This window comes from Hordeum vulgare, chromosome 7H (genome assembly GCF_904849725.1).
Source record: "Hordeum vulgare subsp. vulgare chromosome 7H, MorexV3_pseudomolecules_assembly, whole genome shotgun sequence".
NCBI classification, from domain to species: domain Eukaryota; kingdom Viridiplantae; phylum Streptophyta; class Magnoliopsida; order Poales; family Poaceae; genus Hordeum; species Hordeum vulgare.
In genome coordinates this window covers 352811493-352955671 of record NC_058524.1, presented here as the reverse complement: position 1 = coordinate 352955671, position 144179 = coordinate 352811493, and the positions used below count along the sequence as shown (strand labels likewise).

The following is a 144179-nucleotide window of genomic DNA, read 5'->3' as shown; positions in this document are numbered from 1 at the left end:
AAAGGGGTGCATTGGTCCCGGTTTGTGTCACCAACCGGGACCAAAGGTCTCTGTTTCCCGCCCTTTGGACTGCTGAAAAGAGGCCTTTGGTCCCGGTTGGTGCCACCAACCGGGACCAAAGGTATGTGTTTCCCGCCCTTTGGGCTGCTGAAAAGAGGCCTTTGGTCCCGGTTGGTGCCATGAACCGGGACCAATGCTCTGCCTACATAAGCAGCCCTTGCGAAAATTTGGTTCTTCCCGCCGCCACGCTGCCCGTTCGTTTCCGCCTCGTCGTCGTCGTCGTCGCCCCGTGCCGTCCTGCGCCGCCCCGACACCGTCCCGCGCCGCCCGGACGTCGTCGCCGCCCCCGCCCCGCGCCTCGTGCCCCGCGACGCCGCCGGCCCCTGCCCGTCGCCGCCCGCCCCGGCCCGCGCCGCACCTCACCGTCGACCGTCGCCGCACCGCGCCGCCCCGCGCCGCACTTCACCGTCGCCGTCGCCGTCCCCGACACCGTCGCCGTGAGCAAAGATTTTTTTTCTGTTAAAAGATTTTTTTTTGGTGATGTTATTGTTGAATATGCATGTTTGTATGTTCATATATATGCAAAGATCGAATATGTCAAATTTTTATGATTTTTTTTGTTCATAGAATTTTTATGATTTTTTTCTATTGTAATTTTGTTCATAGAATTTTAATGATTTTTTTGTTTATAGTATTTTCTTTGTCAATTTATGTATATGTTCATATTGTGTATGTATAGGAAAACTGTGCAACTATAGACTGTATTTTCTTTGTCAATTTAATGATTTTTTTGTTCATAGTATTTTCTTTGTCAATTTAATGATTTTTTGTTCATAGTATTTTCTTTGTCAATCCATGGCCTATGGGACCATAATTGTCTCATATAGTCAACACGAACTCTTTCTAAATATTGTGATGTGGTGATGTGGTAATTTGTTATTTATTTTTAGAAGCACACTGATATAAGAAGTAGTTTATTTTTAGCAAGAAAATTAATAGAACTAGTTTATTTTTTTAGTTCATTTTACGATGCCTATCCCGCATCCTCGTTGTCGACTCGGCGGAGGACGACACCTGCTTGATCAGAGGGGTCCTGTCCGGGACTGGGCTCCGCCCGGCTGGTATTGGGAGGTGCTACCTTCCGGGGGCGTAGGTTGGTGAGGAGTCAATCCGTTGTTGACCCGATCCTTGTGTTGGTGACGATCGCGTGGGCCAGTGACGGTGCCGAGGCTTCCGGACACCACGAAGGTGGTACGTCACCATGTCAGAGAGGAGGACGAGCACGTCCGTCGCTACATGGTTGCGTTGGAGGTCAGGTTCGACAATACCTGGCAGGTTCTTCAGGGATATCACTTGAGCTATGATCCTGAGATGGTTCCTTCTCTTTGGGTGTCCACAGCCCGCGACGATACCCGTCGGACGCTACGGTTCTAGCTGTATTAGTGATGCTATATGTATGACAAGAGATGATGTAGTTTTGCTTATAATTGAATGCATGCTAATTTGAATACTACTTTATTTTACGATTTGGTTTTGCTTATTGAATGCTCAAATTGGAAAAGTACTCCTACTTTGAATACTAAAATTGGAGAGCACTATGCAGAAAAGTCCTAGCTAATACTGATGATCATGTTGCTGTAAATGTTGTATGACAATGTTGTAAAGGGTAGTAATTGGTCTCTTCAGCTGCTTTTCAGAGATGGAGTTCTTCACGATTATACTTGAGAAATCCTCCAGCAGGAAGGTGCTGCCGGACAATTTTGTGAAGATGTTGGACGGCCATCGGCCACAGAACATGAAGCTGAGGCAGGCCGGCAACGGGCTTCGCAAGCTGTCGGGCGTGGAGGTGGTGTTCGACACCGATGGAAGCATGTACCTAGATCGTGGCTGGAAGCAGTTCGTCCGTGCCTACGACCTGCGGCACGGGTACTCCCTTGTCTTGAGGTACTACGGCAACGCCAGGTTCGCCGTGAAGGTGTTCGACACGACTATGTGTCGGAGGCGCTACCAGGACGACGACGATGCCAGTATGCTCTGTCTCTTCTTCCTATCCATTAGGCTATGTCTCACACCCATTTTAAAAAAACTTTTTTGCATTTGGCAAGGTAATGGGAGAAGGAGCAGCGAGTACTGCGACAGGTGCTATGTCTACGGCAGCAGCGACTCTGGCTATAGCAAAAGTAGCAACGACTCTGGCTACAGCAAAAGTAGCAGCGACGATGGCCTCGCGATGGTGATCTCACAGCTGGGCGACAGGGCCATGCCAATTCTGGTAGAGGAGTACATCCCACAACCTGGCCTGGGGCTTCGCCGCTCTAAGCGCATTAGGATGATGAAGGAGAAGGTGAAGAAGCAGGAGTGAAGATCTTAAGAACCTGATGGAGCTTTAATCTTTATAGTGTAAACCTTTTAAGTACGATAGTGTTGAACTGCTACTGCACTTTTAAGTATGATGGTGGTGTGCCTGATGAAATTTTGTGCATGCTCATGGATGCTCATTGATGAAAGATAAAATTATTTCTTTTTTTGCTTGCTCATCGATGCTCCTTGGTTGGTGTATATAACAACCTAAATTAACCCCTAAACCAGACCGTTTCAAAAAAACTCAGCTTCAGCCAGGTGCTGACGCGTGGATGCCTTTTGGTCCCGGTTGGTGTCACCAACCGAGACTAAAGGCCCCCTGCCTGGCCTGGCCGTAGCGGCCACGTGGAGGCCCATATGTCCCGGTTGGTGTAAGAACGGGGACTAAAGGCCGAGGGCATTAGTAACGACCTTTTAGTCCCGGTTCCATAACCGGGACAGAAGGCCCTTACGAACCGGGACAAAAGGCCCTTTTTCTACTAATGTTACATCATAATTTGATGTCGGGTCTCAGCATGAACCATTTTGCTACAAGCCTCGCTTTCTCACCACTTCATTGACTTTATCTATAAATGAGAAGTTTTTAGTATTCCTTATGGGAGATACTTATGAGTAGTTGGTATTACTGTGGTAAATCCAACTCTTTGTTGAGCGAGTGATATTCTTCATTACTTGCTTCCTTTTATGTGAACCAATATGAGTGCAAGAGGCACTCTACCATGGATTTTGGTTCAGGGACCATAAGGTTTTAGCAATTTTGAGAAGAAATATATGTCGACAAATGCAGTCTGTATTTTATATGATTCTGATGGAATCGATGAAATTTGTGGAAATGTATTTATTCCTTTTAACTCCTTGTGATTTCCTACAACAATGGAGTCAAGGTGTTTCGATGTCCCGACACCAAAACATTTGTGCACACTTATGTCGAGCTTTGGATGATGAGCATCCAGTAAGGTATCTTTCAACTTGATGTTGAATTACATTTACTGGTTGAGGATTTGATTTCCTCTGTTTCCGCGGAAGCATATGCGAGATTATATCTCATGTGGTCAGATTTCTCCCCCTCTTGCTCTCATTTGGGGAGCAGAGTGGTTTATGAGGTACCTCCACTCTTTCTGACACTTAACTGCAGGAAGGTAAAATTGAGTGGCACCTTTGTCATCAGTAAACGTATGTGGCAGATTTGCAATGAGTTGCAAATATGTGATTCTAAACTTCTAGGTTAGATCCTTTGAGCACGTGGATATAAGGACTCAATGTTAATAACATTTCTAATTTATTTCTTGGCATTCTTTGTGGTACTTATCTCCCCCTAATGTCGGAAATGTCCTTATTGCTGATGCAATCAGCATACGGGCTATGAATAATTTTGGTTGACGGATAAATTCTTATTCCTCACATAGATCCATATTTTTCTGTGAGAGGCCATTGATGTATGCTAGATTGGTGATATTGGTATGTAACCAGATTATCGCAGATAGGAAATACTTTGTTGATTTCCATGTAATTACTACAAGGGAAAAGTAGTATGCTATACAGTTGATATGATTTATATCATACTTACGGTGTGTAATGACGTATTTGCCTAGCAAGAGGCTAGTAAATTACAATTCTATAAATTTGGTCATATTATTAGTTTCACTATCTTTGATAAGATATTGAACTAAACCATTCTGGGTATGTACATAAAATATTATGTATAATCAGACATTGCTTGTGAAATGAATTCAATGAAGTTGTCCATTCGAATGAATTTATCCCCTTTTTAGGATAATTTGCTCTTACTTTGATAATTTGAGCAATTAATTTAGTTATATCATTCATGGATTTGTGTGACAAGAGACACACTTGAAGTCATTTTATAAATGTTTCCATGAGTACCATGAAGTGTCTATATAATACAACATAATGGTTGAGTAATCCACATATCTTCTAAATGTCTTCAAGGAAGAATAAGTGACGCGTTTGAATTTTTAAGGTGAGAGAGCCTTAAAACTTATTTCCCCTATGGCATATGCGGTGCACATAAAATCTGTTGATTCGGGAAATATTATAACTTAAAAAGTTTTGTGACCAATAGAATTGCCAATAATTTTCTAATTAACCCCAAACCGGGATTGTAAGGCTTATAACCAAATATTTTGTAAGATTTAGAAAACTATTTCTATACGCAACAAAACTGAGTATGAATTGATTCATACATTCAAAATTTATCAAATATAATGTCCAAGAAATAGGATATTGGACATTGCACTACATGTAGTAATACAAGTATAGGTAAACAATATTTTGGAAATAATCAGGATATTACATGAGGTCACCCATATTCTTGAAAAAATAATTATGCAAACATATCATAGGCATAAAGGAATTGATCATTCTTTTATTGCACTATATTTTTTGGTTCTCCTTCTCATGAAGATTTGAGAACATCATTTACCAGAATATTTTCTGGTTGTATGTTTGCAAATTTTCAAATATCCCAATGAACTTATTTGCATTTTAATAAATTTGCGATGTGGTTTGACCACATGTTTGAGGGTTTGGTAATCCATATTTACGATATTTATGTAACCACACATTTGACAAATTTGAGAGTTGTCTTTGTGATCATTTGAAAACGATCTATTCCCTATTAGGAGGTAATTCTGTCTTTGGTTGTCTTTTAGCCACCACTTTACTTTGAAGTCCTCATGGCTATATTTTGTCGCCACTGACTTGGTATTCACTACCAACAAGATTTTCAAATGATGGTATAGCACCTGTGGGATGAGTTTGATGATTTTAAGAAATTCCATGTTCCTTCATCATAGAAAATGGTGGTACCATCATTAGAGGATGTAAAGTGTATTAATGGATTTTCAATCGGATCTGCATATGAAGATTTTGATCATGAGATGTCAACTTGAAGTTGATTAAGGTGACAAAATTGTTTCTCTTGAGCGAATACTCAAGGTGAATCTACATTCATCCATTGTGTACTTAGTTTGAGAACCAAGTGAAGTTGGTGACATATAAAATGCATATGTGCATCAATAGAATAGCCATGTGTTGCATGAAATGATCATGCATTATTTAATTTACTTCTTGGAGTAAAATAAAATATATGGATGAAATGATCTTGTTGAGAAAAATCTGTCAAGGTGATGCCTGGTGAACATGGGGTGTAGACCTTCAATATAGTCCATGCGATGAAATCGTTGCTAATGTTTTGGGCTTCATTCATGAGAAGAAGTGTGACTTTATAGTCACGGCCAAAACATAGACTTTGTAATTTTAACATTGCTTAGTCACTATGAAATAACAACCACAATGTGATGTGGATCTTGCCATAGTGTTTGAGACACTCGTTATACATTATGGTATCCATCTTGATGGATGGATGACACTATAATTAGAAATAGTGACGGAGGCTTCATTGCCATGCATTTTACGAATGTAGTAGAAGGTAATCACAGGTATATGCAAATATTTTCATAGTTTCCTATGACATATTCAAGCAAAATGTGCAAGAACAATATTTACTATGAGAGTAAAATATTTTAGTGAACAACAACAATAATGCTTCAGACGAGCAAATTCTAGTACAGTTGATGCCTTATAGCCATATGTGTAGACCTCAATTTATATAGGATAACACTTTGAAGATAATCACCAATATGGTGTAGATCTCACAGTAATAGAAAACATAGTCTGACTATTGTCACTAGATGTTCATAATTCTATTACCTTGTGTTATCTATTTTTAAGAAAATCACTATGAAGGTAATGACATTGTTGGAGCATATATCTCCATATGTGGTTTTGGTACTTGATGACAATTCCTATGGACTAATGGTTGCCTTAGGTTACATTTATAGGATTTGTCCATAGGCACTTCTTGAAGTCCATCTGTTGGGTTCAAGGAGTTTATATGATGACCAAGATGGTATTCAAGGTATTATCCAAAGAATGGTCATAGAGACACATGGTTGATCAAGATCTCACACAAAGAGTAAATCAAGATGATCAACACACAAAGCGTACAAGATGTACCGAGAGGGATCAAGTGATCCCATGGTATGGTAAGCATTGTCCATTACGTGTTTGTGTACTAACCCATGGTCTTCATGAGAGTTCTATGTGGGGGTTAGGTGTGTTTACATGGGCTTGCGTCAAAGGGAAGACCTCATACAACCCATGGAGTATGATGTCAAGTTGTGATCATCATCAATGGTTGATCAAGATCTCAGACAAAGAGTAAACCAAGATGTTCAACACACAAAGCGTACAAGATGTACCGAGAGGGATCAAGTGATCCCATGGTATGGTAAGCATTGTCCATTACGTGTTTGTGTACTAACCCATGGTCTTCGTGAGAGTTCTATGTGGGGGTTAGGTGTGTTTCCATGGGCTTGCGTCAAAGGGAAGATCTCATACAACCCATGGAGTATGACGTCAAGTTGTGATCGTCATCAAGATTGCGATGTGCAAGTTCAAGTGGATTAGCACGAAGATAGCATGCTTGAAGCTTGCCGTCCATTGTGGTGGCAATGGACTTGTGAAGATATGCTGAAGAATGGCTCACCCATAGTGAGTATGGGGGAGCAATCAACTAGTCTTCATCAGGCCAACAGAATCAAGAAAGGTGGTCCATCTTGAGGAAGCCAAGATCATCATCATCTAGCTCAAGAGGATGAGGTGCAAGGTATAGGTTTTCCCTTGATAGGTTTTCTGGTTAGGATAGATTGCTGTTCTATCAAGGGGGGCTCTCAAGTGAGTAGCTTGATCGTATCGTTCGTTGGGAGCTCAAACCATTTGCATCCTTGCATCATACTTCTTGGTTCTTGTTTGGTGTTTATCTTTGTGAGTTTTAGAGCTTATGGTCATCTTCGTGACAAGCTCGAGTTCATCGAAAACGGAGTCCATATGCATCTACTATGATGTTTTCGATGTTGGAGTTTTTGCCGGTTCTTCATTCATAGAGATCTCACATCTCTATATCTTTGGCATATTCATAACCGCATGGTCGCTGTTTGGATAGCCCTCGTCGTCCTGAATCCAACAAGCTTGGGTTTGCTCGATTCGGAGCTCGTATGCGAAAGTTATGGCTGTTTCAGTGGCGAGCGGTAGTACCGCTGGACCTAGCGGTAGTACCGCTGGACCTAGCGGTAGTACCGCTAGAGTTGGCGGTAGTACCGCTGGCCCTAGCGGTAGTACCGCTAGAGTTGGCGGTAGTACCGCTGGCCCTAGCGGTAGTATCGCTGGCTCGCGGTAGTACCGCCCCTGGTCAGCGGTAGTACCGCTCCAGGAGCTTAGTACCGCCTGCCTAGCGGTTGTTCGTGGACGGACCTTTTTGCGAATACTTTCTTGGCGGTGGTAGTGCCGTTGCACTACCAGGGGCCCATCGGTAGTACCGCTGGGGCCAGTGGTAGTACCGCTGGAGTGCCAGCGGTAGTACCGCTGCAGCTAGCGGTAGTACCGCTGGAGCTCGGGCAGAAAGTGGGGGTAACGGTCTGATTCCTTCCCCCACTATATAAAGGGGGTCTTCTTCCCCCTTGGTCTCATCTATCCGTTGAGCTCTTGTTCTACCTCCATTGTTGACATTCTTAGAGCTTGCTTACTCTCAATCCCTCCAATGATTCTTGCTTGTTCTTGAGGGAAAAGAGAGAGGAGATCTAGATCCACATCTCCACCAATCACTTTCTCCTCTATGTGAGGGGAACCCCTTGGATCTTGATCTTGGAGTTCTTTGTGAGCTCCTTGTTCTTCCTCTCATATTTCTCCATAGCTTTTGTTGTTGTGGAGGGATTTGAGTGTGAGGGACTTGACCACTTCGTGTGTTCTTGCCATTGCATTAGTTGCATCGGTTTGAGTTCTCCACGGTGATACGTGGAAGTGAGAAGTTGAGAAGCTTACTACCTTTGGTACTTAGTACCCTTGATATTGTTCTTCGTGGATGCTTTGGTGTCCTAGAAGCTTGGTGGTGTCTTGGAGCTCAATCATTGTGGTGTGAAGCTCCGGGAAGCATCGGGGTCTCCAATTAGGCTGTGGAGATTGCCCCGAGCAATTTGTACGGGTACCGGTAACCGCCCCCAAGGGTTGCCACGTGTACGGGTTCGATGACCGCCCCCAAGGGTTGCCATTTGTACGGGTTCGGTGACCGCCCTCAAGGGTCCCTTAGTGGAATCACGGCATCTTGCATTGTGCGAGGGCGTGAGGAGATTACGGTGGCCTTAGTGGCATCTTGGGGAGCATTGTGCCTCCACACCGCTCTAACGGAGATTAGCATCCGCAAGGGTGTGAACTTCGGGATACATCATCGTCTCCCCGTGCCTCGGTTATCTCTTACCCGAACCCTTTACTTATGCACTTTACTTTGTGATAGACATATTGTTTATTGTAATATATCGTGCTATCACTTAGTTGTTTATCTTGCTTAGCATAAGTTGTTGGTGCACATAGGTGAGCCTAGTTGTTTGTGGGTTTTGTGCTTGACATATTAAACGTTAGTTTTATTCCGCATTTGTTCAAGCCTAAACCTTAACTATTTTAAAGCGCCTATTCACCCCCCCTCTAGGCGACATCCACGTCCTTTTCAGACATGATGTAGACCTTGCAGTAATAATGGATAATCTGCAAAATTTTGCAGTAGATGCCAATATTACCTTATGATTTCTTAAGGTAGTCACATCTAGTATTAATATTTGGAAGAGCACTTTAAAGGTAATCATCTTGTAAAATTGACAAGATGTAGACCTCACAGTAATGGTGAATAATCTGCAAATGATGCAGTAGATGTCACCAATACCTTGTTATTCACAAATAAAAATTTGGGCTATGTACACATATTTAAAAATATATTACCATGTCGTATTACACATTTGAGATTCTAATAGACATGAGGTTTAGAATATGTATTTACAACACAATACATGGTTAAGCTGACTGATGGGGTTATAGTCCTAGGGTAGGGTCATAGGCCTGCCCTGTGGGTCCTACCCAAAGACTACCCTTCATAAGGGATAAGGCTCTTAGTCAGTTCCGACTGAATTAAGGACTTCCCTGTTGGAAATATGCCCTAGAGGCAATAATAAATTAGTTATTATTATATTTCTTTGTTCATGATAATCGTTTATTATCCATGCTATAATTGTATTGATTGGAAACACAATACTTGTGTGGATACATAGACAAAACACTGTCCCTAGTAAGCCTCTAGTTGACTAGCTCGTTGATCAAAGATGGTCAAGGTTTCCTGACCATAGGCAAGTGTTGTTACTTGATAACAGGATCACATCATTAGGAGAATCATGTGATGGACTAGACCCAAACTAATAGACGTAGCATGTTGATCGTGTCATTTTGTTGCTATTGTTTTCTGCGTGTCAAGTATTTGTTCCTATGACCATGAGATCATATAACTCACGGACACCGGAGGAATGCTTTGTGTGTATCAAACGTCGCAACGTAACTGGGTGACTATAAAGATGCTCTACAGGTATCTCCGAAGGTGTTCGTTGAGTTAGTATGGATCGAGACTGGGATTTGTCACTCCGTGTGACGGAGAGGTATCTCGGGGCCCACTCGGTAATACAACATCACACACAAGCCTTGCAAGCAATGTAACTTAGTGTAAGTTGCGGGATCTTGTATTATGGAACGAGTAAAGAGACTTGCCGGTAAACGAGATTGAAATAGGTATGCGGATACTAACGATCGAATCTCGGGCAAGTAACATACCGAAGGACAAAGGGAATGACATACGGGATTATATGAATCCTTGGCACTGAGGTTCAAACGATAAGATCTTCGTAGAATATGTAGGATCCAATATGGACATCCAGGTCCCGCTATTGGATATTGACCGAGGAGTCTCTCGGGTCATGTCTACATAGTTCTCGAACCCGCAGGGTCTGCACACTTAAGGTTCGACGTTGTTTTATGCGTATTTGAGTTATATGGTTGGTTACCGAATGTTGTTCGGAGTCCCGGATGAGATCACGGACGTCACGAGGGTTTCCGGAATGGTCCGGAAACGAAGATTGATATATAGGATGACCTCATTTGGTTACCGGAAGGTTTTCGTGCATTACCGGAAAAGTTTCGGGCTCATCGGTAGTGTACCGGGAGTGCCGGGAGGGGTGCCGGGGACCATCGGGAGGGGTGTCACGCCCCAAGGGGTCTCATGGGCTATGGGAAGAGATAAACCAGCCCCTAGTGGGCTGGAATAAGTTCCCACTAAGGCCCATAAGGTTTGAGAAGGAAAAAACACAAGGTGGAAAGAGTTTCCAAGTGGGAAGGTGGAATCCTACTCCAAGTAGGATTGGAGTAGGACTCCTCCACCTCCAATTTCGGCCAAACCTTTAGGTTTTGAGGCTGACTCCTCCCCTCCCTCCCACCTATATATACGGAGGTTTTGGGGCTGATTTGAGACGACTTTTCCACGGCAGCCCGACCACATACCTCCACGGTTTTTCCTCTAGATCGCGTTTCTGCAGAGCTCGGACGGGGCCCTGCTGAGACAAGGTCATCACCAACCTCCTGAGCGCCGTCACGCTGCCGGAGAACTCTTCTACCTCTCCGTCTCTCTTGCTGGATCAAGAAGGCCGAGATCATCGTCGAGCTGTACGTGTGCTGAACGCGGAGGTGCCGTCCGTTCGGTACTAGATCGTGGGACTGATCGCGGGATTGTTCGCGGGGCGGATCGAGGGACGTGAGGACGTTCCACTACATCAACCGCGTTCACTAACGCTTCTACTGTACGATCTACAAGGGTACGTAGATCACTCATCCCCTCTCGTAGATGGACATCACCATGATAGGTCTTCGTGCGCGTAGGAAAATTTTTGTTTCCCTTGCGACGTTCCCCAACAGTGGCATCATGAGCTAGGTTCATGCGTAGATGTCTTCTCGAGTAGAACACAAAAGTTTTTGTGGGCGGTGATGTGCGTTTTGCTGCCCTCCTTAGTCTGTTCTTGATTCCGCGGTATTGTTGGATTGAAGCGGCTTGGACCGACATTACTCGTACGCTTACGAGAGACTGGTTTCATCGTTACGAGTAACTCCGTTGCTCAAAGATGACTGGCAAGTGTCGGTTTCTCCAACTTTAGTTGAATCAGATTTGACCGAGGAGGTCCTTGGATGAGGTTAAATAGCAACTCATATATCTCCGTTGTGGTGTTTGCGTAAGTAAGATGCGATCCTACTAGATACCCATGGTCACCACGTAAAACTTGCAACAACAAAATTAGAGGACGTCTAACTTGTTTTTGCAGGGTATGCTTGTGATGTGATATGGCCAACGATGTGATGTGATATATTGGATGTATGAGATGATCATGTTGTAATAGTTAATATCGACTTGCACGTCAATGGTACGGCAACCGGCAGGAGCCATAGGGTTGTCTTTATACTAACGTTTGTGCTTGCAGATACGTTTACTATTTTGCTAGGATGTAGCTTTAGTAGTAATAGCATGAGTAGCATGACAACCCCGATGGCGACACGTTGATGGAGATCATGATGATGGAGATCATGGTGTGACGTTGGTGACAAGAAGATCGTGCCGGTGCTTTGGTGATGGAGATCAAGAAGCACGTGATGATGGCCATATCATGTCACTTATGAATTGCATGTGATGTTAATCCTTTTATGCACCTTATTTTGCTTAGAACGACGGTAGAATTATGAGGTGATCTCTCACTTAAATTTCAAGACGAAATTGTGTTCTCCCCGACTGTGCACCGTTGCTACAGTTCTTCGTTTCGAGACACCACGTGATGATCGGGTGTGATAGACTCAACGTTCACATACAACGGGTGCAAAACAGTTGCACACGCAGAACACTCGGGTTAAGCTTGACGAGCCTAGCATGTGCAGACATGGCCTCGGAACACATGATACCGAAAGGTCGAGCATGAATCGTATAGTTGATATGATTAGTATAGAGATGCTTACCACTGAAACTATTCTCGACTCACGTGATGATCGGACTTGAGATAGTGGATTTGGATCATGTACCACTCAAATGACTAGAGAGATGTACTTTTTGAGTGGGAGTTCTTAAGTAATATGATTAATTGAACTAATTGTCATGAACATAGTCTAATGGTCTTTGCAAATTACGATGTAGCTTGCGCTATAGCTCTACTGTTTTTTACATGTTCCTAGAGAAAATTTAGTTGAAAGTTGAAAGTAGCAAACTTTGCAGACTAAGTCTGTAAAACCGAGGATTGTCCTCGTTGCTGCGCAGAAGGCTTATGTCCTTAATGCACCACTCAGTGTGCTGCACCTCGAGCGTCGTCTGTGGATGCTGTGAACATCCGACATACACGTTTCTGATGACTACACGATAGTTCAGTGCAAAATACTTAATGGCTTAGAAGCAAGGCGCCGAAAACGTTTTAAAACGTCACGGAACATAAGTGATGTTCTAAAGAGATGAAATTGTGATTTCATGCTTGTGCCCTTGTTAAGAGGTACGAGACCTCCAACATGATTCTTTGGCCACAAAGTAAAGGAGAAAAGCTCAATCGTTGAGCGTTTGCTCAGATTGTCTGAGTACGAATATCACTTGAATCAAGTGGGAGTTAATCTTCCAGATGAGATAGTGATGGTTCTCCAAAGTCACTGCCACCAAGCTGTGAGAGCCTCGTGATGAACTATAACATATCAAGGATACATACAATGATCCTTGAGCGATTCGCGATGTTTGACACTGCGAAAGTAGAAATCAAGAAGGAGCATCAATAGTTGATGGTTTGTAAAACCACTAAGTTTCAAGAAAGGCAAGGGCTAGAAGGGATACTTCGTGAAACGGCAAAACAGTTGCTGCACTAATGAAGAGACCCAAGATTAAACCCAAACCCGAGACTAAGTGCTTCTGTAATGAGGGGAACAGTCACTGAGGCGGAGCAACTCTAGATACTTGGTAGATAAGAAGGCTGGCAAAAGTCGAAAGAAGTGTATTTGATATACATGATGTTGATGTGTACTTTACTAGTACTCCTAGTAGCATGAGGGTATTGGATACTGGTTCGGTTGCTAAGTGATTAGTAACACGAAATGAAAGCTACGGCATAAACGGAGACTAGCTAAAGGCGAGGTGACGATACGTGTTGGAAGTGTTTCCAAGGTTGATATGATCAAATGTCGCACGCTCCCTCTACCATCGGGATTGGTGTTAAACCTAAATTATTGTTATTTGGTGCTTGCGTTAAGCATGAACATGATTGGATCACGTTTATTGCAATACGATTATTCATTTAAGGAGAATAATGGTTACTCTATTTTCTTGAATATTCACCTTCAATGGTTTATTGAATCTCGATCGTAGTGTTACACATGTTCATGATATTGGTGCCAAAAGATACGAGTTAATGATGATAGTACCACTTACTTGTGGCACTGCCGCTTGAGTCATGTTAGTATAAATTGCATGAAGAGGCTCCATGCTGATGGATCTTTGTACTCACCTGATTTCGAATCACTAGTGACATGCAAATCATACCACATGAGCAAGGCCTTGTTTTCATTGAGATGAAATAAGATAGTAACTTGTTGGAAGTGATACATTTTGATGTATGCAGTCCAATGGGTGCTGAGGCACGTAGTGGATATCATTATATTCTTACTTCACTGACGATTTGAGTAGATACAGGAGTATTTACTTAATGAATCACAAGTCTGAAATGTTGAAAAGTTCAATTCCGTTTCAGAGTGAAGTTCGTCGTAACAAGAGGATAAACTGTCTACGATATGATCATAGAAATGAATATCTGAGTTACGAGTTTTGGTACACAGTTAAGACAATGTGGAAATTGTTTTGCAGTTCATGCCACCTGGAACATCATAGTGTGATGATGTGTCTGAACGTCATAGCCACGCACTATTTGGTATGGTGCATACTATGATGTCTCTTATCGAATTACCACTATCGTTTATGGGTTATGCATTAGAGACAACCACATTCACTTTAAATAGGGCACCGCGTATTTCCGTTGAGATGACACAGTATAGACTGAGGTTTAGAGAAATCTAAACTGTCGTTTCTTGAAAGTTTGGGGCTTCGACACTTATGTGAAAAAGTTTCAGTCTGATAAGCTCGAACCCAAAGCGGATAAATGCATCTTCATAGGATATCCAAAACAGTTGGGTACATCTCCTATCTCAGATCCGAAAGCAAAGTGTTTGTTTCTAGAAACGGATCCTTTCTCGAGGAAAGGTTTCTCTCGAAAGAATTGAGTGGGAGGGTAGTAGAACTTTATGAGGTTATTGAACCATCACTTCAATCAGTGTGTAGCAGGGCGCAGGAAGTTGTTCATGTGGCGCCTACACCAATTGAAGTGGAAGTTGATGATGATGATCATTGAGCTTCGAATCAAGTTACTACAAACCTCGTAGGTCGACAAGGTCGCGTACTGCTGCAGAGTAGTACGGTAACCCTGCCTTGGAGTTCATGTTGTTGAGCAACAGTGAACCCACGAGTTATGGAGAAAGCGATGGTGGGCCCAGATTCCAACAAATGGCTGGAAGCCATGAAATCCGAGAGAGGATCCATGTGTGAAAACAAAGTGTAGACTTTGGTAGAACTACTTGATGGTCATAGGACTATTGAGTAAAAATGGATCTTTAAAAGAAGACAGACGATGATGGTGATAAGTCACTATTAAGAAAAGCTCGACTTGTCGTAAAGATGTTTTCGATAAGATCAAACAGTTGACTATGATGAGACTTTCTCACTCGTAGCGATGCTAAAAGTCCGTTAGAATTAGTTTAGTTGTTGATGCATTATTTATGAAATATTGCACGTAGGATGTCAAAACATTGTTTTCTCGACGGTTTCCTTGAGCAAACATTGTATGTGATACAACCAGAAGGTTTTGTCAATCCTAAAGATACTAGCAAGTATGCAAGCTCCAGTGATCCTTCAATGGACTGGTGCAAGCATCTCGGAGTTGGAATATACACTTTGATGAGATGATCAAAGATTTTGGGTTTGTACAAGGTTTATGAGAAACTTGTATTTCCAAAGAAGTGAGTGGGAGCACTATATAATTTCTGATAGGTATATGTGGTTGACATATTGTGGATCAGAAGTAATGTAGAATTTCTGTAAAGCATACAAGGTTGTTTGAAAGAAGTTTTCAAAGGAGTACCTGGATTACGCTACTTGAACGTTGAGCATCAAAGATCTATGGAGATAGATCGAAAGCGCTTAATAGAAGTTTCAACAAGATGCATGCCTTGACAAGTTTTTGAAGGAGTTCAAAATAGATCAGCAAAGAAGGAGTTCTTGGTTGCGTTGTAAGGTGTAAATTTGAGTAAGACTCAAAACCCGACCATGGCAGAATAAAGAGAATAGACGAAGGTCGTCTTCTATGCCTTAGCCGTAGAATCTAAAGTATGCCATGCTGTGTACCGCACCTCATGTGTGCCTTGACTCAAAATCTGTTGAGAGGTACACAGAGTGATCCATGATTGAATCACTAGTAGCGGTCAAAATTTATCCTTAGTAACTAATGGACTAAGGAATTTTTCTCGATTATGGAGGTGGTTGAAGAGTTCGTCGTAAAGGGTTACGTCGATGCAAGCTTTGACACTAATCCGAATAACTATGAGTAGTGAAACGGATTCGTATAGTAGAGTAGATATTTGGAGCATTTCCGAATAGCACGTAGTAGCAGCATCTATAAGATGACAAAAAGATTTGTAAAGAACGCACGGATCTGAAAGTTTCAGAACCGTTGACTAAAACCTCTCTCACGAGCAAGACGTGATCAGACCCCATAACTATCTGGGTGTTGGATTCGTTGGAATCACATGGTGATGTGAACTAGATTATTGACTCTAGTGCAAGTGGGAGACTGTTGGAAATATGCCCTAGAGGCAATAATAAATTAGTTATTATTATATTTCTTTGTTCATGATAATCGTTTATTATCCATGCTATAATTGTATTGATTGGAAACACAATACTTGTGTGGATACATAGACAAAACACTGTCCCTAGTAAGCCTCTAGTTGACTAGCTCGTTGATCAAAGATGGTCAAGGTTTCCTGACCATAGGCAAGTGTTGTTACTTGATAACGGGATCACATCATTAGGAGAATCATGTGATGGACTAGACCCAAACTAATAGACGTAGCATGTTGATCGTGTCATTTTGTTGCTACTGTTTTCTGCGTGTCAAGTATTTGTTCCTATGACCATGAGATCATATAACTCACGGACACCGGAGGAATGCTTTGTGTGTATCAAACGTCGCAACGTAACTGGGTGACTATAAAGATGCTCTACAGGTATCTCCAAAGGTGTTCGTTGAGTTAGTATGGATCGAGACTGGGATTTGTCACTCCGTATGACGGAGAGGTATCTCGGGGCCCACTCGGTAATACAACATCACACACAAGCCTTGCAAGCAATGTAACTTAGTGTAAGTTGCGGGATCTTGTATTACGGAACGAGTAAAGAGACTTGCCGGTAAACAAGATTGAAATAGGTATGCGGATACTAACGATCGAATCTCGGGCAAGTAACATACCGAAGGACAAAGGGAATGACATACGGGATTATATGAATCCTTGGCACTGAGGTTCAAACGATAAGATCTTCGTAGAATATGTAGGATCCAATATGGGCATCCAGGTCCCGCTATTGGATATTGACCGAGGAGTCTCTCGGGTCATGTCTACATAGTTCTCGAACCCGCAGGGTCTGCACACTTAAGGTTCGACATTGTTTTATGCGTATTTGAGTTATATGGTTGGTTACCGAATGTTGTTCGGAGTCCCGGATGAGATCACGGACGTCACGAGGGTTTCCGGAATGGTCCGGAAACGAAGATTGCTATATAGGATGACCTCATTTGGTTACCGGAAGGTTTTCGTGCATTACCGGAAAAGTTTCGGGCTCATCGGTAGTGTACCGGGAGTGCCGGGAGGGGTGCCGGGGACCATCGGGAGGGGTGTCACGCCCCAAGGGGTCTCATGGGCTATGGGAAGAGATAAACCAGCCCCTAGTGGGCTGGAATAAGTTCCCACTAAGGCCCATAAGGTTTGAGAAGGAAAAAACACAAGGTGGAAAGAGTTTCCAAGTGGGAAGGTGGAATCCTACTCCAAGTAGGATTGGAGTAGGACTCCTCCACCTCCAATTTCGGCCAAACCTTTAGGTTTTGAGGCTGCCTCCTCCCCTCCCTCCCACCTATATATACGGAGGTTTTGGGGCTGATTTGAGACGACTTTTCCACGGCAGCCCGACCACATACCTCCACGGTTTTTCCTCTAGATCGCGTTTCTGCAGAGCTCGGACGGAGCCCTGCTGAGACAAGGTCATCACCAACCTCCGGAGCGCCGTCACGCTGCCGGAGAACTCTTCTACCTCTCCGTCTCTCTTGCTGGATCAAGAAGGCCGAGATCATCATCGAGCTGTACGTGTGCTGAACGCGGAGGTGCCGTCCGTTCGGTACTAGATCGTGGGACTGATCGCGGGACTGTTCGCGGGGCGGATCGAGGGACGTGAGGACGTTCCACTACATCAACCGCGTTCACTAACGCTTCTGCTGTACGATCTACAAGGGTACGTAGATCACTCATCCCCTCTCGTAGATGGACATCACCATGATAGGTCTTCGTGCGCGTAGGAATTTTTTTGTTTCCCTTGCGACGTTCCCCAACATTCCCATCATCCAGTCGGGTACGATTCCTCCATCATCCAGTCGGAGATGAGCATTCGGAGCGTATCAAACTTACCGACTGGATTCCACTCTGTACATCGTAACCCCCCTGGAGGGTAACGGTCATACGTTTCCACGTATCTTTATTAGCATTTAAGACATACGTTACCTGTAACGTAGGCATTTATTCGCCACTACTCCACCCTTGTGCACCGAACCGTTGTGAAGGGCAGCACACTCTATATAAGCCGCCCTTCCCCACTGGTGCAGGGGTTAGCAATTCACTCTATTCCATATTCCACTCGACAACAAGCTCCCAAGAGCACTGAGACGTAAGGCTTTTACCTCCACCGTAGAGGGGCCTGAACTCATACAACCTCGCGTAGCTAAGGCTCTGCCCATCCTTTCGTACGCTACACATCTAATGTCAGACTTATACCCACGACAGTTGGCGCCCACCGTGGGGCAGGCGTCTAAGCGAATTTTCGGCGAATTTGCGACTACATCTTTTCGTCATGTCGTCCGGTGGTGATTTGAGCATGTGTCGCGAGATCCTCTTCGGTGCTCTCTCCTTCATCGTCGACGATTCGGCATGGCTCTGGGATGCCCCTCTCAACGTCGAGGCGCTCCCCAGTCGCGGGGCTACGCACTTCCGTGCCGACGCCCGCGGTATCCTTCTTCTCCAGCAGTCGGCTCCCGTGTCGACCTACGCTGCCGTCGCGCGCCGCAACAAGCGGTCCCGCCGTCCGCGGCTCCAGCGTTGGGTGCAACACGCCCAGGCGCGCCAGAACGCGTCCTCACAAGTGGCGGTCCTAGAGTCGCTTGTGGTTGCGTCGCCGCCCCAGCGCTCGGACTCAGTTCCGACTGAGTTTCCTTCCGAGTACTTGGGTCGCGGGCCTGCAGCTGAAGTGCACATGGCCAACTCCCATGAAAGTCCCCGCCAAACTGGCCGGAACGAGCACGAGGTTGGCAAAACATCCGGCGCTCGCCGTCAGCCCCGCCGTTCTGCCAGTCGGCACACTCGGCGGAGCAACGTGGAGGTGTTCCGCACACCCGTCCTCAACCTGGCTGCCGCCGCCTAGATAGCCGATTCCCTCCAGCCGACTGATTCAGAGGCTGGCAGACGGATCGAGCAAATCCGTGCCCTGCTGCACACGGCGCAGCAGGAGAATTCGGCGGTCTCCCAGTCGCACAACAGGATTCACAATAGTTCTGTTCACGCAAACACGCATCGGTCAGTTCACAGCCCCGGTTCTCATCAGCGACACATGGGAGGCTGCCGTTCCATGAATCCCGAAGATCGTCGCCGCTCACGCACCCCTCCGCGGGGTGGGCCCTACGGGCCCCGACATCATGATGATCGGCGTTCAGTCGGTGACACTTATGATCCAAGACCCGACGCGAGAGGGCATATCGCCCAGAGGAGGGTCGACAGGGGCCAGGCCCACCGCGATGGTCACGATATGGACCGTCCGAGTGGAAGCAGGACCATCGTCTCTGGTCCCGAGTGTTTCAGTCGAGCCATCCGTTCGGCTGACATCCCTCCCAACTTCCGATTGGCGACGGGGATCAGCAAGTTTATGGGAGAATCCAAGCCAGAAACGTGGCTGGACGACTACCGAGTGGCAGTCCAGACCGGAGGAGGGAACGACCACGTCGCCATGAAACACCTCCCTCTGATACTCGACGGCTCGGCACGAGCGTGGCTGAACCAGTTGGCTCCCTCAAGCATCTACAGCTGGGCAGATCTGGCCCGAGTCTTCGTCGGGACCTTCGAAGGGACGTGCAAACGCCCTGCTGGCCTCATGGAGCTCCAACACTGTGTCCAGAAGCAGAATGAGCCCATGCGCGATTTCATTCAGCGTTGGACGACCCTCTACCACACGGTGGAGAACGTCACAGAGCACCAAGCAGTCTGTGCCTTCTGTTGGAATTATGCCCTAGAGGCAATAATAAATGTATAGTTATTATTATAATTCCTGTATCAAGATAATAGTTTATTATCCATGCTATAATTGTATTGAATGAAGACTCATTTACATGTGTGGATACATAGACAAAACACCGTCCCTAGCATGCCTCTAGTTGGCTAGCCAGTTGATCGATGATAATCAGTGTCTTCTGATTATGAACAAGGTGTTGTTGCTTGATGACTGGATCACGTCATTAGGAGAATCACGTGATGGACTAAGACCCAAACTAATAGACGTAGCATGTTGATCGTGTCATTTTGTTGCTACTGTTTTCTGCGTGTCAAGTATTTATTCCTATGACCATGAGATCATATAAGTCACTGACACCGGAGGAATGCTTTGTGTGTATCAAACGTCGCAACGTAACTGGGTGACTATAAAGATGCTCTACAGGTATCTCCGAAGGTGTTAGTTGAGTTAGTATGGATCAAGACTGGGATTTGTCACTCCGTGTGACGGAGAGGTATCTCGGGGCCCACTCGGTAATACAACATCACACATAAGCCTTGCAAGCAATGTAACTTAGTGTAAGTTGCGGGATCTTGTATTACGGAACGAGTAAAGAGACTTGCCGGTAAACGAGATTGAAATAGGTATGCGGATACTGACGATCGAATCTCGGGCAAGTAACATACCGAAGGACAAAGGGAATGACATACGGGATTATACGAATCCTTGGCACTGAGGTTCAAACGATAAGATCTTCGTAGAATATGTAGGATCCAATATGGGCATCCAGGTCCCGCTATTGGATATTGACCGAGGAGTCTCTCAGGTCATGTCTACATAGTTCTCAAACCCGCAGGGTCTGCACACTTAAGGTTCGACGTTGTTTTATGCGTATTTGAGTTATATGGTTGGTTACCGAATGTTGTTCGGAGTCCCGGATGAGATCACGGACGTCACGAGGGTTTCCGGAATGGTCCGGAAACGAAGATTGATATATAGGATGACCTCATTTGATTACCGGAAGGTTTTCGGAGTTGCCGGGAATGTACCGGGAATGACGAATGGGTTCCGGGAGTTCACCGGAGGGGGGCAACCCACTCCGGGGAAGCCCATAGGTATTTGTGGGGGTCACACCAGCCCTTAGTGGGCTGGTGGGACAGCCCACCAAATCCTATGCGCCAAGGAAGAAAAAATCAAAGGAAGAAAAAAAAGGAGGGAGAAGTGGGAAGGGGGAAGGACTCCCTCCCACCAAACCAAGTAGGACTCGGTTTGGGGGGGGGAGAGTCCTCCCCCCTGGCTCGGCCGACCCCTTGGGGTTCCCTTGGACCCCAAGGCAAGGTCCCCCTCCCTCCTCCTATATATATGGGGCTTTTAGGGCAGATTTGAGACGACTTTCTCACGGCTGCCCGACCACATACCTCCATAGTTTTTCCTCTAGATCGCGTTTCTGCGGAGCTCGGGCGGAGCCCTGCTGAGACAAGATCATCACCAACCTCCGGAGCGCCGTCACGCTGCCGGAGAACTCTTCTACCTCTCCGTCTCTCTTGCTGGATCAAGAAGGCCGAGATCATCGTCGAGCTGTACGTGTGCTGAACGCGGAGGTGCCTCCGTTCGGTACTAGATCGTGGGACTGATCGCGGGATTGTTCGCGGGGCGGATCGAGGGACGTGAGGACGTTCCACTACATCAACCGCGTTCTCTAACGCTTCTGCTGTACGATCTACAAGGGTACGTAGATCACTCATCCCCTCTCGTAGATGGACATCACCATGATAGGTCTTCGTGCGCGTAGGAAAATTTTTGTTTCCCATGCGACGTTCCCCAACACCTTCAAGGCAGGCGTGCGGTACAGAGATCTGTACCTGAAGTTCGGTCAAATAGGCGACATCTCCATGAGTAAGATGATGGAGATAGCGGCACGCTATGCAAATGGCGAAGAAGAGGACCGCATTCGTAGCGGCAAGCACAAAGTAGTCGCCGATGGAGATGGGAATAGCACTCAGAAGCAGAAGCGGAAAGCTCCGTCCACTCCGTAGCCAGAGGCCGCAGCTGTTACCAATGCCAAGTTCAAGGGCAAGGGGAAGGCTCAGTTCACCCCCAAGAAGAAGCAGTTCGGAAACCCCATACTGGACCAGCCATGTCCAATTCACACGAAGATGGATGAAGAGGGCAACGCCATATATCCGAAGCATACCACTCGGCAATGTCGCCTCCTGATCCAGGGGTTCGGTGAAGGGCAACCGAGTGAAAAGGCCAATGAACAGGGTGAGGAGGACAAGGAGGATCCGTTCCCCCAACTCCATGCAACACTGATGATTTTTGCTGATGTTGAGAGCAAGAGTCGACTGAAGCTGGTGAACAGGGAGGTGAATATGGCCACGCCGACCAACCCTACGTTCCTCAAATGGTCTCAGACTGCGATCACCTTTGACCAGTCGGATCATCCAGCACACGTACCCACCCCAGGGAGGCATGCTCTGGTCGTCGACCCGGTGGTGGAAGGAGTCCGACTGCGCAAAGTCCTCATGGACGGCGGCAGTGGCTTGAACATCATGTACGCTGACACTCTCAAGGGGATGGGCATTCCGATGTCCAAACTTAGCGAGAGCAGCATGCAGTTCCATGGAGTCGTCCCTGGACGAAAGGCCAAGTCATCGGCCAGATCGCGTTGGACGTCGTCTTCGGATCTGACAAGAACTTCCGCAAGGAGAAGCTGACGTTCGAGGTGGTGGACTTCCAGAGTGCGTACCATGCAATTCTGGGCCACCCGGCGTATGCGCGTTTCATGGCCCGTCCATGTTACGTGTACCTGAAGCTGAAGATGCCAGGTCCAAAAGGTGTGATCACTATCACCGGCAATCGGCAGCGGGCCGAGGAGTGTTTGCAGCAGGGATCGAGGATCGCCGATCAGCAGATGGCTGTCCTCGAGCTTGACGAGTACAAGAAAACAGTCGACCCCGCTGACTTGATGCGTTCGAAGAAGCTAGCTTCGGAGTCCGCATTCCAGTCAGCGGGAGAGACGAAGAAGGTCAGCATCCACCCAACAGACGACACCGCTGCCCCGACGAACATCTCCACCACCCTCGATCCTAAATAGGAAGCCGAGCTCATCCAATTCCTCCTTGAGAACTGGGACATCTTCGCATGGAAGCCCGCTGACATGCCAGGTGTACCCAGGAAGTTGGCTGAGCACCGACTGCATGTGGATCCAGCCGCTCGGCCTGTCCGAGAACGCCTGCGTCGGTCCGCCGCACACAAGAGGAAGGCAATAAGGTCTGCCAGAAAGACCATTTTCCGCTCCCCCGCATCGATCAAATTGTCGATTCGACTGCGGGTTGCGTCCGTCTGTCATTCCTTGATGCCTACTCGGGCTATCATCAGATCCGTCTGTATGGCCCCGATGAATTAAAAACAGCCTTCATCACCCCATTCGGGTGCTTCTACTACATCACTATGCCATTTGGTTTGAAGAATGTAGGAGCAACCTTTATGCGCATGATCCAAAAATACCTCCTCGACCAGATCGGTCAGAATGTGGAGGCGTATGTGGACGATATCGTAGTCAAGTCACGCAAAGGTTCTGACCCGCTGACTGACTTGGCAGAAACATTCACCAACCTTCGTAGGTACGATATCAAGCTCAACCCAGCCAAGTGTTCATTCGGCGTTCCCAACGGAAAGTTACTCGGTTTCTTCGTTTTCGAACGAGGGATCGATGTCAACCCCGAAAAGATCGGGACCATCCTCCGAATGGAGCGGCCGGTCAGAATACACGATGTTCAAAGACTCACAGGTTGCCTAGCAGCTTTGAGCAGGTTTATCAGTCGACTCGGCGAGAAGGCACTTCCTCTGTACCGACTCATGAAGAAATCAAATACTTTCGAGTGGACAGACGAGGCCCAAATCGCATTCGATGACCTCAAAGTCCTACTTTCCACCCAGCCGGTTCTTACTGCTCCGCTCAGTAAAGAACCCCTTCTTCTGTACATCGCGGCTACAAATCAAGTCGTCAGCACTGTTCTCACAGTCGAACGGGAAGAAGAAGGCAAAGCATACAAGGTTCAGCGGCCAGTGTATTATGTCTCCGAAGTCCTGACTCCTTCCAAGCAGAGGTATCCCCACTATCAAAAACTTCTCTACGGGATTTACATGACTGCGAAGAAGGTGGCTCATTATTTTCAAGACCACTCGGTGTCCGTCGTTTCTGATGCTCCGTTGTCGGAAATCCTACACAATCGGGACGCATCGGGCCGAGTGGCGAAGTGGGCAATGGAGATGTTATACTGCACATCAAGTTCGAGGCCAAGAAAGCTATAAAGTCTCAAGCTCTGGCTGACTTCATAGTAGAATGGGTAGAACAACAGCAACCGACCCACATCTACTCGACTCATTGGACAATGTTCTTCGATGGGTCCAAGATGTTGAATGGCTCCGGCGCTGGCGTTGTGATCATATCGCCAAAAGGTGACAAACTCAAGTATGTGTTGCAGATACACTTTGATTCCTCCAACAACGAGGCAGAGTATGAAGCTCTCCTTTATGGACTGCGCATGGCCATCGCACTCGGCGTCCGTTGCCTGATGGTCTATGGCGATTCGGATTTGGTGGTAATCAAGTGATGAAAGAGTGGGACGTCAGGAACCCCACCATGACCACATAATGCAATGCGGTGAGGAAGCTCGAGAAAAAGTTTGAAGGTCTGGAACTCCACCACGTTCCGCGACTGAAAAACCAAGCAGCTGATGAATTGGCGAAACTTGGATCCACTCGGAGACCAGTCCCGAGTGACGTCTGCCTCGAGCATCTTCACCTTCCCTCAGTTAAAGAAGATCCTTTCACAGAGGAACCAGTACAACCAAAGAGCTCGATAGATCCGATTGAAGTCGAAGTCCCTGCTGTGGTTGATTTGATCATGGAGATTCTTGCTATCATCCCCGATTAGACTGTGCCGTTTATTGCATACATCCAAAGGCAAGAATTACCAGAAGACGAAGTCCAAGCCAGACAGATCGTCCGCAGGTCAAAGTCATTCACTGTCATTGATGGCCAGTTGTACAAGGAAAGCGTTTCAGGCGTCCTTCAAAGATGCATCTCTCGTGAGGAGGGACAGTTAATCCTGGAAGAAATTCACTCGGGAACCTCGGTCATCACGCCTCCTCAAGGGCAATCGTCGCCAAAGCATTCAGAGCTGGCTTCTTTTGGCTGGAGGTGAATGAAATGGCGAAAGATATGGTCGACCGATGTGAAGGCTGTCAGTTCTACTCTAACAAGTCCCACAAACCAACATCTGCGTTGAAGACAATCCCTCTTGTTTGGCCGTTTGCAGTATGGGGATTAGATACAGTCGGTCCATTCAGGATAGGCCAAGGGGGATTGACACTTCTGTTGGTGGCAGTCGACAAGTTCACAAAGTGGATTGAAGCCAAGCCCATCAAAAAGCTCGACGCCCTTACGGCCATCAAGTTTGTCAGGGACATCATCTCCAGATTCGGGGTACCTCACAGCATAATCACTGACAATGGAACAAACTTTGACTCGGACAGATTCAAAGGTTTCTGTACAGGCCAAGGTATCCGAGTGGATTTTGCATCTGTGGCGCATCCCCAAACCAACGGGCAAGCAGAGCGGGCGAATGGACTTATTCTGCAAGGTTTGAAGCCTCGACTCCTGCGAGAAGTGGGACATGCCGCCGGCGCATGGGTCACCGAGCTGCCTTCGGTGCTTTGGGGTCTCCGCACAACCCCAAATAGATCTACAGGGCGATCCCCGTTCTTCCTCGTTTACAGAGCAGAGGCAGTCCTTCCGAGTGACTTGCTTCACAACGCTCCACGAGTTGAACTCTTCTCCGAAGCTGAAGCAGAGCAAGCAAGGCAAGATGGAGTGGATCTTCTAGAGGAGGAGCGTGAGATGGCACTGACTCGCTCAACCATTTATCAACAAGACCTGCGGCGTTTTCACGCGCGACACGTCAGGAGTCGTACATTCCAAGCAGGCGACTTGGTGCTCCGAGTGGATCAGCAAAGACCTCACAAGTTGGCTCCCGCCTGGCAAGGACCCTTCATCATCTCCAAGGTGCTGAACAACGGAGCATATCGACTCTACAACCTCGACAGGGAAACGGACGAGCCGCGAGCATGGAACGGAGATCTCCTGAAGCGCTTCTACACGTGACCGTCGACTGAAGCAATGTAAAGAACAAGTATCGCTGAAGTAATACAAAGCAGATTGAGTTTTTTGCAGATTCAAAATCCTTCTGCGTTCGCAGACTCCGGTCTTAAAAAAAACTTAGCTGCGAACCAGAATCGCCTAAGTATAAACTTTCTCCGAGTGTGCACTAAACGTCGCACTCGGGGACTTAGCTGCGATCCAGAATCGCCTAAGTAATAACTTTCTCCGAGTGTGCACTAAACGTCGCACTCGGGGACTTAGCTGCGATCCAGAATCGCCTAAGTAATAACTTTCTCCGAGTGTGCACTAAACGTCGCACTCGAGGACTTAGCCGCGATCCAGAATCGCCTAAGTACAAACTTTCTCCGAGTGTGCGCTAAACGTCGCACTCGGGGACTTAGCTGCGATCCAGAATCGCCTAAGTAATAACTTTCTCTGAGTGTGCACTAAACGTCGCACTCGGGGACTTAGCTACGATCCAGAATCGCCTAAGTAATAACTTTCTCCGAGTGTGCACTAAACGTCGCACTCGGGGACTTAGCTGCGATCAAGAATCGCCTAAGTAATAACTTTCTCCGAGTGTGCACTAAACGTCGCACTCGGGGACTTAGCTGCAATCAAGAATCGTCTAAGTACAAACTTTCTCCGAGTGTCCACTAAACGTCGCACTCAGGGACTTAGCTGCGATCCAGAATCGCCTAAGTAATAACTTTCTCCGAGTGTGCACTAAACGTCGCACTCGGGGACTTAGCTGCGATCCAGAATCGCCTAAGTAATAACTTTCTCCGAGTGTGCACTAAACGTTGCACTCCGGGACTTAGCTGCGATCCAGAATCGCCTAAGTACAAACTTTCTCCGAGTGTGCGCTAAACGTCGCACTCAGGGACTTAGCTGCGATCCAGAATCGCCTAAGTAATAACTTTCTCCGAGTGTGCGCTAAACGTCGCACTCGGGGACTTAGCTGCGATCCAGAATCGCCTAAGTAATAACTTTCTCCGAGTGTGCACTAAACGTCGCACTCGAGGACTTAGCTGTGATCAAGAATCGCCTAAGTAATAACTTTCTCCGAGTGTGCACTAAACGTCGCACTCGGGGACTTAGCTGCGATCAAGAATCGCCTAAGTACAAACTTTCTCCGAGTGTGCACTAAACGTCGCACTCGGGGACTTAGCTGCGATCCAGAATCGCCTAAGTAATAACTTTCTCCGGGTGTGCACTAAACGTCGCACTCGGGGACTTAGCTGCGATCCAGAATCGCCTAAGTAATAACTTTCTTTGAGTGTGCACTAAACGTCGCACTCGGGGACTTAGCTGCGATCAAGAATCGCCTAAGTACAAACTTTCTCCGAGTGTGCACTAAACGTCACACTCGGGGACTTAGCCGCGATCCAGAATCGCCTAAGTATTAACTTTCTCCGAGTGTGCACTAAACGTCGCACTCGGGGACTTGTCTGCGACCAAGAATCGCCTAAGTAGAAAGCTTCCTTCGAGTGTATCTTACAGATCCACTCGGAGGCTTAGCAGACCCTCATTGAGGCTCATGTAGATGTCAAGACAACTGACAATTACATGAGTAGCACGAACCTCATTGAGGCTCATGTAGATGTCAAGACAACTGACAATTACATGAGTACCAGAACCTCATTGAGGCTCATGTAGATGTCAAGACAACTGACAATTACATGAGTAACAACTCGCTCTGAGTACGACCTGACAGTCGCACTCGAAGACTTAGCCGCGATCACGAATCACCTAAGTACACAATTGCCTTCGAGTGTATCCTACAGATCCACTCGGAGACTCAGCAGACCCTCAGTGAGGCTTATGCAGATGTCAAGACAACTGACAATTACATGCTCCGCATGTTTGCCATTGGCTTCACCAAGAAACGCCAAACAAAAACCACGAGCCAAAATCGTGTCAACAACTCTTTGGCAAAGGAAGAGCAAAAGATTCGATTCAAATTCAAAGTTAGTTTAAAGATAGTCGGTTCGGTGTAGATCAAGCTTATCCACACCGAACCACGAATGTGACGGCCAACAGCAGTGGCCAAAGTTTGATACAAGTAACACTCGGCATACCGAGGTAAAAGTTTTCTCAAGCATCGTCAGGACTGGCACTGGGACTGGCAGGCTCCACGAAAGTGTCGAGGTCGATCCCGTCTGCGATGCGAGTGGCGCTCTCAAGGAAGGTCTCCATGAAATCTTCGAATCGAAGCTTTTTGGTGTTGGCGACTTGCAACGCCTTCAGCTTCTCTTCGCGAGCCTCCTTGCAGTGCACTCGGACCAGCGACAGCGCCACGTCCGCACCATAGCGAGCCGCAGACTTCTTCCACGCCTGCACTCGGTTCGGGACCTCCTCCAGCCGAGTCATCAACCCTTCCCATCTCTTGACGAGACTCGTCTTTGGACCACAGCTCCTTGTCGATTCGGCCGACTACCTCTCTCAGTCGACCGATGAAAGGTCCCACTTTGCCCAGGCGAATGTGCGCTCGGAGCATGTCTCGATTGGCGTCCTCGCCGAGTGGAACGTTCGGAAGAACCGGCCGCTCAACGTCAGCTGCTTCAGCCTCAGCGTCCATGCAAAAATCTGCAAAGACAAGACGAGAAAAAAGTAAGCGCAGAATGAAATACACAGTCAAGAAGCACTCGGAAAAACATAACTTACCACCGAGAAGCGCAATCATCTTCCTTGCCCAGTCATTGACGTACTTCTCCTGTTCTATGCACCGCCTGTTCATCACCTGCATCTGTCCCATCAGCTCGATTCTTTGTTTCCCCATTTTCTCCATTTCGGCCACCAATGCCTTGTTTGCCTCACGGGACTCCTCCAAGGACTTCTCTCGTTCAGCAAGAACACCCTTCATACCAGCCAAGGCAAGCATTGCTGCATCCAGTTCCGCAGCAAATTGAATCTTTTCAGCCTTCAGAGTGTCGTACGCTGATCCCATCTCGCAAGTCTTCTGCAAGTCAGCGCCAATAGACGGTCAGACACATTCAACAAGGACAACAATAAAAACTCGAAGTTCTTCAGACCCCTGCCGACGCAAGCAGTCGACAACGGTCTCGGGGACTACACCCAGTGGGTTCACTGAGAGTGACCCCACTGGCATGAACCTCAAACAGGTCCACCCTATTGAGATACATAACGAAAAACAAGCCTATGAGGTTACTACTACCCGACCTGAGTAAAATTACTCTCTGGGACTCATCCAGTAGGTGCACTCGGAGTGCCCCCACCGGTAACATTCGAACAGATTAGCTTTGATCTGATCAAGTTAAAGAAAATGTATATAAAGACAACTGCCGGTGCAAGCACTCGACAGAAGTCTCGGGGACTACACCCACTGGGTTCACTGAGAGTGAACCACTGCAAAATAATCATACTATATCCGAGTACATTGCTTAAACACCCAGTGGGTTACAAGAGGAAAGTAAATACTTACTAGCCCACTTACTCGGATATCATCCCGGAGTTCCAAGCTTCGCTTGTACACAGACGTGATGGAGTCGTACGCTCTCTTGGCATCACCCGCCATCAACTCCGCCTGCACCATGGCCTCCTTGGCAGCTCCCACCTGATCTTCTGGGAGGCGTCGGGCGTCGTACTGGACAGTCGACGGACCTGGCACCACAAGAGACTCCTTGGGCATCCCAAGTCCTGCTCCAGCCGGTTCAACAGCGATAAGCGCCGTTTCAGTCGACGGCATCGTCTCAGTCGGTGGCGCGTCCATGGCGGGAGTAGTAACCGGTGGAACAGCCTCAAGGACAGGCACCGCAGCTTGCTCGAACCTCTTCTGGTCGCCCTCCTCCACATAAATCACCTCTGAGGGAAACCCGACCGAACGGCGTCAGACCACAGGAAAAAGGCAAGACCAAAGACAGAATTCGTGATGCAATAATGTAAGCTCTCGGAATCGCCACGACGCACCTGGCTGGGATGTGACAACATTGTCCGTATCCATGGGATCGTCTCCCTGGCGTGGCGGAGAGGTGGCGGAGGTGGCAGCTCTGTCGAGTAAAATTCACTCGACCAATAAGCATGAGTTCAATCAAATACTGTAAGAAGATAGAAGAACAATGCCTTACGCTGAGGTGACGGGAACGGTGACCCTCATCCGCGGCAAAGCCTTCCGAGTCTTAGATCCACTTGGTTTGGCCACCTTAGAGGGCTGGCCCACGGGCTCAGCAGCAGAGTCCCTGGTCCTCTTTGTGCTCCGAGCACTCGGAACCACTGGAGTAGCTGGCAAGGCACTCGGAACCGCAGGAGCAGCTGGCGGGGCACTCGAGGCCGCTGGAGGAGCCGATGGAGCCACGGGTTCGTGACGGCGTTTAGTTCGAGCCTCTGGTGGTGGGGGTGGCGAGTTCTGTTCCTCATCTTCCTCCTCTTCTTCTTCGGACTCCTCCTCCGTCTCCCCACTGTCGGAGACGTACTCGACGCTCTCCACGCTGCCCTCCTGGCTACCTTCCTCTTCCTCGGCCGGATTCCCGTCCGAGACAGGAGAAAACCAGTTGGTCCACGCGTGCACAAGATACACTCGACAACGCCAGACGTCAGATAGTAATACAAGAAAAAGCGATAAATCTAAGACAATTGTGTGCACTCGACAAGTTATACTCACCTCATTCGGAGGAGGGTTGTCCGCGCGGAAGGGCTTCACTCGCCGGGCTCCTCTGGGGTTATCGCAGGCGTATGTGATGTTGAGGACCCACGACGCCACCAGCTCCCCGGTCGCGCACTCGGGGTTAGTCCGAGTGGAGTCCTCAGGCCCCGTGTAGTGCCACATGGCGTGGTGTCGAGCTTGCAAAGGCTGGATACGCCGACCCAGAAAAACCTCCAGCAAATCTATGCCAGTGACTCCCTTTCGGACGACCTCTACAAGCGCATCGACCAGAGGCTGGATCTGGATCTTCTCCATCTTCGTGAGCGCAAGCTGCCTAGGTGGAGCCGGTCGGTCTAAGCTAAAAGGTGGTAGTCCAGTGGCGGCATTCGGGAAAGCAACGTCCTGGCAGTAAAACCAAGTCGACTGCCAGTTCCTAACGGATTCAAACAACTGAAGAGCGGGATAGCTACTTTTACTTTTCTTTTGGAAGCCTAAGCCTCCGCAGAGCTGGAGGAGGTGAGTTTTGTCATCCGACTGGCTAAGCCTTTTGATGGTTTGAGATATAGCAGAGAAGATGTGCTTAAAGAGCCCCCAATGGGGAGGACAGCCGATAAAACACTCGCACAGCACGACAAAGGCAGAGAGATGAGCTATTGCGTTGGGAGGAAAATGGTGGAGTTGCGCCCCGAAGTGGTTCATTATACCTGTGAAGAAGGGATGAGGAGGCAGAGAGAAGCCTCGGTGCACGTGACTGAGCAGCAAGACGCGCTCCCCCTCTTGGGGCACCGGCTCGGTCTCGCCCTCCGCCGGCAACCTCCACGTCTTGTGCTCGATCATGCCGTGCTCCACCAGCTCCAGCATGTCCTCCTCCGTCACCGTGGAGGGGAGGAAATCCCCCTGGATCCAACCCGCCGGCAGTGCTCGCTGCCGTCGCTGAGCAGGAGCCGCCGCCTTCTTCTTCTTCCAAGCCTCGAGCTTGCTCGTCTGCACCTTCGTCATGGTGGAGGCTGCAGAACCGCGGAGGAGGAGGGGAAGGAAGGAGCTCGAGATGCGCAGGAGGTCGCGAGAGAAGTGGGGCAAGTGCGAGCTATCAGGCGAGTGCAACGAAAAACCCTCGCTGTAGAGGTTTCAATAAGGTTCCGACTGGGTCACTAGCAGGTGGCCCCAAAATCTTATCCCGCGACCGGTTACTGCGATATTAGTGGAGGAGATAAAGGCACGGAAATCGAGGCGGCAGATACTACTCGATTACGATGTCGTCATCCCCGCTGGGCGCGCGGCAACCGAAATTTGGGGATCCCGGAAAATCCACCGCTGTCAGTTGGCTGGTCACGTCAAAAGATACCACGGAAGCACTCGGTCCCTGACGGTTTGTTTCACAAATACATCCACTCGGATCACTGGTTAATAGGATAAAATGGATCGAGGCAAACAACGCCAAAGTCGCATCCGGACCAGTCGGATCCGTACTCCAAGCATCGCTTCGTCGTTCCAACCCCAATCCATTCGGGGACTAATGATGGGGTTATAGTCCTAGGGTAGGGTCATAGGCCTGCCCTGTGGGTCCTACCCAAAGACTACCCTTCATAAGGGATAAGGCTCTTAGTCAGTTCCGACTGAATTAAGGACTTCCCATCATCCAGTCGGTGACGATTCCTCCATCATCCAGTCGGAGATGAGCATTCGGAGCGTATCAAACTTACCGACTGGATTCCACTCTGTACATTGTACCCCCCTGGAGGGTAACGGTCATACGTTTCCACGTATCTTTATTAGCATTTAAGACATACGTTACCTGTAACGTAGGCATTTATTCGCCACTACTCCACCCCCTGTGCACCGAACCGTTGTGAAGGGCAGCGCACTCTATATAAGCCGCCCTTCCCCATTGGTGCAGGGGTTAGCAATTCACTGTATTCCATATTCCACTCGACAACAAGCTCCCAAGAGCACTGAGACGTAGGGCTTTTACCTCCACCGTAGAGGGGCCTGAACTCATACAACCTCGCGTAGCTAAGGCTCTGCCCATCCTTTCGTACCCTACACATCTACTGTCAGACTTATACCCACGACACTGACTAAAGGACAAACTGAGGGTCCTATACGTATATTTATAGCACACTTAATTAATGCTAAAGGGGCATATCTTCACTTAGAAAATACAATATGTATGAACGCCTAAATAGTAAATTAGTTACTACGTAGATCTACACGTACAAGTTTTGGACCGTGGCCTGTTAGGCCTTTTGGCCCATGGCCTGCGTTGTCACCGCTTGGACGTGCTGGTCAAAAATGAATGGAGAGGAGCGACCTCGATTCAATCCCAAATTGAACTCGTCCTTATCCGTGTCCAACGCCCCGCCGCACGTCAGCGCCATGACCGGCGGCTTCAGCGCCGGCTTGTTCCCGCGGGAGAGTTGTCGAGGCGGAGCTCGCTCAGGCGGTTGGTGAGGCCAGGGAGCGCTGGGGATTGGAGGCACGGCTGAAAGCCATGGCGCATGCATTAGTACACCAGCGGAAGGTGTGCCGCGACCACGAGTTCCTCGTTGTCGGAGTCGTGCACGGGCTCGTCGTCGAACTCGCGCTCAGGGTCGTCAATGAGCCATCCGGCGCTGGGTCCGTCCAGCAGCCACTCCATGGGTGGAACCGCGAACTCCGGTGGCAGTGGCACCACCAGTTCGTTGACGTCCGCGCTGAAGTTGGACGGAGAGGCCTCGTTCTCATTCAAATCGTCGACCATCCGGTGGGTGACGACATTCGGCACTGCGGCAGTTTCCAGCGAGCAGCAACCTCCTGGGGCACAGTGGCCCTGCTACTTGGCCAGGGTCTTCAGGGCGGTTGCCGCGAAGGCGGCGGCGGCGGCCAGACCCGTACCGCCGTCAGGGTAGCCATAGGTTTCCGCAGTGGCGGAGGCGGCGGCGGAGGCCGTTTCTGTCTGGACGACCGTGACGGCGAAGGCATAAAGCCGGGCGACCGTCGGAGTTCCATCGGCGTGTAGCAGTGAGAGCGAAATTCCGACGAGGAAAACGGGAGTGCCGGTGCTCTGTGGCCACAAACCGAGTGAAGGAACAAGCAACATTCGGCAAGAAAACCATTATTTTCTTACCTTTCTTCTTCGTTCTCTCCTGTAGCCTAGTTCTCTGGTTAGAACAGTGCATGATAACGTGTTAAGAATAAACCAGAGAGAGGAAGCGAATGATTGAAATCAACAGTTTTCTCATTGATGAATGTTGGGGTATACCCAGTACAAGGCGGTAACTGCATAGGCGGTAACTTAACGGTTGCTAACTATACAACTGACATAAAGCATGGATTATTAGGATTTTATATAATTTATCCTTAACAGAATGCGTGCACCGTTGTGTAGTCACGCCCCTCGGTGCAGTAGTGGTCGATGGATCACGCGTCACCGAGGCAGCAGAGGGTCCACCTGATGCCGGCATCATGCCAGAGTTCGTCTCAGAATTCGACAGCTTCGACCTCAATGAGCTCATCGAGCACAAGCGAGACACGATCTGCTAGTTTGACCGGCTTGAAGGAGACAAAGGTACCCTGGAACTCAAGTGGGCCAAGACCTATTATGAGGTCCCGAAACTAGGCAGAGTGAAAGGTGACACAACGTACCCCGCGCCAGGAGCATGTGACGCTGAAACTATGATTGCTGGTGTGGTGCTGGATGGCGGAATGGATGACGGTTGAAGCGTTGTGGACGGGTGTGGTGAGGTGCGCGAAGGCGAGGTGGCTGACATCATTCACGAGGCAGGAGGACGCAACAATGAGGGGGCGACATCAGTGTGTATGGGTAAGGGGGTCGTCGGTGGCAAGAAGAAAGGTGGTGGTGGTAAGTCATGGGGTTGTGTTGCGGCGCGCACGCCTACTAGGCGCGAGCGCGGGTCTTCATGGCTCAATGGGGTGGATAGGTGTGGCGCGGTAGGAGGGGGTGGCGCATTGCCGTGCATGGGGAGGTGCACGACGGGAATGCTGAGAAGAGGGGCATCCGGTTGAGTCCCTTCCCGAGGCCAAGGAACCCCAGAAGCCATGACCAGGGCCAGCTCATCATGTCCAAGCGAGGCTATGGCGTTGTTCGTGGTTGATCTGGAGGAGTGGATAAACGCAGGATTAGTGATAGGGTTTTGGGGCATCGAAGGAAAGAACGGAAGGGACCGGACGGACCTGCAATTGTGAGCACGGTGGCCGCAGCACCAACAGTGTGCGCACAGCACCGGACCACAGCAGTGCTGGACCTCGTGGTCCAGAGCTAAACAACGGAAGCAGGGGCGTCGAGAAGAAGAGAAGGGAAGGATGTTGCGGGGTCGTGGTGAGTGAGTCTTCCCTCCAACTTTATTTATAAGGTCGGTATGCCGGGCTGGGGTGAGGGAAAGAAGAGCTTCCGATATGAGCGGACAGTTGGTGTCTTGTCTGCAATGGTTATCCCGTTGGTCAATGTGCAGGGAAGGGATGGCCGATCAGAGGGCATGTGATGGTGTGGGAGCATGGCGGCATCGTTGTGTGGGATGGAGGACGTAAGCACTGGCAGAGCCTTTGCTTGACCCGTGTTTGATCTAAGAATCATGCAGGAGGACGGAATGCGCATTAGAGCAAGTACAATAGTAGAGTCGGCTGCCGGCTGTAAGCTCATGTCATGTCACCTATAGCCCATCTTATACCTAACATGTATAATAGTTGGTTAGAAGAGTGTACTACTTATTTATTATATGACCCACCATTCATTCTCACAAAGTGCGTAGGAGCACGTGCTAGAACTGGCTCTTAACTAAGAGCCCGCTTACCTTCTCTCTCCTCCAACTAAATAAAAATATACTACTTTATTCCTTATAGCCAGCTGACTCAGCTCTATTGTACTTGCTCTTAGCGATGGTGTGGGGACGGCCCCACAACTTAGTGTTAGTAGTCGTGTGGGCTGATTCCATAGATGGTGAGGCCGAGGGTTCCGCATGCATGGGCGTCCGTGCGTGGGAGAGCAGGTTGGGCCAGGGCCGGTCCTAGCGGGGGGCGAATGGGGCGGCCGCCCCGGGCCCCCAAAACTCAGGGGCCCCTCCCAGGTATACATACGTATAGTATTTGCAGGGTATTTGTACATGCAGGCTGCCAGGCTACAATGATTCAGACTTTAAAGCCTCGAAGGCTGGTTCAGGGCCTGGTGCCACAGCCAAACGAAGCCTGATCCGTTGGCGGCGCTGGCGCTGGCGCTGATTAATCTGTACCAGGAAAGGAAAGGGTCAAAGAACCACTGGTTTGACTAAACAAAAGGAAAGGAATCGCTGAATTAACGTACATGCACACAAACATGGAAAGGAAAGGGTCCATCACGGTATGTTTCCTATCTCTGTGTTGCTTTTCCTCTGACTGCCGCTGCCGCTGTTTGTCGCCGCGACGCCGCTGTCTTGCTCCAGCCAGGCTCCAGCGCCCTGTCTCCCTGACTGGCTGACTCGCTCGTTCAAGTTTCAACACTCGTCGCGACGCCGCCCGGCCGCCGTCTTGCTCCTGACGAAGACGCTGGTAGTCTGCAGGCCGTTGTAGCAGGTACGTATCTTCTGAACTCCTAGTTTACATCTAGATACCCAGAAGCCCTAATCGTTTTTAGTTAATCTAATATTTTAATTAACTAATAGCTATGTGCTTATTTTAAAAGCTAATTGTTCCTTTCAATTTCAGCAAGGTCATGTCAGGTCCGGGTAGAAAATATCCATCTGAAAGTCTTAAAAGAAAAAAGAAGCAGGAGGTAAATGAGGAGAAAGAGGCATTGAGTGGATCAATTTTCAAATATTATAAGCGCAACACGAGCACTTCAAGAAATCAAGATGAGTTGGCGATAGTTCTTGTGAATGACCAAACTAATGCCAATCGGAAAGATGATGGTCATACTCCTACAGAAGACGATGTTGACATCAACATGGATGATATCAATGTGAGTGATCATGAGCCCATATTTAATTCATCTCTGATAGAATCTACTAGTATTGATGAGGAACCGGTTATTACTGTGGATATTTATGATCCAATCAACTGGGGTAGTCTTGATAACAAAGCTAGGGACATATTAGTGGAAAAGGGGCCTAAAAGGGAAGAAGAAAATACTACATATCCTTTGGATGGAAATTTACGACATTTTGCGTATAGCCATTACTCAAGAAAAATGAGCAATGGAGAAGTGCGTGATAGGAGATGGTTAGTTTTTTCAAAACACGCAAAAAAAGTGTTTTGTTTTTGCTGTAAGCTTTTCAATTGTGATAAATGCAAGAGTGCGTTGGGGCATGATGGGTTTTGTGATTGGCGGCATATTAGTGAGAGACTTAAAGAACATGAAGCTAGTGTCGACCACATCACCAACATGAACTCTTGGAATGAACTGAGAATTCGACTGAGTAAGCATGAAACAATTGATAAAGAGTTACAACAACAAATCACAAAGGAGAAGGAACGCATAAGGCAAGTTTTATTGAGGATAGTTGCCATTGTGAAATTTCTTGGTAAGCGTAATTTGGCTTTTAGAGGATCCAGCGAGCAACTTTATGACGATTCAAATGGCAATTTCTTAGCTTGTGTGGAGATGGTTGCGGAATTCGATTTGGTAATGCAAGATCATCTTAGGCGTATTCAAAACAAAGATATCCATTACCATTATCTTAGCCATAAAATTCAGAATGAGTTGATTTCTCTTATGGCTCTTGACATTAGAAATTCTATCATCAAGATTGTCAAAGTGGCCAAATATTTCACTGTTATCCTAGATTGTACCCCGGATGTGAGTCATCAAGAACAAATGAGTTTGTTGGTTCGATGTGTTCATATGTCTGATGGAAAAATACAAATTGTGGAGTACTTTCTTGGTTTTTTGGTAGTGGAGGACACATCAGGTTTGGGAATTTTCAATGTATTGGTTGATTCTATGATGTCCTTCGGTCTTAATATTGATGACATTAGGGGCCAAGGTTATGACAATGGATCTAACATGAAAGGAAAATACAAGGGGGTTCAAAGTCGGTTGCTTGAGGTAAATCCAAGAGCTTTGTATATGCCATGTGCTTGCCATAGTCTCAATCTCACTCTTTGTGATATGGCTAAATCTTGTGGTAAAGCTGTTTCTTTTTTTGGAATTGTGCAACGAATATATGTACTATTTAGTGGTTCTACCAAAAGATGGAAAGTTTTTGTGAGCCATGTGAAAGATTTAACTGTGAAATCTTTGAGCAATACTCGCTGGGAGAGTCGGATTAAAAGTGTAAAAGCAATTAGATATCAAGCTCCTAGCATAAGATCAGCTCTACTTGAGTTAAGTGAAGATAGTGGTACAGAACCCAAGGATAGGAGTGATGCAAAAAATTTGTTTCATGTGCTTGGCAGCTATGAGTTCATACTTGGCATGGTCATTTGGCATGACATTCTATTTGCTGTAGATACAGTGAGCAGGAAGCTGCAATCACCATCCATGTGTATTGAGTCTGCCTTAACGCAAATAGATGGTATGATGACTTATTTTGACACTTATAGAGAGGAAGGGTTTGTTTCTAGTGTGGTAATTGCCAAAACAATTGCAGCTGAAATGGGTGTTGAGCCATCATTTCCAGTAAAACGTCGTGTTTCTAGGAAGAAACAATTTGATGAAGATGACAATGATGAAGCAATGTTTGAAGCTGAGAAGGATTTTAAAGTCAATTATTTTTTGGTCATGGTTGATAAGGCGATCACTTCACTAAAAAACAGATTTGAAGAACTTGAATCATTCAAAAAAAATATTTGGATTTTTAATGAGTTCGACGACCTTGAAGTCATTGGAGCATTCTGAACTTAAAAACAGTTGCACTAAATTTGCAAGTTCTTTCTCCTCAAGTGGTTCATGTGATGTTGATTTAAATGATCTGATTTCTGAGTTAACTGTTATACAGTCAACTTTGCCTGATAGAGCAATGTCTGCTATGGATATTTTTGAGTTTGTCAGAGAATCAGATTGTTATCCTAATATTTCTATTGCATATCGGATTTTTTTTACTATGCCTGTGACTGTGGCATCAGCTGAAAGGAGTTTCTCGAAGTTGAAATATTGAAGAACTACCTGAGATCTACAATGTCGCAAGAGAGATTAAATGACTTGGCAACTTTATGCATCGAGAAAAAAATTCTTGGATGAAATTAATATTGATACTATCATTAGCGATTTTGCTTCTCGGAATGCTAGGAGAAATTTTTAAAGGTAATATGTAATACATTATGCAATATGCACATTGATTTTTGATTAACTTAATTATATATGATGAATGCTTTATTTAAAATAAAATATAAGATGATTACTAGTTAGACATTTATACTAAGGGCCCCGAAGGGCTCTGGATTATAGTTTCGCCCCGGGCCCCTGAAACCTCAGGACCGGCCCTGGGTTGGGCGTAGCAAGAGAGGCGAAGTGCGGTGGGCAGGCAGGCTCCATTTGCATGAGCGAGGAGGCGTGCAGGCCTGGGACTCTAGGGCGATTCTCATCATGGGTGTTGCACGTATTTGGTAGAATCTGTGGTGTAGTAACAGTTGGAGCTGCTTGTTGACCTGTGGGTATTGTCATGCTCGTAGTTATTGGGAGCGACGGGAAACGGCTAGAGCATGAGTCCGCAGCGGATGAGCACGGTCCAAGGATGGAGCGAAGCCGGCGACTGGCGCGGGTGGCACCGGTCAAGCAAGTTGTCGTCGACAAATGGGGCAAGTTTCTCAGCGAAATAGTGGTTGTGGATAGTTGGTCAAAGAGGGATAGGGAGAAACTTGTGAAGTCCAACGGTGATTTTTCAAAATTTCACACCTGACTTCCTTGGTAAAAACCGAAGACTGGGGCATGTAATGGGATAGCCTAGTTGCCTGGAAATCCGTTTTAACACAAAAACAGTGGTCTAAGGCCGAGACTATGATTGCAGTAGTTGGAATAACAGTGGTAAAGCAACAAACAATCCAAAATGGGAAAGTTGGCTGATAAAAGGAGAAAATAGTGGCGTCCTGATCTCGGTGTGGTACATATATGCTAAGAATGCAGTTATAGAATTTAATTCCACGACGAATGGCCTAACCTCTTTTGCAGCAGCGAGCGGTCGGGATGTCGTTGTTGAGCAGTCGATCGGCGCACGCACTGACGAGGGCGCGGGATGATCGGCCTTAGTCGGGGCTGGAGGTGCCGGGGGCGTTCGGCAGACTGACGTCGGAGTCGAGTGTAGGTGGTGATTTGAGAAGGAGTCATTGGAGGCTGATGCATGTATGATGGTGGCATAGAAGAACAGCAAGGAAAAGGGGGAGGATACCGAGATGCATGTGCGTGCGACCGTCGAAGCGGTGTCGAAGGAGTAGGCGGACGGGGAGATCTTCTTTACTGCAAACGTGGCGGCGCGCCCCTCGAACCTCGTTTGCAGCAGAGCGGCAATGAGGTAGTGATCTATATGCAAGCAGGATGAGTGGAAGAAGATGATTGCTAGGCAGGGAGCTGTAGTGGCAGTCTGAGGAGGGGAAACCATAGAGTGTTTAGCCTATCATAACGCAGCTTGAAAGGCCAGGCCCTGCAATTCATCCACGCATAGGGATTGTCAAATAAATCAAAAAGCATGCTCCAAGCGATCGACAATGTCAGTTGAGGGCCGAGGTCCATGGCCGGATACAGCCGATGGGAGCACCGGGTGAGAGGAGCAATCGGCGTTGGTCGGACCTGTGTGAGGCGGAGGGGGCAGCAGGCACGGTGAGATGGAGAAGAAATTTTCTTTGGTGGCATCGGAGGCGGAGCAATGGAGAAAAGGAGATGTGAATTCTTGGCGACATGATCTCAAGCTCCCGTAGGATGGTGTTACAACATATTTCACCAAATGTGGTTTTGGTAATTGATGACAATCCCTATGGACTAATGGTTGCCTTAAGTTATATTTGTAGGATTTGTCCATAGGCACTTCTTGAAGTCCATCTGTGTTGGTTTCAAGAAGTTTATATGATGACCAAGGTGGTATTCAAGGTATTAGCCAATGAATGGTCATAAAGACACAAGGTTGATCAAGACTAAGTCAAAGAGTAAATCAAGTTGATCAACACACAAAGCATACAAGATGTACCGAGAGGGGTCAAATGATCCCATGGTATGGTAAGCATTGTCCATTACGCTTTGTATACTAACCCATGGTCTTCGTGAGAGTTCTATGTGGGGTTAGGTGTGTTTCCATGGGCTTGCGTCAAGAGGAAGATCTCATACAACCCATGAAGGATGACAACAAGTGGTGATCGTCATCAAGATTGTAGTGTGCAAGTTCAAGTGTAGCATCACGCAGATATCATGCTTGAAGCTTGTCGTCCATTGTGGTGACAATTGACTTGTGAAGATGTGTTGAAGAGTGGCTCACCCATAATGAAGTATGGGGGAGCAATTTACAAGTCTTCATCGAGCCAGCGTAATCAAGAAAGGTGGTCCATCTTGATCGTCATCATCTAGCTCAAATGGACTATGTGCAAGGTATAGGTTTGTCCTTGATAGGTTTTTTATTTTAGGATAGATTTGTCGTATTGTCAAGGGGGCTCTCAAGTGAGTAGCTTGATCGTATCGTTCATTGAGAGCTCGAACCATTTGCGTCCTTGCATCATCTTTCTTGTTTCTTGTTTGTTGTCTCTCTTTGTGAGTTGTAGGGCTTATGGTCACCTTTACTACAAGCTCGAGTCATCGAAAACGGAGTTCATGTGCATCTTCTATGATGTTTTCGATGTTGGAGTTTTTGTTAGTTCTTCATTCATAGAGGTTTCACATCTCTATATCATTGGCATTTTTCTACTACCTCTTCTTGCTATAACCATTCGTTGTTTGGGTAGTACTTGTCGTCTGCTATCCAAAAAGTTTGAGTTTGCTCAATTCGGAGCTCGTATGCGACAGTTATGGTTGTTTTTGTCTAACCTATTTTTCACTGAGAGGTTGTACCGCTCGACCGATACAACCAGTGTTTGGTGCAGCTGTACCGCTCCAGAATTGGTCAGTAGGTTGTATCGGCCATGTACCGCTCTACCACCGGACTAGGTTCTGTTTTGGTGCGGTTCTTAGGCGGTTGTGGGCCGATTGTACCGCTATATTACATTGACAGGTTGTACCGTCCACATCATCGGTAGCCCTGTGTTATTCTGCACATAACGGGCAAATTTTGGGGACCTATTTAAGGGGGTCTTCTTCCCCAATGGTTCCCCAACTCTTAAGCTCCCCCCCATTGTTGACCTTCTTATAGCTTGCTAACTCTCAATCCCTTCAATGATTCTTGCTCCTTTTTGAGGTAAAAGAGAGAGGAGATCTAGATCCACATTTGCACCAATCACTTTCTCCTCTATGTGAGGGGAACCCCTTGGATCTAGTTATTGGAGTTCTTAGTGTTCTTCTTTGTTCTTCCTCTCATTTTCCACCATAGCATTAGTTGTTGTGGTGGGATTTGGGAGAGAATGACTTGGGCACTCTGTGTGCCCTTGCCACTTCATTTGGTGCATAGGTTTGAGTTCTTCACGGTGATACGTGAAAGTGAAGTTTGAGAAACTTATTACTCTTGGGTGCTTGGTACCCTAGAGATTGTTCTTCATGGATGCTTTGGTGTCCTAGAAGCTTCGTGGTGCCTCGGAGCTCAATCATTGTGGTGTAAAGCTCCGGGCAAGCGTCGGGGTCTCCAATTAAGTTGTGAAGATTGCCCCGAGCATTTCAGGTCATCACGGAGCCACGGTCCGTTGCGGTGAAGCTTCGTGGTGTTGTTGGGAGCCTCCAATTAAGTTGTAGAGATTGCCCTAACCTTATTTGTACGGGTTTAGTGACCACCCTCAAGGGTCCCTTAGTGGAATCTCGGCATCTTGCATTGTACGAGGACGTGAAGAGATTACGGTGGCCTTAGTGGCATCTTGGGGAGCATTGTACCTCCATACCGCTCCAATAGAGATTAGCATCTGTAAGGGTATGAACTTCAGGATACATCGTCGTCTCTATGTGTCTTGGTTATCTCTTACCCGAGCCTTTTACTTATGCACTTTATTTTGTGATAGCCATATTGTTTCTTGTTATATATCTTGCTATCACTTAATTGTTTGTTTGCTTAGCATAAGTTGGTGCGCATAAGCGAGCCTAGTTGTTTTAGGTTTTGTGCTTGACAAATTAAACGTTAGTTTTATTTCACATTTATTCAAGCCTAAACCGTAATTATTTTAAAACGCCTATTCATCCTTCTTCTAGGCGACATCCACGTCCTTTTAGATGGCCCTAGCAACCTACATACAGGATACCGTGATCCAAAAGGATGAAGCAGAGAGATGGAGGGGCATGAACATGTCGGCCTGTCCACTGAAACACCCTTGTAGGTAGCACGCGATGATCAAGCGGTCAATGTCCAGGCAGGCTAAGATGACATTGACATTAAGGTGGACTCCAGAGTTGTCGCAAAAAGGCGAGATTGGCTGGAGGATAGCCCGCCAACATTGATCTTCGAAGTCGAGTCCCATGTCATTTCCGACGCCCAAGGCCGCACGGATGGCTCCGTGAACCGGCGAGTCGTCAAGTTGGTCATCAGTTGGGATGGGCGGCGAGGTGAATCTGGCTAAAGGGAAGCTGGGGGGCTGGGGCGGCCGGCCAAATGGCTGGGCTGGTGGTGGCGGTGGAGGCGATGGTGCAGGAGGGGGAGGAGGAGCTGCAATCGTGATGTGTGTGATGTCACACAGAGAAGTTCTAAGTTCTGCGGAATGCAGTTCAGAGAGTTCAATGCAATGTGCAAAATATATTCTGCAACCGATTGCGTTTTGCGGGATGCAGTTAAGAGTGTTCAATGCAACGTACGAAATATATTCAGCAACGGATTGCAGAATAGCTTGTTACGCCCGCCGCAGCCTGACGGGACTACATAGTACATGTATCCCAACTGCAATTAAACTAGCATGCTGTGTAAACATGGATAAGTTTGCTAATTGCTGCAACGGTTGCTTCAGCCCAAAAAAAAAAGTTGCTTCAGTATGCTTGGCTCCACCTCCGGAAAGGATCATCTACAGTATCCACTTCAAAGACTCCCTTCAACATTTTTCTTAAATTCAAGAGCAGCTCTGACAACGTTCCCTCTTGTGATGATTCCAACCTTACAAACCGAAATTTGTTTTTAAGACAGATTAACTAAAGCAAAAAGAAAAAAAAGGGAGAAAAATAGCAAGGCTTGGCCCACTCACCAATTTGCCCAAACCATCTACTACTGGCAGCCTGCGGTATTTAGTAACAAGAAGTAACCTGCAGCCAAAATATCACCATCTAATTAAGTTATCGTTAAGAAACATCAACATATAAATTGGTCCATATAATCTCTGGAAACCAATCAGTTATGTACACATACCTTGCAGCATCTTCAAGGTTAGTAGTTTCACGCACCACAAGAGGTGCAGAAGTCATAACATCACTAACTACTTTCCCATTGGTTTTGCTTAAGAGCTTTTGTATCTCACGGAATGTCTACAGATGGTATGGGTTCGAGTAGAATTAGAGAAAAACATGAAAATAAACAATATATACTACTACTAATACAAGAAATGAAGCATGCAGATACAGATGCTTGGAGAACTCAATGCATTCTGATTGGCATCAATGTCATTTACTCTTTTTCTAACTGGTTATCAATGATTTGGTGATGTTCCATCGAAAATGCATAGGAGCACCTGCAGGCTACCTCCCTTGATATCTCACCATTCAATATGCATAGCGATTTGCACCGCTATATTAGCATGTTTGTATTCTTTGTTATAATCCGTTCTACATTTTCTTGTATCCATATCTATATCTATACCTATTATACCTATACCTATATATATATTCATCCGTTCACCCATATTACTTTTTATTTTATTTTTACCATCCAAGGTGGTACTAAATATTTGAGATTTCATAGTGGGCCACGCGCAGGTTTCAATATTTTAGTCGTTCTCCCACATGGGCCGAGTTGGGTCTGCTCCACTTTTCTTTCCGTTGACGGAGGAGCAGCAAAAAATAATAGGTTGTGTGGGGTTCAAACTCTGAACCTCCAACTAAGCTAGCTTGTCCTTCCGTTAGAACATACGTTTTTTTTGTAAATAGTCCCACATCAGGTTTTTATATCAAATTTCACAAGTTTTTATACGTCGGTGAGTTCTCCCAAAAAATAAGCAAGCTGTCTCAAGAGCTGGAAACAGCCTCTTACAGAAACGTAGAAAAGGGCTGCGTACAATAGACCCAAAGTGGTCGGACCCTTCCCCGGACCCTGCACAAGCGGGAGCTACATGCACCGGGCTGCCCTTTTTTTTTTTGTCTCGAGAGTCATCGAAAAAGGACTCCACAAGTTGTGTTGGTGTCTTTAATTAAACGGGATTGTGGGCTTTGATTAAGCGGGGTTGTGAGAAACTAGATTTGAAGGAATGTGCCCTGGTATTACCCCGGTGGCACGACGGCTACCCAGAAAAGGTGTGCAATAGCTTGAGATGCAGCTCTACTTCAAAGACGGCGCCTAGAAGACGGCTCAATGACCAGAACGCCATCTTCTCCGAGAAGAAGGGTTAGCTCAAGCATGCACGGCATCGACATATTCACTGATGTTATGGTTATCCCCCTCCTCGTCAGCACATTGTAAGTCTACATAAGACTGTATCCACTACGATTTATTTCATTGCATTGCCTCACAAGCGGCTGATTTGGTTTTATTTTGTTGTGTTTTGGTGGCTCGACAGCGAGACGGACATATTTGGTTGATCTTCTTCAGCGCTCTTGGTCTTGCTGCAGGCAAGGCCTCCATGATGTCGTATGTACTACTACTTGGTGTAATTTCCCAGTTTCCAGTGTTGGTTAGAGATTGATCATTGTGATGTTTATTGTTTTGGATATGCTTTTTAGATAATGGAACGTAAATTTCTACAGGTCACCTTTGTTTGGGCCCTGATATGATATGGTGGATGACTTGGCTTGTGGCGTTGTTCTAAAGTTAGAAGATATGGTTGTTGCAAGCTGAATCCAAAAACTTAACTGGATTTGTTGAACCAGTAAATTCACATATCTTTCTTTACCACCTTCTCTACTTACAAACTATAAGATCTTGGTGCATATAGGTGGAAGATATGAACACTGGATTTGCAAGAGAAGTAAAAGAAGAGACAGGGGTATGTATTGATGCAGATTGAGGTGTGCAAATTGTGTTGGATGAACTGATGCAGACAAGATGCTGCTATAGCTACTCCCACTCTTTACCTTTTCTGGGTACTTGCCATGAACTCCCAAGGCCAAAGTCTTAGAGGAACAGGAAGAACAATGTCAAAGAAGGATCTGCAATAACCGAGTAATTATTCTCTTGGTTGGTGTTATGACTTTAGAATGTATAATACAACGTTGGACTGGTTATGCATCACTTCGTAAATATTTTTTGAAAAGGGTCTACTCTGGTCTCTTTTTGAAAAAATGGTTATGTGGCATTATTTTACATGGAGAGTGTAATTTTAAGTAATACTTCAATATAGGAATAAATGATTGTTTGGGTGCTCATCATATCCCTGATCGGTACAAATTTGTAATTTGGTTTAGATGATTTACATTATGAGCCTTGAATTTTATTTCCCTCTCAGATGTTTATATTGATGTGCAGGATGTAATTTTTCGAGAAAACACAAAGGACCTTTGCGTTTCATTTCATTGAAAAGATAGGATTACCCTCCTAGGAGGTGAGTTTTACAGTTTTACGGGTCCAATCAATGGACGTCCCAGGATATGGGCAGAACAACCCTAAGTCCCTGGGCTCCAGCCTTTGCTCAACATCGGGCCTCGTCTTTGATCCTATCCACTAGCGATTCGAGACACATGCCTGTGCTTCCATAACATCCAGGGGACGAGCAGCGCGATGGACTTGAGGGCCTTTCGGTGCATCAGCGGCGTCTGTTCCTTCGCGCGTAGCCATCACTCCAAGACAGTGAGCTCCTGGCCTGGGATTTGGATCGGCATGCGCGTCCAGGCAAGGATAGAGTGTCATGTCTGACGAACAGCCAAGGATAGAGTGTCATGTCTGACGAACAGCCAAGGATAAAGTGTCATGTCTGACGAGCAAAGGGGCAAGTCAGTGTCAGGTGCTGCATAGTCTCCATGGCCTGGTCGCAAAGAAGGCATCTGGGATGATATTGCAGTCCACGTCTTGCAAGTCTTTCGGCCCTCCAGCAGCGGTCCTGGGCAGCCAGCCAATGGAAGAATTTCACCCGTGCTGGCGCCCAGCCTTTCCAAATCAGCTTCCATGAGGGGCATCTCGTAGATCCTTGGAAACTGGCCGCATAGCATGACTGCGCCGAGTAGATGCCGTTGGGTGTCCATCTCCAGAGCAGCCGGTCTGGATCATTCGAGAGGGTGGTTTGGCTCACAGCTTGCCAGAGTAGCAAGTACTGGCCAATCTCGTGGAGACCAAGGATCCCCTGAATATCAAACGCCCAAGAATTGCCGGCGAGCCCTGCTGCCACCGTCCTTGCCTTGTGTCGCTGCTTGGGGATGCAGTGGTAGAGGAGTGGGGCGAATTCTCGGACGGACTGCCCATTAATCCAACGATCCTCCCAAAAAAGCGCCGTCAAGCCATTCCCAATGATCATGCTAGTGGCCGCGAAAAACAACGCTCGCTCCTCATGGGAAAACTGCAGGTCGAGTCCTTGCCAGGCACGGTCACCGTCCATGCGAGCAAACCATAACCATCGCAGTCGTAGTGCAAGCCTAGCACGCTCCAGATCGCGGACTCCCAGGCCGCCATACTCGAGAGGGTGGCACACATGTCGCCAGTTGACGTGACAATGGCCTCCGTTGGCAATGGCATGCCCAGCCCACAAGAAGCCTCTCTCGATCTTCTCTAGCTGCTTGAGTGTCTTCTTAGGAGGGGCGAACGCTAGCATTTGGTGCACGGGGATCGCATTCAAGACCGACTTGACCAGAGCAAGGCGCCCGGCCTTGTTCATGAGCCACGCCTTCCAAGCAGGGAGCCAAGCAGCCACCGAGTCGACAGGGGGCTGCAGCTGGGCGGCAGTTGGCCGTCGCGTCGTCAGCGGAATGCCAAGGTAGGTAATTGGAAGGTGCGCTACCGGGCACCCCAGCTGGTCGATCACCTCATCAGCAATGGGATCGCCATGAAGGAAAGTGATGGAACTCTTGGCGTAGTTCACCTGCAGCCCACTCGCCTTGCCGAATAGGGTCAAGATACCCTTGACGGCGGCCACGTCTCCAGGCATGGCCTGGCAAAAGTGCATCATGTCATCAGCGTAGAGAGAGATCGCCGGGATGGTTCGTCGAGGATGAAGCGGCTGCAGGATGCCGGTGTCGATAGCGCGACACAGCAGCCTGCTGAGCGTGTCCACGGCCAGCACAAATAGCTGGGGCGATACAGGTTCATCCTGGTGCAGCCCGCTGCGATGCCAGATCGGAGGGCCTGGCTCTCCGTTGAGTAGGACGCGTGTGCTGGACGTCGAGAGCAGGATCGCAATCCACCCCCTGAATTTGTCCCCGAACCCGTACTGGTGCAACACCTCAAAGAGGAATGGCCAAGATATGGAGTCGAAGGCACACGTGAGGTCAAGTTTGAGCATGATCCACGGGGCCCCTAACTGATGAAGCATCTTGAGCGACTGCCGAACGAGGTTGAAGTTGTCGTGGTGGCTCCGAACCGTGATGAATGCATTCTGATTGCGGCTAACCAAGCTATCCAGTCTAGGAGCAAGATGCAGTGATAGAACTTTGGCGAAGATCTTGCCCACGATATGTATCAAACAGATTGGCCGGTAGTCCCTAAGCTGCTGGGCGTCGGCTCATTTAGGCAGCAGGATATACTGAATCTTGCTTTTGTCTATCATTTATGAGACAACTTGGGCATGACAATGTTATTGCAGGGGTGGTGAGATAAATTCATAATACTTTAAAGGCTTCTTTTTTTCCATTGCTTATGAGACGGCTTGGGGAATAGACACATTTCTTTTTCCGTTGCAACGCACGGGCAAATTTGCTAGTAAGTAGTATAAGGAGGTATTCCTTGCATAGACTGTCCCCCACCTGGCTCACTCATCCCCACGCTCCTGTGCCAAACCCAACAACCAATAACGACATCATCATTAACTCATGAATCACATGCATGTGGATTTTGTTGAGCAACAAGAGTTATGAATCATGCAACACATCTAATATTCAGTTTGTACCAAGCTTTTAAACTGCAATATTATTTAACTTTACAAATATCTTTCACAAGTTTATGTTTTTGTACCAGTTTTAAAATTGTAATATGGTTTGAACTTTTAAAATAATTTATGTTTAATGCATTTAAATAATTTTCAAGATTTAGTAAATGTGAAATCAAATAATTCTCATGAAGTTGCACATCTTATTTTAATGGGGCAAGAAAAATTGCAGCAGCATCCACATAGAGGTGGCCCTTAATCTCACATGGAGGCCGCTAAGCATGTGGGGCAGGCCGCAGGAGGTGGCGATGATGATTGTTAGAGTTATAATATAAGTCATGTACCCTTTTGTATTTATCCCAATATATAAGGGGTTTCCTGCATATAGTCCATCACCTGTACATGTATATATACCGGCCTATGGCCTCATGGGAATACAAGTTGCATATTCCTAACATGGTATTAGAGCTAGGTCAATTTTCTGCACGCTGCAATTCGTGCGATTGATCCGTCTCTCTGGTCTCTCTGCTCCCGATCGAAGTTGGTCCTCGATCTCCTCCTCCCTCGTCCCGTCGAAGCTGCTGGATCTCGCAGCCCCGGCCAGCCTCGATCCCAGCGGCTCCAGTGGCCCCGATCCAGGCGCCGTCTCGATTGGATCCGGCTCTCTGGTCCTCCCGTGGCTCTCTGGCCCCGATCCAGGCGCCGTCCGGTCTGTTTCCTCGATCTGGAGGCTGCCGATTCCTCCCGTCGCGGCCTGCTCTGTCCCGCTCCGGTTCTGTCCCGCTACGGTTCTGTCCCGCAGGTCGGACTCCACCCGCCGCTGGACTTCCCGTAGGTCGGACTCCACCCGCGATCCGGACTCCATCCGCCGCTGGACTTGTTCCCGATTCGGATTCCATCTGCAGCCTTCTTCAAGTCGCCGGCTCCCCTCGAGATTCTTCCTGAGGATCGAACCAGCTCCTGACTTCGTCGCCCCTGCTGCTGAATTCGCCGGATCCAATGCTACTCTCGTCCTCCCGTTGCAGCGCCTGCCAGCCGCCGCCCCGATCCCGTCCTGATCTCGATTGGATCCGGCTCTCTGGTTCTCCAAAAAAAAATGTCTGCTACATCCGGCTACGTTGCTGTTCCTCGTTGTCCGATGATCTTTGATGGCACTAACTACACCGAGTTCATTGGCTTCATGCGCATTCACATGCGTGGCATCCGCCTATGGGGTTTTCTTTCTGGCGAGGTCTGTTGTCCGCCATGTCCGGTTCCTCCCGTGGCTCCCACTCCGCCGACCCCATCGGCTCTTCCTTCGGATGCTTCTCAGGCCGCAAAGGATGCGGCTAAGCTTGCTGATGAGGCCGCTATCCGTGCTTATGATGAGAAGGCTTTGGCTTATGAGGAGGCTCTTCAGACGTATCATGGCGCTCTGTCTGCTTACACCCAGTGGCTTGATGATGATGCTCGTGCTGCAGCTGTTCTCACTGCTAGCGTTCTGCCTCAGTTTGCCTATGAGTTTCTAGGCCTTCCTACTGTGTTTGAGATGTGGACTCGCCTTCGTCAGCGCTATGAGCGCTCGGGTGATGCCTTATACCTCTCTATGGTCCGTCAGGAGCATGCTCTTCAGCAGGGTGACTCTACCGTTGATGACTTCTACGCACAGAGTTCTGCTATCTGGCGCCAGCTTGATTCTCTCCGCAGTGCTGGTTGTCGCACTTGCCCCTGTTGCCAGGCTGTCCAGGCCGATTTGGAGTTTCATCGCATCTACGAGTTCCTGTCTCGGCTCCGTAAGGAGTTTGAGCCCCGACATGCTCAGTTGTTTTCTCATGGCCGTATTTCTCTCATGGAGGCGCTTTCTGAGATTCGTGCTGAGGAGACTCGCTTACGTGGTGCTGGTTTGCTGGAGGTTCCCTCGGTGCTCGCTGCTCGGTCTCCTTCTACGCTACCTGCTGCACTGACACCTTCTCGCTCGAGTGCTCCGCTGCTCTTGCCCACTCCTTCTGGAGGCTCAGGTCGCCCCCGTCCACATTGTGGCTACTGCAACAATGATGGTCATATTGAGTCCCACTGCTACACGAAGAAGAAACACTTGCGCAAGGCGCGATCATCATCTACAAAGACTTCGTCATCTACCTCGACAGCTTCAGCCATCGCTTTGACTGAGCAGGATATTCTGAGACTTAAGCGTCTGCTCGCTGCTTCAGGTTCTTCCTCGACGGGTACTGCTGGTTCTGTGAGTGAGGCTTCCCGCACTGAGCAACCACCTTCTACACAGTCAGGTACATCCCCATGGGTTCTGGACTCTGGAGCTTCCTTTCATATGACTTCTAATTTTTCCACTCTGTCCTCTCTTCGATCGCTTGATTCTCCTGTTCATGTCCTAACCGCTGATGGTACTCCCCTTCTTGTCGTTAGTAGAGGCACTCTTACCACTCCTTATTTTGTTCCTGATGTTGCTCATGTTCCTCGACTTACCATGAATCTGTTTTCCGCTGGTCAACTTGCTGATTCTGGTTGTCGTGTCATCCTTGACCTTGACTCTTGTTCTGTCCAGGACCGTCGCACGCACACTCTGGTTGGGGCTGGTCCTCGCCGCCGTGATTCTGAGGGTCTTTGGGAGTTAGACTGGCTTCATGTTCCTTCCGCTGCCCACTCTATCGCCAGTTCTTCTGCTTTGGTCGCCTCGGCTACTGGTTCCTTCCAGCAGTGGCATCATCGACTTGGTAATCTGTGTGGTTCTCGTTTGTCGTCGTTAGTTCATCGAGGTCTTCTGGGGTTTGTCTCAGGAGATGCCTCTTTAGAGTGTCAGGGTTGTCGTCTTGGCAAGCAGATTCAGTTACCATATCCACATAGTGAGTCAGTGTCTAAGCGTCCTTTTGATTTAGTTCATTCCGATGTACGGGGTCCGGCTCCCTTCGCTTCGAAAGGGGGTCATAAATACTATATTATTTTCATAGATGACTTCTCTCGTTACACATGGCTTTATTTCATGACTTCTCGTAGTTAGGTGTTATCCATTTATAAGCGTTTTGCTGCCATGGTTCATACTCAGTTCTCTTCTCCCATTCGTGTGTTCCGTGCCGACTCCGCTGGCGAGTATATCTCTAAGATGTTGCGTGGTGTTCTTGCTGAGCAAGGGACTCTCTCTCAATTCTCTTGTCCTGGTGCTCACGCTCAGAATGGCGTGGCTGAGCGCAAGCATCGTCATCTTTTTGAGACGGCTCGTGCATTGATGATTGCTGCCTCTCTCCTGCCTCATTTTTGGGCTGAGGCCGTCTCCACCTCCACCTATCTCATCAATTTCCAAGCTTCCGCTGCTCTACAGGGTGGTGTTCCTTTCAAGCGTTTTTTTGATCGTTCTCCCGATTATTCGATGCTTCGCTTGTTTGGTTGTGTTTGCTATGTTCTTCTTGCCCCCCGTGAACGCACCAAACTGACCGCTCAGTCTGTTGAGTGTGTCTTCTTAGGGTATAGTGATGAGCATAAGGGCTATCGTTGTTGGGATCCTATCGGTCGTCGGATGCGTATCTCTCGGGATGTGACTTTTGATGAGTCTCGTCCCTTCTACCCACGCCCATCTTCCTCGACTTTTTCAGTGGAGGATATCTCTTTCCTCACTTTTCCTGACACGCCTATCACACCCGTCGAGCCTTTGCCTATTCGTTCCGCTCCCTCTGCTTCTCCACCTCCAGTCGATTTGTCGCCACCATCTTCCACGGTCTCCTCGTCTAGCATGTCACCGGATTCTACACCTTCATCTCCGGTGACTTCATCGCCACTCCCCGATTCTATCTTGACGATTCCTCCTTCCATTGTTCCATCTTTTCCTTAGTGTTACACTCGTCGTTCACGTTCTGTGGATGCCTCTGTGGATGTGTCGTCATCCTCGTCTCAGCCTACTTATGGTTTGCGTTCTCGTCCTCGTCCGCCTGTTGACCGCTTTGGATTTTCCACCGCTGGTGCTGCTGTTCTTGAGCCGACTACTTATCATCAGGCTGTTGTTCATCCTGAATGGCAGTTTGCGATGGCAGACGAGATTTCTGCTCTTGAACGCACTGGTACGTGGGATCTTGTTTCCCTACCTCCCGGAGTCCGTCCCATCACTTGTAAGTGGGTCTACAAGGTTAAGACTCGCTCCGATGGTTCTCTTGAGCGTCACAAAGCTCGTCTTGTGGCTCGTGGTTTTCAGCAGGAGCATGGTCGTGATTATGACGAGGCTTTTGCTCCTGTGGCTCATATGACCACTGTTCGTACACTTCTTGTCGTGGCCTCTACACGCCACTGGTCTATCGCTCAGCTTGATGTTAAGAATGCTTTTCTTAATGGTGAGCTGCGTGAGGAGGTGTACATGCAGCCACCACCTGGGTATTCTGTTCCTGATGGCATGGTATGTCGTCTTCGTCGCTCTCTCTATGGCCTTAAGCAAGCCCCACACGCCTGGTTTGAGCGTTTTCCCTCTGTGGTGACTGCCGCTGGTTTTTCACCCAGTGTTCATGATCTAGCATTGTTTATTCACCTTTCTCCTCGTGGTCGGACTCTTCTTCTTCTCTATGTTGATGACATGGTCATCACTGGGGATGACCCCGAGTATATTGCCTTTGTCAAGGCCCGCCTTAGTGAGCAGTTCCTTATGTCTGATCTTGGACCTCTTCGCTACTTTCTTGGGATTGAAGTCTCTTCTACCTCTGATGGCTTCTTTATATCCCAGGAAAAGTATATCCAGGATCTTCTTGGTCGTGCTACTCTTACTGATGAGCGCATTGTTGAGACTCCTATGGAGCTCAATGTTCACCTCTCTGCTACTGATGGTGATCCCCTGCCTGACCCGACGCGTTATCGTCATCTTGTTGGCAGTCTTGTTTATCTAGCTGTCACTCGTCCGGTTATCTCTTATCCGGTTCATATTCTGAGTCAGTTCGTCTCTGCTCCCACATCGGTTCACTATAGTCATCTCCTCCGTGTTCTCCGATATCTTCGGGGCACGATCTCTTACCGTCTATTCTTTCCTGGCTCCAGTTCTTTACGGCTTCAGGCCTATTCGGATGCTACGTGGGCTAGTGATCCTTCAGATCGCCGTTCACTTTCTGCTTACTGTGTTTTTCTTGGTGGTTCTCTCATTTGCCTGGAAGACGAAGAAACAGGTTGCAGTTTCCCATTCGAGTGCAGAGGCTGAGTTGCGAGCAACGGCTCTTTTGACGGCAGAGGTGACTTGGTTACGGTGGTTACTTCAGGATTTTGGTGTTTCAGTCACTACACCGACTCTGCTCTTATCTGACAGTACAGGTGCTATTAGCATTGCGCGCGATCCTGTGAAGCATGAGCTCACCAAGCATATTGGTGTTGATGCTTTCTATGTGCGCGCTGCTGTGCAGGATCAGGTTGTTGCTCTTCAGTATGTGCCTTCCGAGTTACAGTTGGTGGATTACCTGACGAAGGCCCAGACTAGAGCACAACATGGCTTTTATCTCTCCAAACTCAGTATTGTTCATCCACCATGAGTTTGAGGGGGGGGGGTGTTAGAGTTATAATATAAGTCATGTACCCTTTTGTATTTATCCCAATATATAAGAGGTTTCCTGCATATAGTCCATCACCTGTACATGTATATATACCGGCCTATGGCCTCATGGGAATACAAGTTGCATATTCCTAACAGTGATCACAAAGAGCATAGGGGAGACACGGTTGCCCTGACGGAGACCATGACCATGCCAAATTGGATCGCTCGGAACGCCGTTCAAAAGAATCCTGGACGTGCATGTAGAAAGCAGCACAGCAATCGAATCTTGCCATCTTGCCGGGAACCCCAGACGCTGCAGGAGGTTTAGCAAGTAGTCCCAACAAACGGAGTCAAAAGCCTTTGCCACGTCGAGCTTCAGGAGCAAAGTGAGGGCCTTGGTTTGGTGGAGTCGCTTAGTGAAATTCCGCACATACATATAGTTATCATGAATGCTCCGCTTAACAATGAAGGCGCTTTGTGAGGCGGAAATGAGTTGATTCATGTGAGGTGCCAATTTGAGAGCCGGCGTCTTGGCTATTGAGTGGATGAAAATGATAGGGCGGAAGTGAGCTATTTCCTTGGCCCCATCCTTCTTGGGGATCAAAACAATGTTCGGCAAATTGAGCCAATGAAAGTTAGCCCTTTGCAGGTTGGAGAAGAGGTTGGTCACCGCCATGACATCTGATTTGACGGTGTTCCAACAAGCTCTGAAAAAAGCACCGGTAAACCATCTGGGCCGGAGGCTTTATCACAAGGCATGGCCTTGACTGCCGCCAAAGTCTCGTCCTCCGTGAAAGGAATCTAGCCCTGCAAGGTTATGCTGAACCGGAGCCACATCATCCCAAATAAAGTATGTTGTCCGCTGCTGCCCAGGATGAATATAGCTGCAGGCTTCTCATTATGGCCAGTGACCCAGGACTAATCTACCTTGAGCCTCGCGCATGCTGGCCCACGTATCGAAGCAACCACTAGAAACACGAGACGCGGCTCCTTTATCCCTTTGTCCCGCACACCCGCATGCACTTCTTCTCTTTCCATGCGAAGGAACTCTCTCTCTCTCTCTTTCCGTTTTGTCTCACATATAAGCGGTTACAACAGCCGTCGAAGGCGGCAAGGGATGTCGCCAGGGGTCAGACGCCGGCGCTGAATACAATGCACTGGACCGATGTGACGGGGGCAACATTTTTTGCTGGAACCGACCATCGATGGAGCTGCAACCATACGCCAGAAATGCTGGAACCAGTCGTCGGAAGAGCTACAACCGGGGGCACCTGCAATGTTGGAACCGGCCATCGCCAGAGCTGCAAATGGTTGTCGCCAATGCTGGAACCAGCCGTTAGAACTGCTGGAACCAGCATCGACAGAGCTGCAAACCCGGCGCCAGCATGCTGGAACCTGTCATCATCAGAGCTGCAACCTGCCGCCAAAATTGCTGAAAACAACCACCGGCCGAGCTGCAACCGGGGAGCATGGCATGACAGGCAGCAGATTTGCTGGAACCTGCCGTCGTAAAATCTGCAACCACAGGGCGTGGTGCTGCAACTGCATGCAGTGGAGCGACGAGCGGTGACAGCAGAGCTGCAACACCTCACGGTGGCTCGGCAAGGTTTTTCGCTACAACCGGTGGACCGGTGGTCGGGGATGCTACAACCGGCGACTGGTTTTGCTACAACAGAGCAAAACAAAGCTGCATCGGGCGGCCACGGGAGCTGCAACCGACGGATGGGAGCTGCATGCTAGTGGCGATGGCCGACGTCGAGCTGCAACCGGTGGCGACGAAACCTGCATCCAGCGGCATCTCCGACGGCGAGCTGGCAGATGTGAAGGGGGCTGCAGCCCGACGCTGGTGGAACTGCATCCAGCAGCGTTGCTGCAAACCCGCGTCCAGTGGTGCTGGGAGCTCGGGAGCAAAGTGCGCGGGAGATGGAGGACGGGTCTGCTACGAGCGCAGGGTGTTGTCGCCGTGTCGGCAGGGCGTGGGGACGGGGGATGAAGGAGGTGAGGCTACACAAAGGCAAGGGAAGGACGTGAAGCTCTGTGGGACGCCGCTCTAGGGGGTGAAGACGGAGGTGGAAGATGCAATCTAACGGCTTGCGCGAACCAAATCGGATGGCTATGCGGTGACCAGCCAAAATTTCAATCGGCCGACATTTTTGGGGTAAAACCCTAGGCTAACATGTGCAAGTGTGTGACCCCCGGGTCACCGATGTCTTGGTATTTTGCCTTTGGAGACTCCGGGTCCCTGAAATCCCTAGCTCTACAAGGGCATGTCTTCCTGTATGGACCAGAGCCCCGATTGCACCTCCGCATTGGCGCTCTAGATAGTATGGGTCCCCGGGCCCTTAACCTCGGGTCCAGAATCCAGAATCCCCACCGGGCGACGGCTGCCCTAGGGGCACATTGACTTTGAGCTTGCTCTCCATTCCTACACCCTAAAAAACTCAGTTCCTCCCAATCCCTCCATCCAAACTCTACGATTCTTTGAGGATGGAAAGAGGATCACTCGATTTACACTTCCACCAAACCGGTTTGTGATTCCCCAACTCGTTTATCGCCAAGCTTGTTACTCTTGGGGATTTGGGCTCCTAGGCGATAGGAGTCAAGGCCCAAAAGCTTCCTTCATTGTGATGTGCTATGGGAAGTTTGTAATGATTCGGTGGTCGCCTTCAAGACCAATCATGGGTGATTAAGCCTCATTTGTTGGGGGTTCACTCAATGAAGCTTTGGCTTCATCACCTCTCCAATGAAGATTAGCACTCCCCAAAGAGTGTGAACTTGAGGATGCATCCACGTCCTTACTGACTTGTGGTTTATCCATTCCCGTCCCTTTACTTGCTTTGTATGCTAGTTGGCTTGCTACTTAGTTTGTTGCCTTACTTACCTTGTTACTAGCTTGCTTGCCATATAGGTTGTTCTCATCGCCGATTGCATATTTAGAGAACTTATTTTACCCGCATTAGACCCTAAAATTGGAAACTAACCTAAAATTTTGTAGTCTCCTATCCCCCCCCACTAACCCCCTAAATCGACATGTTAGTCCTTTTAGCATATAATATATCAACACCTCCACTACAAGTTACCCAATGCCTAAAGCTTCACCTAGTGCTGGTCCTCAAAGGGACTCCACCAACCACACAAGCAAGATTGAGTGCTTCACATGCAAAGCCGCGGCCACAAGTCATTTTAGTGCCCCACCAAAGGTATTATCACAATCAATGATGATGGATAATATGGATCTTTGAGTAAAGTAGAAATGGAACCTTTGCAACAAGTTGCCCGTCATCGCCAACTCAATCAACAAGATGATCAAGTGTTTATGACAATGGCACGAACCCCGCTCTCGTTGTCTCCAAGATCTTGACCATTTTTTTCAACAACATGATGATGCCGACCAACGATGCAACGTATTTCACACAAGAGCTAAAAACAATGGAAGACAAATCGAGGTGATCATTGATGGTGGTAGTTGCTACAGCTTGGTGAGTGAAGAACTTTGCTCCAAGTTACATCTCATGAAGAAGCACCATCCTCAACCCTACAAGGTCATGGAAGTATCTTTCAAGATCGGCATATATGAAGATAGCGTTGAATGTGATGTGGTGCCCATGAACGTTTGCCCCCTCATATTGGGAGGTCCATGGCTTTTTCATAGTGACGAGCTTCAAGTGGCAAGGCAAGGAATATGTGCTTCGCCCTATGACTCCAAACCAAGTAATCGCCGCCAAGACTCAAGTATCAACAAGATCTTCGCACGATCATGATCATGGTGACCCTAGCGAGGGAGTGACCCACTCAAAAGTGAGTGAGTGCCACATGCCAAAAAGGAGTGCTTCCATGATGAGTACCAACAAGGACATGGTCCTCTTAGCCATCAAATCTATTTTCACGAAAGAGAGTGAGAACCCATCGGTGCATTCCTTTGATGACACCTTTCAACCTAACACCTCACGTTCTTTACATAGCTCCTTGACCCTTGTTTTGTAGAAAATAGTGCATGTCTTTCCTTCGGAAATGCCAGGCCACCGAAACCTCCTCTACTACACGACATCAAGCAACGAATCGACTACTTTTTTCAAACATGTGGAGAAACATGACATATGGTATGATCGTGAACACTTAAGCACTTGTGTTGATTCTATCATACTTGTTCATGAGGGTGCTAAATGGAAAAAAAAACTTACCACGCAAAATTTGCTCTTTATGAGATTGGATAATCATACAATTTGAATAGAGTAATGAACCTTGTACTATCATAAAATTCATGACCCATGAGCTTAAGCACTTTCTTAGCAAATTTATTGTGATTTACCTCAATGACATCTTATATAACAAACGTATTGTAGTCATACCATTCATGTTATAAACATTCTTGAAATGCTAAAAAATGAGAAATTCTAAGCTAATCGCCAAGTGCACTTTGTGCAATTCAAAACTCATTTTCTTCAATATCGTTGTTTCTTCTCGTGGCATTGACATAATTAAACCTTCTCGTGCGAAGCACCCTATGAACATTACTATGGACTCTACGCCAACACCCTAGGCACCAAGTGGACTAATGACAAGAGCTCGCGCACGTACTATTCAAGCCGAGTTGACATCCCTCCTCTTTGTGCCATCTATGTATTTGGATGAGACATGGTTTCTACCTCAAAATGGAACTCTATATGTGCTTAGATACAATGGCATTGATGCGGGAGAAGCATGGAGGAAGGTTGGGGGAGAAGAAGCAGACGCGAAGATGATGGGATGCACCAAGGGGAAGGGCTCTAAAAACACCGGAACTTCTGGGCTCTACCACAAGAACTTTCGGGCCAACATGGCGCCAGACGGTGCAAACTCTCTCGACAACCCAGAACTTCTGGTCCATGGAACTTCCGGCCTGCACAAAACTTCCAACCCTTGACGACTCCAACGCGTGTAAACTCTCTGGAAACCCTGTAACTTCCCATGGACCCTATCCGAAAAATATGGACCTTCCGGCCACCCCCGGATCTTCCGGACTGGCTGCTTGAAGTGAGAAGGGCTTCGGGCCCGTGTATCCCACTCCACCTACCTAGACTATATATTGCATACCCCCTACACGTTTTAGGGTTAGCAAAGTACAATTAAACATATTGAGAGAGCTTCGCCCTTGTACCTCCTCCTAGAGGAACAAGACCTCCATCTTGGAGAAGGATCTCTCTAGGTCTAAGACCTCCATCTTGGACATCAAGACCTCCTAAGGGAGAAGTGATGAGGAACACTAGATGAGAAAAAAAACAAAAAGAAAAAGAAAATGTCGGATTTGTTTGGCTACTTCTAGATGCTTCCGCTCTAGTGTAGTATTTCTTCTATTTTCTTTACCCTACCTATTGTTTCTAGAGTTCTCTAGTTATAAGTAGCTGTGAGTAGAATGGTGAATACTAAATAATGTTTTCTAGAGTTTTCCAGCTATAAGTAGAAGTATGTGAAGGCTTCCCAAAGCCCTATATATAGTGGAGAAGGCATTGGAGTTGTTCTATTTCAAGAAAGGAAGCCCATTGCTTTCTTTAGTGCGAAGTTAAGCGAAGCTAGACAGAAATGGAGTGCCTATCACCAAGAATTGTATGTCGTTTTCAAAGCCTTGAAGACTTGGGAAGTCTATTTGCTTCCTAAAGAGTTCATTGTTTATAGTAACGATCAATCCTTGAAACATTTTAGAAATCAGAAGCATACTGATCGCATGCTAGCAAGATGGGCAGCATATCTGGAGTGATTTAACAATCTCATTGTGCATAAATCTGGAACAACTAACCGAGTGGCCGATGCTTTGAGTCGTCGTGTATGCCTATTGACTTCTTTTGAGGCTGAACTTCCAGGTATGGATCAAATAAAGGAGTTGTATGAGGATGATGAAGAATTTGGCCATGTTTGGGTAAACCAAATCAGGGGCCAGCCATTAGGTGATGACTATTTGGTGCAGGATGGCTATCTCTTCAAAAATGATCGTTTGTGCATCCCAAGGAGTTCTCTACGTGACAAACTAATTAGAGAACTCCATTCAAGTGATCTTAGTGGCAATGTTGGACAAGACAAGACTATCGCTAACCTGGAAGCTCGCTACTTTTGCCACAACTGAAGAGAGATGCTAGAAAGTTTGTTCAGTGATGCCCTATATGTCAAACTTGCAAAGGCCAAGTGCAGAACACAGGGTTATATACATGCCTTTGCCCGTTCCTGTTGCTCCATGGGAGGACATCTCTATGGACTTCGTCTTGGGCTTGCCAAAAACAAGACGAGGGAGTGACGTTGTATTTGTGGTCGTGGACAGATTTTCTAAGGTGGCCCATTTCATCCCATGTCGCAAGACAACGGATGCTCATCATGTAGCAAACCTATTCTTTCGAGAAGTGGTAAGACTTCATGGAGTTCCAAGGTCCATCGTCTCAGACCGTGATAGCAAATTTCTTCCTGCATTTTGGCTCACTTTGTGGAAGCAATTCAACACTGAATTGAAATTTTCTAACACTGCTCGTCCACAAACAAATGGACAAACGAAAGTGGTAAACAAGTTTTTGGCTAATCTGATCCATTGCATTTGTGGAGAAAGAAAGGGACAATGGGATTTGGCTTTATCTCTTGGAGAGTTCTCTTACAATAACTCCAAGCATAGATCCAAGGGAAGGAGTCCTTTCTCCATTGTCTACACTAAAGTTCCAACACATGTGGTGGACCTGGTGAAGCTACCATCAAGGGGAAACTCAAAATCAGCATTGTCCTTTGCTGATAATTGTTAGAGTTATAGTATAAGTCATGTACCCTTTGTATTTATCCCATTGTATAAGGGGTTTCCTGCATATGTTCCACACCTGTACATGTATATATATCGGTCTATGGCCTCATGGAAATACAAGTTGCATATTCCTAACACGGTATTAGAGCCTAGGTTTTTTCTTAGCACGCGCTACTCGTGCTTGATCCTCTTGCGCTTCCATCCCGTCACGATCCAGCCGCCGGTCTCCGCTCCGATTGGATCGCTCCAATCTCGAGCATAGCCGGTCTCCTCCGTTCCCGATTGGATCTGTCCTGTTCGCCCCAAGCTGCCGGTCTCCTCTGTCCCGTAACATCCTGATGAAGCCGACGTCGAGCACAGCTGATGCAACCCACGCCGCCGGATCCTTGCCCCCGACCGCCGGATCCTGCCGCGTCTCGCCCGATCCTCACCCCCGACCGCCGGATCCTGCAGCGTCTCGATCTGCAGGGCGCGCTACTGGTCTCCAGGTCGTGCTGCCGGCCTCACATCTCGATCTGAGACTCCAGGCCGTGCTGCCAGGTCTCTCTCCTCCGCCGCCGCCGCCGCGCCGCAAGGTCTCTCTCCACCGCTGCCCCACCCCGCGCCGGATCCCGCTCACGTCCCCCGTCGCTGCCCCACCCCGCGCCGGATCCCGCTCACGTCCGCCGCCGCCGCTGTTGTCCGCCGCCGCCGTTGCTGTCCGAGATCGAAGCCGTCGGCCCCGCTCTAGAGGCTCCGCTCGTGCTGCTGCTGATTCCGCGTCGGGCCTCGTCCTCTGCTCGCGTCCAACTCCGCGAGGCCCTGCTCTGGAGGCTCCGCTTGACTGATTTCCTTTGGTAAAAAGAAGTGAAAAAAAAGGTCTACACCAGCACGCAACGTTGCAGTCCCTTGCTTCCCGTGACTCCTGACGGCTGTGATGGTAATTCTTCTGTTGCTCCTGCGAGCTCTACATATGGTGATTGTCGCTCTACACCGACTCCTCTCGCGACTTTCATCGGTGCATGTCGCTCTTCCCCGACACCTCTCGCGACTTTCACCGGTTGTCCTGGTGCCTATGACTCCATGGACTACTCTTCGTCCACTCGTCTTCCCTTGGCGCTTGGTGCTTGTCTGCACACGACCTCGTCTTCTCCACCGGTCTTTGCCGACGATACTAGACATGCTACACCGCCATATTTAGCAGCTTCCGCAGGTAGTGGTGGTCGCTTCTCTCCTCGTGCCATTACGCCGCCTACGTCAGCTGTGTACTTCACCGAGGACGAGATTGCGCGACTTCGCACCCTGCTGCTTGCCTCCGACTCTCCATTGTCGGGTGTGTCTACATCGACATCTTCAGTTGCGCCTCGACTGAGCAGGAGATTGGACGATTTCGATGTCTGCTAGCTCCATCTTTTGTTTCTTCATCGACAGGTTCTGTTGGTTCTGCTACGGACTCTTCTAGCATTGTGAGACCACCTTCTACACACGCAGGTACATCTTCGTGGGTTCTTGATACTGGAGCATCTTTTCATATGACTCATGATTCATCCACTTTGTCATCTACTCGACTTCTTGATTCTCATGTTCATGTTCTTACTGCTGATGGTACTTCTCTCCCAGTTACTAGCCGAGGCACTCTTAGCACTTCATCTTTTTGTTAGGAAGTATTAGTCTAGGAATCTTTATTAGTCTATTAGTATTAGTCTAGGAGTCCTTATTAGTCTATGTTTACTTTCCTTGCACCTCAAGTCATGTGTAATATATATATGCCCCTTGGGCCTTCAATAAACATAAGTTGCTTTCCTAACATGGTATTAGAGCCTTAGGTTATTTTTTCGCACGCGCAACTCGTGCTCCGATCCTTCTCCACGCAGCCGTTGTTCGTCTAGCTGCTGCTCCCGATCTCCTTCTGCTCCAGCCGCCGTTCCCGTCGCTGGATCTCGTCTCCCCCCACCCACCGTTGGGCCCTGCGCTCGTCTCCCCCATCGCCACACCGCCCCCCTCCTGGCCCCGCCTACCGCGACTCGGGTCGCATCGCCCACGGCCGCCACCTCTGGCCGGATCTCGTCCGCTCCCGATTCGCTGCTGGTGCTCGTCAACTCCCGTTAGCTCCCGTCTCGTCCGCGCTGGTGTTGGTGCTCGTCTCGTCCGTGCTGGTGCTGCTGCTCGTCTAATCCCGCTGCTGCCTCGGTGCTCCTCGTCCCAGGCCGGATCCAGCTGCTGCGGACCCCGCTGCTGCCTGGACTCGATCCCGTATCTCCCGCATCAACTATCTCGCTCTAGAGGCCGCTGCTGCTTGGACTCGGTCTGGTGATTCCCGTTGGACTGCTCGATCTGTACCTACCGGATCTCGATCTGGACTGATCCTCTAAATATATATATATATATATATATATATGTCTACTGCATCGGGCTATGTTGTCCCTCGTTGTTCGGTGATCTTTGATGGTAGTAACTACACCGAGTGCGTTGGCTTCATGCGCATCCACATGTGTGTCATCCGTCTCTGGGGTATTCTTTCTGGCGAGGTCTGCTGTCCGCCACGTCCAGTTCCTCATATTGCTCCCACTCCACCGATCCCTTCGGCTCTTCCTGCGGATACTCCTCAGACTGCAAAGGATGGAGCTAAGGTTGCTGATGAGGCTGTTATCCATGCTTATGATGAGAAGGTTTTGGCTTATGAGGAGGCTCTTCAGGTGTATCATGGTGCTTTGTCCGTTTACACCCAGTGGCTTGATGATGATGCTCGTGCTGCCGCTGTTCTCACTGCTAGTGTTCTGCCTCGGTTTGCTTCTGAGTTTCTGGGTCTTCCTACTGTATTTGAGATGTGGACCCACATTCGTCAGCGCTATGAGCCCTCTGGTGATGCCTTATACCTCTCCGTGGTCCGTCTCTGTGGTCCGTCAGGAGCATGCTCTTCAGCAGGGTGACTCTACTGTTGATGACTTCTATGCACAGAGTTCTACTATCCGGCGCCAGCTTGATTCTCTCCGCAGTGTTGGTTGTCGTACTTGCCCCTGTTGCCAGGCTGTCCAGGCCAACTTGGAGTTTCATCGCGTCTACGAGTTCCTGTCTCGACTCCGTAAGGAGTTTGAGCCCCGGCATGCTCAGTTGTTTGCTCGTGGCCGTATTTCTCTCATGGAGGCGCTTTCTGAGATTCGTGCTGAGGAGACTCGCTTACGTGGTGCTGGTTTGCTGGAGGTTCCCTCGGTGCTCGCTGCTCGAACTCTTTCTACGCCACCTGCTACACCGACCCCTTCTCGCTCGAGTGCTCCGCCGCTCTTGCCCACTCCTTCTGGAGGCTCGGGTCGTCCCCGTCCACATTGTGGCTACTGCAACAATGATGGTCATATTGAGTCCCACTACTACACGAAGAAGAAACACTTGCGCCAGGCGCGATCATCATCTACAGAGACTTCGTCATCTACCTCGACAGCTTCAGCCATCGCTTTCACTGAGCAGGATATTCTGAGACTTAAGCGTCTGCTCGCTGCTTCAGGTTCTTCCTCGACGGGTGCTGCTGGTACTGTGACTGAGGCTTCCCACACTGAGCAACCACCTTCTACACAGTCAGGACCGTCTCACGCACACTCTGGATGGAATTGGCCTTCCGCCATGATATTATTATTTTTTTATTTTTTCTCTTCCGCTACCATCATCCCTAATCTAGTGTGTGTTTTCTAGTTTTCTTTGTTTTCCGTTGTGTCCACCAAATCCGTTGATGTTTTGTGTTTTCTCATGCCATGCGAGTCCACCATACCTTAGTCTGTCAGCCTTTCTCCGGTCCCGATCCATTCTATGCAACTTTTGTGGCCTACTTGTCCTTGTTGTTTTCTATAGGATTTTCTGGACTTCTTTTGCATTGTCGATCTAAGTCCATCGTGCCTTATTCGCCGAGCTTCTTTCGCCGAAGGTTGTCGTGGACTATGATTTTCTGCGCAATGCATCTTCCTCTTGATGTGCCATCTTCTTTTGACAACCCATCTTCTCTTGATACTTATCTTGTATCTTCAAGTGATTTGGTGTCTTCCTCTGATGTGCCATCTCTTCGATGTCTTCCTCTGATGTGCCATCTTCTTTTGACAACCCATCTTCTCTTGATACTTATCTTGTATCTTCAAGTGATGCGATGTCTACCTTTGATGTGCCATCTCTTCGTTATCTCCTTCGGCGACTCGACAAGTTTTGAAGACTCTTCATGCTACGACTATTGGCTTTTAAACCGTAGATCAAAACTACCCAGAGCTATACAACGTACGTGCAAAGCTAGCTATACAACCAAGCAGGCAAGTTGTTGGATGGATTAGTAGCTTGTGCACGTCGCCGTATAGTGCAACTGGCCAGTTTGATCAGCGGCGGATCGGAACAACGTACGTCTTCAGCGACGGAGCGACGGGAAAACTGATCGATGGCCGCAGGCTCGTATCGAGCCTGTTAAACTTTGTATTGCTTTGCTATCTGATCTGGTGATTTACAACGTGGGTTACATAGGTATATATAGGAGCTAACTAGTCCTATAGCTAACCTAGTCGGTTTCCTGTACTAGTCCGTCTCGGACTAACACTTGAAAATTCTAAGCCGTGTTTAACTCTAATATTCACCCCCTTAAACATGGCGTTCTCTTTGTTCCCTACCTGGATCCCAAACGCGACTACTTGTAGGCTTCATCCTGGGCGTTGTCTTTGATGGATAAGTCTATGTATTATGGTCTTTGTGGGGCTGCAGCACATAGTCCTTTGTGGGGCTACAACACATGGTCCTTGTGGCTGTTAGGATAGAATCCTTGACCATCAAGGACTGGCAGTTAGGATAGCATCTTAGACTAGCATCTTAGCAGCATCTTAGACTAGCATCTTAGCATATGCTTGGCTGGCTAGCAGTCTATTAATATGTATCCCCAACCCCTCAGGTTGGCAATGGCATTGTGTGAGAAATAAACCAACGAAAATTGTCCCAACTCTCCTAGTGTCATCCACAACTATCAATGCTCAGGCTGAAAGGTCTAACAAGTGGTATCAGAGCCTCGTTATCTTGTACCCTGAGCATTTCCTGCTCACCTCTCTCACCGGAGCTGAGCAGCCTAAGCCGGTAGCAGCAGCTGCTCCGACTGCCCCTAGTTACCTCCCTCCCTCCGGACTGTCGAGCAGCAGCTCGTCAGCAACAGCCTCCTCTTCATGCAACAGCTCCCCTGCAGCGAGCCATGTCTGCAGGTCGCTCTCAGCACACGGCTACCTCGAGCGTACGACGCCGGCAGGAGGCCGAGCGTGCCGTGGCAGAGGAGCGTGAGCGAGCAGCTGTAGCAGCAGCTGCTGCGGCAGCAAGGGTGTCGAGGCTGGCTGCAGCGGAGCTGGCAGCAGCCAGAGCGGAGGTAGAAGCAGCAGCAGCAGCGGAGGCAGCACGTGAGGCTACGGCGGATGCCAAGGCACTCCGCGTCGGCTCCGGCAGCTCCAACGGCTCCGCGCCTGCGGACGACGGCGCCGACGCAGACCGCGCCAAAGTGGCGCAAGAGCGGACGGCGCAGTGGGCAGCCGAGCACGCCCGCGCTCCAAGTGGAGCTGCGCACGGCGACGGCGGCTGCAACGACCAGGACCGCGGCCTCTACGAGGTCCGGACTGTGGTCAGGGATGTTGGTCCCAGTGTTGGGTGGCCTACCCTCACTAAAACCAACTACGTCGAGTGGGCCGCGATCATGAAGATCAGACTCCAGGTGCGGCGGCTGTGGGAGGCGGTCCAGGACAGCAACGTCGACCACCAAGAGGATCGACGCGCGCTGGACGCCCTCATCGCCGCAGTCCCGCCCGAGATGCAGTTCTCGCTTTCCAACAAGCGGACTGCCAAGGAGGCTTGGGACGCCATCGCCGCGGCACGCATCGGCAGCGACCGTGCTCGCAAGTCCACACTGCAGGCACTTCGTAAGGAGTGGGAGAGCCTGGCCTTCAAGCCAGGTGAGGACGTTGATGACTTTGCTCTCCGTCTCAACACTTTGCTGCAGAAGATGGTGAAGTTCGGCGATGCCACTTGCACCGAGGAGAGAGCTGTCGAGAAGCTTTTCCGGTGCATTCCCGAGAAGTACAAGCAGATGGCTCGCTCGATCGAGTCTTTGCTGGACCTCTCCACGATGACGATCGAGGAGGCGATAGGTCGCCTCAAGGTCGTCGACACCGACGAACCACAGCCTCCCTCGGGGCCCATCACCATCGGCGGGAAGCTGCTCCTAACTCGGGAGCAGTGGGATGCCAGCCTTGGTGACAAGAAGAAGGGGGAGCCTTCTTCCACGACGGGCGGCCGCAAGCGCGGCAAGCAACGCAAGGCGCGAAGGGGCGGCAAGGCACAAGGACGTGCCGAAGGTGACGCCCGCGGAGGCGCCAAGGAAGGCGTCGCTGGCAAGCCCAAGCCGGCACAGGACAACAGCTGCCACAACTGTGGCCGGCTTGGCCATTGGGCCAATGAGTGTCGACAACCACGACAAGGCCAGGCTCACGTCGCACAGGCGGAGGAGGAGACGGCTCTGTTCATGGCGCATGCAAGCATCGAGCTACCTTTAGCGACACCAGTCACAAAGGCTCTCCTCCACCTCGACGAGCCAAAAGCACACGCTCTTCTCGGCGATGGCTCCGGGAAGGACAAGACTGCGGGGTGGTGCCTCGATACCGGCGCCACCCACCACATGACCGGTCGAAGGGAATTCTTCACCGAGTAGACTCCGACGCGCGAGGCTCCGTCAAGTTTGGGGATGCCTCAGCTGTGGAAATTAAGGGCGTCGGCTCCGTCATCTTCACCAGCAAGACGGGAGAGCACCGGCTGCTCACCGGTGTCTACTACATCCCCGCGCTAAGGAACTCCATCATCAGCTTGGGACAGCTGGATAAGAACGGCTCACGCGTGCTGATTGAGCATGGGGTCCTACGCATCTGGGATCGCCAGCGTCGCCTTCTCGCCAAGGTACTCAGAGGTGAAAATCGACTCTACGTCCTTGATGTGCAGGTGGCACAACCGGTCTGTCTCGCTGTCCGTCGGGACGACGAGGCGTGGCAATGGCATGAGCGCTTTGCGCACCTTCATTTTGAGGCCCTGAAGCGTCTAAGTACCAAGGAGATGGTGCGAGGCCTGCCATGCCTCGACCATGTGGAGCAGTTCTGCGACATCTGTGTGCTGACGAAGCAGAGACGACTCCCCTTTCCCCAGCAAGCGAGTTTTCGAGCCAAGGAGAGGCTGGAGCTCGTGCACAGAGATCTGTGCGGCCCGGTGACGCCAGCCACACCAGGAGGTCGACGCTACTTCCTGCTGCTCGTCGACGACCTCTCTCGCTACATGTGGGTGATGGACCTCGGCAGTAAGGGAGAGGCGGCGGACGCCATCAGGCGCGCGCAGGTTGTTGTGGAGGCGGAGAGCGGCCGCAAACTGCGCGTGTTGCGCACTGACAACGGCGGCGAATTCACGGCAGTTGAATTCGCGTCGTACTGCGCTGATGAGGGCATCCAGCGCCACTACTCCGCGCCGTACAACCCGCAGCAAAACTGCGTCGTCAAGCGGCGCAACCAGACGGTTGTGGGGATGGCTCGGGCTCTCCTCAAGCAGAGAGGCGGTGCTAACGGCCGTCTACATCCTCAACCGCTCGCCTACTAAGGCACTCGACGGCAGGACGCCGTACGAGGCCTGGCATGGGCGGAAGCCGGCGGTCTCCCACTTGCGGGTCTTTGGCTGCCTTGCGTTCGCCAAAGAGCTCGGCCACATCGGCAAGCTCGACGACAGGAGTACTCCGTGAGTCTTCATCGGCTATGCGGAGGGCTCAAAGGCCTACCGCATCCTCGACCCAGAGACACAGCGTGTGCGCACTGTGCGAGACGTTGTGTTCAACGAAGGGCGAGGGTGGAAATGGGACAAGGCGGTGGACGACGGCTCGACGCCGACGTATGACGACTTCATTGTCGAGTACGTCCACTTCAAGGAAGCTGGGGGAGCAAGCAGCTCCTCTTCGCCGAGCACGTCTACCCCAGCCCCCAAAACTACATCGACTCCGGTGCCTGCTACGCCGACGGCACCACAACCGGCGACGCCGCATACTCCAGCCCCGACAGTCACCACTCCGGGCTCGTCTTCATCAGCACCAGCTCACGCAGAGCACAACCCGATGAAGTTCACTTCCCCGCTCACTCACGACGAGGAGCGCATCGACGCGTATCATAGCGGCGAACCGCTGCGGTATCGTACGATGGATAATCTACTCGGCGACCAGCCGGTGCCGGGACTGGTGCCACGCGACCTGGAGGGGCAACTACAACTCGCGTGTGAGGACGGCGAACCTCGGTCCTTTGCAGAGGCCGAGAGAGACGCGGCATGGCGCGCCGCGATGCAGTTGGAGATGGATGCGGTCGAGCAGAACCGCACCTGGGAGCTCGCTGACCTCCCTCGTGGTCACCGAGCAATCACCCTTAAGTGGGTGTTCAAGCTGAAGAGGGATGGAGCCGGCGCCATCATCAAGCACAAGGCTCGCTTGGTGGACCGAGGCTTCTTGTAGCAGGAAGGAGTCGACTTCGACGACGCTTTCGCTCCCGTGGCACGGATGGAGTCCGTGCGACTTCTCCTTGCGCTAGCTGCCCAGGAGGGCTGGCGTGTCCATCACATGGATGTCAAGTCGGCATTCCTCAACGGCGACTTGAAGGAGGAAGTCTATGTGCATCAGCCACCGGGATTTGCGATCCCTGGCCAGGAGGGCAAGGTACTCCGCCTGCGTAAGGCTCTCTACGGCCTATGGCAGGCACCTAAGGCGTGGAACGCCAAGCTGGACTCCACGCTAAAGAAGATGGGCTTCGAGCAAAGCCCGCATGAGGCGGCCGTCTACCGACGGGGCAGTGGAGGAAATGCCCTGCTGGTGGGCGTCTATGTTGACGACTTGGTGATCACCGGCACCAAAGATGCAGAGGTGGCGGCGTTCAAGGAAGACATGAAGGCCACCTTCCAGATGAGTGATCTGGGGCTCCTCTCCTTCTATCTAGGGATCAAGGTGCACCAGGATCACTCCGGGGTCGCGCTTCGACAGTCCGCCTACGCCAAGCGCATCGTTGAGCTAGTTGGGCTCACCGACTGCCACCCAGCTCTCACTCCGATGGAGGAGAGGCTGAAACTGAGCCGCGACAGCACGACGGAGGAAGTGGACGCTACGCAGTACCGACGCCTTGTGGGGAGCCTTCGCTACCTCGCCCACACACGGCCGGACTCGGCATTCTCCGTCGGCTATGTCAGTCGGTTCATGGAGCGACCGACGTCGGAGCACCAGCACGCAGTGAAGAGGATCGTCCGCTACGTGGCAGGGACCCTCGACCACGGCCTCCACTACCCTAGGTGTCCGGGGGCGGCACACTTCGTCGGGTACAGCAACAGCGACCACGCCGGCGACATCGACACCAGCAAGAGCACGAGCGGGATCCTCTTCTTCCTCGGCAAGTGTCTCGTGAGCTGGCAATCGGTCAAGCAGCAGGTGGTGGCCCTGTCCAGCTGTGAGGCCGAGTACATAGCGGCCTCCACCGCCTGCACTCAGGCGCTCTGGCTCGCTCGACTGCTTGGTGATCTCCTCGTCCGAGACACCAGAACGGTGCAGCTCCTGGTGGACAGCAAGTCCACCCTGGCCCTGGCAAAGAACCCCGTTTTCCACGAACGGAGCAAGCACATCCGACTGAGGTATCACTTCATCCGCAGCTGTTTGGAAGAAGGGAGCATCGAGGCGAGCTACATCAACACCACGGACCAGCTCGCAGACCTGCTCACCAAGCCTCTTGGGAGGATCAAGTTCCTCGAACTCTGCTCCAGGATTGGGATGATTCGACTCTCCCACAAGACGACGTACAAGACTTAGGGGGAGAATGATGGATAAGTCTATGTACTATGGTCTTTGTGGGGCTGCAGCACATAGTCCTTTGTGGGGCTGCAACACATGGTCCTTGTGGCTGTTAGGATAGAATCCTTGACCATCAAGGACTGGCAGTTAGGATAGCATCTTAGACTAGCATCTTAACAGCATCTTAGACTAGCATGTTAGCATATGCTTGGCTGGCTAGCAGCCTATAAATATGTATCCCCAACCCCTCAGGTTGGCAATGGCATTGTGTGAGAAATAAACCAACGAAAATTGTCCCAACTCTCCTAGTGTCATCTGCAACTATCAATGCTCAGGCTGAAAGGTCTAACAGTCTCCCAGTCACTGCGTTTGCTATCGTCGGCTCATTCGTAGCTTGACGACAACACTCCTTCTTAGTAGCGTCTTCAATCTTCACCTCTTCTTCGGTGGTTTGTAGACTGTCCTTCGAACCACCAAGGGCACATCTTTTGAACCCGAGCGTGACCATACTTTGGTCTAACTTTAAATTCCAAGCTATTGGTGCTTGCTTCAGTCCGTAAAGTGCCTTCTTGAGCTTGTAAACTTTCTCTTCTTCGCCTTTCTTCTCATAGCCGAGGGGTTGTTCCACGTACACTTCTTCTGTGAGATCATCGTTGAGGAAAGTGGATTTAACATCCATATGATGAACCTTCCAATCCTCTTGTGCTGCCAAAGCTAGGAGCACTCTCACCGTCTCGAGTCGAGCAACCGGTGCAAACACCTCATCGTAGTCAACTCCTTGACGTTGTACGTAGCCCTTTGCAACGAGTCTTGCTTTGTACTTCACAGTGGCACCCTCCGTGTCTTTCTTTAACTTGTAAACCCACTTCAAACCTATCAGCTTTTGGTTTGGAGGTCGGGTTACCAAAGTCCACGTGCCATTGCTCTCAATCGCCTTCATCTCCTCATCCATGGCGTGCGTCCAACTACGGCTTTTGCTCGCCTCCGAACAGACATAGTCCGGAGTACTCGAGCGTAACTGGCTTTGTGTACTTGTAGACTTTTTTGAGCGTCTTGTAGCGACGGGGCCCTGAGGAGTTTGTTGTAGCTTGCGAAGGAGGTGACACAAATTGTGTCGATGTTGATGCACTTGAGGAAGATGGCTGAGTCCCGAGCGTGTCATCGACATCCGCATCGTCGGCGTAGTCGTCGTGATCATGACCATCATCTTGGTTGTCGTCGTCACTATGCGCCTCGTTGTTGATGTTGTCGTCGAGATCTCCACCCGTATCGTGCGCTTCGTTGTCGCCATCTCCTTGCGACCTATGCACGTCGTCGTTGGTGTCGGCACCATGATGATCACTACCATGGTGGTCACCTTGGTTGGTCGTCTTGCCAACCACCTGGACATCCTCCCCTGCATCATCATCGCTTGGAAATTCAACCGTGAATATGTTACCGTTTGGAGTATCGTCGGCTGCGGCGCTCCAATTCCACGCTTGGTTTTCTTCAAACACGACGTCGCGTGAAATCCGTAGACGCTTGGTTTGTGGATCGTAGAAGCGGTATGCCTTGGTGCCGGAACTCCTCTCGTATCCGATGAACACCATCTTGGTGCTACGATCGGCAAGCTTTGAGAGGTGCGGCTCCGCCGTCTTCACATGTGCCACGCACCCGAACGTCCGTAGATGAGACACATTCGGCTTATGTCCGTAAATTGCTTCATACGGGGTCTTGCCGATCACCGCCTTCGTTGGAGCCCGGTTGAGAAGATAGACCGCCGTCGAGACAGCTTCTCCCCAAAAAGTCCCCGGCAGGTTCTTGCTCTTGAGTAAACTCCTTGCCATGTCAACGACGGTTCGATTGCGCCTTTCAACGACCCCGTTCTGCTGCGGCGTGTAAGGTGCCGTGAGGAACCTTTTTATGCCAATCTTCTCGCAGTAATCGTTGAATTCGTTCGACGTAGACTCTCCGCCGCGATCTGTCCATAGAGCGCGAACCTTCAACTTGTGTTCCATCTCCGTTGCAGCCTTTAGCTTCTTGAACGCTTCAAACGCCTCATCTTTAGATCGTAGGAGAACAACCCACATATATCTCGAGTAGTCATCTACCACAAGGAAGAAGTACTTCTTTCCTCCATGAGTTGCCGGGGTGATAGGGCCACATAGATCACCATGGAGCAGCTCGAGTGCATCACTTGCATGATAGGTAGACTGAGCAGGGAACGGCCTGCGGTGCTGTTTTCCAACCAAGCACCGGTCACATACTCGATCAACATGGTCGATAACTGGCATCCCGGATACCATCTCCATCTTTGACATCTTCTTCAAGGCGTAGAAGTTAACATGTCCAAATCTAGCATGCCATAACCACGAATCATCATCACTCTTGGTGAGGCAACACTCCGGTTGAGATTGATCAAGGTTGAGGATAAAGAGCCTGTTCCGTGTGCGAGTAACACGAGCTAGCACGTTTCGGAGGTTGTCGAAGATGATCATCACTCCGTTCTCGATACCCACCTTGCATCCATTCTCGTCAAGCTTCCCAATAGAGATGATGTTGTTGCGCAGCCGTGGGATGTAGTACACTCCGGTGAGTATGCGATGTTTGCCTGTGAGACCCTCGAAGAGGATAGATCCTTGCCCACAAATCTCCACATTTGAACCATCACCAAACTTGACCGAGCCTTCAACATCATACTCCAGCTCGAGAAATTTCTCCTTGCATCCCGTCATGTGGTTACTGGCACCAGTGTCGAGATACCACGACACGTTGTGATCCCCGGATAACTTAGGTGTCACATTCTTATCATGAAGTAGCACCTTCCGGCTTGGTTTCACAACCACTATTTCAACGAGATCACAAACTTCGGCCATCAGAAGACCTGGACCTTCGTCTTCCTCCTTTGCCAAATTTGCCTTGATCTCTCGCTTGTCAGGCTCCGGACAATCCTTTGCAAAGTGACCCATCTCGTTGCAGTTATAGCACTGGACCTCGGACATATCCAAGTTTCGTTGCTTCCGCCCTTTAGATCAGTCAGCCTTACCACGACCTTGTGGCTTGCCTTTTCCTTTGCCTTCTCCGGTTTGTCCGCCGCGTGTTGCGTTGCTTGAGCCTTCGTTGCCATCACGCCTTCCTTTGCTACTTGGGGACTCCCAATCTGCACACAAGTACATGAGTTGGTCACTACGGCCTCCTCCGTTGCCTTTCCGACAGCCACGAGCATTCTCTTCCCACATCCGCAGGCGTCCGATCGCCTCCGTTATGGTCATGTCGTCGATGTCATAAAGCTGCTCGAGCGTGCCGATGATGTACGTGAATTTGTCAGTCACCGAACTGAAAAATTTCTCCACAATCTCGGTCTCCTCGAGCTTTGCACCAAGCGCGTGGATCTCTCCCACCAAAGTAGTAAGACGCATGGCGTAATCGTTCACCGAATCAGTTTCCTCCATCTGCAACTTGTGAAATTGGCGCTTCAGCACTTGTGCCCGAGCCTTGGTGACGCTATCTTCTCCGATCCTCATCTCCTTGAGTGTGTTCCACGCCTCTCTTGCCGTCTCGAACTCCGCCAATGTCATTAGCACGGAATCCGGCATGGACTGGGCTATGGCGGCCATGGCACCTTCGTCGGACTCGTCATCGACGTCGTCGTCCGTGATTGCCTGCCACACTCGAAGAGATCGGAGAATAATCTTCATCTTCACTGCCCACACGCCGTAGTTGGCGTCGGTGAGCATCGGGTACTGGATGGGGATGTTGCGATGCGCCTGGACGTTGGCACCGCCCGTTCCTCCACCACTGGTTGCTGACTTGCCGCCCTTCTTCACCTTGTCGCCGTTCTTGTTCGCCTTGGGACCGCCTTTGCCGGACTTGACCGACTCAGCATCGCTGTTCGTCATCGTAGATCGTAGATCGTCGAGGCTCTAGATATCAATTGTTGGCTTTTAAACCGTAGATCAAAACTACCCAGAGCTATACAACGTACGTGCAAAGCTAGCTATACAACCAAGCAGGCAAGCTGTTGGACGGATTAGTAGCTTGTGCACGTCGCCGTATAGTGCAACTGGCCAGCTTGATCAGCGGCGGATCGGAACGACGTACGTCTTCGGCGACGGAGCGACGGGAAAACTGATCGATGGCTGCAGGCTCGTATCGAGCCTGTTAAACTTTGTATTGCTTTGCTATCTGATCTGGTGATTTACAACGTGGGTTACATAGGTATATATATGAGCTAACTAGTCCTATAGCTAACCTAGTCGATTTCCTGTACTAGTCCGTCTCGGACTAACACTTGAAAATTCTAAGCCGTGTTTAACTCTAATAACGACGACACTCTCAAGACGCGGATTTGGATTATCATTTTGTTTAGTATTACACTTCTTCAAATGCAATGCTATTGCATACGCTTTGCATTTGAGGGGGGGTGTTAGGAAGTATTAGTATTAGTCTAGGAGTCCTTATTAGTCTATTAGTATTAGTCTAGGAGTCCTTATTAGTCTATGTTTACTTTCCTTACACCTCAAGTCATGTATAAAATATATATGGCCCTTGGGCCTTCAATAAACATAAGTTGCTTTCCTCATAGACTGTCAGGGCTGCCGGCTTGGTAAACAGGTTCAGTTACCTTATCCTCATAGCGAGACTGTGTCTCAGCGTCCTTTTGACCTTGTTCACTCGGATGTTTGGGGTCCAGCTCCCTTTGCCTCGAAGGGAGGCCATCGCTACTATATTATCTTTATAGATGATTTCTCTCGATACACGTGGATCTATTTTATGTTTTCTCGTAGTGAGGTTTTATCTATCTATAAGCGTTTTGCTGCCATGGTTCACACTCAGTTCTCTACGCATATTCGCGTGTTCCGTGCTGACTCTGCTGGAGAGTATATCTCCAAGATGTTGCGTGGATTTCTCGCTGAGCAGGGTACACTTGCTCAGTTCTCTTGTCCTGGTGCTCATGCTCAAAATGATGTGGCTGAGCACAAGCATCCTCACCTTCTTGAGACGGCTCATGCGATGATGATAGCCGCCTCTCTTCCGCCTCACTTTTGGGCTGAGGTTGTCTCCACCTCCACCTATCTCATCAATCTACAACCTTCCGCTGCTCTACAGGGTGGTGTTCCTTTCGAGCGTCTTTTTGATCGTTCTCCCGATTATTCCATGACTCGCTTGTTTGGTTGTGTTTGCTATGTTCTTCTTGCCCCTCGCGAACGCACCAAACTGACCGCTCAGTCTGTTGAGTGTGTCTTCTTAGGCTACAGTGATGAGCATAAGGGCTATCGTTGTTGGGATCCTATCCGCCGGATGCGTATCTCTCGAGACGTTGACTTTTGATGAGTCTCGTCCCTTCTACCCACGCCCATCTTCCTCGACCTTTTCAGTGGAGGATATCTCTTTCCTCACTTTTCCTGACTTACCTATCACCCCCATCGAGCCTTTGCCTATTCGTTCCGCTCCCTCTGCTACTCCATCTTTAGTCGATTTGCCGCTACCATCTTCACGGTCTCTTCGCATATCATGTCACCGGATTCTAAACCTTCATCTCCGATGACTTCTTCGTCGCCACCACCGATTCTACCTTGGCGATTCCTCCTTCCATTGTTCCATCTTTTCCTCAGTGTTACACTCGTCATTCACGTCATGTGGATGCCTCTGTGGATGTGTTGTCATCCTCGTCTCAGCCTACTTATGGCTTGCGTTCTCGTCCTCGTCCGCCTGTTGATCGCTTTGGATTTCCCACCGCTGGTGCTGCTGTTCTTGAACCGATTTCTTATTGTCAGGTTGTTGTTCATCCTGAATGGCAGCTTGCGATGGCAGAGGAGATTGCTGCTCTTGAACGCACTGGTACGTGGGATCTTGTTTCCCTACCTCCCGGAGTCCGTCCCATCACTTGTAAGTGGGCCTACAAGGTTAAGACTCGCTCCGATGGTTCTCTTGAGCGTCACATAGCTCGTCTTGTGGCTCGTGGTTTTCAGCAGGAGCATGGTCGTGATTATGACGAGACTTTTGCTCCTGTGGCCCATATGACCACTGTTCGTACCCTTCTTGCCGTGGCCTCTGCACACCACTGGTCTATATCTCAGCTTGATGTTAAGAATGCATTTTCTAATGGTGAGCTGCGTGAGGAGGTGTACATGCAGCCACCACCTGGGTATTCTGTTCCTGATGGCATGGTATGTCGTCTTCGTCGCTCTCTCTATGGCCTTAAGCAAGCCCCCTACGCCTGGTTTGAGCGTTTTGCCTCTGTGGTGACTGCCGCTGGTTTTTCAGCAAGTGCTCATGATCCAGCGTTGTTTATTCACCTTTCTCCTCGTGGTCGGACTCTTCTTCTTCTCTATGTTGATGACATGATCATCACTGGGGATGACCCCGAGTATATTGCCTTTGTAAAGGCCCGTCTTAGTGAGCAGTTTCTTATGTTTGATCTTGGACCTCTTCGCTACTTTCTTGGGATTGAAGTCTCTTCTACCTCTGATGGCTTTTTTATATCCCAGGAAAAATCCAGGATCTTCTTGCTCGTGCTGCTCTTACTGACGAGCGCATTGTTGAGACTCCTATGGAGCTCAATGTTCACCTCCGTGCTACTGATGGTGATCCCCTGCCTGACCCGACGCGTTATCATCATCTTGTTGGCAGTCTAGTCTATCTAGCTGTCACTCGTCCGCATATCTCTTATCCGGATCATATTCTGAGTCAGTTCGTCTCCGCTCCCACATCGGTTCACTATAGTCATCTCCTTCGTGTTCTCCGATATCCCACCGTCTATTCTTTCCTCGCTCCAGTTTTTTACAGATTCAGGCTTATTCGGATGCTACGTGGGCTAGTGATCCTTCAGATCGCCGTTCATTTTCTGCTTACTGTGTTTTTCTTGGTGGTTCTCTCATTGCCTGGAAGACGAAGAAACAGATTGCAATTTCCCGTTCGAGTGCAGAGGCTAAGTTGCGAGCAATGGCTCTTTTGACGGCAGAGGTGACTTGGTTACGATGGTTACTTCAGATTTTGGTGTTTCTGTCACTACACCGGCTCTGCTCTTATCTGACAGTACAGGTGCTATTAGCATTACGTGCGATCCTGTGAAGCATGAGCTCACCAAGCATATTGGTGTTGATGATTTCTATGTGCGCGCTGGTGTGCAGGATCAGGTTATTGCTCTTCAGTATGTGCCTTCCGAGTTACAGTTGGCGGATTTCCTGACAAAGGCCCAGACTAGAGCACAACATGGCTTTTATCTCTCCAAGCTCAGTGTTCTTCATCCACCATGAGTTTGAGGGGGGTGTTAGAGTTATAATATAAGTCATGTACCCTTTGTATTTATCCCGTTGTATAAGGGGTTTCCTGCATATGTTCCACACATGTACATGTATATATATATCGGCCTATGGCCTCATGGGAATACAAGTTGCATATTCCTAACAATAATTACACTGAACTATTTGAAGAGATCTGTGGTGTTTTGGAAGCACAAAATCAGAAAGATAAACAACTTGTTGATTGCAAAAGGAGGCCAAAATCATTCCAAGTTGGTGATAAGGTGATGGTCTACCTCCGAAAAGAAAGGCTGCCTTTAGGTGTTAAAAGGGAAGCTTGGGCAGCAAAAGTATGGGCCTTTCTCTATCATGAGGAAGATAAATGATAATGCTTATGTGATAGATCTTCCAAGCGACATGGGTATATCCAACACTTTCAATGTTGCGGATTTGATTCTACCATCCAGAAGAAGCACTCTATGAAGATAACTTGAGGGCGAGTTCCAAACAACCAGGGGAGAATGATGAGGAACACTAGATGAGAAAAAAAATCATATGTCAGATTTGTTTGGCTACTTCTAGATGCCTCCACTCTAGTGTAGTATTTCTTTTATTTTCTTTACCCTACCTACTGTTTCCAGAGTTCTCTAGCTATAAGTAGTTGTGAGTAGAATGGTGAATACTAAATAATGTTTTCTAGAGTGTTCCAGCTATAAGTAGAAGTATGTGAAGACTTCCCAAAGCCCTATAAATAGAGGTCCTCGCCTCTAGTTTGTATCCAGAATATGTACTCACTACCTATAATAGAACTCGGTGTTCCTATTTAAGATCTTGGACTAGATCTTCTGCTCTAGGAGTTTTGGATTGAACTCCTGTTGGCATATCAGCCCTACCTTCGTCTCTAGAGTGATATCTAGCGCAGCACATTAAAGTAGTTCCTTCAGCACTTGTGTTGTACGCATTGTAGCAGCAAGGTGGAGTTGCTCCTCCACAACCTTGTGCTGTTTCAAGAAGGATCTCTTAAGATCATCAAACCCTCATCTCCTAGTTGATCTTTTTTTTTCGAGAAAGCGCAAAGGACCTTTGCGTTTCATTATATTGGAAAGATAGAGTTTGTTACAATCCTCCTAGGAGGCAGGATACAAGCATTCTAATGCTACTTAGTGTACATCCCATGTCTGCGGTAGGATAACCCGAAGCCCTTTGGCTCCAGCCCGTGCCCATAAGGTAGCCTCCTCCTTGATTTTTGACATTAGTGCAGCAATGGAGGGCTGTACCCTGTCAAACAGGCAATCGTTGCGGTGCTTCCATACCATCCAAGGTAGGAGCAGGGTGATGGATGCCATCCTAGTTGATCTGGGAAGAACTACTCTCTCTCTTGGTTGAATTTGGATCTTGTGGTACTTGTGTGGATTTGCTTAAAGAGGGCATGTGTCATTGGATCTTGTCACTGAGTGCTTGTTGCCCTTGTGTTCTTGTTTATTCCTCTTGACCCCCTCCGACTTGTGAAAGATTGGGCCACCTATGGCTTTGCCCTACATCACCTTCTCATTATGACATCATGTGCCACAAAGGTAGGGCTAATGTGGTAGTGGATACTATGTTCACTGCCAAGAAGGCACTTGTTGGGGGAACTACTACATGCATGATAAATATCTTATGCACGCTAACAACCATTGTGTTCCCGAGTTCGTTGTATTTGCTCCTTCTGCAGCCATCCTACGGAGGAAGTATCATGGAACATTTTGATCGCGACAAGACATACAGTATACTCGCCCACAAGTTTCTTCGCGGTGATGTGGATGTTCATCAGAGAACGGATCTCCCGCCCCCCCCCACCCACCCCCAACCTCCAAGTGAACCAATGACAAGATCTCGTGCAAGAGCCATCGAAATTGAGGTGACTTAAGTCCTACTTGAGCTCCCAATGACAAGATCTTATGCATATGAATGAGACTTGGCTAACCGCGAAGTGGAACCATGCGTGATTAGGTACGATGATGACCACCATGGAGAAGCGAGGAAGGAACGCCAAGTTCATGAGGAGGGCAAGGAGACAAGGAAAACAGAGACCAAAGCCCCAAGACATGGAGGAGCTCTCTGGACACCCCGTGCTCACGGGCTTCAGACTCCTCGTGCACGCAGGGTCCCTCGACAAACTCTTTGGGGTGCACATGGCCTTACCAGCGTGCAAGTGATGGGAATGTCCCTTGTACCCCATACTTACCCCTCTATTCCCTAGCACCTATATATTCCGTACCTCCACCATTTTATAAGGTTTACAAAGCATAAACTAGATCTTCAAGAGCTTTACTCAATATTTCCTCTCCTCTTGGAGACCAAGGCCTCCTTGAAGCAGAAGGCTCCATTTGAGAAAGCAAGACCTTCACAGAAGAAGAATCCTAAGACCTCCATCTCTCCTAGAGATTTAGAGAAGAATATCTCTCAAGACCTCCATATCTCCTAGAGATTGGAGAAGAACTGCCCTTGTTACTTGTTATTTTCCCTTGTTCTTGAATCTAAGATGCACCTTTTGTGTTGGCTTGCGATTTGAGGAGTACTTGGCATGGACCTTGTCCAATCATGTTATTCTCTTGTGTTTTCTTTGAATTTGTGCCTTCTTCTTATGTTACTTCTCAAATCCACCTCCAATTCATGAAGAACGGGCCACCCTTGTGGTCTTGCCCCAGGAGAGGTTGTGCAAGCCCCTGCCAGTGGTACGAGGGCTTGGGACAAGGTCTAGCCAATTCCTCTGCTGTGATTGTCAGGGCAAAGTCTGCAACAACAACAAGTTCATGTTGCTGCCAAGTCAAGGTGGTTATCAAGCTCAAATCCGTTTCCACAACCACCAGTCTGATTTGACGGCTGAGCCCAAGCTTGTCGTTCCCTTTCACAAAAGTAAATAAATTGTTCTACACCTTTGCATCTCGCGGCTGGCAATAGCAAGTAATTTTTATTTGAGCTCTCCTACAATCTTACATGCCATCCCACATCCAGTAAGAAACTACCTCTACAACTAGTGTGTATGTGTATGTGCGTGTGTGTGCGTGTGTGAGAGGGAGGAGTGATCCTAAACATAGATGCATAACAAATTAACCATGCGACACAATTAATTCTATTATCCGTCCAATCCTTTCAAAAAGTACCTTCCAAGTGCTGTCCACCTCAGGAAATATGTCAGGTTCAGCCTGTCCATTTCCTAAAGGAAAAGAAATTGAAACGTTAACCAATGCAAGACAGCTGATAATAAGGACAAAATATTGTATAGCTAACTGCAACAAGGTGAAACTTACACATCAATTCCAAACAATACCTGATATCGAGTCCAGTGCTAACAGATCATAATCTGACACAACACCAACCTGTTATATGAAATAAATTGCAGCACGAATGAATACTGTGCTTAAAAAATGTGGTATATTAACACTGCGTACGAGGACATCATGATATTAAAGCTCTGTGAAAATCTACAGATTAATATAAGGGACAGCATAGGTTAAGTCAATGGATACTGGGATATACATGCTTTCAGAGTTCATGTTCATTCGACAGAACGGGAACTAAAAATCTAATGGAAAAGACATTTTCCATGTAAATGTCTCCTACTGTCAATATTTAGAACTTCCTTAAGCCACATACATTCAGAGTCAGAACTGAACATGAAGATATCAACCCTGTAGTTATATTACAGGTTACTGGTAGTAACTAGAGAATACCCCGCTCGTTGCTGCGGGAATTGATTGTAATATATATTATATGAAACATGCATAGTTGAATTAATAATATATGAACTAAAACTAAAAATAGCATTATATATTATATTTTATCATTGTATAGTCAGAAAATATTTTGAATATACGTGACATAATATAATGGAAACCTTTTTCCCATGCTTGCTGAATGGACCTTTGATGAGGTGGCATCTCTGGTGAGATATGATGTATGCATTGGATTGACTAATAATAATGGAAAACATTTTTGCTGCGGGACTCAATTGCAATATATTTCAGTGATTTGATTATAAGAAACATGCATAGTTGAATCAATAATAAATGAACTAAAAATAAAAATAAAAATCTTACATGTTGTCTTTGATTATTTTGTAGTCAAAAAATATTTTCAATATAAGTGGCATAATAAAATGGAAAACTTTTTGAAAGCACATATGCTTCCTTGGAGGTTTTGATAATTCATGACAACATACATCATCTCTTGAACTAATAGTTCTACCTACTTTATTTTAGACTGAGTCCAAAGATTGCAGTGGTTGGAAATTGTGAGGATCCCTAAGAAGGAAAGGATAGGATTGGCAAAGCTTCAAGATTTAAGACTCTTCATTTTATATTTATGTGAAAAATCACACTTGAGTCCATAGGAAAGCCAATGCTATTAAAAGGGAGTAAAGTATCCATGATGATATGGTTGCTCAAGTGCTTAGAGATTAGCCACCAAAACCCCTCAAGAATTCCCCCACAAGTCCATCTACATGCCAAGTCTTCAACATCATTCAAAGGTATGTACTCATATCTTTGAAGAAGCTTTACTCCAAGACATGAGATAAAGCAATTCAAGTGATATGCAGACATTAAAATGCTTAAACAAAAAATGGGAACCCCATTTTGAGCTTAACGATGAGTATGAGCTATGATTAAGCATTCTTTTTTTTCGAGAAAACGCAAAAGACTTTGCGTTTCATTGTATTGAAAAGAGGGGAAGACAACCTCCTAGGAGGCTAGTACAAAGGTGTTACAACCAGATCAATGCACGTCCCAGGTGGGTGGCAGGGTGACCCTAAGCCCCTTGGCCCCTGCCTGCGCCCAATTCCTAGACTCGTCCTTGATCGCATCGGCGAGCTCTACTAGCGATGGGGTTACATGGTCGAATACACACGCGTTCCTATGCTTCCAGATCATCCAAGGCACGAGAAGCGCAATCGAGGCCAGCGCTTTGCGGAGCGGGTGAGGCGTGGCGTCGCGAGCGCGTAGCCACCAGTCCTGCAGCGAGGCGTCCTGGTCGGGCACAGGTGCCGGTAGTCGCAGCCAGGACATGATCCCGTGCCAAGTCTGCTTCGCGAATGGGCAAGAGAGCAGCAGGTGTTGTATCGTCTCCGGTTCTTGGTCGCAAAGAAGGCACCGAGGGTGATGCGTTAGGCCATGTCGAGCAAGGCGCTCCGCAGTCCAACAGCGGTCCTGATTGGCGAGCCAGTGGAAGAACTTGACCTTTGGAGGGGCCCAACCCTTCCAGATCAACTTCCAGGACCGGCAGGTGATCGAACCGTGGAAGGTGGCTAGATAGCCGGACCTGGCTGAGTAGCTGCCGCTGGCTGTCCACTTCCAGGAGAGCGTGTCCGGCTCTGCGGAGAGGGTGATGCGGGACACCAACAGCCAGATCTGGAGATACTGCCCAATCTCCTGGAGGCCAATGGTGCCGTTAATGTCCCTCGCCCAGGCATTGCCGGCTATGCCTTCTGCCACCGTCCGGGCCTTTCTGCGATGATTGGGGATGCACCTGTATAGCGAGGGCGCGTGCTCGCGGATGGAGAGGCCGAGGAGCCATCGGTCCTCCCAGAAGAGCGCAGTCGATCTGTCTCCAATCTGCATGGTGGTGGAGGCATAGAAGAGGCCATACTCCTCGGGGGTGAATTGTAGGTCCAGGCCATGCCATGCGCGGCTAGTGTCCGTCCGTGAGAGCCATAGCCATCGGAGCCGAAGGGCAAGCCCCGTGCGCTCTAGGTCTCGGACACCCAGGCCGCCGTACTCCAGCGGCCGGCATACCCGTCGCCAGTTCACGTGGCAGTGGCCACCGTGGGCCGCCTCGCGCCCGGCCCAGAGAAACCCACGCTGAATTTTCTCAAGCTGCTTCAGAGTTTTCTTCCGGGGCGCTAGGGCGAGCATCTGGTGGACGGGGATGGCGCTGAGCACAGACTTGACGAGCGCCAGCCGCCCGGCCTTGTTCATGAGCCATGCCTTCCATGATGGGAGGCGGCCGGCCACCTTGTCGACTAGGGGCTGCATCTGAGCCGCGGTGGGGCGGCGCGTGGAGAGGGGGATACCCAGATACGTGATGGGCAGAGCCGCCATCTGGCAGCCCAGAATCGACAGTGATTCGGCGGCCGACTCATCTCCATGAAGTGCGGTGGCGGAGCTCTTGCCGTAGTTCACGTGCAGGCCGGAGGCGGAGCCGAAGATCCCTAAGATGCCCTTCACAGCGAGGACCTCGTCGGTCGAGGCGTGACAGAACAGCATCACATCATCGGCGTAAAGCGAGATGATGATTAAGCATTCTTGCTTGGCTCTTTAAGTCAATATACTCTAATAGAGGTGACCTAGTCACCGACCAACATCTAGATAAGGAAATGAATGGAAATCCTTGATATTGTTTTGTTGCCACCATTCGATCCTCACCCAGATGAAAATTCCTTGCAAATCCTTTTGAAAAATCCTTGCAAATCCTATGAAAATTTCTTGCAAATCTTATTGAGAATTTCTTGCAAAATCTGTCAAGTCTTTCTGAAAAATCTTATTTGACAAAATGGCCAAGAATATCTTTGCCAAATTTCTGTGTGCAATTCGGATACTCCGACTTTGCAGAAATCGGTGTCACCGATGTAGCAGATAAACTGCTCAGTGCTTCTTCGATACTACCAATATTGAACTCTTGGAAGTCACCGATTTCACCCGGTACCCTAAAATCTTGTCGGTTCTACCGATTTGTTTTGTCTTTGAGCCTCCGACTTTTGCCACTAGTTGTGTTCTTTCCCATATTCTTGCTATTTTCAGACCTTCTTCTCCATGACCCTGAATCTCAAGGATCCCTTGCCCTCTGACCCTTCTTGGAAATTGATGCCAAAAGGGGATCACCAAAGGCTCATGGCTAATCATTAAGGGGGGAGAACAATTCACTTCATTATCTTTAAAAGAAGAGAGAAAAGACTAAGTGACCTGAATTCATGTTTTCACTGTTGTATCCTTCTTGCTAGACTTACCTCTTCCTACCTCGTCTCAATATCTACATGCTAAAATTCAGGGGGAGAGGAAACAGGGGCGGAGCCAGCCCAGCGTCATGCCCCAGGCCCTCTTCTTGTACTGTAGCTAGAATACAGAAATGCAGCCCTGTGGTAGGCAGAAACCCTCTGCCACGACCCAGGCCTGGGCCCTGGTGGCCTGGGTCCTAGCTCCGCCACTGAGAGGAAACTAAAATCTACATTTAGGGGAGAAAGTTCTACAATTACTCTTGGATACATGTTAATCTTAAGAGAATACCATCTTCAACATGCCATCCAAATCTTGGCAAACTTAGAGTTCTTTTGCATTTGACTGATAGAAATACCCTTGCGTTATCTAACATTGTTTTCTCAAGTGTGTTTCTCTAGTGAAAATGCTCCAAAAAGTCAAGGTAAGTATATGCATCATACCCTTGGCTAGGACTGTTAGGAATATGCAACGTGTATTTCCAGGAGGCCATAGGCCAGTATATATACATGTACAGGGTAAAATATGCAAGAAACCCCTTAGACAATAGGATAAATACGAAAGGTTACATGGTTATATATATAGTACTCTAACACCCCCCCCACACACACACACACCCTAAACTCATGGTGGATTAACAACATTAAGTTTGGAGAGATAGAAGCCATGTTGCGCTCTAGTCTGGGCCTTCGTCAGAAATCCATCAACTATAACTCGGAAGGCACATACTAAAGAGCAATAACCTGATCCTGCATACCAACGTGCACATAGAAAGCATCAACACCAATATACTTGGTGAGCTCATGCTTCACAGGATCACGCGCAATGCTAATAGGACATGTACTATCAGATAATAGCAGAGTAGGTGTAGTGACAGAAACATCAAAATTCTGAAGTAACCACCGTAATCAAGTCACCTCAGCCGTCAAAAGAGCCATAGCTCGCAACTCAGTCTTTGCACTCGAATGGGAAACTGCAGTATGTTTCTTCGTCTTCCAGACAATGAGAGAACCACCAAAAAAAACACAATAAGCAGAAAGTGAATGGCGATCTGAGGGATCACTAGCCCACTAGCATCCAAATAGGCCTGAAGCTGTAAAGAACTGGAGCATGGAAAGAATAGACGGTGAGAGATCGTGCCCTGAAAATATTGGAGAACACGAAGAAGGTGACTATAGTGAACCGAAGTGGGAGCAGATACAAACTGAATCCGAATATGAACCGGATAAGAGATATCCGGACGAGTGACAACTAGATAGACAAGACTACCAACAAGATGACGATAACGCGTCGAATCAAGCAAGGGGTCACCATCAGTATCACGGAGGTGAACATTGAGCTCCATGGGAGTCTCAACAATGCGCTCATCGGTAAGAGCAACACGAGCAAGAAGATCTTGTATATACTTTTACTAAGATATAAAAAAGGCATCAGAGGTAGAAGAGACTTCAATCCTATGAAAATAGCGAAGAGGTCCAAGATCGGACATAAGAAACTGCTCACTAAGACGGACTGCTCACTAAGACGGGTCTTTACAAAGGCAATATACTCGGGGTCATCGTCACTGATGATCATGTCATCGACATAGAGAAGAAGAGACCGCCCACGAGGTGAAAGGTGGACAAACAATGCTGGATCATGAGCACTCGCTGAAAAAATAGTGACAGTCACCACAAAGGCAAAACGCTCAAACCAAGCACGGGGGGCTTGCTTAAGGCCATAGAGAGAGCGGCGAAGACGACATACCATGCCAACAGGAACAGAATACCCAGGTGGTGGTTGCATTTATACCTCCTCACGCAGCTCACCATTAAGAAATACATTTTTAGCATCAAGCTGAGATACAGACCAGTGAATTGCAGAGGCCACGGCAAGAAGTGTACGAATAGTGGTCATATGGGCCATAGGAGAAAAAGTCTCGACGTAATCACGACCATGTTCCTGTTGAAAGCCACGAGCCACAAGACGAGCTTTGTAGCGCTCGAGAGAACCATCGGAGCGAGTCTTAACCTTGTAGACCCACATACAAGTGATGGGACGGACGCCTGGACGAAGAGAAACAAGATCCCATGTACCAGTGCGTTCACGAGCAGCAATCTCCTCTGCCATCACAAACTGCCATTCCGGATGAACAACAGTCTCAAGATAAGAAGTCGGCTCAAGTACAGAAGCACCATCGGTTGAAAAACCAAGGCGATCAACCGACGAAAGCGGACGAGGACGCAGGCCATAGGTAGGCCGAGACGAGGAGGACGACACATCAGTAGATGCATCCACATTACGTGAACGACGAGTATAATACTGAGGAATCATCGAGGTAGAATTAGGGGATGGAGACGAAGAAGTCACCGGGGATGAAGGTGCAGAATCCAGTGACATGTGAGGTGAGAAAATTGTGGTAGATGGTGGTGGCGAATCGACAAGAGATGGAGAAACAGAGCTAGCAGGACGGATAGATAAAAGCTCGACGAGGTGGATAGGTGTGTCTGAAAAAGTGAGGAAAGAGATGTCCTCCATAGAAAAAGTCGAGGAAGATGGACGCGGATAGAAGGGACGAGACTCATCAAGAGTCACATCCCGACAAATACGCATCCGACGACCGATAGGATCCCAACAACGATAGCCCTTATGCTCATCACTATAGCCTAAGACACACTCAACAGACTGAGCGATCAGTTTGGTGCGTTCACGATGAACAAGGCACACCACCCTGTAGAGCAGCGGGCGGCTGAAGATTGACGAGATAGGTGGAGGTGAAGACGGCATCAGCCCAAAAATGAGACGGAAGAGAGGCGGCGATCATCAATGCACGAGCCGTCTCAAGAAGGTGACGATGCTTGCGCTCAGCCACGCCATTCTGAGCATGAACACCAGGACAAGAGAATCTAGAAAGAGTCCCCTGCTCATCAAGAACACCACGCAACATCTTAGAAATATACTCGCCAGCGAAGTCAGCATAAAACACGCGAATGGGCAAAGAGAACTAAGTGTGAACCATGACGGCAAAACGCTTATAGATGGACAACACCCCACTGCAAGAAGTCATAAAATAAAGCCAAGTGTAACGAGAGAAATCATCCATGAAAATAATATAGTATTGATGGCCCCCTTTCGAAGCGAAGGGAGCCAGACCCCATACATCGAAATGGACTAAATCAAAAGGACGCTGAGACACTGAGAGGACAAACTGGAAGAATGAGAAGACATATGAAAAGAAGCTCCGGAGTACAGAACCCATGGGGATGTACCTGACTATGTAGAAGGTGGTTGCTCAGTACGGGAAGCATCAGTCACAGAACCTGTAGTACCCGTCGAAGAAGAACCTGAAGCGGCAAGCAGACGCTTAAGTCTCAGAATATCTTGTTCAGTCAAAGCGGTGGCTGAAGATGTCGAAGTAGTAGAAGTCCCGAAGGATGATGTTCGCGCCTTTCGCATGTGTCGCTTCTTCTGGAAGCACTGAGACTCAACATGACCATCTTGATTGCAGTAGCCGCAATGAGGACGAGAGCGGCCCTAACCACCAGGAGGAGTGAGCAAGAGCGGCAGAGCACTGGGGCGAGAAGAAGGCGGTGCAACAGGTGGTGTAGAAAGAGCTCGAGCAACGAGCATAGAGGGAACCTCAAGTAAACCAGCACCGCGTAAGCGAGTCTCCTCAGCACAAATCTCAGAAAGGGCCTCCATGAGAGAAATATGACCACGAGCAAACAACTGATCGCGTCGGGGCTCAAACTCCTTACGGAGCCAAGATAAGAACCCGTACACACGATGAAACTCCAAATCAGCCCGCACAGCCTGGCAACACTGGCAAGTACGGCAACCAGGAGTACGGAGAGAATCAAGCTAACGCCAGATAGTAGAACTCTGTGCATAGAAATCATCCACGGTAGACTCACCCAGCTGAAGAGCATGCTCCTGACGGACCACAGACAGGTATAAAGCATCACTGGAGGGCTGATAGCATGGCAAAGACGAGTCCACATCTCAAATACGGTAAGGAGGCCAAGGAACTCAAAGGCAAACTAGAGCAGAACACTAGCAATGAGAACAACTACTGCACGAGCATCATCATCAAGCCAGTGTAAGCGGACAGAGCCTCGTGATAAGTGTGAAGAGCCTCCTCATAAGTCAAAAACTGCTCATCATAAGCATGAACGGCTGCCTCATCAGCAAGCTTAGCTGCATCCTTCGCAGCCTGATCAGCATCCGTAGCAAGAACCGGTGGCGCGGGCGGAATAGGAGCCACAAAAGAACTCGGACGCGGTGGACATGATACCTTGCCAGAAAGAATGCCCCAAAGACGAATGTCACGCATATGAATGCGCATGAAGCCAACAAACTCGATGTAGTTGGTACCATCAAAGATCATTGGACAACGAAGAACTGCAACATAACCGGATGACGTACACATTTTTATTTTATTTTATTTTGTTTTGTTTTGAAGATCAACCGGCAGTAGACAAGTGCTCAAGCGAGTCCCAGAGGCGTCCGACGAGAACCACAGCAACAGTTGGTGGCGAGAGCGATCTGGTACAAGAACCGCAGCAGCAGACGGCAGGTCGGATCGATCGAGAGAGCCGAGCAGGAGGTGATCCGATGGCGGGGTAGGTGGCGGGGCGATCCGGAGCTGGTACGAGACGGCGGCTTGGACCAATCGAGAGAGCCGAACGGGAGGCGATCCGATGGCGGGGCAAGCCGGATCGAGTAGCGAGCGAAAGTCTGTGGGGCGGGGGCAATCCTATCCAATCGGGAGAGGCCCGACTGCGGGGCGGAGCGATCTAGCGGGCGAGTGAAGGACTGCGGTCGAGGCGGGCAGATGAGACCCGGCAGCCGACGGCTGGATCGTTAAGGGAGACCGGGCGGCTCGAGACCGGTCTTCCTTGGGGACGCGGGCGAAGATCGGTACTGTGGCTGGATCGTGACTCTGGAGATCGATCGGCAGCAGCATCTAGCCCGACTTGATCCTGGGCCAGGAGGAGGAAGCAGCACCCGGTCCAGAGGAAACACGGCGGCGACAAGGAAAGGATCAAGCACGAGTTGCGTGTGCTAAAAAACCTAGGCTCTAATACCATATTAGGAATATGCAACTTGTATTTCCAGGAGGCCATAGGCCAGTATATATACATGTACAGGGTAGAATATGCAAGAAACCCCTTAGACAATAGGGTAAATATGAAAGGTTCCATGGCTATACATATAGTACTCTAACAAGGATAACATGTTGCTTCTTGCACATATTGTTTTGCAAGAATAAGTCTTGAACATGGAATTACTTCATTTTTATTTATTTGATGCATATAACCAAGGTACATATGACTTGTCATGTCTTCTCTACTATGCGTGCACTCATGCATTCCTAAAGCAACAATTCCTCAACGAGATTGCACACATTTAGTGGGAGCTTGTCTTAGTCATATGTCTCTCAAAGCTATCACATAATTACTGACTATTTTAAATTACCAAAAAGGGGAAGATTAAAAGCACACATATGCTCCCTTGGAGGTTTTGATAATTCATGACAACATACATTATCTCTTGGACTAATAGTTCTACCTAGTTTATTTCACATTGAGTCCAAAGATTGCAGTGGCTGGAAATTGTGAGGAGGATCCCAAAGAAGGAAAGGATAGAATTGGCAAAGCTTCAAGCTTCAAGACTCTATATTTTATATTTATGTGAGAAATCACACTTGAGTATTGTCGTAGGTATAAGCCTGACAGTAGATGTGTAGGGTACGAAAAGGATGGGCAGAGTCCCAGCTACGGCGAGGTTGTATGAGTTCAGGCCCCTCTACGGTGGAGGTAATAGCCCAATGTCTCAGTGCTCTGGGAGCTTGTTGTCGAGTGGAATATGGAATACAATGATTTACTAACCCCTGCACCAGCGGGGGAGGGTGGCTTATATAGAGTGCGCTGCCCTCCACAACGGTTCCGGTACAGGGGTGGAGTAGTGGCGATTGAATGCGTACGTTACAGGTAACGTACGTCCTAAATGCTAATAAATGCATCGGGAAACGTACGACTGTTTCCCTCCAGGGGGGTTACGATGTTCCGAGTGGCATCCAGTCGGTTAGTTGGATGTTCTCCGAATGCTAGTCTCCGACTGGATGGTCGAGGACCTGTTACCGACTGGACGATGGGGACTCCTTAATTCAGTCGGAACTGACTAAGGGTCTTGTCCCTTATGAGGGGTAGTCCTTGGGTAGGACTTACAGGGCAGGCCTATGACCCTACCCTAGGACTATAACCCCATCATTAGTCCCCGAATGGATTGGGGTTGGAACGACGAAGCGATGCTTGAAGTTTGGATCCGACTGGAACGGATGTGACTTTGGCGTTGCTTGCCTCGATCCATTTTATCTTCTCTGACCAACGATCCGAGTGGAAATCTTTGTGGAACAAACTGTCGGAAACCGAGTGCTTCCAGGGTATCTCTTGACGTGACCAGTCAACTGACAGCGGCGGATTTTCCGGGATCCTCAAATTTCGGTTTCCGCGCGCTTAGCGGGGATGACGCCAGCGCGCCCGAGTAGCGCCTGACGCCTCGATTCTCGCGCCTTAAACTTCTCCACTGATATCGCCGCGCTCGGTCGGGGGATAAGGTTTCGGGGCCACCTGCCAGCGGCAAGGGTTTTTCGTTACGCCCGCCGGATCTTTTGCCTTTGCTTCGTCCTCCTCGCCGCCTCCAGCGCACCTAACCTCTCCACTCCTCCTTCCCCTCCGCGGATTCGCAGCTTCCGCCATGACCAAGGGTCAGACCAGCAAGATGGAGGCGAGGAAGAAGAAGGGGAAGGCGGCGGCTCCTGCTCAGCGGCGGCAGCGGCCGTTGCCGGCGGGGTGGATCCAAGGCGACTTCCTCCCCTCCACGGTGACGGAGGGGGATCTGCTGCAGCTGGTGGAGCACGGGATGATCGTGCACAAGTCTTGGAGGCTGCCGGCGGAGAATGAGGTCGAGCCGGCGCCCCGGGAGGGGGAGCGCGTCCTACTGCTCAGCCATGTCTATCGAGGTTTCTCTCTGCCCCCGCATCCTTTCTTCAAGGGCATTATGAACCACTTCGGGGCACAGCTTCACCACTTTCCCCCGAATGCTATTGCCCATCTCTCTGCTTTCATAGTTATGTGCGAGTGCTTCATCGGCTGCCCTCCCCATTGGGGGTTGTTCAAACATATATTCTCTGCTAGATCTCAAACTATCAAACGACTCAGCCAGTCGGATGATAAAACGCATCTTCTCCAACTCTGCGGAGGCTTAGGTTTCCAGAAAAAGAGTCGGAGTAGTTATCCTGCTCTTCAGCTGAGTGAGTCGGTTAGGAACTGGCAGTCGACGTGGTTCTACTGCCAAGACGTTGCCTGCCCGAATGCCTCGACAGGGTTGCCTCCTTTTAGCTTAGATCGTCCCGCTTCACCTAAGCAGCTCGCGCTCACGAAGGCGGAGAAGATCGACATCCAGCCCCTGGTCGACGCACTCGTAGACGTCGTTAGAAGGGGAGTCACCGGCATGGATTTGCTGGAGACTTTCCTTGGTCGGCGCATACAACCACTGCAGGCTCGCGACCATGCCATGTGGCACTACACGGGGCCCGAAGACTCCACCCGGACCAACGTCTTGAGCGTGACCGAGGAGAAGGTGGCGTCGTGGGTGCTCCAGATCACAGGCGCCTGTGAGAACCCCAGAGGGTCTCGGCGAGTGAGGGCTTTCAGCGCGGACAATCCTCCTCCGAACCAGGTGAGTACCATTTGTCGAGTGCACGTATCTGTTTTAGTTTTATCGCTTTCTTGAATCTCTGCCTGTCGTTTGATGTCGCCGACTATATTTCACGCAGAAGTGGACCAACTGGTTTTCTCCTGTCTCGAACGGGAACCCGGACGAGGAGGAGGAAGAAGGCAGCCAGGAGGGCAGTGTGGAGAGCGGCGAGTATATCTCCGACAGTGGGGAGACGGAGGAGTCTGGTGAAGAAGAGGAGGATGACGAAGAGCAGGACTCGCCGCCTCCGCTGCCAGAGCACCGGACCAAGCGCCGACATGAACCTGCGGTTCCCTCGGCCCCTCCGGCATCCTCGAGTGCTCCGCCTGCTGCTCCCGTGGTTCCGAGTGCTCGGAGCACCAAGAGGGCCAGGGACGTTGTTGTCGAGTCCGTGGGTCAGCCTTCCAAGGTGGCCAAACCGAGTGGGTCTAAACCTCGGAAGGCTTTGCCGCGGATAAGGGTCGTCGTTCCCGTCACCTCGACGTAAGTGTACTGTTCCTCTAACTTCCTCTGATATCCGATTGGACTGTTGTTTTATTGGTCGAATGAATTTCACTCGACAGGGTTGCCACCTCTGTCACCTCTCCGGCGCGCCAGGAGGATGATCCCATGGACGCGAACAACGTCGTCTCGTCCCAGCCAGGTGCGTTGTAGCGATTCCGAGAGTTTTATATTATCGCATCGCGGATTCTGTCTTTGGTCTTGCCCCTTTCTTTTTCTGAGATCCCGCGCCGTTCGGTCCGGCAGGGGCAATTTATGTGGATGAGGGTGACCAGGGGAGACCTGAGCAAGCTGCGGAGCCTGTCCTTGAGGCTACCCCGCCAGTTACTGCTCTCGTCGCGGTCGTGCCGCCGACTGAGGCGATGCCGCCGACTGAGGAGGCGCTGGTGGCTGCTGAACCGACTGGAACGGGCCTTGGGATGCCCAAGGAGCCTCCAACGATGCCAGGCCCGTCAAATGTCGAGTTCAACATCGAACACCTCCCGGAGGATCATGTGGGAGCGGCCAAGGGAGCCATGGTGCAGGCAGAGCTGATGGCGGGAGAAGCCAAGAAGGCGTACGACTCCATCGCCTCTCTGTACCAGCGCAGCTTGGAGCTGCGGGACGATATCCGAGTAAGTAGTCTAGTAAGTATTTGCTTTTCTCTTGTTTCTCTTGTAACCCACTGGGTGTGCTCGGATACCGTATGATGTTTGCAATGGGTTCACTCTGAGTGAACCCAGTGGGTGTAGTCCCCGAGACTTCTGTCGAGTGCTTGCACCGGCAGTTGTCTTTATGCATATTGTCTCTGACTTAGTCATATTCGTAACTAATATGGTCGACTGCTAACAGTTGGAGCACTCGGAGTGCACCTACTGTAAGAGTCTCCGAGAGTAATTTTACTCAGGTCGGGTGGTATTAGCCTTGTAGGCGTAGGTGTTGTCATGAATCTCAATAGGGCGGACCTGTTTGAGTTGCATGTCAGTGGGGTCACTCTCAGTGAACCCACTGGGTGTAGTCCCCGAGACCGTTGTCGACTGTTTGCGTCGGCAGGGGTCTGAAGAACTTAGACTTGGTATTGTTGGATTTGTCTGATCGTCTCTTGGCGTTGACTGGCAGAAAACTTGCAAGATGGGGACAGCATATGAGACTCTCAGGGCAGAAAAGGTGCAATTTGCTGGTGAGCTGGATGCGGCACTGATTGCAATGGCTGGAATGAAGGAAGTGCTGGCGAAACGAGAGAAGTCGTTGGAGCAGGCTCGTGAAGTGAACAAAGCGCTGACTGCTGAAATTGAGAAGATGGGGAAGCAAAGGTCCACGCTGATGGGACAAATGGATGTGTTGAACAAACGGTGTATAGCGCAGGAGAAATACGTCAGTGACTGGGGCTCGGCAGATGATGACGCGTCTGGGTGGTAAGTCCTGTTTTTCCGAGTGCTTGTGGTACGTGCGTTACACTCGGCGCTGATTGTTTGCTTGCCCTGTGTTTGCAGATTTTTGCGTGGACGCTGAAGCTGAAGCAGCTGACGTGGAGCGGTCGATCCGTGAGAACATTCCACTCGGCGAGGACGCCAATCGAGACCTGCTCGCAGCGCACATTCGCGTGGGCAAAGTTGGTCCTTTCATCGGTCGACTGAGAGAAGTCGTCGGCCGGATCGACAAGGAGATTTGGCCGGAAGATGAGTCGCGGCAGGAGATGGAAAACTTGATGAGTCGACTGGAGGAGGTCCCCAACCGAGTGCAGTCATGGAAGAAATCTGCGGCTCGCTGTGGTGCAGATGTTGCTCTGTCCTTGGTCCGAGTGCATTGCAAGGAGGTGCGCGAGGAGAAGCTGAAAGCATTGAAGGTCGCCAACACGAAGAAACTTCGATTCGAAGACTTCATGGAAACCTTCCTTGAAAGTGCCACCCGCATCGCCGACGGAATCGACCTGGACACCTTCGTGGAGCCCTCCAGTCCTGGCGCCAATCCAGACGACGCGTAAGAAAACTTTATCCTCGGTATGCCGAGTGTTGATTTATAAGAAACTTTGACCACTGCTGTTGGCCGTCACATTCTTGTTTCGGTGTGGGTAAGCTTGATCCACACCGAGCCACTATCTTTGTGTGGACTTTGAATCGAATGCTTTGCTCTTCTGTTGCAATTTTGACTCGAGTTTTTGTTTGGCGTTTCTTGGTGAAGCCAAAGGCAAACATTCAGAACATGTCAGTTGTCTTGACATCTGCATGAGCCTCATTGAGGGTCCGTGGAATTTCCGATTGGATTTGTATTATCACCGAGTGGATCGGTAGGACGTACTCGGAGGTCAAAGAGTACTTGGGCGATCCGGGATCGCAGCTAGGTTGTCGAGTGCGACTATCAGGTCGCACTCGGGGCGAGTTGGTACTGATGTAGTTGTCAGTTGTTTTGACATCCACATGAGCCTTAATGGGGGTCGGCAACTCATGTAGTTGTCAGTTGTTTTGACATCCACATGAGCCTCAATGAGGGTCTGCAACTCATGTAGTTGTCAGTTGTTTTGACATCCACATGAGCCTCAATGAGGGTCTGCAACTCATGTAGTTGTCAGTTATTTTGACATCTACATGAGCCTCAATGAGGGTCTACAACTCATGTAGTTGTCAGTTGTTTTGACATCCACATGAGCCTCAATGAGGGTCTGCAACTCATGTAGTTGTCAGTTGTTTTGACATCCACATGAGTCTCAATGAGGGTATGTTGAGTTCCCGAGTGTACCTGTAGGATACAGTCGAAGGCATGTGGGTGCTTAGGCGATTCTGCATCGCATCTAAGTCCCCGAGTGTGGCGTTAAGTGCACACTCGAAGAAAGTTAATACTTAGGCAATTCGTGATCGCAGCTAAGTCCCCGAGTGTGACGTTAAGTGCACACTCGGAGAAAGTTAATACTTAGGCGATTCTGGATCGCAGCTAAGTCCCCGAGTGTGACGTTAAGTGCACACTCGGAGAAAGTTAATACTTAGGCGATTCTGGATCGCAGCTAAGTCCCCGAGTGTGACGTTAAGTGCATACTCAGAGAAAGTTAATACTTAGGCGATTCTGGATCTCAGCTAAGTCCCCGAGTGTGACGTTAAGTGCACACTCGGAGAAAGTTAATACTTAGGCGATTCTGGATCGCAGCTAAGCCCCCGAGTGTGACGTTAAGTGCACACTCGGAGAAAGTTAATACTTAGGCGATTCTGGATCGCAGCTAAGCCCCCGAGTGTGACGTTAAGTGCACACTCGGAGAAAGTTAATACTTAGGCGATTCTGGATCGCAGCTAAGCCCCCGAGTGTGACGTTAAGTGCACACTCGGAGAAAGTTAATACTTAGGCGATTCTGGATCGCAGCTAAGTCCCCGAGTGTGACGTTAGGTGCACACTTAAAGAAAGGTCATACTTAGGCGATTCTGGATCGCAGCTAAGTCCCCGAGTGTGACGTTAAGTGCACACTCGGAGAAAGTTAATACTTAGGCGATTCTGGATCGCAGCTAAGCCCCCGAGTGTGACGTTAAGTGCACACTCGGAGAAAGTTAATACTTAGGCGATTCTGGATCGCAGCTAAGCCCCGAGTGTGACGTTAAGTGCACACTCGGAGAAAGTTAATACTTAGGCGATTCTGGATCGCAGCTAAGCCCCCGAGTGTGACGTTAAGTGCACACTCGGAGAAAGTTAATACTTAGGCGATTCTGGATCGCAGCTAAGTCCCCGAGTGTGACGTTAAGTGCATACTCGGAGAAAGTTAATACTTAGGCGATTCTGGATCGCAGCTAAGTCCCCGAGTGTGACGTTAAGTGCACACTCGGAGAAAGTTAATACTTAGGCGATTCTGGATCGCAGCTAAGTCCCCGACTGTGACGTTAAGTGCACACTCGGAGAAAGTTAATACTTAGGCGATTCTGGATCGCAGCTAAGTTTTTTTTTTTTTTGAGACCGGAGTCTGCGACCGCGGAAGAACTTTGAACCTGCAAAAAACTCAATCTGCTTTATATTATTTCACCAATACTTGTTCTTTACATTGCTTCAATCGACGGTCACGTGTAGAAGCGCTTCAGGAGATCTCCGTTCCATGCTCGCGGCTCGTCTGTCTCCCTGTCGACGTTGTAGAGTCTGTATGCTCCATTGTTAAGCACCTTGGAGATGATGAAGGGTCCTTCCCAGGCAGGAGCCAACTTGTGAGGTCTTTGCTGATCCACTCGGAGCACCAGGCCGCCTGCTTGAAACGTACGACTCCTGACGTGTCGCGCGTGAAAACGCCGCAGATCTTGTTGATAAATGGTTGAGCGAGTCAGTGCCATCTCGCGCTTCTCCTCTAGAAGGTCCACTCCGTCTTGCCTTGCTTGTTCTGCTTCAGCTTCGGAGAAGAGTTCGACTCGTGGAGCATTGTGAAGTAAGTCACTCGGAAGGACTGCTTCTGCTCCGTAGACAAGGAAGAACGGTGATCGCCCTGTAGATCTGTTCGGGGTTGTGCGAAGACCCCAAAGCACTGAAGGTAGCTCGGTGACCCATGCGCCAGTGGCATGTCCCACCTCTCGCAGGAGTCGGGGCTTCAAACCTTGCAGAATAAGTCGGTTCGCCCGCTCTGCTTGTCCATTGGACTGAGGATGCGCCACGGAAGCAAAATTCACTCGGATACCTTGGCTTGTACAGAAACCTTTGAATTTGTCCGAGTCAAAGTTTGTCCCGTTGTCCGTGATTATGCTGTGAGGTACACCGAATCTGGAGATGATGTCCCTGACAAACTTGACGGTTGTCGAGGCGTCGAGCTTCTTGATGGGCTTGGCTTCGATCCATTTCGTGAACTTGTCGACTACCACCAACAGACGTGTGTACCCCCCTTGGCCTGTCCTAAATGGACCGACTGTATCTAATCCCCACACTGCGAACGGCCAGACAAGAGGGATTGTCTTCAACGCAGATGTTGGCTTGTGTGACTTGTTGGAGTAGAACTGACAACCCTCACATCGGTCGACCATATCTTTAGCCATCTCGTTTGCCTGCAGCCAGAAGAAACCAGTCCTGAATGCCTTGGCGACGATTGCTCTCGAAGAGGCGTGATGACCGCAGGGGCTCTTTACTGAGCGGAGCAGTAAGAACCGGCTGGGTGGAAAGTAGGACTTTGAGGTCGTCGAATGCGACTTGGGCTTCGTCTGTCCACTCGAAAGTATCTGATTTCTTCATGAGTCGGTACAGAGGAAGTGCTTTCTCACCAAGTCGACCGATGAACCTGCTCAAAGCCGCTAGGCAACCTGTGAGCCGTTGAACATCGTGTATTCTGACCGGCCTCTCCATTCGGACGATGGTCCCGATCTTTTCGGGGTTGACATCGATCCCTCGTTCGGAAACGAAGAAACCGAGTAAATTTCCACTGGGAACACCGAATGAACATTTGGCGGGGTTGAGCTTGATATCGTACCTACGAAGGTTGGCGAATGTTTCTGCCAAGTCAGTCAGCAGGTCGGAACCTTTGCGTGACTTGACTACGATATCATCCATATACGCCTCCACATTCCGACCGATCTGGTCGAGGAGACATTTTTGGATCATGCGCATAAAGGTAGCTCCTGCATTCTTCAAACCGAATGGCATAGTGATGTAGCAGAAGCACCCGAATGGGGTGATGAAGGCTGTTTTTAATTCATCGGGGCCATACAGACGGATCTGATGATAGCCCGAATAGGCATCAAGAAACGACAGACGCTCGCAACCCGCAGTCGAATCGGCAATTTGATCTATGCGGGGGAGCGGAAAATGGTCTTTCGGGCAGACCTTATTGAGATGCTTGAAGTCGATGCACATTCGGAGCGACTTGTCCTTCTTGGGCACCATGACAACATTGCCGAGCCACTCGGAGTGGTGAACCTCGCGAATGAAGTTGGCTGCCAGCAGCTTGGCCACCTCTTCCCCGATTGCCTTCCTCTTGTGCACGGCGGACCGGCGCAGGCGCTCTCGGACAGGCCGAGCGGTGGAATCCACGTGCAGTCGGTGCTCAGCCAACTACCTGGGTACACCTGGCATGTCAGAGGGTTTCCATGCGAAGAAGTCCCAGTTCTCACGGAGGAATTGGGTGAGCTCGGCTTCCTATTTACGATCGAGGGTGGTGGAGATGTTTGTCGGGGCAGCAGTGGCGTCCGTCGGGTGGATGCTGACCTTCTTCGTCTCTCCCGCCGACTGGAATGCAGACTCTGAAGCTGGCTTCTTCGAGCGCATCAGGTCGGCGGGGTCGACTGTTTTCTTGTACTCGTCAAGCTCGAGGACGGCCATTTGCTGGTCGGCGATTCTTGATCCCTGCTGCAGACACTCTTCGGCCAGCTGCCGATTGCCTGTGATGGTGATCACACCCTTCGGGCCTGGCATCTTCAGCTTCAGGTATACGTAACATGGACGGGCCATGAAACGTGCATACGCTGGGCGGCCCAGAATTGCGTGATAGGCGCTCTAGAAGTCGACCACTTCGAACGTCAGCTTTTCCTTGCGGAAGTTCTTGTCGGAGCCGAAAACGACGTCCAACGCGATCTGGCCGAGTGACTTGGCCTTCCGTCCAGGGACGACTCCATGGAACTGCATGCTGCTCTCGCTGAGTTTGGACACCGGGATGCCCATCCCCTTGAGTGTGTCGGCGTACATGATGTTCAAGCCGCTGCCGCCATCCATGAGGACTTTGCGCAATCGGACTCCTTCCACCACCGGGTCGACGACCAGAGCCTGTCTCCCCGGGGTGGGTACATGTGCCGGATGATCCGACTGGTCGAAGGTGATCGCAGTCTGAGACCATTTGAGGAACTTGGGGTTGGTAGGGGTGGCCATGTTCACCTCTCTGTTCACCAGCTTCAGTCGACTCTTGCTCTCAACGTCAGCAAAAATCATCAGGGTTGCATGGACTTGGGGGAACGGATCCTCCTTATCCTCCTCATCATGTTCATGGTCCTTCTCACTCGGTTGCCCTTCGCTGAACCCCTGGATCAGGAGGCGACACTGTCAAGTGGTATGCTTCGCATATATGGGGTTGCCCTCTTCATCCATCTTCGTATGAACCGGACATGGCTGGTCCAGGATGGGGTTATTGAACTGCTTCTTCTTGGGGGTGAACTGAGCCTTCCCTTTGCCCTTGAACTTGGCATTGGTTACGGCTGCAGCTTCTGCTTGCGGAGCGATCGGAGCTTTCTGCTTCTGGACGCAGTGCTGGAGCTCCACGAGGCCAGCAGGGCGCTTGCACGTCCCTTCGAAGGTCCTGATGAACACTCGGGCCAGATCTGCCCAGCTGTAGATGCTTGAGGGGGCCAACTCGTTCAGCCACGCTCGCGCCGAGCCGTCGAGCATCAGAGGGAGGTGCTTCATGGCGACATGGTCGTTTCCTCCTCCGATCTGGACTGCTACTCGGTAATCATCCAGCCACGTTTCTGGCTTGGACTCCCCTGTAAACTTGCTAATTCCCGTCGCCAATCGGAAGTTGGGAGGGATGTCAGCCGAACGGATGGCTCGACTGAAACACTCGGGACCAGAAACGATGGTCCTGCTTCCACTCGGACGGTCAATATCGTGACCATCGCGGTGGGCTCGGCCCCTGTCGACCCTCCGCTGGGTGATATGCCCTCTTGCGTCGGGCCTTGGGTCGTAAGTGCCGCCGACTGAACGCCGATCATCATGATGTCGGGGCCCGTAGGGCCCACCCCGCGGAGGGGTGCGTGAACGGCGACGATCTTCGGGATTTATGGAACGAATGCCTCTGTGTCGCTGATGAGAACCATGGCTATGAACTGACCGATGCGTATTCGCATGAACAGAACTATTGTAGATCCTGTTGTGCGACTGGGAGACCGCCGAATTTTGCTGCTGCGCCGTGTGCAACAGGGCGCGGATTTGTTCGATTCCCCTGCCAACCTCTGAATCAGTCGGCTGAAGGGAATCGGCTATCTTGGCAGCCGCGGCCAAGTTGGGGAGAGGTGTGCGGAACAGCTCCACGTTGCTCCGTCGAGTGTGCCGACTGGCATAACGGCGAGGCGGACGACGCGCGTCGGACGTTTCGCCGATCTCGTGCTCGTTCCGGCCAGCTTGACGGGGATCTTCATGGGAATTGGCCATGTGTACTTCTGCTGCAGGCCTGCGACCCGCGTACTCGGAAGGAAACTCAGTCGGAACCGAGCCCGAGCGCTGGGACGGCGGGGCAACCACAACTGACTCTAGAACCGCCACTTGTGAAGACGCGTTCTGGCGCGCCTGGGCGTGTTGCACCCAACGGTGGAGCCGCGGACGGCGGGACCGCTTGTTGCGGCGCGTGACGGCGGTGTAGGTCGACACCGGAGCCGACTGCTGGAGAAGAAGAATGCCACGGGCGCCGGCACGGAAGTGCGTAGCCCCGCGACGGGGAAGCGCCTCGACGTCGAGAGGAGCATCCTGAAGCCACGCCGAATCGTCGACGATGAAGGAGAGAGCGCCGAAGAAGATCTGATGACCCATGCTCGAATCTCCACCGGACGACATGACGAAAGGAAGTAGTCGCAAACTCGCCGGAAGTCGCTTAGACGCCTGCCCCACGGTGGGCGCCAACTGTCGTGGGTATAAGCCTGACAGTAGATGTGTAGGGTACGAAAAGGATGGGCAGAGTCCCAGCTACGGCGAGGTTGTATGAGTTCAGGCCCCTCTACGGTGGAGGTAATAGCCCTACGTCTCAGTGCTCTGGGAGCTTGTTGTCGAGTGGAATATGGAATACAATGATTTGCTAACCCCTGCACCAGCGGGGGAGGGTGGCTTATATAGAGTGCGCTGCCCTCCACAACGGCTCAGGTACAGGGGTGGAGTAGTGGCGATTGAATGCGTACGTTACAGGTAACGTACGTCCTAAATGCTAATAAATGCACCGGGAAACGTACGGCTGTTTCCCTCCAGGGGGGTTACGATGTTCCGAGTGGCATCCAGTCGGTTAGTTGGATGTTCTCCGAATGCTAGTCTCCGACTGGATGGTCGAGGACCTGTTACCGACTGGACGATGGGGACTCCTTAATTCAGTCGGAACTGACTAAGGGTCTTGTCCCTTATGAGGGGTAGTCCTTGGGTAGGACTTACAGGGCAGGCCTATGACCCTACCCTAGGACTATAACCCCATCAAGTATATAGGAAAGTCAATACTATTAAAAGGGGATGAGGTATCTATGATGATATGGTTGCTCAAGTGCTTAGAGATTAGCCACCAAAAACCCTCAAGAATTCTCCCACAATATATTCTGTCAAATTCCTAAAAGTCAAATTCGGTGTCACCAACATTTCCAAATCGACCATACCGAGTTTTCCTTAGACAAAGATCCCAGAGCAAAACCCTAGCAACTTGGTGCTACCAAGTTCCATCTCGGTACAACTGAAATCCAGTGACCAACTCTCTGGTATCTAATTGACAAAAATTGAAATTTCCGAGTTTTTCAATTCGGAGCCACCGAGTTAGTGAAACTGCCTAGGCCAACAGAATCGGTCTCACCGAGATGCTTTGTATTGGTCTCACCAAGATGCTTTGTATTGGTCTCACCAAGAACCCAAAAGTAAAGCATTTTGCACTAGTCGGTGGAACCGAGTTTTTACTTCGGTTCCACCGAGTTGGTCAATAATGTTGTACCGGTTGGCTTTTGGAGATGACTATATATACCCCTCCACCTCCCTCTCATTCGTAGTGAGAGCACTCAGAATAAGCAAACACTTAACGCCATTCATTTTCTGAGAGAAAACCACCTACTCATGTGTTGAGAACAAGATCTTCCACTCCAACCATATGAATCTTGATTTCTAGTCTTCCCAGGTTGCTTTCCACCCAATCAATCTCTTCTACCAAGTCAAATCCTGTGAGAGAGTGATTGAGTGTTGAGGAGACAATCCTTTCAAGCACAAGAGCAAGGAGTTCATCATCCATACCACATCTATTACCTTTTGAAGAGTGGTGTCTCCTAGATTGGTTAGGTGTCTCTTGGGAGCCTCCTACTTCGTGTTGTGGAGTTGAATCAAGAAGTTTGTAAGGGCAAGGAGATCACCTACTTCGTGAAGATTTACTCCGAGTGAGGCTAGTTCTTCGTGAATGTAAGCCATGGTGAAATAGACCAGATTGCTTCTTCGTGGACCTCTGGTGGGTGGAGCCCTCCGTGGACTCACACAGCCGTTACCCTCCGCGGGTTGAAGTCTTCATCAACGTGGCAAAGCTTCAAGCTCCAAGACTATACTTTATATTTATGTGAGAAATCACACTTGAGTATATAGGAAAGTCAATACTATTAAAAGGGGATGAGGTATCTATGATGATATGGTTGCTCAAGTGCTTAGAGATTAGCCACCAAAAACCCTCAAGAATTCTCCCATAATATATTCTGCCAAATTCCTAAAAGTCAAATTCGATGCCACCAACATTTCCAAATCGGCCACACCGAGTTTTCCTTAGACAGATCTAGAGCCAAACCCTAGCAACTCGGTGCTACCAAGTTCCATCTCAGTGCAGCCGAAATCCTGTGACCAACTCTTTGCTAATTTCCGAGTTTTTCAATTCAGTGCCACCGAGTCAGTGAAATTGCCTAGGCCAACTGAATCGGTCTCACCGAGATGCTTTGTATCGGTCTCACCGAGAACTCAAAAGTTAGAGCGTTTTGCACTAGTCGGTGCAACCGAGTTTTTACTTTGGTTCCACCGAGTTGGGCAATAATGTTGTAACGGTAGGATTTTTGGAGATGGCTATATATACCCTTCCACCTCCCTCTCATTCATAGAGAGAGCACTCAGAACAAGCAAATACTTCCACCATTCATTTTCTGAGAGAGAGCCACCTATTCATTTGTTGAGATCAAGATCTTGCACTCCAACCATATGAATCTTGGTTTCTAGCCTCCCCAAGTTGCTTTCCACTCAATCAATCTCTTCTACCAAGCCAAATCCTATGAGAGAGTGATTGAGTGTTGATGAGACTATTTTTTGAAGCACAAGAGCAAGGAGTTCATCATTCATACCACATCTATTACCTTTTGGAGAGTGGTGTCTTCTAGATTGGTTAGGTGTCGCTTGGGAGCCTCCAAATCATATGGAGTTGAACCAAGAAGTTTGTAAGGGCAAGGAGATCGCCTATTTCGTGAAGATCTACCCCAAGTGAGGATAGTCCTTCGTAGACATAAGTCATGGTGGAATAGACAATGTTGCTTCTTCGTGGACACCTTGTGGGTGGAGCCCTCCGTGGACTTGCGCAGCCGTTACCATACGTGGGTTAAAGTCTCCATCAACCTGGACGTACGATAGCACCACATATCGGAACCACGCCAAAAATCTTTGTGTCATCTTTGTGTTTGATCTTCCTATCTCTACTCCTTACTTACATGTGCCTGTCTTTACTTTCCGCTGCTATACTCGTTGACTTGCATGTGTAGAGTGCGTTAGAATTGCTAAAACTTGCGAAACAATAAGATTGGGAAAAGGTTATGTTTTTATTTTGCCAAATAGTCTATTCACCCCCCCTAGACGTCCCTTCTCGATCCCACACTTTTCCCCATACATGTTGAAACCTTTGATGAGGTGGCATGTGTGGTGAGACGGAATGTGTGTATGAGATCAACTAATAATACTAGAAACTTCTTCCTCGTGCATATTGTGGTGGGCCTTTGATGAGGTGGCATGTGTACATGTTAAGATAATAGAGGTAGTGGGGATAAACTATTTAGGTATATATGATTACCAAGAACATGAACTGTGCCAACAGAAGAGGAGCTAACAAAGAAGAAATTTTAATTTCTATATGTTCGTAATATTATTTCTAGAGTTAAGGCACAAGGTTGTTGTTGAGGAGGTTGCCACTCTCTTTCAAAAGAAGATAAGTGGTTCCTCCGGCCCATTCTCAATTTTTTTATATGAATAATAGCACTTACACTTCAAAATAAAACCATCAGGTGCAAACTGTTAGGAAAGCAACTTATGTTTATTGAAGGCCCAAGGGGCATATATATATTACACAAGACTTGAGGTGCAAGGAAAGTAAACATAGACTAATAAGGACTCCTAGACTAATACTAATAGACTAATGAGGACTCCTAGACTAATACTAATACTTCCTAACACCCCCCCTCAAATGCAAAGCGTATGCAATAGCATTGCATTTGAAGAAGTGTAATACTGAAGAAAAAAAATGATAATCCAAATCCGCGTCTTGAGAGTGTCGTCGTAGCATGAAGAGTCTTCAAAACTTGTCAAGTCGCCGAAGGAGATAACGAAGAGATGGCACATCAGAGGTAGACACCGCATGACTTGAAGATACAAGATAAGTATCAAGAGAAGATGGGTTGTCAAAAGAAGATGTCACATCAAGAGAATAAAGCATTGTGCAGAAAATCATAGTCCACGAGAACCGTCGGCGAAAGAAGCTCGGCTGATAAGGCACGATGGACGTAGATCGACAATGCTAAAGAAGTCCAGAAAATCCTATAGAAAACAACAAGGGCAAATAGGCCACAAAAGTTGTATAGAAAGGATCAGGACCGGAGAAAAAAAAAAGGCTGACGGACTAAGGTATGGTGGACTCGCATGGCATGAGAAAACACAAAATATCAGCGGATTTGGTGGACGCAGCGGAAAAAATAAACTAAAAAGCACACAATATGATGGAGTCATGTGCACCAGTACAACCGATGAAAGTCGCGAGAGGTGTCGAGAAAGAGCGACAATCATCATATGTGAAGCTCACAAGAGGAGCAGCAGTAAAGATACCACCACAACCTGCGGAAGACGCCGAAAGAGACGGCGATACAAACGAACGAGCATCAAGCGTCGAGGAACAACCCAGATGTGAGACAGGAGCAGCAGGAGCCACCAGGCAGCAAGGGACATGCAGACCCGAGAGGAACATTTTTTTTTAACACTATCAACCGATGATGAACCACCAGAAATAGTACAACACCACGTCACGTGTGTGCAGCAGCCGTTGCAGGCCAGCACCAAGGCTAACCAAAGCAGTTTATGCCCAGGTCAACGGACGATGCAGCCCCGAACGGATCTCAATGGCCATGCACTGACGGATGGTCAGGCATAGATCGCAGCGGCAGCTGACGAACGGCGGCCGGACCGTGCCGGACGCGGACAGCGGACGGACGGCGGCCAGACTGTGGCGGAGTCGGACAGCGGCCGTACGGCTGCGAAGGCCGGAGGATGCGCGCGTCAGCAGCGCAGGAGTCCGTCCCAATCCAAGCAGCGGCGTCCTGCAGCAGCTTGATGGGGAAACAGCCGGAGGACCGACTCGATCTGGAGCAACACACCGCCGGCTGGGGGCACGAGATCCAGCGGGATGAGGCGGCGGCGGCTGGAGGCGGAGAAGAGCCCAGGACGAGCCGTCCCTGCTCAGATCGAGCAGCAGAACGAGGCAGCGTGGAGCGCGCGAGATTGGATCGGGAGGGCGAGTTGCGGCGCCCGAAAAAAATAACCTAAGCTCTAATACCATGTTAGGAAAGCAACTTATGTTTATTGAAGGCCCAAAGGGCATATATATATTACACAAGACTTGAGGTGCAAGGAAAGTAAACATAGACTAATAAGGACTCCTAGACTAATACTAATAGACTAATGAGGACTCCTAGACTAATACTAATACTTCCTAACACAAACAAGAAGGAATCGGCCACACCGTATATGCTATATTGATGAGCATATATAATATATGCATGTCAAGACATGTAAATGACATGGAAACTAAGTCCCATCCAGAACACATACATGTTGACTCCAAAACACATACATTCGGGACCCCGGTTGCATACCATCAACTGTCTGTTCGCTACAGTAAAATAATAGCACTACCTACCAAGTTCCAGTGATCATCGGTAACAGGAAAGCCAGTTATCCGATGCTCCACCAGCCTCTCAAGAGCTGCTCAATTAGAAAAGGCTGCCATTAGGAAATGAGTGGTATTTTAATGACAGAAACCAAGGCAAAACGTCAAGGCAAACAAAGCACCTTCATCTACTGAAGTGGATGGTTTCACAACATGGAGGTGTTCCCTTTTAGTCATAAAGTCACCAACAGTGTAAGCTCCACCGGCTTCCTGAAAAGCAAGAAATCCAGAGGTCAATGAATTCTTAAAACGAACTACATACAAATACTTCCATCTGGAAACACAACGTTGGATAGATAATATTGTTTTATGCCCAGTATACATTAAATAAAGTCATGATCCTTGCACAAAAGATTAGAACCAGATACATCATCATGCAAAAGATATTTGTTGGAATGTTTCTGTTATGACCGGTACAATGTACCAACGGAGGAGGTCCAATGGGCAGGGTTAATTACGGGCTTAGCCCAAGTTATCTTACCTATCTTAGAGTCCAAGTTAGAGTCCAAGTTATCTAGGGTTTAGTGGAGGCTGTCCTCCTATATAAACACATGTACCCCTTCGATATTAAGCAGACAATAAACAGTATATTCTGTTGTCGTCTCCCTCAGGAGACGAGAGCCTCAAACCCTAGCCGCCTCTCTCTCTCTCTCTCTCACGCCGCGACGGCGCCCAACCGCCGGCGCCGGCGTCCCCAACCTTGCAGCCCGCACTTCCACCCCTACAACCTACGTCCGAGACCTGGTAGAACCCTAGCCTCTACCAATTTGGTATCAGGTAGCTTGGGTTCGATGAGTTTGTCGGACCTTCCCACCGCCGCCGCCACCACCACCGCCTTTCCCGCCACCTCACAGCAGCCGCCGCCGCCGGCCACCTCAGGTCCGGCCGCCTCCGGCCCCGCGGCCCTGGCGGCCGAACCCGCCCCCGTCCTCTCCCCGGCGGAGATGTCCTCGCCGATCCGCGACCTCAACCTGGCGGTCTCGACCTCCGGACTTTCCTCCAGGCTCCGTACGCAACCCCGCCACCACCGCCTCCGCCGGCGGCGCCCTTCGCGCCACCGCCCCCGGCCACTGTCGCGCCCCAGGGCCTGCCGATCACCCAGGTCCGGTGGCCGCCGTCGCCGCCCCCGCTACCGACGTGGATTGACACGCCGACCTACACGACGGCGTCACTATAGCCGACGGTGTTGCAGCCACCCGCCCCCACCTTCGGGGGGTTCGGCGGGTACACTGATCCGTACGCCGGGAGCTCCGTGGTGCCGCGGCACTCTCCTTCCGCCGCGCTGGGTCGTCACGAGGGCACCTACGCGGCCTCGCCACACGTGCAGCAGCCACCCCGCTTCACCAAGCTGGAGTTCACCACCTACGACGGCACCGTCGACCCCCTGAACTGGCTCAATCAGTGTGACCAGTTTTTCAGGGGGCAGCGGACCATGGCGTCCGACCGCACGTGGATCGCCTCCTACCACCTCCGTGGCGCCGCCCAGACTTGGTACTACGCCCTCGAGCAGGACGAGGGCGGGATGCCTCCGTGGGAGCGCTTTCGCGACCTGTGTCTCCTCCGGTTCGTCCCCCCCATACGTGGGAGCCGCTTGGCCGAGCTCGGTCGCCTTCCCTTCACCACCTCGGTGCAGGACTTCGCCGACCGCTTCCAGACGTTGGCCTGCCATGCGCCTGACGTCACGGCTCGCCAACGCGCCGAGCTCTTCGTCGGCGGCCTTCCCGACCACATCCGCATCGACGTCGAGATGCGCGACCCCCAGGACCTGCAGACGGCCATGTATTACGCACGCGCGTACGAGCAGCGCGCCAACGCCCTGCAGCAGGCGTTCCCGGGCCGCGGCACACGTCCCCCGACCCGCCCCGCCCCGGCGTCCGCCACCCCGACACGCCCCGCCCTGCCCGCCGCTACTGCGGCTGCCCCCGCGCCGACACGCACCTTCCGGCGCTTGACGTCGGCCGAGCGGCTCGAGCTGCGCCGCAAGGGCCTGTGCTTCAACTACGACGAGCCGTATGCGCCGGGTCATACGTGCGCCCGCCTGTTCTACTTGGAGACCGTCGACGACGCGGAGGTGGAGGCCCTCACGGCGGAGCTCGACGCCACCACACTCTCCGAGGCCGGCGTCACGACCTACGGGCCGGTCGACGCGACCGCCTTCGTCGTCTCCCTTCATGCCATGGCTGGCATCAAGACGGCAAAGACGATGCTGCTTCCGGTGACGATCAACGGGGAGCGTCTCACCGCGCTCGTGGACACGGGTGCGACGCACAACTTCCTGTCCGGGGACGCCATGCGCCGCCTCGCACTCCAACCGGCGGGCTCGAAGAAGTTCAGCGTCACCGTCGCCAACGGGGACCGCCTTGCTTGCCAGGGGGTGGCGCGGCAGATTCCCGTCCTCATCGGCGACGAGCCGTTCTCCATCGACTGCGTCGGCATCGACCTGGGCTGCTACGACTTCATCCTCGGCATCGACTTCCTGTCCACTCTCGGCCCCATCCTTTGGGACCTCGATGTGCTGTCCCTCATCTTCTGGCGCGAGGGCGGCCGTCGCGTTCAGTGGACAGGCTTCGGCGGCTCCGGCGCCGCGACTCCTCAGCTCCAGTTGATGGCGGTCGCACTGGACGAGGCGCATCCCCTCCTCGCCGACCTCCTGCAGCAGCACAGTGACATCTTCGACGAGCCACAGGGCCTCCCTCCCGCGCGGCCCTATGACCACCGCATCCACCTGCTGCCGGACACGGCACCTGTAGTCGTGCGTCCGTACCGGTACCCTTAGCTGCAGAAAGACGAGCTCGAGCGTCAGGTGGCGGTCATGCTCGCGCAGGGCATCATCCGGATTTCGACATCGCCGTTCTCCGCTCCGGTGCTCCTTGTGCGCAAGCCCGACGGCACATGGCGCTTCTGCATTGACTACCGCGCCCTCAACGCCCTGACGTCCAAGGACAAGTTCCCCATCCTCGTCGTGGATGAGCTCTTGGACGAGCTACACGGAGCGCGCTTCTTCACCAAGCTCGACCTTCGCTCGGGCTACCATCAGGTGTGCATGCACCCTGACGACATTGAGAAGACGGCGTTCCGCACTCACCATGGCCACTTCGAGTTCCTGGTGATGCCGTCCGGCCTCTCCAACGCGTCGGCGATGAGGACGGGAATCTGCCGCGCCACCCCCTGGCTAGCAAGGCGGTCCCCGTTGGCGACGGTGACGCTGAACTTCTTCGAGCCCGCCGGTTGGAGTGCGAGGCGGCGCATGGCGTCCCCGGACAGGAAGTTGTGCGTCGCACCCGTGTCCACGAGCGCGGTGAGACGCTCCCCGTTGATCGTCACCGGAAGCAGCATCGTCTTTGCCGTCTTGATGCCAGCCATGGCATGAAGGGAGACGACGAAGGCGGTCGCGTCGACCGGCCCGTAGGTCGTGACGCCGGCCTCGGAGAGTGTGGTGGCGTCGAGCTCCGCCGTGAGGGCCTCCACCTCCGCGTCGTCGACGGTCTCCAAGTAGAACAGGCGGGCGCACGTATGACCCGGCGCATACGGCTCGTCGCAGTTGAAGCACAGGCCCTTGCGGCGCAGCTCGAGCCGCTCGGCCGACGTCAAGCGCCGGAAGGTGCGTGTCGGCGCGGGGGCAGCCGCAGTAGCGGCGGGCAGGGCGGGGCGTGTCGGGGTGGCGGACGCCGGGGCGGGGCGGGTCGGGGGAGGCGTGCCGCGGCCCGGGAACGCCTGCTGCAGGGCGTTGGCGCGCTGCTCGTACGCGCGTGCGTAATACATGGCCGTCTGCAGGTCCTGGGGGTCGCGCATCTCGACGTCGATGCGGATGTGGTCGGGAAGGCCGCCGACGAAGAGCTCGGCGCGTTGGCGAGCCGTGACGTCAGGCGCATGGCAGGCCAACGTCTGGAAGCGGTCGGCGAAGTCCTGCACCGAGGTGGTGAAGGGAAGGCGACCGAGCTCGGCCAAGCGGCTCCCACGTATGGGGGGGACGAACCGGAGGAGACACAGGTCGCGAAAGCGCTCCCACGGAGGCATCCCGCCCTCGTCCTGCTCGAGGGCGTAGTACCAAGTCTGGGCGGCGCCACGGAGGTGGTAGGAGGCGATCCACGTGCGGTCGGACGCCATGGTCCGCTGCCCCTTGAAAAACTGGTCGCACTGATGGAGCCAGTTCAGGGGGTCGACGGTGCCATCGTAGGTGGCGAACTCCAGCTTGGTGAAGCGGGGCGGTTGTTGCACGTGTGGCGAGGCCGCGAAGGTGCCCTCGTGACGACCCAGCGCGGCGGAAGGAGAGTGTTGCGGCACCACAGAGCTCCTGGCGTACGGGTCAGTGTACCCGCCGAACCCCCCGAAGGTGGGGCGGGTGGCTGCAACACCGTCGGTTGTAGCGGCGCCGTCGTGTAGGTCGGCGTGTCGATCCACGTCGGTAGCGGGGATGGCGACGGCGGCCACCGGACCTGGGTGATCGGCAGGCCCTGGGGCGCGACAGTGGTCGGGGGCGGTGGCGCGAAGGGCGCCACCAACAGAGGTGGTGGTGGCGGTTTTGCGTACGGAGCCTGGAGGAAGTCCGAAGGTTCGAGACCGCCAGGTTGAGGTCGCGGATCGCCGAGGACATCTCCGCCGGGGAGAGGACGGGGGCGGGTTCGGCCACCAGGGCCGCGGTACCGGAGGCGGCCGGACCTGAGGTGGCCGGCGGCGGCGAGTGGTGCAGCGACGGCGGCTGCTGCGAGGTGGCGGGGAAGGCGGTGGTGGCGGCGGCGGTGGTGGTGGGAAGGTCCGACAAACTCATCGAACCCAAGCTACCTGATACCAAATTGGTAGAGGCTAGGGTTCTACCAGGTCTCGGACGTAGGTTGTAGGGGTGGAAGTGCGGGCTGCGAGGTTGGGGACGCCGGCGCCGGCGGTTGGGCGCCGGCGCGACGTGAGAGAGAGAGAGAGGCGGCTAGGGTTTGGGGCTCCCGTCTCAATACTGTTTATTGTCTGCTTAATATCGAAGGGGTACATGTGTTTATATAGGAGGACAGCCTCCACTAAACCCTAGATAACTTGGACTCTAGCTTGGACTCTAATATAACTTGGACTCTAAGATAGGTAAGATAACTTGGGCTAAGCCCGTAAATAACCCTGCCCATTGGGCCTCCTCCGTTGGTACGTTGTACCAGTCATAACAGATGTCTTTCATTGTGTTTGAATAAGTAAATTTGTTTGATCTATATGAATTGTCTATTGTCATAATTTTCCTTTCCAAAATGGTCGTTCAATTGCCTACCAATGTACAAATTGTTCCTTCACAGTCAATTAGGATATAAACATTAGCACAATGACGTCTTTCATCGTGTATTTGTTGCTTTACAGTCACTTAGTAAATCTATATGTTATTCTATAGCATGCGGAGAGTTGGTTAGTAGGAGTTGAGGAGCTAAAACTCATAGCAATGTGTTGAGTTCGAGGCTTATCCTGTATTTGTCTATTTGTGCCTTCTACAAGTGAGATGATATTTGTTTACTTATACCTTATACCGCTGGTCTACAGATGGCAAGAGTGATAGTCCCGAATGAGTATGTGGTACATCTATTATTTGAACTTTTACAAGCTTGTTTGCCCCATGTGTGAGTACGAATGGAAAGTGAGTAATGAACTCATCACTAACTCCAATCTTCACATGTAGGGAAGATACAAGGACATTAAAAAAGTAAGAACCACAAGTTAGAGCTTCACTAATGGTACATCAATTCTTCAAGTGGCATACGCGCCACAAATGACATTCATAATCGTCGACAAGGATCCTACCAGGCTACTTCCTTAACCATTTTTTTACTAGAAACATGAATGCCCTCATCACCAAAGCAGTGCAGCGCACACGCAGGTGATCAAATCGAAAAATTGGCATACATCTATGCAGATTGACATGCAAGAACATCAGCATCTCCCTAATGTCACTGTAATCAAACATGCATATGCATAAACTCCGTGCTACAGAAACGACTGATACGGGTCAGACGAGATTAAAAAAAACAATTGTCCACACATTCCCAGGTTATCCTGCAGAACAACTTTAATTAGCTCAGGCACATACAAAGATCTTTGCGGGCAGCTAAAATGATACAATAGCAACAACATCAGTTGGAACCTTCTCCCTCCGTTCCTAAATATAAGTCTTTTAAAAGATTTTAATAGATGACTACATACGAAGCAAAATGAGTAAATCTACATTCTAAAGTATGTCTATATACATCCGTATGTAGTACTCTAGTAGAATATTTAGAAAGACCTATATTTAGGAACGGAGGGACTATAATCCAAATATGCCCGCATCCACCCCCTTGGTCTAACATGGGGACTCGTATAAAACCCCGAATCACCGTTTCTGACAACTATCAGCATCCAATTGCAAATACAGAAAAACATGAAACGACAAGAAGCAAGGAACGGAGCTGGACTCACCACAACCACGGAGGTGTGGTGCGGCAGGTTGCCTCTAGCGGCGGTGGCCGCGGACGCGCGGATGGATGAGGCTGGGGACCGCACGCGTGGGGCACCGGAAGACATCCGTGGTACCGCAGACAGACGAGACCGCCCCCCGCCAGCGACGGCCGGGTAATCGAAGGAGAGTAACAGCAGCCTGGCGCCCATGGTGCTAATCCCCTCTTCACTCTCCCTCGCACCTCACTTGCGTCGGGTTCGCTCGCGGCTGGAAACTGGTGAGGGAGAGAAGGGCGATGGCGCGGAGCAACCTGTGGCTCGGCCTGCGCTTCCAGTAAGAGAAGAAACTTTTTTTTGGCACGAGCGCCTCGACAAACGTAAGAAAAGTGCAAGGTCGGTTTGCTTAAAACGTTCGGTGAAAATCCAAACCGACAAAATTGTAACGTTAAAAATGTCAACATATCTTCAATTTGGCGTGAGAACCTTGACATGGATAAAAACGCATCTTATCGTTTTACAAGAACAGATTTCGTTACAAGTACATGTACAGAATATATGAGTATATGAAATTGTCTTACACTCATCACAAACTACATCAAATTCACATCGATACAACATATACAGTCATTATGAAGAAGAACAAGGTCCGAGTACGGACGAAAACAAACGATAAAAGAATGACGTACATCCTTGCTATCACAGGTAAAACAAGTCCGGCAAGGCCGCCCAACGCGTTGACGAACCCGATAGGAGTCGCGTATCTTGTTCTCATGACACGACCGGATAGGACTAGCTACGAGTAAAATCAAACCTCAAGTTTCCTCGCGATGGCCCCGCGGGCAGCCCGTTTTGCACCAACACTCATACGGAGCACCAGTCCGGGTTGTTAATTAATTATCCACGGGGGTCGACTGGTCATTATGCAAGTTTATTAGTTATTAGGCAAATATAGTACCAAAGTTGGGCCTCGCCACACAAGCTTTAACTAAGATGAATTATCAAGGGGGACCCCATAACAACCCCGATCGTGTTAGGAGCGCTCAATTATGGAATATAACACCGGTAGCCGAAACTAAGGCGGCAAAGTGGAACAAAACACCAGGCCAGAAAGGTCGAGCCTTCCACCTTTTACCAAGTATATAGGTCCATTAAATTAATTAGCAATTATATGGTGATATAACAAAGAATCCATGTTATCACAGGGAAGCAACTGCACCTGCAACTAGCAGCGCTAGCACATGGTTAAGCAAGCGGTAACATAGCCAATCAGTGGTTTGTTAGGTTGTAGAAAGGTTAAAGATTTCATGACAATGTTGAGAGCCTGACATTTAACAGGTGGTAGGCAACGAGGCGTAACGAAAGAAACGAGACACGTAACATGGCATTGATAGTAATGTTATTTAGGGAAATGGTCATCTTGCATGTGATCCCGCTTGGAAGAAGAACGAATCCGTGAAACAGACGAACCGACGTAGTCGTACGGATCCTCATATTCCGAAGCGGGTCAGAACTCTATCGAGAAGAAGAAAACCAAAAACAAGAATCAACACACAATATTCACCGCGACACATGCACGATATGATGCACAACCTAATATGATGCATGCCCATTTCAATTATGCAAGGCATGGCATGGCAATTCACAACAATCAAACACTACACATTAAGTGAATCTCAATATGCAACTAGTTGCATATTAACGAAACTCCACATACGAATTATTTAGTTCACTATCGTTTAGGTACACAGAAATATTAAATGTTGTTTAAACATGGCAAGAGGTGAAGCATGTAATTCTCCACGTCATTCTAGTCGGTTTACACATATAGCTCATCTCCAACGGAGTTACGGTCTAAAAATACTGGGGTGCATGGGACTTGATCCCACGACCTCTCTATTGGAAGCTGACTATGCTGGCTAGTTTGGCTGCACACTCTTGCTGTGACAGGATGCTAAGAAAATATAATTGAAACGAGTCTGCGGTAGAAAAAGAAAAGAACCACAACAAACTGGGGTGTGTGGAACTCGAACCCAGCACCTCTCGGCTGCATGCATGGACGGGTGATCACTAGGCTACGCTAGGACTTTGGTAACACAATGATTTTTGCAGAACATAAACCATATCGGCGCTTACTTGACGAATCTAAAGATCGAAACAGAGCTTTCTCTATGTCGTGGCTGGGGACGAAGCTTGCCGCGGGATCAGCTCGGGATGAGATCCGACGGTGCAGGAACGACAGGGTTTAATAGATCCGGGACTGGGGATTCCATTCCCGGCGACGAGGTGCCATGTGGCGGCGCGGACGCGGAGATCAGGCGATCGACTGCAGCTCCTCTCCGTGGCTGACTGCGGAAGAACATGAGGAGTGAGCGCTCGGGCTGATGGAGAGGTCGAACTCGCCGGGGAAGCAGAGGAGGGAGCCAGGGACGGCAGGGACCGGCCTGAGGCGAGGCATCGGTGCTGCTATTGCTTCATGGCGCGGCTCAGCTGCTCCTGTTCGTGACCCAGAAACAGAGATAGAAAGGGGTTATGGGAGAGAGAGAAGAAAGAGAAGAAAGGAAGGAGAAGTCATGGGACAAAAGAGGTCATTGGGGACCTAGTGGTACTCCGGCGAGCATCGCAGGGGCGATGGGCGATGTGGCTCCGATGGACTCTGCCAGGGACACGACGGCGGACTGCCGCGGCGGAGGTGCCGGCAGAGACGCGAGCTCCTGGTGTGCGGCGAGCGGGATGCGCGCGGGGCAGCAGAGGTCTAGCAGGTGGTCGCCGACGGTGGTTGGTGCGACGGCGTGACTCCTCTACGGGGCTGCACACGGGAGGCGAGGGAGGTTGCGGCGGCGTGACTCCTCTACGGGGCTACGCACGGGAGGCAAGGGAGGTTGCGGCGGCGGCTGTTGTCTGCTTGCTGGGAGGCTCGGGTCAAGCGTTGCAAAGCTCCTGGGGAACTAGAGGAGCCACGGGTTGTTCAATGGGGATTTGGAGGATCCCGAGGTGGGACAAGACGTCGGTGGCGGCGGAGGGACAAACTACCTAGATTTAGGGTTGGTCCTTTATTTATAACATGTGGGACTAGTGTAGGGGTTTTGGGGCGTTTTCGACCCTCCGATCGCGATCAAACGGTCCGATCGAAGAGGTGGTTTTTGGTGGGCTATGTTAGATAGGCTAGGTGGGGAAGAGAGGAAATGTTTGCTGCCCATGATGTGAGATTTTTTGAACACCGGAAATCGTCCGACAAATAAACCGATGATAGCGCCGTTACGGTCGACCGTTCGGGTATCAAACGGACTCCGAATCCGACGAAATTTGGCACGCAACCTACCTATATTAAAATAAGACCGCACACCAAGTTTCAACCCAATCTGAGAATATTTTATACACACTTTTAAAACAATATTTTTAAATGATGTCGCGGGCGCGTGCATGTGTGGTTGGTCTCGAAACGGTCAACGACGAAAACGGAGAGAACCGGCAACTAATAAAATATGCAAGTTTTGAAAACTGACGGCAACGGAGTGCCGATGCAATGCAGATGATGCGATGATGAATGTGACAAACAATCTAATCACACGACGGCAACGGAATAAAGGGGAATCTTCTGGAGCGTCGGTCTCTGGCTGCTACAACTCTCCTACACTAACAAGAGATCTCGCCCCGAGATCTAAGAATGAAAGGGGGAAGAGGATGAGAAATAGCAAGAGGTAAAACTTTGTTGCTTCTTTGACAAACGAGTGAAACCAATGAATCTTGAAGGTTTCAAAGAGATGAACAATGACATGAGGAACAAGCAAGAATTCCAACAAAATTTCGGCAACACTTCGGTATGAAATTGAGGACAAAAATTTGATAAGATGAAAAGACATTGACAAGATTCACAACAAATCAACTAAATTGATAAGCAAGGAAAGAACATGATTTGACAACTCGAGATGATTGATATAAAAAGAGCAACATCACAACATATCCGAACAAGAGAATAGAAACTTGAGCATTGGAAAGAAAAAAATGGAGAAGAAAATGACACATTCTACCACAATTGAACTAGAAGAGCACCCTTAGAAAGAATAATTGAACGGAGTTGCTGGAAAACCAACAACGAAAAGAACAAGCTTGTTGTGGGGGCTTATGGAAACCATGTAAAATAATGAGGTGACAACCAACCACTAGCGAAAACAATGAATGCTTGGAAGCAACAAGATATGAAAAACTTCTTTCACCAAGAGGATACATTGAGAACTTGGATCAACGATAATCACCATAACAACAACAATCCGTAGAAAAAATCTTTAGGTGAAAACCTTAACCAAGATAGCTCAATGGAAGAAATCATGGGTTGAAAATAACTCATGATCATAGAATTGGTGGGTTTAAATATCTCATTCTTGAAACAAATTCTCTTCGAGACTCCTTGTGAGTCAAGAATGCCATAACACCACCTCAAAGGGAAAAGGAGGAAGAATTGCACTTGGAATGCAAGATAATAATACTTGAGGTATCCAACAAGAATCTTGAAGAACACCTCGAGAAAGAATTGAAACCTTGATGAATCACCATGAAGAACCTCTTGGAGAACACCGACGTGAAAGGATGATATAAAGAGTTGAATGTTGAAAAGAATAAGATTGAAGGCTTGCAAAGATTTAGATGAAGCTTCACGAAGAGATAATAGAGAAAAAATTGGACCTCTGGAAAAGAAAAGATAGGAATACTTGGGATAAAGAATTGATATCATGACCCACTTTGGGAGAAGAATTGAAATCACCCTCATGAATAAGAGTAAGAATTATGTTATGCTCATCCTTCATCAAGTTAAATTGATGACAAACAACGGATTTAGCATATCACTTATTCTTCTTGAAAAAGATTGGGGAGAGAGAGATGGAGCACAAACTGAAGAAGTCTTGAAAGAACCACCGATAAGAATTTCAAATGAAAGGGGTGCCAAGAATGCATGGAGACACACGAGAATGAAGAGATCATGATCCACTTGAGAGAAAACTTGAACAAGGCACCGGAATAACTGAGATACGAACGAAGAGACAACAATTGAGAAGAATTTAAAATGGAAAGATGAAAGATGAGAGCGGAGAAATCTTCTGAAATGATGGACTTTGGAGGATCGAGAACAGAAAACAGCTCTGAAATACACCGGATAGATATGGAAAGAATTACTCATGATTGACAACAATTGAGAAGATAGCACGAGCTGAGATGAAAATCTTCAAAAGAATGCACAAGATTTGAGAGAAACACTCCTTCGGTCTTCCAAGCTAAAAATGATGAGGAGAACACCACCAAGAATAACTAAGACACTCCAAATAAGATTAAGGAAAAGGTTGAGACAACAATGAAAATGAATTGAAGCGATCTTGAAGAAGGAATATGACTGATGGAATCCATTCTTACGTCATATTTAAAAAGAATTAGAGATTTCCAAAAAAATAAGAAGAGCGAGGAAAGATCCTGGGAAACCTGTGGGTTATGGGCCCACTCAAAATAAACACCAATGAAAGATTGCTCAGAAAGAGAGATACTGCACCTGTATAAGTGAAAAATTGATGAGGTTGGGAACCTCGAAATATATGAAAGGATTGAAAATAAGAAGCTCTCAGATATCTTAAACATGGAAAATCATTAGAGGAAGAAAAGGATATGATGAATACCGAGAGCTTGAATTGAATCCACCGAAGAAGAAAACAAGAATGAAGAATGATGAACTCTAACTCCTTAGAAACTTGACAATGAAACACCGGATACCAGACAGAAGAGAAGATAGCGGAAGCAACAATGAAAAAAGGCACTTGGATGACAATTTAATAGTTGAAGCAAAAAGGGCGGGAGGGTGGGGAAAACAAAGATAACTTGGGACAGATGAGACGAACTCCAGAAAAAATGAGAGGTTGATCTTCCAAATATTGAAAAGGATAGAACTGACTTGAAGAGAAGCACATCGGTTGAAATGAGTTGACATGACGACTCCGGTTGAAAAGAATTGACAAGACAACTTGATTGAGAAACATAATTAATTAGCATTCCCATCGAAATATGAGAACACCTCTTGGAAAGATATGAAATCACCATTTGGCATCGAAGCAACTCGAATTACCATACTCCAACAAAACAAAGGATGAGGCTTACGAAACGAGCCAGAACAAACATATGACACAGATTCCGCTCGATATTTTCATGGATAGCACTACTGGAATTCACTTATTTGCCATCTGCCAGATCTGTGTCGTCCGCTGGATGATGGCAAAGAGTGTCTTTGCCGTCAGCTTCCACAAAGTCTTGAAAGAACCACCGATAAGAATCTCAACTTCTTTGCCATCTGTCACTTCTTTGCCGTGAGCCGCAGACGGCAAAGATCCGCACAACAGACGACAAAGCTACATGTGGGGCCCACATGACTACGAAGACGTTATGTCAAACTGGAATCACTTCTTTGCCGTCAGCCGCAGACGGCAAAGATCCGCACAGCAGACGCCAAAGCTACAGGTGGGGCCCACCTGACTGCGGGGACGTTAGATCGAACTAGAATCTCTTCTTTGCCGTCAGCCACGGACGGCAAAGAGCCGCCAGCAGACGGCAAAGAGCTAACATCTGTAACAGCTCTTTGCCCCCACCCCGACCCCTCTCACTCACGTCCCACACGCTCCACCGGCCCCTCTCTTCCACTCCTCTCCCCGACGCCCACCGCCGTCACCACCGTCGCCGCCTCGGTGCCCCACAGCCCCGGCGCCACCGCCCCACCGCCCCCGGCGTCGCCCCATCGCCCCAACACCCCCGGCGCCTGACAGCCCCAACACCCTGCCGTGCCCACGACGCCCCAGCCACCCCCGCCGATGAGCCCCCCATGCAATTTGTATGGTTAGGTTAGTTTATTAGGTTTAGGTTAGTTAGTTAGCTTGTTAAATTAGTTAGGTTAGTTAGTTAACTTGGTTGGTTAGGTTAGTTATTTAGTTAGCTTAATAGAAAGAAGAGGAAAAATAATAATAAGAAGAAGAAGAGGAAGAAGAGGAGGAGAAGAGGAGGAGGAGGAGAAGAAGAAGAAGAAGAAGAAGAAGAAGAAGAAGAGAAGAAAAAAAGAACGAGAAGAAGAAGAAGAAGAGAAGAAGAAGAAGAAAAGAAGAAGAGAAGAAGAAGAAAATAAGAAGGAGAAGAAGAGAAAAAGGAAGAAAAGAAGAATAAGTAGAAGAAGAGGATAAAGAAAAATTGAAATAGAAATAAGAGGAAGAAGAAGAAGAGGAGGAGGAGGAAGAAGAGGAGAATAGGAGGAGCAGGAGCAGGAGGAGGAGAAGAAGAAGAGGAGGAGGAGGAGGAGGAGAAATAGGAAAAATGAAAAGAAGGAAGAAGAATAAGAAGAGAAGAAGAAGGAGAAGGAGGAGGAGGAGAAGGAGCCCTCCTTCTTCTTCTCCTTATCCTCTCCTCCTGCCGGCAGAAGAAAGAAGAGAAGAAGAAGAAGAAGAAGAAGAAAAGGAAGAAATGGAAGAAGAAGAAAAGGAAGAAGAGGAAAAAATTAATAGACCGAAGTAGAAAATGACACCCTGACACGATGCCCCGACACCCCGACACGAGGCCCCGACACGACATCCTGACACCCCAGCACGAAACTTCGCGCAACTATTAATACGCCGTATATTTGTGTTAGGTCGTATATTTTTTGATTTTATTGATGAACACAAAATATTTGTGTTGATTAGGTGGATTTACATGTGACAGTTGTCTCGTCCCTGTGAGGTCTGCTGTGCGAAGACCTCCCGTGCATTCTATGAGCTCCGTCCCTTCATTCGTGGGTCAGTACAAATGTCATCTCCTCCTCGCCCCTTCATTTACTATGGTTTGGTTTTCGGATGACACTTGCTAGATGTAGGTAATTAAATTAATTTATCAATATGCGTGACCAGTATGTGTGTCCCGTTCGAAAGGGTTACAGTTATAAATATGCATGCATTTGCTTATATTTATAACCGTGATTATTTTGAATTGTCCAACATTATCCATGGACAGCCGGAGTATGTGTAGATTGGGTTTGTTTTCCCATATGCTTTGTTTTGAATTCGATGCATAATTTCGTTAGTGCCTCCCTGTTGTTCTCCAGATACACATCATCTCTGTTTATTGCAGAGACGTGTATCATGAGAATAGCGGGGAGATGCCGCCGAAATTTTGCGTTGGATCCAGAGCAGAGCATGGGAAAACGAACCCAATCTACACATACTCGGGTGGGATTAGGACCTATCTTTACCTATTAGCGTGTAGGTTGCGTGGACGTAATAAAAATGGCGAACTTGATTAACTGATGAATATATGTGCTAAATTATATATAAATATATTTCTTGTGTGTTTAGTAGCTACACAAGATCAGTGATCGTGCGTGGATGTACACCGGTCACCCTAGCCAGACAAAATACTTCATGTACTTAAGATGTCATGCCTGCAAACCTGTACTAGTCGGACAAAATACTTCATGTACTTAAGATGCTCTATGAGAAGATAGATGCATGTGAGAAAGGATGTGTCTTATTTAGGAAGGAGTATGCACACTTGGACTATTGTCCCAACTGCGAGTCTTGCATGTATCTTGTGGTAGACAACAGTACGGGTGAGAAGAGGCATACCAAAATCGCAGTTAGTGTTCTTCAGTATATGCCAATCGTACCAAGGCTTCAACGTCTTTTCATGGTCGAAGAGACAACCAGACAGATGACATGGCACAAATTGGGCAAAAGAACCGAACTAGATGCGGATGGGAATAAGATGGCGGTACACACATCGGATGGGGAAGCGTGCAAATATTTCGATGGATTGCATCAGGATAAAGCGGCAGATCCAAGGAATCCTCGAGTCTGCGCCGCCATGGATGGTTTTAATCCTTCGGCATGACGGCAACCCAATACAGTTGTTGGCCTGTATTTGTCATTCCACTCAATCTCCCCCCGGGTAGATTATGCAAAGAAAGAACATATTTCTGACGTTGATAATTCCAGGGCCCAATTATCCGGGGAAGAATATGAATGTGTAGCTGCAACTGCTTAAGGATGAATTGGAAGAAGCTTGGAATAATGGGGTCAAGACATACGATGCCGCTAGAAAACAAAACTTCAAAATGCATGTGTGGTACATGTACTCTATGCATGACTTGTCGGCGTATGCCCTATTCTCTGGATGTGTGTGCATGGAAGGTTCCGTGCCCCCAATGCAAGACAGCTCTTCAGTTTCATTGGTTGCAGGAGGGTCAGAAGTATTCTTGCTTTGACTTGCATAGACAGTTCCTGGATCCTGACCATCAGTTTAGAAAAGACAAGAAGAACTTTACCAAAGGTAAAGTTGTCAAAAACTTGGCACCACCCGCGTTGACAAGCCAACAGATCCTGGATCAGTTAAACGCCCTCGAGCCTGATCCAGAGCATCCAGGGTATTTCAAGGGGTATAATTCAAAACACGCATGGATTCACAAGCCATGCTTCTGGGATCTGCCTTACTTCAATGTGACAGCCCGATGCCGGTGTTCCAGAAGATCCCCCCTTCTATTCCGTTTTTGGCGTGGGGTTATTTTTATTTGTCGCATAATCATCGCATCATGCGCGTCATCAACATTGCATCGGCATCTCCGTTGCCGCCAATTTTCAAAACTTGCTTCCGTTGTTAGTTGCCGGTTCTCGTCGTTGTTCGTTTGGAGCCCGATCGCACACGCACGCGTCGCGGCATCGTCAAAACCATGTTTTAAAAGTGTGTTAAAAACTTTCTCTAATTGGGTTGAGGTTTGACGTGCGGTCTTAATATAATTTAGGTAGGCCGCCTGTCAAGTTCCGTCGCAATCGGAGTCTGTCTGGTACCCGAACGGTCGACCGTAGCGGCACCGTATTCGGTCTACCGTCGGACGGTTATCGGTGTTCTAAAAATCGTTGTCGCGTCGCCCGTTTCCCCTCTCGTCTCCGGACATCTACACTACACGGCCACTTACCCGTTCCCGCGTGCGGAATCGTCCGAATCCGACCGCATGGTTGGATCCGGCACGAAATTCTGGTTAACCTAGACCCCCTTTCTCTATAAATAGACCCCCTCCTAAATTTTAGGCAGCCAGCCCTAGCAGCCTCGAAAACCGTCCCTAACCTAATCTCCTCTCTCTCCCACCAACCGCCAGCCACTGCGGGCCCGCCGAGCCCATCGCAGGCCCGCCCGGGCCCGAGCTGCCGCCGCCCCCGATCTGCCTCCCGAGCTCCTCTCCAACCCCGCTGCGTGCAGGTCACCGCTGCCTGCCCGGCTAGCCGCCGCCACCTCCCTTCGGACGACGCCGGAGCCCGCCCCTTGCAGGTCCTGGCCAGCGCCTCCCTTCTCCTCTCTTCTTCCTCCCCCTCACCCTTCTTCTCTCCCTCTGTCCCGCAGGAGCCGCCATGGAAGCTCGCCGGCGATCTCCTCCACCGGCCACCGGCTCGAGCTTCCATCGGCGGGAATGGGACCGGAGGCCCCGGATCCGCCGCCTACCGGTCGCCTCCGCGCCTTGGCCGGCCGCCCTCGACTACGGCTGCCGCCCCCATGGCTGCGTGCAGCCCGTGCACGAGGAGCACGACGACCAGCTCCCCTCGCCCCAGCTCGGCCTCCTCTCGCGCGCCCGCGTGGCCCAGCTCGCCTCGCCACTGCCAGGCCGAGATCCCCTCGGCCTAGCAGGCCCCAAGCCGCCAGCCCCAGCGAGCAGGCTTCCCGAGTGCTGCAGCAGGCCTCGGTCCAAGTGGCCAGGGTGAGCACACCCCCCCCCCCCCGCCTGTGCTTTGTTTTATTTTTTTATTTTGTTTTGCTAGTTGAGTCAGGCCTAGTAGTAGATCCGGCCCATTTAGCTTAGGTTTTTCTGAGAGTATATTATTGTCAAGAATTAGCTAAATAATAAAACGTCCGTATCTCTTCAACCGTTAGACGGATCGCGATGTATTGTATATGGTTTTGGTGTAGTTTTGCGCGTAGAATCCGATTATAAAACATGCATAATTGTTTGACGTCGTTTAGCATGCCATATGCCTAGATACATGTGTTGTCTATATTGTTTTGCCCGTAGTTATTTTTTTCACGCGTGCCCGGATTGCTCGAATGCCGTAGTAGAAATGTTCATGTTTTAGGAACCACTTTTCCATGTTTTTTGGAGTAGACGTTGGTATTTTTGCGCGTAGGGATTTGCCGCTAGTTTATTTTTCGTGCTTAGGACATTATCTCGCATTTACGCGTGGCAATATTTTTGTGTTGCAACCCCACATGTTTTATATGTTTTTGGGGTAAAAAAATCCATAGGATTTTTCTGTGTAATTAGTTTTAGCTTTTGAGCAAGTTAGTTCGCGCGATATTTTGCCATGTTGCCCTCTTTTCTATTTCGTAGGATTTATTCCGTGCTTCGTTTGATTAAGTTGTCAACTAGGGAGTTGTTCTTTGATGTTTACTCTAGCCCCTCGTATTTTTGGTTGCAGTAGAAATGAATGTTTAGGTGTGGTTTGCTTGCTCTCAAGTTGCTAGAAATAGTGATGTTTTAGAGATGCTGAAATATTTCTAAGTCTGAGATTTGATATATTTTGTTGCTGTCTTTTCTTGCTTCTATATTTTGTTCTGTAGCTCTTTTGTGGTTGGCGCAATGGAGTTAGTTGTAGACATTGTAATCCTCTAGCATGCTGTGAATTTTCATGCCATTTGGAGTCCTGTAGCTATTGGTTTCGCTGCTATCAATATGCCTTCAGATTGAAAACTGCACTTCCATGAAGTATTATTTTCACTAAGTCTGAAATAGTGTGTGAGATGCCATTTTGTGTCTTCTTTTCCTAGTGTTCCTTGCTGCCATGCTAGTTGTTGTTAGTTGTTTGTTGTAGTGCTTCTTGCCCTCTTTCGTGTCATGCCTTGGTTGATTATATTTGAGTTGTGTAGCTCGTAGTTGTGGGGTGTAGAAAGTGCTATGTGGCTGATTCTGGCAGATTGTAGTGTTTTCTTGTTTGTCTCGTAGTTGTTGAACTGTAGCTTCGATTTGATCGTGTCCTACATGAAACTTGCTTAGAATCCCGTGTAGTTTCATTTTCTCTTGCTGGTTGCATGTTTTGAAGTGCTCGTAGCCGTCGTTGCACACATATTGCATTCATGCCATCATATCTTACGGTGGTTGTAACTTTTGATATGTAGCTCCGTTGCAGATGTTCTCTATGTGTAAATTGCTTGTCTCGACGCGTAGAATCACGTGAACCTATTTGTTTTTCTGTTTAACAACTAATTAAAAGTGTTAGTTCAAATCTGGATATAATTGTAAATTAACATGTGAGGTCGTTTCGGAGGTGCTATATGACATTTCCGACCTCATTTAAAATGCTTAGATATGTAGATTAATTACGCTTCACCTCTTGCCATGTTTAACCACATTTAATATTGCCGTGTACCTAATCGGGATAGAACTAAATAATTAAACATGGAGTTTCGTCAATATGCAACTCGTTGCATATTGAACTTCACTTAATGTGTAGTGTCTGTATGCGTGAATTGTCATGTCGTGACTTGCATGTATTCAGCTGCTCATGCATCATATGTGTTGTGGCATCGTGTGGTGAATATCTGTGTTGATGCTTGTTTCCGGTTTGCTTCGTCTCGATAGAGTTCCGCAAGCGTGTCGGATTGTGAGGGCCCGTTCGACTACATCGGTTCGTCTGCTTCACGGAGTCATTCTTCTTCCAAGCGGGATCTCAGGCAAGATGACCATTTCCCCAGATACCATTGCTATCATTGTCATGCTAGTTATTTCGATGCTATCGATTATGTCTCGTTGCCTACCACATGTTAAATCTCAGCCTCTCTACAATGCCATGAAAACCTTCAACCTGTTCAACCTAGCGAACCACTGATTGGCTATGTTACCGCGTGCTTAACCCCGTGTTAGCATTGCTAGTTGCAGGTGCAGTTGCTTCCATGTGATTACACGGGTTCCTTGTTATATCACCATATTAAATGCGATCTATTTTAATGCACCTATATACTTGGTAAAAGGTGGAAGGCTCGACCTTTCTAGCCTGGTTTTTTGTTCCACCTTTGCCCCCTTAGTTTTGGCTACCGGTGTTATGTTCCATAATTGAGCGCTCCTAACACGATCGGGGTTGTTATGGGGACCCCCTTGATAATTCGTTTTAGATTAAAGCTAGTCTCGCAAGGCCCAACATTGGTACTACATTTGCCCAACATAATAACTTCGTTAATACTGAAAGCATAGGGCATCATGAACCCGAGGAGTAATTTCACATAATACAAGGGGGCCAGTGCTGATGGTGCTGGTCGAAAACAGAGCACCGTGCGGGGCCAACCCGGGGCAACTCGGGAGATTTCTATCAGGCCACCGTACGCTTCGTTTATCCGTCGTGTCCTGAGAACGAGATACGCGGCTCCTATCGGGATCGTCAACACGTCGGGTGGCCTTGCAGGATTAGTTTTACCTTTGACGAGATATCTTGTGCATCGGGATTCCGGTGATGCTTTGGGTAATCTCAGAGTTGAGGTTTTCCACTAAGGAATCCGACGAGATCACGAGTGTCGTGATCGAGGATTTCTATGCGTCATGTGGTAATTTGTGATGGACTAGTTGGAGCACCCCCGCAGGGTTAAATCTTTAGGAAAGCCGTTCCCGCGGTTATGTGGAAACGTGGAAACTTTGTTTAACACTGGTTCTAGATAACTTGAAGTTAACTTAATTAAAATATGCCAACTGTGTGCGTAACCGTGACTGTCTCTTTCCTGAGTTCCTTCTCCGATCGAGGACACGATTGGGTTATGTCTGACGTAGGTAGGTGTTCAGGATCATTCATTTCATCATCAGTAGTTCACGCCCGTTATGCGTAGATCTTCCCTCTCTTATTTCTTGTACTCGTAAGTTTAGCCACCAAATATATGCTTAACCGCTGCTGCAACATCACCAGTTAACCATACCTCACCCATTAAGCTTTGCTAGTCTTGATACCTTTGGAAATGAGATTGCTGAGCCCCCCTGTGGCTCACAGATTACTACAACACCAGTTGGAGGTACATGTAAAGGTTACTTGACGCGAGCGCGTTGATTGTTCATTTGGAGTTGCTTCTTCTTCTTCTTCTTCTTCATCAATCTAGGATGTGTTCCAGGCGGGCAGCCTGGGATAGCAAGGATGGACGTCGTTCTTCTTTTCTCGTTTGTTTTCGTCCGTAGTCGGACCCTGCTCTTCTTCATGATGTTGATGTATTGTACTGATGTGACTCTGATGTAGCTTGTGGCGAGTGTAAGCCAATTCTATTTATATATCTCTTCTTTTTCAGTACATGTACTTGTAACGATATCCATTCCTGCGACACGACGAGATGCGCTTCTATCCCTGACGAGGCCCCGTGCCAAATTAAGGATAGGGTCGCATCTTGGGCGTGACAAGTTGGTATCAGAGAAGTACTGACCTAGGAGCCCCCTTGATTGATCGAACTTGGCCGAGTCGAGTCTAGTGAAAAACTGCTTTGAGTCTAGTTATATATCGGAGAGTAGGATTATTTTTTCTCCTCTTCTATGCTCTGGTGAGGAGTCTATATGATGTCGATGTGACGGAGTTCTGTCTTGGTGCCTCCTGTCTGACTTGATTTTCTTTCGGGGAGTTGAGCTCCAGGGGATTCTTGAGCACATCGTTATCATTCAGATTTCTTAGTATCTCAGAACGAAGGATGTTCGTAATTGCTTCAATACTAGTAGTGGCAAGATAACCCCGATGTCCCTAGTACTGGTGCAGATTGTTCGGGAGTACTGACATACTTTGTATCGTTGTGATCACGAGGGTCTGTTGTAGATGAAGGTCCGAGATTCTGGTTGTGTGTTGACGGATGTGATACAGGTGACGGGTTAGTATAGGAGTTGTGTGAATATTACTCCTTGTATCCGTGTACCAGATTGCATGACCAGATATTTCGGGAATTCTTAGGTGGGAATTCAAGTAGTTACTTATAGGACAATCTTCCAACAAATGCATGATGTTAGGTTGGGGTTCGACGTCTAGTGGATTCGTTTGTTGACGGTCGACTTACAGCGGTTCTCGTTGTGTCTTAAAGAGTCCTTGTAGCTTGCTATGACTCGGGGACACTTCGTATGTCGGGTGCACTGCCTTGCACTTGATGGCTACTGTAAGGATCGAGCCCGTGCGATCCTGTCCACAAAAATATCGGACGAAATCTTTCTCATGAGTTTGTTCTGGCTTGTTTCATAAGCCTCATCCCTTTGTTTTGCTGAATATGGTAATTCAAGTTGCTTCGATGTCAAGTTGTGATTTCAGATCTTTCCTAAATGGTGTTCTTATAATTTTTATGTGAACGCAAATTCTTTTGTTCAATCAGGTTGTCATATCAATTCTTGACAACCGGAGTCGTCATGTTAATTCTTTTCCAACCGGTGTGTTTCTCTCCAAGTTGATTCAATCCTCTCCAATTTTTGCAAGATCATCCTCTCATTTTATTCCGGAGTTCATCTCATCTAGCCCAAGTTGTCTTTGTTTTTCCCCGCCCTCCCGCCCTTTTCTTCAGTGATTGGATTTCATCCAAGTGCATTTCATTCCAGTGATGCTTCCGCTATCTCGTCTTCCTTTCGTAGCCGTTGATTCATTGTGAAGATTCTCAGGAGCTTCGTGTTCATCTTTATTCAATCTTGTCATCTTTCCCGGTGAATTCAATTTAATTATCCGTGTTCATTATATCATGTTCATCCTTGTAATTATTTCCTATGTTGGAGATTCTTATCAGCCTTTCTTGTTGTCATTTCTCTCTATTCTATCCGGAGCGTTGAAGTTATTCCAGAAGTTTCTTTTTCTCAATTCTTTAATTATTTTGAGGTGCTAACCTCATCTAGTTCTCTTCATACCGGTGCAATATCTCTCTTCTAAGTAATCCTTTCAACGGTGGTTTCTTTGAGTGGGCCCATAACCCACAGGTTTTTCCCAGGATCTTATCTGGCTCTTGTAATCTTTTTCGAAGATCTCTAACTCTTTTCAACTGTGACATAAGTATGAATTTCATCAGTCATATCCCTTCTTCAAGTTATATTCGAATTAATTCTCATATTTGGCTCAATCTTGCATTCTTCTTTATTCCGGAGTATCTCAGTTATTCTTGGTGAGGTTCTTCTCGTCATTTTCTCCATTGAAGATTCGAAGGAGTGTTTCTCTCAATCTTGGTTCATTCTCTTGGAGATTAATCATTTCAGCTTGGTGCCATCATCTTAATTGTTGTCAGTCATGAGCAATCCCTTTCTTGCTATCCGGTGCTTTTCTGAGTTGTTTTCATTCTCGATCCCGAGAAGGCCATCATCCAGAAGATTTTGTTCGTTCTCAGCTTGCAGCTTTCATTCTCAAATTCTTCTCCATTGTTGTCTCTTCGTTCGTCTCTCGTTTATTCTGGTGCCTTGTTCTAGTTTTCTCTCAGGTGGCTCATCATCTCTTCATTCTCATGTATCTCCATTCATTCATGGTTGCCTCGTTCATTTCAATTCTTATGGGTGCTTCCTTCAATTGTGCTTCAAGTGGTGCTTATCTCTCTGTCTCTTCAATATTCTTTCAAGAAGAATAAGTTGTATGCTAGATCCGTTGCTTGTCATCAATTTAATTTGATGAAGGATGAGCATAACATAATTCTTATTCTTGTTCATAGTAATCTGAATTCTTCTTCCGGAGTGGCTCATGATTTCAATTCTTTTCTCATGTGTTTATCTTTATTTTCCAGAGTTCCAAGTTCTTTTAGTATCTCTTTGTGAGGCTTCATCTAAATCTTGGTAAGGTCATAATCTTATTATTTTTCACCTTCATATCTTCGCATTGTTCATTTGTATACGGAGGTCCTTCATGGTGGTTCATCAAGGTTTCAATCCATTATCAAGTGTTCTTCAAGATTCTTGTTGGAGAACCTCAAGTATCCTTTCTCTTGCATTTATATGTGCAATTGTTCTTCCTTTATCCTTTGAGGTGGTATTATAGCATTCTTGTTAGTGTAGGAGCCTCAAAGAGATTTCCTTTCAAGAATGAGATAATTAAACCCACCAATTCTTTGATCATGAGATGTTTCAACCCGTGATTTCTTCATTGAGCTATCTTGGTTTGGATTTCACCTAAAGCTTTCCTATGGATTGTTGCTATCATGGTGCTTGTCATTAATCCAAGTTTTCAATGTATCCTCTTGGTGTAAGAAATTGTTCATATCTCGTTTCTTCCAATCAATCCCTGTTTCTGTTAGTGGCTGGTTGTCACTTCATTAGTTTGAAAAGATTTCCATAAGCCCACTACTATATTGTTCTTTTCATTGTTGTTTTTTCCTACAACTCCGTCCAATTCTTCTTGGAAGGATGGTTGCAAGTTCATTGGAGTTAGTAGTTGTCATTCTCTCTTCATTCTCTTCTTCCGTATGAGCTAGTTCCTATTCTCTTGTTCCGGAGGCATTGTGATGTTGCTATTTTGGGTCTATCATTTTGTTCTGTCGATATTGTGGTGTTCCCTTGTTCTATTTAGTTGTTTGGTATGTATATTGTCTATTTCTCCCATCTTATCGAATTTTTTGTCCCATTTTCCTACCGAAGTGCTGTCGAAATTTTCCGTGAATTCTTGCTTCTTTCTCATATCATTCCTCATCTCTTTGCAACCTTCAAGGGTAGTTGGTTTCACTCGTTTGTCAAAGAAGCGACTAAGTTTTTACCTCTTGTTGTTTCTCATCCTCTCCCCCTTTCATTCTTGGATCTCGGGGCGAGATCCTCTTGTAGTGTAGGAGAGTTCTGACAGCCCGATGCCGACGTTCCAGAAGATCCCCCCTTCTATTCCGTTTTCGGCGTGTGGTTATTTTTATTTGTCGCATCATCATCGCATCATGCGCATCATCAAAATTGCATCGACATTTCCGTTGCTGCCAGTTTTCAAAACTTGCTTCCGTTGTTAGTTGCCGGTTCTCGTTGTTGTTCGTTCGGAGCCCGATCGCACACGCACGCGCCGCGGCATCGTCAAAACCATGTTTTAAAAGTGTGTTGAAAACTTTATTTGATTGGGTTGAGGTTTGACGTGCGGTCTTAATATAATTTAGGTAGGCCGCCTGTCAAGTTCCTTTGCAATCGGAGTCCGTCTGGTACCCGAACGGTCGACCGTAGCGACACCGTATTCGGTCTACCGTCGGACGGTTATCGGTGTTTTAAAAATCGTTGCCGCGTCGCACATTTCCCCTCTCGTCTCCGGACATCTACACTACATGGCCACTTACCTATTCACGCGTGCGAAATCGTCCAAATCCGATCGCACGGTTGGATTCGGAACAAAATTCCGATTAACCTAGCCCCCCTTTCTCTATAAATAGACCCCCTCCTAAATTTTAGGCAGCCAACCCTAGCAGCCTCGAAAACCGTGCCTAACCTAATCTCCTCTCTCTCTCTCTCACCAGTCGCCAGCCACCGCGGGCCCGCCGAGCCCATCGCAGGCCCGCCCGGGCCCGAGCTGCCGCCGCCCCCGATCTGCCTCCCGAGCTCCTCTCGAGCCCCGCCGCTTGCACGTCGCCGCCGCGTGCTCGGCTAGGCGCCGCCACCTCCCTCCGGCCGCCGCCGGCGAGCCGCCAGAGCGCCGCCCCTTGCAGGTCCTCGCCAGCGCCGTCCCTTCTCCTCTCTTCTTCCTCCCTCTCACCCTTCTTCTCTCCCTCTGTCTCGCAGGAGCCGCCATGGAAGCTCGCCGGCGATCTCCTCCACCCGCCACCGGCTCGAGTTTCCACCGCGGGAATGGGACCGGGGGCCCCGAATCCGCCGCCTCCCGGCGGCCTCCGCGCCTTGGCCGGCCGCCCTCGCCTCCGTCCGCCGCCCCCATGGCTGCGTGCAGCCCGTGCACGAGGAGCACGACGGCCAGCTCCCCTCGCCCCAGCCGGGCGTCCTCTCGCGCGGCCCAGCTCGCCTCGCCACTGCGAGGCCGAGATCCCCTCGGCCCAGCAGGCCCCGAGCCGCCAGCCCCAGCGAGCAGGCTTCCCAAGTGCTACAGCAGGCCTCGGCCCAAGTGGCGAGGGTGCGCACCCCCCCTGCGCCTGTGCTTTGTTTTATTTTTTTTATTTTGTTTTGCTAGTTGAGTCAGGCCTAGTAGTAGATCCGGCCCATTTAGCTTTGGTTTTTCTGAGAGTATATTATTTTCAGGAATTAGTTAAATAATAAAATGTCCATATCTCTTCAACCGTTAGACGGATCGCGATGTATTGTATATGGTTTTGGTGTAGTTTTGCGCGTAGAATCCGATTATAAAACTTTCATAATTGTTTGACATCGTTTAGCATGCCATATGCCTAGATACGTGTGCTGTCTATATTGTTGTGCCCGTAGTTATTTTTTTCGCGCGTGCCCGGATTGCTCGAATGCCGTAGTAGAAATGTTCATGTTTTAGGAACCACTTTTCCATGTTTTTTAGAGTAGACGTTGGTATTTTTGCGCGTAGGGATTTGCCGCTAGTTTATTTTCCGTGCTTAGGACATTATCTCGCATTTACGTGTGGCAATATTTTCGTGTTGCAACCCCACATGTTTTATATGTTTTCAGGGTAAAAAAATCCCTAGGATTTTTCTGTGCAATTAGTTTTAGCTTTTGAGCAAGTTAGTTCGCGCGATATTTTGCCATGTTGCCCTCTTGTCTATTTTGTAGGATTTATTCCGTGCTTCGTTTGATTAAGTTGTCAACTAGGGAGTTGTTCTTTGATGTTTACTCTAGCCCCTGGTATTTTTGGTTGCAATAGAAATGCATGTTTAGGTGTGGTTTGCTTGCTCTCAAGTTGCTAGAAATAGTGATGTTTTAGAGATGCTGAAATATTTCTAAGTCTGAGATTTGTTATATTTTGTCGCTGTCTTGTCTTGCTTCTATCTTTTGTGCTGTAGCTCTTTTGAGGTTGGCGCAATGGAGTTAGTTGTAGACATTGTGATTCTCTAGCATGCTGTGAATTTTCATGCCATTTGGAGTCCTGTAGCTATTGGTTTTGCTGCTGTCAATATGCCTTCAGATTGAAAACTGCACTTCCATGAAGTGTTATTTTCACCAAGTCTGAAATAGTGTGTGAGATGCCATTTTGTGTCTTCTTTTCCTAGTGTTCCTTGCTGCCATGCTAGTTGTTGTTAGTTGTTTGTTGTAGTGCTTCTTTCCCTCTTTCGTGTCATTCCTTGGTTGATTATATTTGAGTTGTGTAGCTCGTAGTTGTGGGGTGTAAAAGTGGCTGATTTTGGCAGATTATAGTGTTTTCTTGGTTTGCTCGTAGTTGTTGAATCGTAGCACCGATTTAATCGTGTCCTATATGAAACTTGCTTAGAATCTCGTGTAGTTTCATTTTCTCTTGCTGGTTGTATGTTTTGAAGTGCTCGTAGCCGTCGTTGCACACATATTGCATTCATGCCATCATATCTTGCGGTGCTTGTAACTTTTGATCCGTAGGTCCGTTGGAGATGTTCTCTATGTGTAAATTGCTTGTCTCGACGTGTAGAATCATGTGAACATATTTTTTTTGCTGTTTAACAACTAATTAAAAGTGTTAGATCAGATCTGGACAGAATTGTAAATTAACACGTGAGGTCGTTTCGGAGGTGCTATATGACATTTCCGACCTCATTTAAAATGCCTAGATAGGTAGATTAATTACGCTTCACCTCTTCCCATGTTTAATCACATTTAATATTGCCGTGTACCTAATCGGGATAGAACTAAATAATTAAACGTGGAGTTTCGTCAATATGCAACTCATTGCATATTGAACTTCACTTAATGTGTAGTGTCTGTATGCGTGAATTGTCATGCCGTGACTTGCATGTATTCAGCTGCTCATGCATCATATGTGTTGTGGCATCGTGTGGTGAATATCTGTGTTGATGCTTGTTTCTGGTTTGCTTCGTCTCGAAAGAGTTCCGCAAGCGTGTCGGATTGTGAGGGCCCGTTCGACTACATCGGTTCGTCTGCTTCACGGAGTCATTCTTCTTCCAAGCGGGATCTCAGGCAAGATGACCATTTCCCCACATACCATTACTATCATTGCCATGCTAGTTATTTCGATGCTATCGATTATGTCTCATTGCCTACCACATGTTAAATCTCAGCCTCTCAACAATGCCATGAAAACCTTCAACCTGTTCAACCTAGCAAACCACTGATTGGCTATGTTGCCGCTTGCTTAACCCTGTGTTAGCGTTGCTAGTTGTAGGTGTAGTTGCTTCCATGTGATTACACGGGTTCCTTGTTATATCACCATATTAAATGCGATCTATTTTAGTGCACCTATATACTTGGTAAAAGGTGGGAGGTTCGGCCTTTCTAGCCTGGTGTTTTGTTCCACCTTTGCCCCCTTAGTTTCGGTTACCGGTGTTATGTTCCATAATTGAGCGCTCCTAACACGATCGGGGTTGTTATGGGGACCCCCTTGATAATTCGTTTTAGATTAAAGCTGGTCTGGCAAGGCCCACCATTGGTACTACATTTGCCCAACATAATAACTTTGTTAATACTGAAAGCATAGGGCATCATGAACCCGAGGAGTAATTTCACATAATACAGGGGGGCTAGTGCTGATGGTGCTGGTCCAAAACAGAGCACCATGCGGGGCCAACCCGGGGCAACTCGGGAGATTTCTATCAGGCCACCGTACTGTTTGCTTATCCGTCGTGTCCTGAGAACAAGATACACGGCTCTTATCTGGATCGTCGACACATCGGGTGGCCTTGCTGGATTAGTTTTACCTTTGACGAGATATCTTGTGCATCGGGATTCCGGTGATGCTTTGGGTAATCTCAGAGTTGAGGTTTTCCACTAAGCAATCCGACGAGATCGCGAGTGTCGTGATCGAGGATTTCTATGCGGCTTGTGGTAATTTGTGATGGACTAGTTGGAGAACCCCTGCCGGGTTAAATATTTCGGAAAGCCATGCCCGCGGTTATGTGGAAACGTGGAAACTTTGTTTAACACTGGTTCTAGATAAAACTTAATTAAAATATGCCAACTGTGTGCGTAAACGTGACTGTCTCTTTCGTGAGTTCCTTCTCCGATCGAGGACACGGTGGGGTTATGTCTGACGTATGTAGGTGTTCAGGATCATTCATTTGATCATCAGTAGTTCACGTCCGTTATGCGTAGATCTTCCCTCTCTTATTTCTTGTACTCGTAAGTTTAGCCACCAAATATATGCTTAGCCGTTGCTGCAACCTCACCACTTAACCATACCTCACCCATTAAGCTTTGCTAGTCTTGATACCTTTGGAAACGAGATTGCTGAGCCCCCGTGTGGCTCACAGATTACTACAACACCAGTTGCAGGTATAGGTAAAGGTTACTTGACGCGAGCGCGTTGATTGTTCATTTGGAGTTGCTTCTTCTTCTTCTTCATCATCGATCTAGGATGGGTTCCAGGCCGGCAGCCTCGGATAGGAAGGATGGACGTCGTTCTTCTTTTCTCGTTTGTTTTCGTCCGTAGTCGGACCCTGCTCTTCTTCATGATGTTGATGTATTGTACTGATGTGACTCTGATGTAGCTGTGGCGAGTGTAAGCCAATTCTATTTATATATCTCTTCTTTTTCAGTACATGTACTTGTAACGATATCCATTCTTGCGACACGACGAGATGCGCTTCTATCCCTAACGAGGCCCTCGTGCCAAATTGAGGATAGGGTCGCATCTTGGGCGTGACATTCAAAGACCTCCTTCTTCCACACAATATCGACATGATGCACATTGAAAATAATATCAGAGATGCTATTTTTGGTACATTGTTCGACATAGATGGGAAGACAAAGGATAATACTAAGGCTAGAGTCAATCAAGAGACACTGTGTCACAGACCGTTACAAAACATGCGAGAAGGCAAAGGAAAGCAGAAGTGGTCGAAGCCAAAGGCCTGGTACAATCTTGGAAGGCCAACTATGAGGCAAATTGTCTTGTGGGTCAAAATGCACTTGATGTTCCCCGATGGGTATGCAACGAATCTAAAGAGGGGAGCGAGTCTTGAAAAAATAAAAATCTTTGGTCTCAAGAGTCATGATTGACACATATGGCTAGAGCGGGTAATGCCGGTGATGTTACGTGGCTTTATTCCTGAGGATGAATGGATAGTACTGGCGGAGCTGAGCTATTTCTTCCGTGTTCTTTGTGCGAAAGAATTGTCACCTGGCGTGGTAGATGACATGGAGGAGCTTGCACCGGAGTTGCTGTGCAAGTTAGAGAAGATCTTTCCGCCAGGCTTCTTTAATCCAATGCAGCATTTGATTTTACATCTACCGACCGAGTCAAGATTGGGTGGGCCCGTGCAAAATCGTTGGTGCTATGCAACTGAGAGGATGCAGAAGACGCTTCGAGCTAAATGTAAAAATAAGCGTAGAATTGAAGCATCGATGGCTGGTGATGATATCTGGTGGCGGGAGGCCCCGTGGCTCGATATCCATTGGAGATGGGATAATACGTTGTCCACTCACTCTCCCGGAGATCAAGGCGCGCCAATCAAGCTCCTGTCCTGAGATAACGCCTCGTCCACGGCCAGTCGATCTTGCCATCGAGGTTAGTTGTACGGACTCAGAAAACTTCCATCCATTTCATTGTGTGTGTGGCCATCGATCATTACTATGGTAACGAGGAATGGTGTTGCAGCTTGCTCTTAAGAAAGAGAGAGAGAGAGAAACGAGGCTGCTCTTGAGAAAGAGAGAGCGGCAGCCGAGGCTGCTCTTGAGAAAGAGAGAGCGGCAAGGCAGGCTACTCTTCAGGCTGCTCTTGAGGAGAGGGACCGGACCACGGCTCGATTGATTGAGGAGGAGAGGGCCCGGAATGAGGCGGCACACCTCGCCATGTACGAGCTTATTGTGGTAAGTTTCTTTTTCACATTAGCCAAATCATGCGTGTAATGTCTCTTTCATTACTAACTAATACGACTGACTCTTCAAAACCGAATGTGCAGTCTATGTACGAGAAGACCGGTCAAGCCCCTCCGCCGATGCCCGTCTTCTCTGCGATTGGCACGGTGAGTTTCATTTCAGTGGTCATTATAAACTAGTATTAACAATTGTGTGTCATCATGCTAACTGATACATTGCAAAATATCTTTTCTACAGAATAATTCCCGAGTGGCATCACACGCCCCTTCTCCACGGCAACCGTCTCCAAACGAAGCCGACGCGAGCAACCCTGGTGTTTCTCCTCCTTGATGACCATTGTGGTAAGTTTTCTCTAGTTCATTTTTGACATAATCAGCTAGTTTAGCTTAGTTAGGTAAAAACATCGTAAGAACCTTGGTTAGCTCACAACTTAGCTAATTTAGCTCCAAAATGACATAATTATCCCATTTAGCTCCAAAATACAAAATTTGTCCATTTAGCTCCAAAAAGACATAATTAGATAATTTAGCTCCAAGAAGAGGAGAAGAGGAGAATAAATAGGAAAAAAGAAAAGAAGGAAGAAGAAGAAGAAGAAGAAGAAGAGAAGAAGAAGGAGAAGGAGGAGGAGGAGAACAAGGAGAAGGAGGAGGAGGAGAACAAGGAGAAGGAGGAGAAGAAGGAGAAGGAGGAGAAGACCTTCTCCTTCTTCTCCTCCTTCTCCTCAGGAGAAGACCTTCTCCTTCTCATTCTCCTCCTCCTCATTCTCCTCCTCCTCCTCCTTCTCCTTCTTCTCCTTCTTGTTCTTCTCCTCCTCCTCTTTCTTCTCCTCTTTCATATGCTCCTTACCTTATTTTCCCCAACAATGACATAATTAGCCGATTTAGCTCCAATACGTCATAATAAGCTCAAAATGGCATAAAAACCTTGGTTAGCTCATGAATGTTATATACTTAGCTAATTTAGCTCAAAAATGACATAATTAGCCCATTTAGCTCCAAAAAGACATAATTAGAAAATTTAGCTCCAAGAATAGGAGAAGAGGAGAAGAAATAGGAAAAATGAAAAGAAGGAAGAAGAAGAAGAAGAAGAAGAAGAGAAGAAGGAGAGAAGGGGAAGGAGGAGGAGGAGAAGGAGGAGGAGGAGAAGAGGAGGAGAAGAAGGATAAGACCTTTTCCTTCTTCTCATCCTCCTCCTCCTCCTCCTTCTCCTTCTCCTTCTTCTTCTCCTTCTTATTGATTTCTTCTTATTCTCCTCCTCCTCCTCTTTCTTCTTCTCTTTCATATTCTCCTTACCTTATTTTCCCCAACAATGACATAATTAGCCCATTTAGCTTAAAAATGATATAATTAGCCAATTTAGCTCCAAAAAGACATAATTAAAAAAATTAGCTCCAAGAATACGAGAAGAGGACAAGAAATAGGAAAAATGAAAAGAAGGAAGAAGAATAATAAGAAGAAGAAGAGAAGAAGAAGAGAAGGAGAAGGAGGAGGAGTAGAAGAAGGAGGAGGAGAGGAGGAGGAGAAGAAGGAGAAGGAGGAGAAGACCTTTTCCTTATTCTCCTCCTTCTCCTCCCCCTTATCCTTCTTCTTCTCCTTCTTCTTGATTTCTTCTTCTTCTTTTCCTCCTCTTTCTTCTCCTCTTTCATATTCTCCTTGCCTTATTTTCCCCAACAATGACATAATTAGCCCATTTAGCTCCGAAATGACATAATTAGCCCATTTAGCTCCAAAAAGACATAATTAGAAAATTTAGCTCTAAGAAGAGGACAAGAGGAGAAAAATAGGAAAAAATGAAAAGAAGGAAGAAGAAGAAGAAGAGAAGGATAAGGAGGAGAAGAAGGAGGAGGAGAGGAGGAGGAGAAGAAGGAGAAGACCTTTTCCTTCTTCTCCTCCTTCACCTCCTTCTCCTCCTCCTCCTCGTGCTCCTTATTATTCTCCTTCTTCTTGATTTCTTATTCTTCTTCTCCTCCTCCTCTTTCATATTCTCCTTACCTTATTTTCCCCAACAATCACATAATTAGCCCATTTAGCTCCAAAATGACATAATTAGCTCATTTAGATCCAAAAAGACATAATTAGATAATTTAGCTCCAAGAAGAGGAGAAGAGGAGAAGAAATAGGAAAATAAAAAGAAGGAATAAGAAGAAGAAGAAGAGAAGAATAAGGAGAGAAGGAGAAGGAGGAGGAGAATAATAAGGAGGAGGAGAAGAAGGAGAAGGAGGAGAAGAACTTTTCCTTCTCCTCCTCCTCCTCCTCCTCCTCCTCCTTCTCCTGCTTCTTCTTCTTCTTCTTGATTTCTTATTCTTCTTCTCCTCCTCCTCTTTCTTCTCCTCTTTCATATTCTCCCTACCTTATTTTCCCCAACAATGACATAATTAGCCCATTTAGCTCCAAAATGACATAATTAGCCCATTTAGCTCCAAAAAGACATAATTAGATAATTTAGCTCCAAGAATAGGAGAATATAAGAAGAAATAGGAAAAATGAAAAGAAGGAAGAAGAAGAAGAAGAAGAGAAGAAGAAGAGAGGGAGAAGGAGGAGGAGGAGAAGAAGGAGGAGGAGAGGAGGAGGAGAAGAAGGATAAGGAGGAGAAGACCTTTTCCTTCTTCCCCTCCTTCTCCTCCTTCTCCTCCTCCTCATACTTCTCCTTCTTCTTCTCCTTCTTCTTGATTTCTTCTTCTTCTCCTCCTCCTCCTCTTTCTTCGCCTCTTTCATATTATCCTTACCTTATTTTCCCCAACAATGACATAATTAGACCATTTAGCTCCAAAATGACATAATTAGCCCATTTAGCTCCAAAAAGACATAATTAGATAATTTAGCTCCAAGAAGAGGAGAATAAATAGGAAAAATGAAAATAAGTAAGAAGAAGAAGAGGAAGAAGAGAAGGATAAGGAGGAGGAGAAGGAGGAGGAGAGGAGGAGGAGAGGAGGAGGAGAAGGTCTTCTCCTTCTTCTCCTCCTTCTCCTCCTCCTCCTCCTTCTCCTTCTTCTTCTCCTTCTTCTTGATTTATTCTTCTTCTTATCCTCCTCCTCCTCTTTCTTCTCTTCTTTCATATTCTCCTTACCTTATTTTCCCCAACAATGACATAATTAGCCCATTTAGCTCCAAAATGACATAATAAGCTCAAAATGGCATAAGAACCTTGGTTAGCTCATGAATATTATATACTTAGCTTGTTTTCCTCTAAAATGACATAATTATCCCATTTAGCTCCAAAAATACATAATTATATAATTTAGCTACAAAGAAGAGGAGAAGAGGAGAATAAATAGGAAAAATGAAAAGAAGGTAGAAGAAGAAGAAGAAGAGAAGAAGAAGAAGAGAAGGAGAATGAGGAGGAGGAGGAGAAGGACGGGAAGGAGGAGAAGAAGGAGAAGGTCCTTCTCCTTCTTCTTGATTTCTTCTTCTTCTCCTCCTCCTCCTCTTTCTTTTCCTCTTTCATATTCACATTTTTGTTGTTGTTGTTGTTGATTAGCTCAAAAAATCGTATGTTATTGTTGTTGTTCTTCTGACTTTCTTATTCACAATTTTGTAGATTGGATGTACTACATGCATGGAAGCTGGCATTCATGGAGTGATTTAGTTCTAGTTTTCATTTGAGTTGATGAACAATGTCGAACCATATGTATATGTATCTATGGATGAACAGTGTAAAACTTTGTATGTTGGTTCTTTTGATATATGGGATGTACATTGATGAACTTTATATGTATATCAAATATGTGCTGTGAACTATATATATGTGTTGTGAAAAATATATCTTATACGTGATGTCAAATATATATGCGCTGTGAATTAAAATAAAACAAATAAAACATGGACTATATGGGCTCTTTGCCGTGTGCCAGATGATGGCAAAGGCCTTTGCCATCAGGGAGCAGACGACAAAGAGGCCAGGTGGTAGCCACCTGTGCAACCTGGGGCATCAACAGCTAGCCCATTTAGTCATTTGCCGTCCGCCACCAAAGCCAGGAGACAACAAAGATGCAGGAGGCAGACGACAAAGATGCAGGAGGCAGGAGGCAGGAGGCAGACGACACACGACAAAGGGCTTGCGAGGAAGGCAGTAAAGGGCCTATAAGGCAGCCGACAAAGGCTGCGAAAGAAGGTGAACGACAAAGTGCTCCGTTAGTCACCTAACGGAGTAGTTGCCTTCGGCTACCGTCTAAAGGTAGTTTGCCGTGAGCTTGGGTATATGGCTGGCGGCAAAGGACATTGTCGTCCGCTTCCTGGAGGCAGACGACAAAGAAGGTACTGTGCCGTCGAAAGCTGATGCAGAAACATTGCCGACAGGAGACAGACGGCAAAGGACATTACCGTCCGTGGAACACCTCTTTGCCGTCTGTTTTAGCTAACGGCAAAGAGTCTGATTCCTGTAGTGTAGGATCGCACAGGCTCGATCGTTCATTGGATTGTCATATTGAAATGACGCTCGGATATGCTCCCTAGGCGTGGCGAACTGCAAGGCTTGTAGAAGCATACTGATGACATATATCAAGACAGTCCTCTGGAAAAATGATCGTGACAAACGAATCCACTAGATGTCGAACCCCAACCTCACATCATGCATCTGTTGGAAGATTGTCCTATAAGTGACTACTTGAATTCCCACCTAAGAACTCCCAAAATTTCTAGTCATGCAATCGGGGCCACGGATACAAGGAGTAAAATCCATCACTCAACTCATAGCAATAACACTAACCCGTGAAGTGTATCACATCCGTCAACACATAACCAGAGATCTTGGAAACTCATTTACCTCAGATCCTCGAAAACGCAACGATACTAAGTATGGTAGTACATCCGGACGCTCTCCACGAGTACTCGGGATGCTGGACTCCTCTCGCCACTACTAGTATTGAAGAAATTTCGATCATCCTCTGTCTCGAGATACTAATAAATATGAATGATAACGATGTGCTCAAGAATTCCCTGGAGCTCAACTCCCCGAAACAAATCAAGTCAGATAGGAGGCAATAAGACAGAACCCTGTCACATCGACATCATATAGATTCCAAAATATGGGCGTGATCCTAAAAAAATTGAGTGAGAAGAGGAGTAGATTTAAAATTATTACATCAAGATTCCTCACCAGAGCATAGAAGAGGAGAAAAAAGAATCCTACTCTCCGATATATAACTAGACTCAAAGTAGTTTTTCACTAGACATGACTCGGCCAAGTTTGATCAATCAAGGGGGCTCCTAGGTCGGTACTACTCTCATACCAACTTGTAACGCCCAAGATGCGATCAAATCCTTATTTTGGCACGAGGGCCTCAATAGGGATAGAAGCGCATCTCGCCGTTTTGCAAGAATAAATTTCGTTACAAGTACTTGTATAGAATAGATGAGTATATGGAATTGGCTTACACTCGACACAAGCTACATCAAGTTCACATCAATACAACATATACAATCATCATGAAGAAGAGCAGGGTCCGACTACGGACGAAAATAAATGATAAAAGAACGACGTCCATCCTTGCTATCCAGGCAACCGGCCTGGAACGCATCCTTGATCAAAGAAGAAGAAGAAGAATAATAAACTCCAAATAGGTCAATCAACGCGCTCACGTCAAAGTAACTCTTTACCTGTACCTACAACATGTGTTGTAGTAATGTATAAGCCACACGGGACTCAACAATCTCATTTCCAAAGGTATCAATACTAGCAAAGCTTAACGGGTGAGGTATGGTTAAGTGGTGAGGCTGCAGCAAGCGACTAAGCATTTATTTGAGGTGGCTAACTTACGAGTACAAGAAAAAAAAGAGGGGGATGACCTATGCATAAACGAACGTGAACTAATGATGATCAAATGAATGATCCTGAACACCTACTTACATCAGACATAACCCCACCGAGTCCTCAGTCGGAGAAGGAACTCACGAGAGAGACAATCACGGTTACGCACACGGTTGGCATATTTTAATTAAGCTTACTTCAAGTTATCTAGAACCGGATGTTAAACAAAGTTTCCAAGTTCACCACATAACCACAAGCATGACTTTCCGAAATATTTAACGCTGTAGGGGTGCTCCAACTAGTCCATCACAAATCACCACAAGCCGCATAGAAAAGCCTCAATCACGAAACTCGTGATCTCCTCGGATTCCTTAGTGGAAAACCTCAACTCTCACAGAACCCAAAGCATCACCGGAATCCCGATGCACAAGATATTTCGTTAAAGGTAAAACAAGTCCAGCAAGGCCGCCCAATGCGTTGACGAACCCGATAGGAGCTGCGTATCTCGTTCTCAAGACACGGCCGGATGGGACTAGCTACGAGTAAAACCAAACCTCGAGTTTCCTCGCGGTGGCCCCGCAGGCAGCCCGTTTTGGACCAACACTCATGCGGAGCACTGGCCCGGGTTGTTGATTAATTATCCACGGGGGTCGACTGGTCCCTATGCAAGTTTATTAGTTATTAGACAAATGTAGTACCAAAGTTGGGCCTCGCCACACAAGCTTTAACTAAGACGAATTATCAAGGGGGTCCCCATAACAACACCGATCATGTTAGGAGCGCTGAATTATGGAATATAACACCGATAGCCGAAACTAAGGCGACAAAGGTGGAACAAAACACCAGGCCAGAAAGGTCAAACCTTCCACCTTTTACCAAGTATATAGGTCCATTATATTAATTAGCAATAATTTGGTGATATATCAAAGAACCCGTGTTATCATATGGAAGCAACTGCACTTGCAACTAGCAACACTAGCACATGGTTAAGCAAGCAGTAACATAGCTCATCAGTGGTTTGCTAGGTTGTAGAAAGGT

General features: G+C 48.6%; 1 protein-coding gene across 1 annotated transcript; it reads right to left on the bottom strand.

The window, feature by feature from the left end:
- Positions 1-43445: 43445 nt before the first annotated feature.
- On the bottom strand, positions 43446-113947 carry LOC123407489 (CBS domain-containing protein CBSX2, chloroplastic-like). Its single transcript, XM_045100630.1, has 8 exons — positions 113591-113947; positions 107290-107377; positions 107138-107202; positions 81462-81510; positions 81295-81347; positions 44066-44181; positions 43905-43962; positions 43446-43816 (listed from the first exon to the last, which is right to left on the bottom strand). Exons 1-8 carry the CDS (start codon positions 113777-113779, stop codon positions 43742-43744), a joined length of 693 nt encoding a protein of 230 aa, XP_044956565.1. The 5' UTR covers positions 113780-113947; the 3' UTR covers positions 43446-43741.
- Positions 113948-144179: the final 30232 nt, after the last annotated feature.

Bases quoted from the DNA above. Each gene is read 5' to 3' on its own strand.
- LOC123407489 (XM_045100630.1), bottom strand. From the start codon at position 113,779: ATGGGCGCCAGGCTGCTGTTACTCTCCTTCGATTACCCGGCCGTCGCT. The intron at 44,182-81,294 runs GTACTTTTTGAA...TACCATCTGTAG, and splicing joins AGGTGGACAGCACTTGGAAG to ACATTCCGTGAGATACAAAA. The intron at 43,963-44,065 runs GTATGTGTACAT...TTTTGGCTGCAG, and splicing joins AACCTTGAAGATGCTGCAAG to GTTACTTCTTGTTACTAAAT.